We start from the raw sequence: 144179 nt of genomic DNA on the forward strand, positions 1-144179 counted from the left end.
TGAGGAAATGGCCATGTGCATCCACATTTTAAATTCAATTTAGAAAAAGCTGAGAATGTGTAACACATGATGGGTAATTTGCTAAACCACAAAGTAAACAATGCTCCGTCTGTCAGAGCAAATCTTCTGATGCAGTTTGACGGGGAGGAGAAAGCACAGTGGTTTTGTTAAATCCTTCATTTACTGGGAAGGTTAGAGGAGCATCAGCTGGCAGGTAGCATCTGTATAAAATAATACCAACTGTGCTCAGTCAGAATGCAAGCTGTGCACAAGTACAAGAGCTCCACAATGTGACAAAAAGCAGATGTGCTCCAGAAGTAGCGCAGCTACCAGATTAGTCTGCATTCTTCATCTCTGCTTTGTCATACTGTTCTGCAATGATGGACAGGTAGGTAAGAGATTAGCATTTGGCAACACTATCGGATTTCAGTGTGAGGACGGAAATCCAATTACCACTTCTATCATATCACGCAGGGGTGTGTAAGTGCAGGAAAAGCTACTCCAGAAAAGAGCAGTCCTGAAGGGAACAAACACTCAATTTACAGCAATGATATGCATTCATTATTCACATTTAAATATCAATAAAAAACATTATAGAGGATCTTCAGCTTTGAGTGAAACAAGTACACTAGCAGGAAGCTCAGGAAAGCCTTGATCCAATTGTTTGGACATTTAATTTGATCACTCAAATGTGGATCATGTAGCAAGGAAGGAATCCGTGGATGTGCACAGTGATTCTTAGTTGCATACCTCAGTTTCCTCCACTGAACAATCCATTATTGTAGTCATTATGTTTGATCCCACTGGACAACATTAGATTTTTACTTTTCTATATGATTCAGCCACTTAATGACATTACAAAAATAATTTACTAGTTTGTATCATGTATAGCGGTAAGATTATACTTTACATACAGCTGGTTTAACAAAATGACTAACAGTGATTGATTGTTACAAAATAGCATTAATTACCTCCTTTGGAACTAGACGCCACTTGTAGGAAGACATGGAAACTAAATGAATAATGTCACTACTGCTTCAATTAATTCCTTCTGTGCTAGGGCTCCAAATTTCAAATGTACGTTATTTGCCATCATATATTTTCCATGCAGTAATGTGGTTTATTTGCCTGACCTCATTTGAGGCCCGTTTAATATCCAAAGATCCCAGCTGGAGAACATTAATCACATCCTCAGTGCAAACACAGGAATGCCCAGCAGAAATGGATATATGTGTAGCTGTTACCCCATTCTTCTTCGAAAAGCAAAAACATGCATAATACTGCATTTTAGTTTTGAACTATAAATATACATGCAAGCCTTAGGGAATGCGTAAACAACTGAAATAAAACATCTGTGCTCATGTACAGTGAATGGTAGGCACATGTTTGTTTTTGTTATCTTAAAGCGATCTATTTTTTTTTCTGAACTACAAAAACATGCATCTTACTGATCTAATATCTGGATCTGGAGCTGGCTATGTTTTCTTTAACTAAATGTCAGACTGTTCCAGACTATTCCTGAAAAGAAATCTATTCAAGTACTACATAACACCAAAGCTGACATTTGCTCCAAAACAGTCAAACAGCCAAACCCAAAAACTGTGTCCTTGATCTTTTAACTGTACGGTAGCAGGCAAATCCAATTATCGTGTCTGCTTACTGGACCTCTGTATCCATAGCATGAATTAGCACTGTATCGTTTGAACCCTTTGGACAATATTGTTATGCCAGTGTATGAAAAGTTGAGCGCAAATCATTTATACAGCGTCTTGGTCTAATCTGAAATTTCCACCCTAAAAAATGTTAAAAATATGCCATTGTTTCTGCTTGCAAATGATCAGTGAAATTTTTGCTAAGCGAGAAACTCATAAATAGTTAAATGGGAACAAGTGTTTGGTAAACATAAAAAAAGACACAAAGTGGATGTTTTTATCCTCTTAAAATAAATTTTCTGGGACATTTTGAAAGCAGAGTCATGAACTACTGCTCAGAGTAACTATTGAGACAAAATCACATCAGACACGATTGTGTTATGTAAAATCTTAACTCAACAATAAACACTGGAAAAAATTTAATGGTCTGAAATGGATTGATGAGCTGTCACACTGATCAGTTACCTAGCAACAGTGTTGGTACTGGCATTAACAGGATTTACCAAACTACACCTCGTTTCAGCTAAACGTGACAGTGGTAGGTATACAACACTGGTTTCTGATTGGAAAAGAAAGTTATCATATATAACTTATAAACTTAAAAAAGCCAATAAAACTGGCTAAACGTTGTAATGCACAAAAAGGAAACAAAACAATGGATTCTATAAAGAAATAAATATATTTTTAAGGTCGTTTTATAACATTTTTCCATCTCTCTTCTAATCCACTTTGTGTTCAGATGTGAGGATATCTCCCAGTTAATCTGATCAGGCATCAAAATGATGCATGATCATGCATACATCGAGGAAAGCTAAATGTCATCCAAAACCTTCCCTCGAACTGATCCCAAACCCCTTCAGTCATAATCTGTCTATAAATGTTTAGATAATGTGACTCAGAGATTTTCTTAAAATTTTCCCAAATTAATGCAGATTCACTATTTAACATTCTGAGCTTTTAAGTGTTTTCAGGCAATGAGCAAGACTGACCTTCGTATCTCTTGTGCTCTGTGTTCTGCTTTTTATTCAGAGATGTGGTTGCATTAAAAAAGGACAAGAAGATCAAGACTCAGGCATGAATAAACATCATGGTCTGAAAGTATATAATGGTCAAAACAAAAGAGAAGAAGACAGCGGTAAAGCAAAGTGATTAATGATTTCACTGACCATTTGCTCAACCTGTCTAGCTTTCCAATTTCCTTCAGTAGCCTAGATACAGTAGAGACCAAGTTCCACTGAAGGCAGCATTAAGACATTTAAATTATTAGAGAAAGCAGGCTTCTGATTTCCATATCATTCAGTTATCTTTAATTGGTTCATTTAAATAACAAACCAAAAAGGTGTAGGTTGAAGCTAAAGCTTATATAAACATCTACCCCTGATACAACAATCAACATATAAGGGATATTAAATCAAGTACATCTTTAAACCTCGGAAATCATGACAAGAAAGAAATAATACACCATCCATGTTAAATCTCACTACAGACAAAACATCTTCACTCTAAACATTAGTGACAATACTGAATAGTTTTGTTGTGTTTCAGTGCGCTATACATTTTAATTATGCCACAACAATAGTTTTAAAGTTTAACCTGCATAACAGATACCATAAAATAATAATACAGACATTTTCTTCCACTTGTACAATTCCGGGTCAAAGAGAGTTGGATCCTACCCCAACGGCCAAGGGGTGAGAGTTTTTTTGCAGGGTTATCACAGAGAGACACATCCATGGCCAATTTAGAATGACCGATTAACTAAACCCCACCAGCTTTAGGCTGTGGGAGGAAGCCAGAGTACTTGGAAAACCCATGCAGACACAAGGAGAGCGTGCAAACAGAAAGGCTCCAACTGGTGGAATAGAACCCAGGACCTTGTTGCTGTGAGACAACAGTGCACTACTGTGTCGTCGTCAGGAACCCCCCCCCCACAAAAAAACAAAAAATAAACATACAGAATTTTAAAATATTTTTGTGGATATTTGAGCAATATTTAATTGTTCAAATATTACATTCTGATAATATTATTAGGTTGGTGGAAAAGCTCTGGGCCTATGGGCCTACAGTGTTACCTTGTAAGACTCTAATTGAATCTGTTTCTATGCTTAACAATCTTGGGATGTTAATATAAATGCACTGTGATCGGTGGCATTGTGTCAAGAACTAAATGAAAGGATTGCAGCAGCCCACTTTGCCTTATTCCCTTTCATTGTCTGACCTGTCCTTCAGTGTTCAGTAATATATTCAGCCTCTTTCATGTCAATGCATATTGTCAAAGATGACATGTAAGGGCTGAACAGCATGCTTTGCATTAAATATCATACAGTGCAGTTTTTAAGGGATAAGTACCATCCTGAAATAAGGGCTTTCCATGAAATACAAAGACGCTGCATGGCTACCTGATGGAAGTCAGTTCCTGCAGTGGAAGAATACATGCTCTAGGCTATGTACCCATATTAATTCATGATTAATTTATGAGGAAGCAGAAATGAAACGAGGGTGTTTGGAATGAAATATGACAACAACGTAAGATTACCAGACCTGAATTGAATGGAGACCCTAGCGTCCAGAAGCAAGTAAGGACAGATATAACTAGGTCAGTGGTTGAGACAAAAAACATGTTAAACGAGTGGTAAAGCAGAGGGGAAAATGCTATTGCATAAACCTGACAGCATCACCTGCAGTTTAAGTGTCACAATATTTATATATTCACACTAATATCCACTAGGTTGCAAAGCTTTGATATTATATGTATCTTATTTAATCAATAGAAATTTGGAGTTTTGCATTTGATTACTTTTTGGCTGGGAAGTGTTTCTTTCTGAAGTCTCAACTGGAAGAGATTTGATATGATTTGTGAACTTTAAAGGAGGTGATAGGTGAGTACCGCCTTTAGCTATTGTCATCTTAGTATCCTCACATATTTCTGAAAAAGGCCAAACAGGAAACACCAGTTTGCTGCAGAGCCGCAGCCTCAAAAATATCCCATGGTGTTAGCAGTCTTTCAGTACTCCTTAAGCCAAAACATATGAACTGAATATTTTCAGTGAGCTCCAATGCACAAAACTACTGATTCTGAAAGTGACACTGATACTCTGAAATACTCACTTGGCTTGCAGCTTTGTTGATTAATAGTCTTTATTTTTTTGCATGCTTAAAAATAAGGAAAGCATCTCTGAAGGCCTTGAGAATAAGTCTATAATATTTTCTAAACCAATGACAACAGTTAACCTATCAAACCCCTGACTTTTACTGCTAAAACATAGCATGCAGTATTATTTTCAGAAACAAGTGATGATTTCTGTGTTTTTGTCCACATTCTGTGGACATTCAGGATCAAAGGTTTGATTAATGGGATGATTTGTGGCACAATGGTACATTTAATTCTGTTCAAATCAAAAACAGAGCAAGTGAAAGTATAAGAAGAGGAAGTAGGAATCACTGCACACTTAAACGGACCAATCAGGTGCCATCGGGCCAATTGTTCTCATTCGGAGGAGAAAGTAATTCAGTGCTGAAAAGACACTGATTGCAGTGCTCCAAAAGTCCAACTCTAAATCCATGGGAATGTTATTAAGAATGCACTGTGTATATAAGAATATAAGAATGGACTGTGAATGGACTGCTAATACTGGCAGACTGCTCCACAGAGACCATTATCTATTCTGAAAAAGGAACAGAGGCCATTACTATTTGTTTTCCCAGCCTAATTCTTCTTTTTAAAAGGCCCCAGGCTTGGCATCGCCTCTGCAGTTTGTCTTCATTTAGAGGGGCACTTATGGAAAAGTATAAGTTAACTAAAAGTTTTAACAATGAGCTCTAAATGTCAAGCTTGAAATGCACAAGGTGTTCGATTTTTACATAAATGCAAACAAAAATTTAGACAACAGGATTGGCTGCTTGTGTAAAAATCCGTAAAACACTCCTTCTGGATGTACGATAATGCAAACTGAAAATAATTTTTTTAAAGTTATTTTAAAAAAAATTTTTTATGCTGAAGCAACCACAGTGAAATGGTTCTCTGAGAGGTAGGTGAGGGGTCAGATTACCTCGGTAAAATGCTACCATTTTCTTCTCCTCCCTCCCACTGAGAAAAGACGCTAAGACACGTGAGTCACTGTGCACTCACATATTCATTAATATTGCATACCCTTCCATTTGAACCAGCAGGCTGTGGAACAACACAGTCAGGCATGGCATATATAGTTGTTCATACATTAACCATATATACTGCTGTGGAAAAGCATTGGAGAACCTCCCTTTGAAAACCGCTGTAATGATACTGACTCAGCTTTTACGTTTGTTTGCTGTCACTCTACACATGCATGTGTTTTATCGGTGTGTGCGCTTGGCTATTCCATGGTTTGCTGTGGGGCAAGGAAAAGCACACTCATGTGGTATTCTGCATCGATTGATTTTTTCTTATTGTAATGGATTTCCAAATTAAGTACTTGCCTTGTAAACACGTAATGATTTGGGAAGTACTGGTATTGTATTATTTGAGTTTGAAAAGCATTACAGTCCATACATTTATTCTATATACTGGCAATAAATTCAGGCATAATGTGTATCTGAAATAGTCTCCTAAAGTTTTAATCAATATAAAAATATACACTGGAAAATGCCAAGCAATTCAGTACCAGTATCCCAATATTATAAACATAAATTCAGAAAAATTCTGATATCCAGCTATTACACCGAGTGGATTAGTAAGTCTCAAACTAACAATACATTATTGCCTTTATTATGTGTGGACATTCTGGCAAATTCAAAGCTATGGGCTTTCAAGAATAAAATAGTGGCCATTGTCATCAATATTGATTGCAGATCCTGAACCAGAATTACTGATACTTTTCTTATTTATATAACAAAGAAACTGAGAAACTGATGCTAAATATCTTCTAATGGATCTTTCCTGCTAGTGAAGAAAAGGTTATAAGCTCTGTTGCCATTTCCAAATCAAAGAATGGTGAGGAAAACATAAAAACAAAAACATTTCCTGGACATGATCATTATAACAGTGAGGATTGCTAACCAGTGGTAAAATCTCACAGTCTGTGGTTTTAATCTACATTATGCATTTTACAAACCTGCTTGCATCAGCTGTCTTCATGTCACGCATCATGCTAAATGTGTCTCAGATGGGATTGACACCTCCAAGCTGCACTCTGATTCTTAAAATAAGCATCCATTACGTTTAAAATTTCTGTTGGAAATAATTGGCTGCTGAGGAAGCCTCTTTCCCAACGTCATTTTTTGGAGGGGGGAACTTTTGTGTCCTGACGGTTCTGGCCAATCAACACTATCCAGGTTCAAGACTGGGTAGCCTACAAGTTATTAACCTGAATGATCAGGACTAAGTCGTCGGGGCACCCGGGAAGGGGAGGGGGGCTTCGAGATGGTCATAAATTTCTGATTTAACTCTACTTGCCGTCTGTGAGTCTGCACCGACGTATCATCCTGCCTAAACTGAACTGCCAGCAGGCTGTGTGTCTCCTCAGATGCCGAGGGAGTAGCTCAGGAAGGAGGGTGGGTGAAAAAAGAAAAGACAAAAAAAAAAAAAAAAAGGAAACAAGATTTCAGCACCGGAGCTGTCCGCAGCTGTCTTGGGGAAGACTCTATTCCTGCTAAAAGGGGGAAGAAGCTGTAAATTTTCTCTGTGTGACTGTGAGGGCAAGGGATAATAAACTGCTGTGCCATTTGTCTCCCTGCGGGGGTACCGACGAACGAGTAAAGGCTCACATACTTCATTCGGGCCAAGTCTTGCCATGCTGGACGGCCACGCTTGAGTCAGGAAGGATAAAGTCGCCAGAAAGTCGCGGTGAACAACAGCCTTTACCCTTTACGGTGAGTCAACGTATATAAGAACCGTTGCTTTTCTGTACCACTTTGTAAAATGTTGCATGGGGAAAAATGCCAGTCTTGATTCAGATTTAGCCGTGACTGAACTCGCTTAAGGTGGATTTGCGGGAAACCCTGAACACAGATGCGTGCATGGGAAGCATATTTAGGTCAGCATTCATATGGGTGTGGATGCGCGCCGCGGTTGGCATCAAACTAGAGAGTTCTCATTGCAAAGCCTGGTAGCTCCGTCTGCTCATTTCATAACAATGCACCAAAATCAGCAGGACACGAGGGTGAAAGCAGGGAAGTTCTTGGACTACAGCTGGTGCACGTAAAATATGTTTTTTTTTAATGATGGGAGATCTGCAACTAATGGCACAATTAAGTCATCTGCGGACTCATGCCCCTCTCTGTAGCAGACACTCTTTAACTGTAGTTTGCCGTCTTCAATTGTTTTTCCCAGCACTGTCCCACTCAGGGGAGCATTGCTGTCCATTAAGTTCTCCATCAGTCTTTGTTTACAACCCATACGTCCGAAAACAAACAAGCCAGTTTCGGTGTTAACCCAGGAGGCAGTGCTGCACCTCATTCTGTGGCAGATCTCTGCAGCCTGACCTGCTTCACTGCCGCCTGTTCTGTGCTTATTGTCAGAGCCTTTGAGAGCATCGCTGGCTCAGGCTCTCTGGCTGGCAGAGCCTGAATGCCAACATGATGTCTCCCGTGTAAGGATGCATTGAGATTTAAATTCCACCTCCATTCAGACACCTCTCTGTTTCCTCTTTTTTTTTTGGCCGTTCACAAACTGAATTTCAAACCCCTATATGCATTTGTTTTGGATGGAAGAGAGAACAGACAATGAAAAGCCAGAGGGAGAACTGTTTTTTTTTTTTTTTTTTTTTTTTTTTTTTTTTTTTTTTGGGGGGGGGGGGGGTTAAACACAGAGGGGCAGATTTCTGAATGAAGAACTGGATCAGGATAGGCCAAGAAAAAGCTACAAAAACAACCTTAAGCTCTTTGATTTGATTTAGGTTCCTTTCTATGTCCTGGTGCACGTACATCTGCGTATTTTAGATGAGTGTTAATGATTTCACTCACTAGCTCTTACAGGGATCTGGGTGAACTCGTTAGTGTAATTAGTTCCAGATCTTTGCTTCCCTGGTCTGTGGGTGAGATCTTCAGCTAAAAGCGGATTCATTCCCACGAAAAGGCATGCTTTGTGGTGCCTCCATTGAAAAACTCTAAGCCCCCCTCTCAACTGAAACAAGGAATGAAAAGGAGGGCTGGTTGGGATTCTAATCAGCACATACCAGTGACATCCAACAGCTTTGGGAAGGGAATACTAGCACAAGAGAAATGGCACATACAGTGTAGCATCCTTGTAATGCTTTTATGATGGAGAATGCACACACATGTAATAAGGAGACATACAAATGTGGCTTGAAATTGTGTCTATTTGTATGATTTTGAGCTTTTAGATAATGCATAATGGAGAAAGAACATTTTTCTTTCTCTTCAGTTTTGCTATTTTCTTTAAAAGAACTGGATACACTAAATGTTTTAAGTTTGCACCATGCCTCAAATGAAACAGTCAAGAAAAAAAAAAAAACAACTCTTTGGTTGCTCACAAGCTAACAAGATATGTTCACATTGGCACTGTAATCTCTGCTTCCAAAGGATCCATGCAAAACAGCTGAAAGCTTTGATATAAATGATCAGATGTGATATTGTCTTAAAAAATGCTTTTAAATACTAAACTGGGCAAATATAATTTGGTGAGTGCACCCATTATTATGAGTGGATTATATCCTAGCAAGTACCGCCCACCCCCCCATCTATAAAAATCATCCTATATTTGTAGCCCTCTTAAGCGATTAGATGTCCTGCCAATGCGAATCAGTGCCCGTAAAAGATTACTCTTTAAAGATGAAGTAAATTGCTGAACATCCCATACTGCCACATAGTACACTGACCTGACCTGAGCTTTCAGCATCTTCTTGGGATTCTTAGAAAATAAAATTAATCAAACCTCCTTGGAAGATATGAATATAACGGTCCAACTTACTTCATCAGTATTAACTTAATGAATAATGAATAAAAAAAAGACCAGTTGTGCTTTAACACAACTATTTTTCATCTTTATCTGTAGACTATTTTTCCTCAGTCTAATAAATGGCTGCTCAGTGAGCTCAATAACCTACACATGGTGTCACTTGTATAGCAGGAGACTTAATTCCATTACAGACTTTAATGTTGGCCTGTGCCTACAAGAGAAAATTGATTCTGGATACTCTAGAAGAAGTTAGAATGTTTTGCCTGACATGGCGTGGGAGTGTTAAATAAATGAATGAAGTGTGGACACTTACAAAAAAAAAAACACTCAGAGGAGTAGAATAAAATCACAAGGATTTCAAGAGCACTTTGGCGCCACCTCCCTCTGAAATTATCAATTTTTAATTAAATCAAGATGCTCCTGTGAGAATCATCATTTCAGGACTAGTCATAGTCATTTGCCAACATGAATTGGGAGCAGAAATGCACAGTTGATTTTTCTAGGACTCAAATATACATAAAATAAACAAAACAGGGAAATAAAATTAACAGTTTTGTAAACTCCCCTAAACCTGGCTTTTGTATGGATAAAGGCAGGATATATCACATAAGACCTAAAAAAGACCAAACTGCTGATGTACTTCACTATCTTCAGAATATTCTCACACAGTACAAGATTTCCTCAGACATATATGTCAAGTTCTGCTCTAAGGAATGGCCCTGTTTTACGTCCCTTTGGTCCAGATCTTTTTTTATCCAGGGGCATTTAAATCATTCAGAAAGGTCCAGGAAGGAGAGCAGAGCAGCCGAGGCAGTGGCTCCTGCAGGAGTCTAGTGATCGTCAAGCCTGAGGGAGTTTCATCCTGCTCGCTTCTGCTTGTATTGGCCATCAGATGTAATATAGAGGGTGAATGTGGGTGACCCTTAGTGGAATCACTTTTTAATACAGTTGGCACCTGAAGGGGGGTTAAAAAAAGTCAATAGGTAAAGTAATATAAGCAGTTGAGTGAGTAAAAAGGTTGTAAACAAGTTGGTGGAGCTCATCAACATTTTCTAAGCAGTTTTCTGTTGTCGGGTAACGACAAATGACAGCAAAGCAAATGTGTGGTCAAGTCAATTTGTGGTCAATTTACCTTCATTTTGTCTATTTTCAGCAGTGTCACTACAAAATTATAACTTTCCTTGTAGCCTGAAAAAAAAAAAACAGTCTGACTCGCATGGATGATTTGATGTAGATATTTATAGGCAAGGTGTCAAAGATGAAAACCAACCCCCCCACCCCCTATACACACACACACACACCAAAAAAAGAGATCATCTCTTTCGTGAGTATGACGCAGATGCAGGTGTTGAGCTTCACAAATGTAACCGACAGCCGGGCAGGAAGAGGGCTGATCGGTTTGACAGGCTTGTGGTCCAACGCTTTGGGTTTTTTTTAGACTTGCAAGGTGAGCGAGTGACAGGTTAGTCAGCTCTATCTAATGCACTATGGTATCAAAGCCAAGCGCTGACCCATTTCTGTCAGAATCAACTTGCACATGGAGAAAAAAAAGGTATTTTTAAAATTCATAAGCTAACCTGAAAATGACATGGTCTTCTGTCTGCACATGCATTTGCTCATCAGGAGTGGCTCTCAGCTCCAGCATTGTTTGGAGAATACAAATGCTGAAAACAAAGAACCTGACCTCTTCTAAGGTGGGTTTTCTAAGGTGGAAAAGTAGGTGTATTCAAAAAAAGCAAAACTGAAACAGACATAATGAATAAATCATGACATGCATTATAAATCAAACAGGGCATATTTTCTTCCCACTATCTTAATTATTTTCTGACTTTTGAAGTTTGACTGATACTGCACTGTTCAAGTTCATCATGCTGTTGTATCCTCTCAGTCATGCCAAATGGAGAATGAATATGATAGGTTTGTAGCTTAAACCTATTCGCTGGAACGTTAAAGACAATATAATTACACAGCAAAGCAAGACCCAAAGTAGGCAAAGTTCTTCATGTTACTCATGCATGAGGGAGACCTGCCTGGAGCCAAGTGTCGTTCCACCACTTGACCTCCGTCAGACTCTCAGCCAGGTTCCCCATAGCACTCCTTTTATTGTGGTTACATGAATATGCATAGGTTCATTAACATATAACATCTTACATAGGTATACATGTGAACAAAGAATACTGTGTGTGTGTGTATGTGTGTGTGTGTGTGTGTGTGTAGGTGTGTGTGTGTGTGTGTGTGTGTGTGGGGTCAGAGTATGACCCCATAAATGACTTCCCTAAACCTACTGGTCTGGAAAGTCCAGCAGTTCACATAAACAAAAGGCACTTAGACTAAAACAGATATAGCCACGTTTATCCTACCATAAAACAATAAAACAAGGTACGACCTCTTCCCATGCTCCCAGGATGTAGGTGTGGATTCCAGAACACTCTGAATGCACACCAAGCCTTTGCAGCCTGCTAAAGATCACACATCCTATCACTACACAATTGATTATACACCTCTAATAATATATAAGTAGATATTTCTAAGCATAAATGACAATCAACAATACAAAACCTAACAGAATATTCAACATCTGCACAGTGCTAGCACACGGACTAAATATAACGGACTAATATATGCTCATATGTATTTTGTTCAAATAATAGATATAAATGTAAAATCAAACTGGTGTTTGATGTGATTGTTAAAATAGTAAGTTTTAAATCCTTTACCACACCCAGCATACATCCTGTACCAATCAATCGGTTGGACACACCCAGGAGTCTATATAACTCCACCCTTTGGGCCTGCTAGGCCTTTTACTGCATGTCTACCAGAATGCGAACATAGGACCTCGTAAGTTAAGTAGACTCTGCTTAAACCTTTAATTACCTGATTGCCATGCAATGTAAATGGATAGTTCATCAGTTGAATGTTTATTTATTATATTATACTAAGTCCTCGTATTGTTGCCTTCCATAATGGAAAGACAAACTCCAAAATGGTGGATGCATTAGTCATGTGGTATTGTAATTTGGTTTGATCTTTATTTGTAATTGTCATTATTTTTATGTATAGAAAAAAAAACCCAAATCATCCATCCATCCACCTAATCATCCCTTCATTGAGTCTTCCAATTCATCATCAATTGTTTAAATGTGCCACCACATCAGATGTTCTGTCAGCAACAACTACCACCTTTATTCTTGTTTCTTCAGTGATATTTTTCAGTACGTTGACAACTGTATTTATTATAAGTTATTTCATTTTGATGTAATTGTTTCCCTAATCCTGGACAGCAAGGATGGAGTCTAGCACAAGTGCCATATTGGAGAGATAAGCAGTTAAGAAAAATGTCAACTACAACCATTTAAAAAAGAAACTGAATGCAGAACCTTTTTAGTCTAACCCCATCTGTAGTAAAAGACAGCCCACTGAGTTTATTGTTATCCCTGCAGTTATGGTGCTGGCTATTCAGTATTCTGCATGCCAGCAGAGTATTTTAATGACTGTGTATTCTCATCATGCTTCGGTCATTTATTGGGCTTGAGGAGGGCACTGTACCTAGAAAGACGGCTCTTCTAAATGAAGTGCTTGTCCTTGAGGAAGACAATGTGTCCCAAAATCTCCCACTGAACTTGGGAGTCAGTAGACATAAAACTCACATGTCGAATAAAATGAGGTTTTCCAAGCAGCAGAGAACGGTTTCCTGATTACCTGCAATTTTTTTTTTTACTTTTAGTACTCCTGAGCACCAACTCCATTTATTTTAGATTTTCATAAGCATGCTGAGATTCAAAATTATACATGATTTGTGGCATTATCCCAGTGGGAAATATTTCAAGTTATGCATGATTTTTGGCATTTTCCCAGTAAGCTTATATAGTATATGCTAAATTAACAATATTGTCCTGATGGGCCGCAGTTAATTAATCTCTGCAGGGATGCTATGCCTCAGATGAATTGACCTTTCACCACTATTTAGTGCATGCCATCCAAAACAAAATGGTGTGCTTCTGTTTGTTTGTTTTTCTTTGTGAAAGGAATCCAGACAGGGATAACATTTGAAATCTTAATTTAAATGTATTCTAAATTGGTTTTCTATTTTGCTAAATGCATGGAACCATAAAGAGTGAAGCTATGCTGAAATGGGCACAAGCAAAATGAGTGTAGTTTCTGGAGTCTATGAAGCATGGGTCCCATAGCAGTCTCACGACATAAGGCCTGACAGGCTATTAGTTGTAACCTAGGAAGGGAGAGAGGGGAATGACTCCTATTTCACTTTCGATAAATGTGATTAAATTTCACACATCACTTAGTGTATGTGGAGCATGGTTGGATGGGATTGTATTTCAGAGCAAAAAAACACATGTCCCAGAAGTACCTTGTAATCAACTTGAATCCACAATGCTCCCCCCCCCCCCCCCCCCCCCCAATAATGCAATTCAAGGTTGCTTCTCTTAAGTGTAAATGAGATCTCGGTCTGATTTTGTTGAACACTCTACCACATCTTACGGTTCATGATTTCACTAAATGTGTTTAGGGATTGAAAGTATTCAGTATTAAGTTTCCTGGAAATGGTGGAGTTGTAACTTGGTTCAGACTTGATCAAACTTCAGGATGTTGAGGTCAGTCCGAATGGAAATTGAGCTTTGAAGCCTTATTGCTACTACTGAAAAAGCTGAGAACAAAAGCTACTGCAGAGAACTAGAAGGGATGCTCACTTAAAAATGCAACAAAAAAGAAAATAAAACTGAGGAAGAAATGACAAAGTCTGAAGACAGGCTGAAGAACAGGTTGGTAACAGGTGGTGGATTAACCAAGCTTGTGGGAGAGGCACCAAAGCAAGGGCAAAGACAAGGAAAAATCAACAGACTCCAAATTAATGAACACAAATAACAGAACAGACAAAAACAAACTATACATGGGCAAAGACAGAAATGCAAACCCTCACAAACACGAGTCAAGTGAAGTCTTTTTAAAAAAAAAAGAAGCTATCTTTCTCATTCTACTGCAGGAAAAAAAAACACTGCTCTCTTCCAGTTTTCAGAAAAGTCATAGCTGTCGCATTTTATTTAGGGTTGATCATAGCCTCTGTGTCATGAACTGGGAGACCTTTTTTATATATTGGGTTTCAGGGAAAAAAAACTATAGTCTGAATGGGCAAAATCTCATTTAAAACCTGCCCAAGGGGTGATGTAAAATTATATGCAATTCTAATAAGATTGAAAGTCAAAATATGGTTGGAGCAGCTTTATTCTTCAACACTGAACACTGATCCTGATCTTGCTTAGGCAACCTTAATGTTCAGGAATAGTTTTTCAAGCTTCTTAAAAGGCATTCAAAGTGTTGAATGTTGGTTGGACCAACGTGTTTACAGATGCTTTTAGATATGTTGTTTTTTTTTTTTCTTTCGACCTCTTCTGTACATGTTGATGATGATTTGAACCAACAAACTTTTAGATTCCTCAATCCATAATACCCATTACCACTGATTATCCACTTCTTGTGTAATTCGGCATACCTCTGCCTTTTGACAGCCACCTTTCCTATGATTCCAACCTGCCTGTGCCCAAATGATGCTCTGTTTTGTCTCCACTTGTCTAATTTTCTCAAATTTAGGATCATATGTATATGATATGATATGGTATATATCATATACCATATCATGCTGAGGTGCCAAGTTTTTAGCTAATAGCTCTCAGAATTTACATTTTAGCAAAAACATTATTTTTATATCTGTACATTACAGTTCCTTAATATCAAAGATATGTTCATTTCAAAAGTGTCAACTTGTATCATTTTTGACTTTTTTTTTTAATGAACAGATCTTTGATAGGAGGAACTGTAATGTATAGATCTCTTCAGTGATATGAACTAGATGGTTTGAGTAAAAGCAGTGTAGATACATTTTGTCATGCATTGTCAAACATGTACCATCATTTCAAGGTGCAGAAGGACCGATTTGGATCCTTAAACTTTATGAAATATGCGGTTAAGGCTTTTATTTTTATTTTCCAGTGAATTGTGGGATCTGCTTTCTTCAGCTTTCTGTTTATCTGAATCATGTAAATAACACTGCACAAGGACTGAACTTTTTCTTACTGAATGATATAGAAATGTGGGAGCCGGAGCAGATGGTCAGGGTTAGTAATAAGGAGAGGAGTTCAGGGAAATTGCTGCTGATAGAATTAGATTTGGAGCTAACAGGAAAAACTAAAGACATTCAGTAACGGCAAGATCTGATGTGCAGAGAGCGAATATTTCCATGGGCTGATTTTTAACAAAATATGAAGTGAAATTTGGTGCCATCTGTGGGCTTGTAGCTGGTGCTATCAATCACTTGTCACTTACAAGTCAGTTTTGGGGGGAAAAAAAGAATTATTTTGGTTTTTTTTATCATTTTATTCCTTCTACTTTCATCTTTCTACAGCAATGGGAGTGCTCATGTCAAAGAAGCAGCAGGTGGAGAAGGTGCAGAAATGCACCGCTGTCGTCTCTGCCTTCCAGGCGGGCCTTAAAGATCGTGTTGTCACAGTGAAACAGGCAGAAGGGCAAGTGGAGGAAGGTGAAGGGCATGCCAAGACCAATCCTGATGAGAAAAATACAGAGGACGCAGTGCAAGAGGAGAATGACAATAGCGCAAGTCCATCAACTTCCCAGCAGGCCTCAGCGCCAACGAGAGACGAGTGTAACGTCAACCAGGAAGCTTGGTCGAGGTTACGGGATGGGAAGGGAGTAGAGCCGGAAGATCTTGACAAGACTCATCAGCTCACACCGCCTGCTTTTGTGCGACCCAAAAGGGAACCTGATGATGACCAGCCTATAGAAGTGGACCTGTATAAGAAAGAGGAGGTATTAAATAACAAAAGTCAGTAGTAGTAGCAGCAGCTAGTCTTTGTCATATATTAAAATGTAAATAAATAAATGCATAAAAAATCAAATAAGATGGTTAACAGTTGTGGGATTAAACAATGGCTACAAGATGTTAAATAATCTCTATGGCAACAGCAGGTTATTATATTTGGTGACCTGTTTTCTTCCCTCACATTAGGCATCATGATTGAATAGCACAGGCAATCCGTAAAGAGATTCCTTAGCTTTATCTAAACACCCTTGTTGAAGGTGAGAAAGTAGGAGTTTGAAGTTGTTTGCTGTTGGGCCTTTAATAGCTACACAGGCTGTGATGTATTGTTGTGTGTGAGGGCTCTTCACAGTGAGCATCCTGTAGGCGGGCTGCTTTGGCTGGCTCTGAGAGGTGGCCATATTCGGGGTGACGCTGACTAACAGAGCATGTAGTTCACAAGAGCAATGATCCCATCAGGTTTTCTATTTAGAATAAATAAACATGGCTTCAACTTACTGTACTTACAATCCCGCACTAAACATTTATCTTGCCAATGGTAATAGATGTGTCTATTGGAATGTTAGAAGACTGATACATGAGGGTCATAAAGACTCGGACACTGACTCATTATGTAACACTCTTTTTAACTTTATTTTAAGAGTAGAACATCTATTTAGTAAGGAAAACTGCATATACATATACTGAAATCTAAAGGGACAATTCAGTGTCAAGCAGCCGCATGGCCAGGTGAGGCCAGTTCTTGTTGTTACATGGAAAATTAAGCAGATGAAAATTTAGGAATTTATTCCAAGTGTTGAACTTGCATTTGGTTTTTATTTTTTTCAGTATACCAGTGAAAATAAAAACTTTACCTAATTCAGCTGGCACGCTCTTAAATAGGAGTGCACTGACAAGCTCTGCAATATCAAAAGGCTTAGAGAACCATAGATGTTGACTCGAGTGGGAAAATCTCCAATTCTTTCTCAGGTTAAGAGAGACTTCACAACATTTAGCAGTCTCAAGCACTTAGTCAGTCTACTCTTTCATGAATGTAGGTACAGGGCTTACAAGATTAGACAAATAAAACGAAGGTTAATTTGTACAAGAATGATGGGAAGAGAAGCATGGAAAAGAAAAGGAAAAGCTCCAAACATGGCTTAGGCAAAGCCATGGCATAGATCAGGGGTGCCCAACTCCAGGCCTCAAGGGTCTGTGTCCTACAGGTTTTAGATGTGTCCTTGATCCAACACAGCTGATTTAAGTTTTTAAAGTCTTTTTAGGTCTATAAATACTTGAAGAATTACATTTTGTAATGTTGCCATTTTATACTACTACAGTGGATTTTAAAATCAGACAATCAAATTTTTATGGTGGCCCTGAGAGGCCAAACGGACTGCAACTTAAGAAAACACCAGCAATAAGAAAAATGCTGCAATATTGAGCATGTTTGCAGTGTTACTTCATTCTTAGAAGTTATTATTTTATAGAGAGGCTTGCTGGACAGTCATCAGGTCAAATAAGGTTCACCATATAAGAGAGAAACTCTTATTGAGGAATATGACAAGAGGGATTTGTCTATGGCCCTGGCAGCATTTTTATAGATGTGTAAAAGTACCAAGAAAACTTGCAATGTCTTTGTGTTTAAAGCAGCCAAGCATTCAGCAGTCATTTTCCCTGGCTTGACAGCAGAGTGCAGCCTGGCTGACTTTACAGGGAGGTTGGATAAAAACCGACACTGAACACATTAGACAGCGTCATAGGTAGTGATGTCCTTATTTGAGCCTGAGATGGACAGTTAAGTGCTGTACGTGACACAAACTACATTATATAATACCACTTCCACCACACTCCTACCACTGATGGACTGATGCTTAATTTCTTCTCGGTAACCTGTTACATAGAGGTTTGGTTGATGGGAGATGAAGCAAGGAAGTCGGGAAATTTAGAAACTACATGTTAACACAATTGCAGTGATAATTTTTTTTTCTAAATGGGGGGGGGGGGGGGGACACTACATTTCTGTGAAGCATGCAGAAATAAAAAAAAAAAGCTCTGTCACTGATGCAATCTTTCTCCTGCAGCCACGAAGCGATGAGATGTGTGACGTGTGCGAGGTGTGGACTGCTGACGACCTGTACCCTTGCAGGATCTGCACTCGGGTATTTCACGATGGCTGCCTGAGAGAGCTGGGCTACCTGCGTGCTGAAGCTTTGCAGGAGATGAGAGATACAGCCCACATGGTTACTGGCTGGAGCTGCTACTATTGTGTAAGTCGGGGCTCATTGCTAAAAACATTCAGTGCTTACAAATGCAGCTATTTTTGTCATGTTTGCAACATAATCACAAACTTAACTAGTTTAGTATTAAATATATATATATATATATATATATATATATATATATATATATGTATATATGTGTGTGTATATGTATGTGTGTGTGTGTATATATGTATGTGTGTATATATATACATACAGTGGGGCAAAAAAGTATTTAGTCAGCCACCGATTGTGCAAGTTCCCCCACTTAAAATGATGACAGAGGTCAGTAATTTGCACCAGAGGTACACTTCAACTGTGAGAGACAGAATGTGAAAAAAAAAATCCATGAATTCATATGGTAGGATTTGTAAACAATTTATTCGTAAATCAGGGTGGAAAATAAGTATTTGGTCAATAACGAAAATACAACTCAATACTTTGTAACATAACCTTTGTTGGCAATAACAGAGGTCAAACGTTTACTATAGGTCTTTACCAGGTTTGCACACACAGTAGCTGGTATTTTGGCCCATTCCTCCATGCAGATCTTCTCAAGAGCAGTGATGTTTTGGGGCTGTCGCCGAGCAACACGGACTTTCAACTCCCGCCACAGATTTTCTATGGGGTTGAGGTCTGGAGACTGGCTAGGCCACTCCAGGACTTTCAAATGCTTCTTACGGAGCCACTCCTTTGTTGCCCGGGCGGTGTGTTTTGGATCATTGTCATGTTGGAAGACCCAGCCTCGTTTCATCTTCAAAGTTCTCACTGATGGAAGGAGGTTTTGGCTCAAAATCTCACGATACTTGGCCCCATTCATTCTGTCCTTAACACGGATCAGTCGTCCTGTCCCCTTGGCAGAAAAACAGCCCCATAGCATGATGTTTCCACCCCCATGCTTCACAGTAGGTATGGTGTTCTTGGGATGCAACTCAGTATTCTTCTTCCTCCAAACACGACGAGTTGAGTTTATACCAAAAAGTTCTACTTTGGTTTCATCTGACCACATGACATTCTCCCAATCCTCTGCTGTATCATCCATGTGCTCTCTGGCAAACTTCAGACGGGCCTGGACATGCACTGGCTTCAGCAGCGGAACACGTCTGGCACTGCGGGATTTGATTCCCTGCCGTTGTAGTGTGTTACTGATGGTGACCTTTGTTACTTTGGTCCCAGCTCTCTGCAGGTCATTCACCAGGTCCCCCCGTGTGGTTCTGGGATCTTTGCTCACCGTTCTCATGATCATTTTGACCCCACGGGATGAGATCTTGCGTGGAGCCCCAGATCGAGGGAGATTATCAGTGGTCTTGTATGTCTTCCATTTTCTGATGATTGCTCCCACAGCTGATTTTTTCACACCAAGCTGCTTGCCTATTGTAGATTCACTCTACCCAGTCTGGTGCAGGTCTACAATTCTTTTCCTGGTGTCCTTCGAAAGCTCTTTGGTCTTGGCCATGGCGGAGTTTGGAGTCTGACTGGTTGAGGCTGTGGACAGGTGTCTTTTATACAGATGATGAGGTCAAACAGGTGCCATTCATACAGGTAACAAGTGGGGGACAGAAAAGCTTCTTACAGAAGACGTTACAGGTCTGTGAGAGCCAGGGATTTTCCTTGTTTGAGGTGACCAAATACTTATTTTCCACCCTGATTTACAAATAAATTCTTTACAAATCCTACCATGTGAATTCATGGATTTTTTTTTTTTCACATTCTGTCTCTCACAGTTGAAGTGTACCTCTGGTGCAAATTACTGACCTCTGTCATCATTTTAAGTGGGGGAACTTGCACAATCGGTGGCTGACTAAATACTTTTTTGCCCCACTGTATACATGTATACACGTGTGTGTGTGTGTGTGTGTATACACGTGTGTGTGTGTGTGTGTGTGTATACACGTGTATACACGTGTGTGTATACACGTGTGTGTGTGTGTGTGTGTGTATGTGTGTGTGTGTGTATACACGTGTGTGTGTGTGTGTATACACGTGTGTGTGTGTGTGTGTGTGTGTGTGTGTATGTGTGTATATGTGTGTGTGTGTGTGTATGTATGTATATGTGTGTGTGTGTGTGTATGTATATAGGTGTGTGTATGTGCCAAAACCCACGACTCCCCGATGACCCCATGAGAGGCAGGCATAATGCAATCTGTTTTAATTCAAGCGTAAGCAACTAAAGAGCGCTTTTGCCAGGCGACCCTTCATAGCAGAGTAAGGGCACCATAGCCCCGAGAAGCAAAATCACTTGCCAAAGTTGTGCAAGAGGGATGTTTTCACACAATCTGCGAGAGGACGCTGAAAGGTTTGTTCTTTGGCTACCTTCTTCAGTGTGTGAGGAATGAGGGTGGAAGGAGACAATTCAGTGAGGGGGTGGGAGCAATGTTTTATTTAAATTGTAAATTCTAGTCCTCCTAGCCAAAGAAACCAGTTATTTTGTTAGTGTATCAGTCAGATGTTTCAAATCCCCCTCCCCACACACACCCTTCTATCATATCTGACATTTAATTTCACACAGGCACTACAGGCTGCTGCTGGCAGATGGACTGAGTTCCCTTGAAAGTGGATTTACAGTCTTCAAAGTAGGCGATTGAAATAGTGGCTTAGTTTCAGTCGCTCAGAAGGATTGGTCTGTGGATACCACTGACCCGTCTTTATAGCACTTTGATGCTTGCAACTAGGCCTGTATGGTCCATAACTTCCACATGGGGTCACCTACAGGAGTTGCATTCATTTATGCATGTGGAACAAAAGCAGTAACTTTATTCATTATTCATAAATTGATTATTCATAATTTATTATGAATTCACCCTTTTGCAAGTTACATGTAATAGGGAAAAGCTCTATAGAGCAATTCTGATGTTTTTTGACTCCTGATCTTGATGAGATGCCAGTATAAGTGATCATTTATCCAAGACATGGCAAACTGCAGTTTGTTTATTGTATTTGCCATATTGTATTTTCCCACCTCTTCTCTCCTGGCACCTCTTGATTTCTTCAAGTAGCTAGGTATGTGGTAATGATTCTCGTACTCTTACTACCCCATAAAGTGACTGCATTACAAGTAAACCTTTCAGATCACACGGTAATCAGAGTCATTGGTAACAGAAATACTGTTTATGAACAGTATTCCTGTTCATATTTATAACTTCTTGGGTAAAGAGCTTGCTGATTATTTAAAGTTGTCTGCAATAACACATCACCAGCACTATCACTGTATCTTTTGAACAGGACAGTCTCAGATAGCTATTTATGCAATCTGCCAGCATAAGATTAGAAAGTGTTATTTTTATACCTTGTTCCCTGGAGGCCTTTTGTCTCCTAGAGAGCATTTTTTTTCTCAGATGCTGCCAGTAGATGTTGCATAAACCCTTAAATCTATTTTAAATTTCCTCTGCACATTATATTGGATGACAAATAAAAGACATCTGTAGCTGATGGGCAGTTTTATTGCTCATCAGACAGCTGGTGTTACTAAAGGTAATGCTTGATGCACATAATGGCTTACAGATGCACAAAAATGTCTTGAAGACAAAGGACACAGTTTTAATGATTAAAGCACAATTTGTTTTGCCTCCCACGTTGATTTTTAATTGACTCCTTGAATGACAGACACATGCAAATAAATGGATATGAACATGTATGAAGTCTTGTAGGGAAGTGTTTAATTGCAAGCTTATTAAGGTGCAGCAACCCCAGAGTACATATATCGATAAGCTATATCAATACAATAAGTGAAGCATCTCTTTGGCTTTTTCTTATATGCAGAAGTTGGTGAATGAAATTAAATTTGGAGAAACTGACACCACCCTCAAAATTATGATTGTTTCTGATGCCTAACATCAGGCAAAATCTTACAGCAGGAGCTTGCCTAGAACAGTACACACATTAATATCTTTCTTTTCCCACAAAGTTTAATAAAATGTGGATTAGCAGTTTTTGCTAATCTCCAAAAACAAACATGGCATTTAACTTCACACACAGTCTTTGTGCTGGATTGAAGTGGAGGCATTTGGTGGAGATGATTTGCACAGAGTGCAAATTGCATTTCAGACCCAATATCTGATTTTCTGTGTTTTAGAGGAGACAGATGACTAATGAAACTGATTTTTATACAATATTGATTCAGAATTGGCTGTCATTTGTTGAAATATATCTGCACAGATAACTGAATAGCACATACAATAGGACACAAATCCACACTGGAAGAAAAGTACAAAACATTGTGAAGGAACACAAAGGTTTTTTTACAATGTGACACCAGCGGAGCTTTACTGCACTGTCTGGCCGTAGCTCTCACTCAGGTTAGACACTTTGTAGTAATAGGCCTGTTAAAATTGTATAGCCAATGCCACAAGTTTTAGCAGGACAGTGTCCCAGACTGGAATGACCAACAAGACCAGATGTGCATAGTTCACTTTTGAATGAATCGGTCCAATGAATGGAGGATCTTTTTTAAATTAGCGACTAATTTTGTCAGTGGGATTAACTGTTTAAGTGGAACCGCCCACTTTCAGCTCTTAGATATTTATAGAGCCACAATTTCTATAGTAAATATGAAATTATATTTATTACAGTCCATACTTCCCTTCATCCCTGTGCTTAACTGCTTATCCATTTCAAGCTCATGAGGGCATTTGAGCCTGCTCAAGCACCCCAGTGAGTGGAAAGTATGATACATACATTTGATCTTGAAATACAGACAGTAAGGTGGTAAGATGATAGTTACTTTGATCTTGATTATAAATTGAAAAGGAAGAGAAAAATTAAGATGTTGTGCCCATGTTGACCAACCACCAGTGTCCTTTGTGGCAGGGATGTCACTGTCAGCAGGTGGGATGGGGAGGCTAGGTTTTTTTTTTGTTTGTTTGTTTGTTTTTTTACAGCGCAATTCACTCACATTATTTTTATATTAGAATACATTGTTCTTACACCAACCATCCCATCTGTTTATATTTGGGGAAATGCAGATACTGGCAGGAGTGTTAGTCAGACTGATACTGACACTGAAACACTCAACACACTTGCTATACAGTAACTCATACTTTAATCACACTTGGCTGACATATGTGTGCTTTATTCATTTGGCCTTATTACATATACCATTTGCTTCAATTTGCCAAGCTTAAGGGTATTTTTTTTTATCTGTTTTTCTAAGTGTGGGCGGTTGTGAATTTCATTTGGATTTCATAATGTGCCTTTTATGAAGCCCTGACAGATTGTAAGGGTGATCAAGGACCATGTAAACAAACTAAAATTGGCTTATGTCAATAATCCCAAGGAGACTAAAGTTTGATCACATCACTTATGTGATAAATAATGTAGAAATCTAGATAGCAGCATCTTTTTTGCTGATATTCGAACAAGTTGGGGAATAAAATAACTATCTCACATCTTTGGTTACATTTGTCTTTCCAGCTCTGGTTTACACTGGCCTGTGTGTGTCTGGAAATCTGTTAATTTAAACAAAAAGTGAATAACTGTCTTTTCTGCCTATTAAAGCCAAATTGCTTTTTGTTGACACATGGATTTAAGTGCTAACATCATTATATGTAAATTTATGAAATAAGTCATTGTGAACCCAACATCTGGAAAACATCCCTTTTATTTCTTTTAATTATGATGCCATTATGGAGAGTGACATAAAAGGCACATTACATGAATTACCCAGGAAACACTGAAATGGGTTCATTAGTCAAAGCTACATGCATGTAGCTAATTGCAAGGAATAGTTTAAGCATACTATGTTCATCCATCAAGTAATGTGCCACTTGCGATAAAAGAAATGGTCTGAGCGTCATGTTACAAAGCGTAATACTCTGGCTTCATCTCACCTCCTGTAAAGACTTTCCCAGGACCAGTTTACGTATATTCTCTTATCAAGAGTGCCAGCATGCCAATTGACCGTAAAAGAGACTGCATTAAGAGTAATACTCTGCTCTTCCCACACATCTCTTCCTGCAGGACAATCTCAATCTACTTCTAACAGAAGAAGAGATGTACAGCCTCATGGAGACCTTCAAGCAATGCAAGATCATCCCTGGTGAGCTGCTGAATACAGGTTAAAGATATTTGGTTTTGGTAGATGGTAGTAACGCTGGCCATGCAAGAACTTTAATACTTAACCTTTTATTGATATACTGTATGGGACAGCACTGTTGGTTGGTGCAAAGTTTGCAGATCTGATTATATATAAAAAAAATTAACATCCTCAACGAAAACCCATTATATTCTTAAGATGATATGACACAAATCACCATAAGACCCAAATCGGTACTGCCATTGCAGTATTGCTTTGCCACTGGTTGTACATGTCCGGAATGCTTGGTGATTAAAAGCAAAGAGATCCCAGATGAAATCTTGAGCACCTGTCTGGTCTGTGGTCACCTCAGATGTTTACTGCCCACAACATTGTTTCCTTGAGAAAGTGCATTTGCCCTCCACCCAGTCTACTTTGAAATGTGTAGTAGGCTGTGACTTTGCTGGACGGCAGTCAGTGGGAGGATGCTTTTCATTTTGTTGAAAATCACTCACCATAAGATGATGTATCTTGAAGACTGCCAGGTGACTAATTAGGACCTGTGTGATGAATTGTTCCCTGCTGCTATAGAGTCGTGCCTGGTGTCAGACGAGCTGCTTCAGTACCGCCACTTTGTATCCAAGCAGCAGTTTGAAAAGGACCTGACTGATGAGCAGGAAGAGGAAGTCTTGGCCCAGTTTGCTGCGCTGGATCCTGAGAAGAAGGGACACATCGAGTGGTCGGACTTTCTCTATTTTGAGTCTCTGGCAGTGTTAAGGAAGTTTCGCACAGAGGTATAGTTGTGGATTAAGGAAACAAGATAATTGGGATAAATCAGCACTGCATTTTTAAACTTGACCTGAACTGTCTTCTTCCACTACCATGACTCTTTGGGTTTACACTCAGCCATGGCCTACATAGCCCTGATGAGTTTTGTTGTAGAACACTTTAATTATACCTCCAAAAACCTTCAAAATACTCTATTCCTTGTGATATAGAAAAAATGCATATATAAATTTAACAAATATACAGACTAAGGGAGTGTTTAAGAAATAATCGTTGTAGCTGTTGATGAAATGATCTCATTTTTCAGTCTGAATCTAAAAACTAACTGAAAGGCAAAAAATGCCCAAAAATCTGGCTTGCATCTAACAGCTGAACTATTCATTTTGTCCCTTGACAATAAGTTTTCTTTTGTTTGTTTTTGGCCTGACTAATTTCTATAAACAGGTATTTGCACGTGATACTATGTATAATACTGTGTGGAAAGTGGGTATTTTTCCTAAATGCAATCCTGAAGCTAACAGTTATTGTAACTATTTTGCAAGTTTTTAGCTTTTTGTTTTCATTTATTTTTCATGCATAAACAATGTCTGAGGATGGAGCCATGCATGATGAATAGAAATCTATTATCCCATCTGGATAGCCCCCCCAGAGGCTAAGGCTGCAGACTAGCTGATGGTTTCCAGATTGTGGTTTGAGAGGTTAAATTTGAAGTTTGTCTGAGACTTTGGGGTAGTACGGGATGAAGCAATGTTGGCAGAATATGTCAGACAGTCCAAGTGTCACAGGGAATGACCAAACCAGAATGACCAAACCAGAATGACCAGAATGTCTAAGATCAGCCCTAAAGTGTCAATTTTACTGAATTATAGCTGTTTAAATCACTAAAAGGTAAATGCTATTCTTACACTTCTTGGATTTTATTTTTTATAGAACTCATTGGTGCGTCTGTTAACTGCCAAGGAGAGAGACACTGCAAGGTCAGTGTTTCAGGGTCTGGATCTGGATAAAGATGGTGTAATCACACGAGCTGAATGCCGCCAAGCTCAGCAGTCTTGGTTCGAGAAGCTCAAGAAAGACTCGCAGTCCTGCAATGTGAGGTGAGTAGACCACATGCCACTTACAGGGATAATTGGAAGGAGTTTAGGGAGTCATTTGTATGCAAACTGCAGATGGCATAAAAGGTCTGGGCACTTAGGAAATAGAAACACGATAACATGAATGTGACACCCACCTCTAGTAATGCCATAAAGTCAGTCTTAAGAAAAAAAAAGTCTGTCTTAAGAGTGCTGCTGCAATAATCTTTTATCCAAACACACAATATGACAGCATTTTGAATTAAACTACACCCACTGATTAGTTCTCTTTAAATGCCATACTCTTTCCCATCTTATAATATATTTCATTATTTATGCTAATGCATGAGATTAACCTTGAGATGTCTAGCTTCAATTTAAATTGTTCTAATTAGTTTTATGATGTAGAATTTTAAATGCAAAGATCAATCTTACAAAATGGCTTTGAAAAATAATTGAATTATGGATATTTAGTTAAAGCAATGTGCTGGGAGAAGAGCACAATGCTGGCGCTATGCCTTGGATCATGTGAAAATGCAGGGTTAATGGTGGGAGGTTTTAATCAAGCAGCAAGTGAAAGTATAAGTTATAAAAAGAGCTTGAAATAAAACTAGCCCACAACTGAATACAAAGTCGGTACAATGAAGTGTGGAATACAAAGGACTTGCACAGGACACAAGCTTCCCAGCCTGTGACTTATACCACTGTCATTGCCACCCTTCCTACCTCTTCATGTAGACTGTTAGGTCTTGGCATACTGTATTGCCACAGCTGATCCACCAAGGCACAGATGCCAAAGCACAGCTTGTGCGTATCTCTGCGATCCCAGTTACGTCAGACGGAATGGCAATAATTGACACCCTGGGATGAAAACGTGTTGGTGTAAGGGGTACCTTGTGACGTTGGGCTCACAAAGACTTTAGCTGTCAGCCATCTTAATTTTCTTTTTCCTCACTCTGACAAAACTGTTATAGCCAGTAGCATTAAATGATGTTCCTCAATATAAATGGTTATGTCATGGTTACAGCTTTGAATAAATCATCAATATAATATAATCAGGAGCTTCTGAAAAAACTGATAAATCTTTGGGATGCCGAAATTAATATTGGATACCATTGATTATTAAGCCTCAGATGGCACTACATTAATAAACAGCCTTGATTCTGTCATGGAAATCACTGGATCACTGGGCTCAGGAATGATGTGATTGATTCAGTGTGCCACAAATGCAGGTTAAAGCTCTGTGATGCAAAGACACGACATTTAAACATGATCCAGAACGGTCGCATCTTCTCTGGGATAAAACTCATTTAAAGTGAAAAAGTGTTTATTGGTTAGGTGAATTGAAATATGAAATTATTTTTGGAAAACATGGACGCCACGTCCTCTCAACTAGAGATAAGGGACCATCTGGCTTGCTGTCAGCACTCAGTTCAAAAGCCTGCATCTCTGATGCATCAATGCCTATTAAGTATGTCTGTGAAGGTTCTCAGTCATCCAGGTCATCGTAGTCAAAGGAGCTTGCAAAGAAAAGCGTCTGGACTTCTTTAAGTTACTTGAAGACGTTTCACCTCTCATCCGAGAGGCTGAAGAAGCCTCTCGGATGAGAGGTGAAATGTCTTCAAGTAACTTAAAGAAGTCCAGACGCTTTTCTTTGCAAGCTCCTTTGAATGCCTATTAAGATTGACATCTTGCGCATCAGAAAAGGACCATCAATCCAGAAAGGTATATATGGTACACGTTTAAGAGCAACATGCTCCCATCTAGATAACAACTTTTGCAGGGAAGGCCTTGGCATATTTCAGTAAGACAAAGTGCGCCTGTTAAGAGTGTGGCTAGTAGTCACTTTTAAGATGTCTGTGAGATCAAATTCAAAATGATCTTTTCCTAAAATCCAAAATTTTCTCAGTTTAAACATTGTAATCTGTTTTTCTATTTTACAGAACATTCCAACATTTTGGAACTGGGGTTGTATTGACCTGACTGGATATTTATTCATTTATTTTATTTTATTTTTAAATACAAAACTCTGAAGGAGCTAATCCAAACTGCCAAGACATCTACACTATAGGAAAGCTTTTCTCGTTACACAGTAGTGTTCATCATGTACATTTGCATAAAGATAATTAGTTATAACAATGGAACTTCTCCATAATTGACTTGCTGTCAATGTTTTTTATTATATACAAATCAGCAAAGATTATGATAACATCTGAAATGAAGCAGAAATGTCAGTTAATGCAGACATCCAGTACTCTTCCTACTGCAACATTTGCTGATTACATAATTTGCATCTCATCATTCTTTGTTTCCAAGATAATGAGGAGAATATTGATTATCAAATAAGTCACCAAAATGTACAAATATTATTCTTACAGTAAAAACGGACTCGGGTTTGAACAACTGTCCCCGTTAAGTGTTTGGGTTAAGATGAGCATTTCTTTGACGTTTTCTTTGGCCACTGTAGAAAATCTGCATGGAGTGAAACCCCCAGATTTGTGCAGGGTCAAAATATCCACTGTGGTTTCTTCTGATAACCATTTCCACAATGAGTTAAGCAACAAACTAAATGTCATTGTTGCCACTGACAATGCATGACAGCACGTGTGGACTGTAACAGGACTGGGGTGTAATATTTCTTTGTCCTGGTGCAGAGAAGCTCTTCAGTTCAATTTTCCTTTAGCTCAGTGAAGACATAACAGAGGACTTCAAAGAAATTATTTTGGCACAGTGGCCAATGCAATAGCTGCTTGCACCACTGCAACACTGGAAAAAATGGCAAGAGTCCTTAGAATTAAAATATTTTTCTAGATCTTTTCTTTTTTTTTATTAAACATAGCACATTTCAAGAATATCAAAAAATATTTAAACTGAAAAATAACCCCATGTACATCAAAGGCGAGGTAATGTTTCCTTTATGTATACTGTTAAATACAGAGTATTTTACTGTCAGTATGAGTCCTAAGTTTCTAACGCTGACATGGGCACATGGATAAATTGCCTTTTGCAAGGCTTTATGTGAGACTGCATCAAAGTTGAGACACAATATTAGATATGTCTCACAACATAATGCAATCTAGTGTAACACTACAAAGTGCAAACCGACAAAGCTCTCTGACAAACACAGTCATAACCTCAAGACAAGCAGTTTGTTGCTTGACTGAACTACACAGCTGATGTCTGTTTCCCTTAATGCAGCGAGTAGCTTTATTTATGGTTAAAGTTGTGAGGAACCCCAACTAGTTTCCCCAGTAGATGGAATAATGAAAGGAAAATTGACAGTGTAACCACTGACTGACCCATCAGAGTAATAATGAAAAAAAAAAAATCTCTGATGGGGTTACTTCTGTTTGTTTTACAGTGTATGCGCATCAGTCGAATACGTGTTCAGATGATTTTCGCATGTTAAAGATGTAACTGCCACATGCAAAAGTGCTTGACTGCAGGTCAGAAATGTACTGAAATGTCCTCAGATTTGTACTGTAATAAATGCACTTTCCATCACTGTCACTGTGTGCCTGCATGTGCTCGTTTACCACTTGATATCTTGTGCTGTCAAATCTAAGCTGTACCATTCCATCCCTCTCACCTATTCGGCATCCCCCCACAGACTCATGGGATTCTGCTCTCCTATGAATTGTGGGTGAGTGTGACTCAGCACTGCATGGCTTGTCTTTTTTTCCCCTCACTTCAACATCCTTGAGCACTACTCAGTCAAGTATTCTCAGAGAACCCCTCAGTTTAGATTTGTGCAATTTAACCCTTGCTTCATAAGGAGCCTAAGGGAAGGAGAAACTCCAAAGTGGCTCTTTCTGGATGTAAAGCAACCATAGACACGTGAATCTCTCAAGTTTAACGAGGAGACTGAGATGATCAGGTCTCGTTATACAGAGACATGGGTAATATTCAATCTGGCCTTTAATTATAGGGATTAAAAGAAGGAGTGCTTCTCCTTAAAATTCTTACTTTTCAGAGCACATGCATGGAAGTTGGGCAACCCTATGTAGTACAACCATATGCATTTGTGCTGATTAAAAAGTAAATATACTAAATAAAACAGAAAACTCTGCTCCCTTGGATTGCAGAAATTCACATGCTATGGTGTAAAAGGTAAAATGAATTTTACCTTCTGATGATGAAGCCATCAGAATTTATCAAAAGAGCTTCTAAAAAACTGACTAATACTTGTGGGAGACAGCCTCATGAAATAGGCAGTGTTGGGAAGGTTACTTTTAAAATGTATTCCATTACAGAATACAGAATACATGCCCCAAAATGTATTCTGTAATGTATTCCGTTACGTTACTCAATGAGAGTAACGTATTCTGAATACGTTGGATTACTTAATATATTATCATGCTGTTTACAACTACATGAATGTACTATTGCTGTGATTTATTACTGTTACTGAAGGTCCGCGGCTCCGAACCGTAGTAAACGGACCTCTGGCTAATAAAGTGGGTTCTGTGTCAGGCTCGTAGCCGAAAACTAGCTTTACTTTGTTGTCTGGCTCAACTTTGCTAGCGAGAGACAGAGAGAGGCATTGAAAGGCTGCTCCAACAGAACTTATTGTTTTTGGAGGAAAACACGAACACGGTGTACAGTCGAGTCTTAATAGCTTACTTACAACTGGGCTCGTCAGGCGCTCTTCTTGGCTGCAGTGGTTATTATTATATTTACATGCTTCCAGCTCCCCTCGTACTTTTCCTTTTTCTCCCTCCCTCGCTCACAGACACATAACGGGTATGGCAGTCTATTCTCCCTGCAGCACGGACTACACTGCCTATGATGCTACATTCTTTAGAGCTATACCTGTAGCATTCTGCCTATTAGCTTAGCACAACAACAACAAAAAGGCCTCTCTCACCCAGGAAACACGCAGAGAGAGAGAGAGCGTCACCCTGTAACCATGGCAACCGTAACGCTGCCACCTGGAACAACAGAACGTAGCTGTCAAACAAAACCCAAACAGTCCTGACCGTCACAATATGAAACAGAGAAGTACCGCCGTGTAATCCATTTATTTCAACAAAGTAACTGTATTCTAAATACCACCTTTTTAAACGGTAACTGTAACGGAATACAGTTACTCATATTTTGTATTTTAAATACGTAACGGCGGTACATGTATTCCGTTACTTCCCAACACTGGAAATAGGCAGTTGTAATGTTTTAAGAACCATATTTTATATGGCTTGTATTAAATCTTAGATAATTTCTATTTATTTATTTTTAAATCTCATGTGAACATCCTGATTTTGGATGGAAAAGCTGATGCCGTCAAACAAATCTCACTGCCCGGAAAGGACCGCATTAAATGATTTGCTGACTGGAGGAAAAACATCTTTAAAAAATTAGATAAGCTAGTTAAGAAAACGTATGGTTTGCTTTTCTTCATCATATAAACACATTTCTTACATTTTGGAGACAAAATAAATGGGTAATCATTCATCATCAGCTTGTCAGATTAAGGGATACTGTATAACCAAGCTCCATACATTCAGACTGCATTATACCTGGTACAGGTCACAAGTCTAACACGGATTGATAATTGGTTAATCATGGAATAAGATCTATATTAATTGTCAATGGAAATTCAGCTTAAAGCCTTAAGACTTAAAATAATGATGCAAAACAAGGACGTTCCAATTTCCCAGTAAGACCAACATAAGTGCTGCCATGTTCATCATAACATGATGATTTAACTTCTATTTCCTTTTTTCTCATAGGCAATAGCAGCTGTCTTATTGTTCATTAACTGCCACTTAATTTTTGACATGTGTTCTTTGGTACAGTATAAGTCATGTTGGCCCAATATGTGAGAGCAGTCCAGCCAGCTCTGGCAGTGAAAGGAGCAAGAATGACGACAGCAGGTTTGTTGCTTTTTTTAAAAATATTTGTCAGTCTGTGGGTCAAAGTGATCAGTTATTGGAAAGTATATAAACGATTTTAGTAGATGCCAATTTCTGAAGTTCTTACAGGAAACCTTAAAAGCCTGCAGTAAAATTTTTACAGTACCCTAACTCATGCTTCTCACCAGCCTACATGTCCATTGTGACCTTGGTGTGGTAAAAATCGTTCTTGGGCAGAAACGTAGGAGTAATTTTGAGTGAAACAAGTCAGCCCAGAAGGCCGCAGCATGGACAGTGACGTGACCTGCCTACTTCCTGCTGCAAGCTCTGTTTCCAATGCAAATGATTTCAAATTCACTTTCTAAGCTGTTGCCAAGAGGTTGGGGTGAATCCTCTTTGCCATATCATGACTTTTGAGACTTTGAGATTTTTATTTGCAATAATTGCAGCCAATTAGCAAGCTGTTCAGGCAGGCAGTGTTTTAGGATGAATCCTGATTTTGGCATAATAACTAGTTACCGTGCTTGTTACCACAATAATAACGTAGTTACTGTAACACGTTACTTAATAACGCATTAGTCCCTACACTGGTAAGAATGCATTAAATTTTATTAAGATTCCCAAACTAACCTGTGATTATTTTTTTTCCATCATTACATGTGTCAAATTGCAATTATTTAAGGACACCTGAGCGTGTGACCATATGCCACAAGGCCCTGAACTGTTCCAACCCCTTGGTGTCCCCATGTACTCTTCCAACCTTCCTGTCTGAAAAATCTCCACTGTTCTATCAAATAAAGGCAAAAATGTCCCAGGAAAAAAATGTCTTAAAAGGACCATTATCGGCATATCAGTATTGAGAAAATACTGCTATGCAATTCATGGTCATACAAAGTAAAGTACATGCAGTAGGACTGATCAAGAACTATAGCTCTTATGGTCACTATAGTCAGGTGCCAGGATGACTCCTATTGTGGTGTGGTGTATTATTTCATGGCATTCATTTGCAGTTACAAAAATGTACAACTGCTGGCTCTTGTATAGAAATGTGTGTGTGTGTGTGTGTGTGTGTATGTGTATGTATATGTATATATATATATATATATTTATTTTAACCAAACTTTCTTTCTTTTACACAGGCCAGTGACCTGGGCAGACTTCCTGAGGGAGAGTGGCATCTATATTTTGGCTGCACGGCCTAATAGTTCTGCCATGCACATCAGACTGCCTCTATAGTCCAGGATCCGCTACTGCATTCAGCAGAGGGAGTGAGAGATGGAGGATGTACCCCCTATAGTCTACAGTTGAGTGAGGGAGGATAGACATGCTTATACAATGACACGAGGATGGCAAGTGAGAGAACTGGATGAAGCAATGAGGTAGAAGATCAAGCCAGTGACAGAATCTCTCCTCCTCTGCATCACCTCAACACCACAACACTGACAATGCACGCTGACTGACACACCACAGACGCAAGTGACAGCAGCTGTCACAGGTCCCCACTCCAAAACCTGACAGCTTCCAACAAATGTGAAAGCTAGAACAAGTAAGACAACCCACTCACAACCTAATCAGCTGGTGATATTTCTGAAACTTTAAATGATCACGCACAGTCAGATGAGCACCTAGGATGATCACATGAGCCAACCTAGACTCTACAGTTCTACAGCTCCATAAGACAACTGGGTGGGCACATTAAGGTGTTGGGCTTCTACTCTTTCACATGTTCTTTCCTTTGGGCCCCAAAATGTCCTAATTATAACACCATGCAACTGAAATGGGATTGTGTTATGCACCATTAAATCTGTTAATCACGCCACACAGAAGCACATGCAAATTAATTTCTGGTAGTGTTTGATTTGTGGGAGGAGATTAACCACGCAGCTACATTAACGGAATATATACCAAACAACATTGAAAGCTATCTGCATACATTATAAGAGAACTGCTATATATACCAGTATAAATTATCATGCATTTAAAAAGATGTATTTATTCCTGTATCCTCTGATGTATCCTGTTTTCTCCATTTCACCCATGAATCTGTGTTCACGAAAATGCTAACTGTGAAAGGGAAAGAAAGCTAACCCTGTAAGTGACATGTATATACTGCCATATAGTGCATTTTGGTATTATTCTCCCAGAGCTGCACTATAACAAGGTGTAAATGCCACTCTTCATATTCTAATGTCATTATTTGCACTGTGGGAATGAGATGTAGTTGGACTATTGTGATATAATCACTGTAGTGAAAGACTGAGATCTGCTGGAAATGTTTGTCCTTTGCTAATATGCAGAAGCACTCTTTAAAAACTGCTATGGAAAACGAGATGAAATTATATAATGTAACAGATTACACGATAATTTTAAGGCACGCGATCCTGCCCCTGAATCACTAGAAACCTACTGTAATGAATAGGACATTATGTAGTGTTTATGCCATGTAATGGAGGTTTTATGCTGGGTTCTTTTGAAGTAAATAAAGTATGGTAATTAAATCAAATTGTGGTTTGAGGGATAATGTGCAGTGCTGAAATGCTTGCATAGTATTTGCCATATTGAGACTCTTTGTTTTCAAAGTATCAGCAAATATAATTAAAACTTTACAGATTTAGTTTTGTTTGTTGTTTTTTTTGTTTGTTTTTTTCATTTTAAAACTCAAACCATATTAAATGGAATGGGCATGAGGCTCAAATCAAAGATCAAATATTAATTGGAAAAATTAATAAAAATAAACCAAAAATAAAACTGTGACCATGTCTCATAGGAAGGTTACAGTAACCAGTGGTATACCGATAAGCATCAATGAATGCACAACATATCAAACCTTGACACAGACTGGCTACAGCGACAGAAGACCACACTGGTGCCACTCCTGTCAGCTAACAACTGGAAACTGGCTACAGTTTGCAGTTTTGCTTAAATTGGAAAATAGAATATTGGAAAAGATGGCACTTTTGAGTCTTGATTTCTGCTGCCACGTTTGGATGGTAGAATTTTTGGCATAAAAACATAAAAGGCAGAACAAATCCCTGGTTTCATCAATTGTTCAGGATGCATCTGGTAGTGTAATGGGATGGGGTATTCTGTAAGCACAAATTGTGCCCCTTAATACCAACTGAGTATTGTTTAAAGCAGGGGTAGGCAACTCCAGGCCTCAAGTGCCGGTTTTAGATCTCACCCTTTGTCAGCACACCTGAATCAAATGATTAGTTCATTAACAGGCCTCTGGAGAACTTTCAAGACATGTTGGATGTAATTTAGCCATTTAAATCAGCCGTGTTGGATCAAGGACACATCTAAAACCTGCAGGACACTGTCACTCGAGGCCTGGAGTTGCCTACCCCTGCTTTAAAGAATACTGCCTGGCCCTCCAAAGTGTGGAGGCCTATCTCCCCTCACCACACTCCCTGCCGGTGACTGATGCCCTCAGGGGTCAGTGCATTGGTGGTTCTTGGTGTCCGGGGCTGGGCGCTCAGGTATGTTCCAGCTCACTCCCGGTGGCTACTTGGCGGGGCCTGGCGCCTGTTGCTTGGTCAGGCCTCTTCCGGGGCACGGGGGTCCCTCGGGCCTCCGGCCTCTGTGCCTGCGGCTCGGTTCACTCTGGCACAGCTGGCTGCCGGCGGAGCTGGCGGGCACGCCGGTGCAGCCCCCTCTAGCTTCTGCCCGGTGGCTACTGGGTGACCCCTCGTCTGGGGATCCTCAGCCCTTCCCATGAAGGTGGCACGGATGCCCCTCCGGTGGTCCTCCTTGGGCTCTTGCACTCTGGGGCCTCTGGATGTCTGGGGCCTGGATCTCCTCCATGCCTGCTTCATGCCCTGGGGGACAGGGCTATGGCTCTCTACACCCTCTTGCAGACCATTGCAAGAGGGTGTGCACCCGTGTGCACACGGGTGTTCACTGTTCGTAGGCTTAAATCACACCTTTCTTGGCTGCTACTTCAAAGCACATTGTGCGCTGTCTGTCCTGCGTGCTGCACAACAACATTCAATATTTAGTATTTACTGCTGTTTCCACTTAGCTAGATTAATGCGATGGTGTTGTGTTTAGTATGTTGCTTTGTTTTTTTTGTTTTTTTGCTTGTTTTCTATTCTTTTTCTCTCAACAGGTGATCCCGGAGATATTTTTTCCCCCCTTTCTCACTGTCCCTCTCCCCTTCTGTTTTTCTTTTCCTTCCTCTTTCTTTCTCCCTTTCCTATCCCTCACTCATGTCTGTCCCGTCTGTAACAACTGAAAATAAAATAAAATAAATAATAATAATGGATTGGATTTATATAGCGCTTTTCAAGGCACCCAAAGCACTTTACAATGCCACTATTCATTCACTCTCACATTCACACACTGGTGGAGGCAAGCTACGGTTGTAGCCACAGCTGCCCTGGGGCAGACTGACAGAAGCGAGGCTGCCATATCGCGCCATCGGCCCCTCTGGCCAACACCAGTAGGCAGTAGGGTAAAGTGTGTTGCCCAAGGACACAACGACCAGGACAGAGAGCCCGGGAATCGAACCGGCGACCTTCCGGTTACAGATACGCTTCCCAACCCCCTGAGCCACGACTGTGGGGGTTGGGAAGCGTATCTGTAACCGGAAGGTCGCCGGTTCGATCCCCGGGCTCTCTGTCCTGGTCGTTGTGTTACAGATACGCTTCAGGCAACCAAATGGGACAGGCAAAAAAATAAATAAATAAATAAAAAAATATTGCCTGCCTGTCCCTTTATAACAGTCTACCCTTCTTCTGATGGCCATTTCTAGCAGGATAACAAGCCATATTACAAAGGTCTATTAATCTCAGACTTGGTTTTTTGAAGATGACTGAGTTTATTGTACTCAAATGGCCTCCAGTTACCAGATCTCAATCCAATCCTTACCCAAAAGGAACACAGACCTCAACCACACAGATGTACAAACTGTTTTGGCTAAACACTACAAAAATGTGAACTTTCTGACCAGAGGCAAAAAATAAAATTCTGGACCATCCATTCGCTTATCCTTTTTAGGGTCGCGGGGGGCGCTGGAGCCTATCCCAGCTGTCATAGGGCAAGAGGCAGGGTACACCCTGGACAGGTCGCCAGTCTGTCGCAGGGCCAACACACAGGGACAGACAACTCTAATTTGTAGAATCAGATCAGCTGTTCAAACTCTTCAGGTCTGGAGTGAGGAGATCACTTCACTACTACAGAACTGTTTTGAAAGTGCAGCTTGAAACAGGAAATGAGTACAAACTCCATGACAAGCCTATTTCTCATTTTGAAATGGCCCTTTACTGGCACAGTTAAACACACTACATGCAAATCAAACTCAAAATTCTGTATTGTTCATAAGCTTCCAAATCATCCAAGGATTATCTAAAAAGGGGAAAAACTACTACCACTACTACTTTACCAATGTTGTTTTAATGTTTGATTTGGAACTGGTAGCTTTCTCATTCTTTTAGTATAATGTAATGTGCGATGTGACATCTGGGATTTATCTGAAACCAGACCTATAATGACACAATGTTTGATCAACTCTAAGGGCCAGTGTAACTTATGCTAACTAGTTGCATTTGCTAAAAAAAAAAAAACAAAAACAACAATTTGCATGCTTCAGACACGTTTGCATCTGACAGCATCCATTGCTGTTGGTGAGAAATGAGGCTGCTTTTGTTTGCTTCTGTGTGAAATTGAATAGCCATTGTTGTGCAATGGTAGAATGAAAAGCTTGACAAGCGTAACATAGCAATAGAGTAGCACTGAATTTACACTTGTTTAAAATTCACTTATCACTCTCTGTTTGATTGCCTCATGCACTCTTTTTCCAAGCAGCTGAAGCAGACAGCATGACGGGATAGAATTGCTACAACATCAACAAAGTTATGACTGCGAAGATTACACATTTCATAGAGTATAAAGAGGCTTTCCCTGAAAACCTCAACCATAAAATCTCAATATACAGCATGGAGGTCAAGAAGGTAGAACATTCAGAAGTGGCCCTTCATGGAGCAGTTTGAAACTAAGTGTTGCTTTTAAGTGTATGACCACTGGAACTTTCACCTACACACAATTAAAATTAAAACAACACTCTCTCATACCTACAAGAGGTTATACAATCTTTGTGCTAAGCGACTTTCCATATATTGATTGAAAAGAGAGTATAATTTGCCTCAGAAAGTAAAGGTGGTAAAAATAGAGAAGGGAAAATATACAGTAAAATAGTTGTCAGACCCTATAGCTCCCCAGGCTTTTTACTTTTATCTGTTAGTAATAGAACAGAGTTCAGCAGTTACATCTACCAGATGTTAAACTGAAGGTCAGACTAACTGTTCAAACTAACTGTAGGTGACAAACACACAAGCAGTAGAAAGAGAGAACAGGCAAAACGGAGAGAGAGAGAGCGAGCGTAGGAGTGAAATCATTTGGATGTTATGTAATTGTTTCATAACAGATGCAATGATGATCTTCTTGACCAGGCTAATTGCTACATTAAATGCTGAGTCAAATGTGAAACTTGAGCTCTGAATTAATTCAAGGTTATCCCGCCCAAATAGCCTCACAAATTAATGTGCTAATGAGAAAGACTGTTTGAAGCCCCCTTGTGTGGACTTTGCATCATTTGGGATATTCAGCTTATGACTGAGTACTTTTTTTTTCTGCTGAAACAAAGGCTCCGGAAAATTAAGATTGTTGAAAAGTTGTTTGAAAAGAGCTGAAAGCAAAGCAGGAATTCTGACTTCACTTTCTTTTAAGCATGAAACAGCAGCTCGAAGCAGTGAATGGTATAAAAATATCTATTTCTCCTTTAATCAGTGTCATATTGAGTAGAAGCAGAAGAAGTATAAATAAATAAACTTGTGCATTGTAGTGGTCTGCCCTGCTGCCTGTTCAGGGACTATCTTGCTTTTCACCCATTGTCAGTCAAGTTAAACTTTTCTTAGACCAAAACAAATGATGACAGGATGCATGACCAATTTACCAATCAATTAATCCAAGAATGTAAAACATGCAAACTAAGCTATTACATCTTAGAAATCCAAACGGTTCTGTTTTATAGGGAGATGACTGGGTTTTTTGTATTTTCCATTTTTGTTATAGTTTCAATCAATAAAAATAACCAGTAATCCAATTCTGTCTACAGTAGATAAACCATGGCCTGTTCCTAAGTGCATTATGAAAAAAGTCAGTGAATTACATGTGAAGGGCTCTGTTGTCATAAGCATGGGAACTATCGTCACTTCCAAATTTTGCTTCCATAAATAAATAAATACATTTTGATGGTGCATTAATTTGTTCCTAACTGCCTCCAGCAACTGCACAGTTGACTTTTGTTTGATTTCAGTGTCCCCAGTAACCTCTATACTGTATTTATGATCTTTTTTTTTTAACTTACATCTTCAACAGAAAACAAATAATGTTGTTGGAACAGAGCTTTACCTTTCAGTTAATGATAGTGAGATGATTCTATGCCATCATGTTTGAATGTTAGCGCTTTAATAAAAGTAGTCTTTGCTTACTAGTCTACAAGTGTGCCAAATGTGTTATGCACAGATGTGAGCCTGTAAGAGTATCAAAGAAACAACCGTTTTTGGGTTTTTTTTTCTTTTGAGTCATCTCTCCCCATGTGTGATCCAGAGGAGCTCTGTACAAAGGTTATCTGGCGTGTCCTACAGGGAGTGTAACAGGGCCAGCTGCTGGCAGAGGTGCTGTGATGCGGACGGCTGCTGTTGTGTGATGGCTTCACTCAGCAGGGATGAGTAATGGTAAACAAGTGTGGCAGTGTGGTCATAGCTCTGGGGAGGCAGAGCCAGAGGAGAGCTGCAGTAAAATGTCAGCGCACAGTTTCTTCGTGGAGTTCACAGACTGGTTTGAGTGCCAATGCAGGATTTCTAAATAGGCAATGATTGGCAGATTGGCAACTATTAGGTTTAATTTTTCTGGTGATAATGAGTGTCAGTTGCAATGCCTTATCGTAGAGTTTGATTTGAAGGTCATCTGCATACATGGGAATACAGACACAAGACACTCCAGTCTCACTGAAAATCAAGACAAGACCTCAGTGGGGATACTAGCCATCCAACTCTATTTCTCCAATGCCATTTTTAGATCATCCTCCGCATGTAAGCAAATAATTCACATCCCACTTCCACCAGCACAGCCAACTTTTTCCTTGGAGCCAACTCAGTCTCTGCAACTGACATGAGCCAATTACAGTCGTCTGGTTCCAGGAAGTACAGCCATTGCTCTTTTTTTAATTTTTCTTTTCTTTTTTTCCTCTTGAGCTAATTTGATTCAATGTACTCAGTGAAAGTGTTGCATTTGTCCACTGCACAAAAATATGCATTTAAAATTTTGGCTCATGTTTTTTTTGGGTTTTTTTTGGCATCTCTAAAAAATAAAGCTGAAGAAAAAACAACAAACGCTGGCTATAACAAGGCATAAGCTGTGAAGGGAAAAATTAAATCTCTGTAATTGAACACCCCATGTGGATCGACATCTGTGTGATGCAGTCAAGTGTGGCTGGCCATGGATGTAATTTGGGGCTGTGCCTGCTGTAACATGCGCAGATAACAGGGCCTTGTGAAAATGTAAATTCTTCTCTTTTAAAACGGTCCAGCAAAATCCCACCTCCCCTCAGCTCAAACATCTCTACTGGACAATAAAAAAAAACAGAGCCTTAGCTGCTCATTATGTGCCAAAAGGCTGCACAGCTTTCTCTGCCTCCTGTGTCTCGAGGATGCTGTTGTGCCATTGGGGGTGGACATCGTTAACTCTTTTAAATCTCTGTCAAACTTTGAGAAAAATGAGAGTTGATAAAGTCAGGGAATGTTGGTGAGGGGACAAACAAACATCAAATGATTTTTTAAAGCTTTTGCTGCAGTTTTGTGTGACTGCTAACAGGAGATACTGTAACAGAAATGTACCCCATGAGGTGCAATAACAACAGACAGGGAGTGAACACTAATAGAAAAAAGTATTGCATTTGCTGTTAAATGTTCCACTTGTATTGCAGAAGTAACAGAACCTTAAATTTGTTTAGTTAATAAAAATAATGACAATCCATTTGCTGTGTTACAAGTAGCAACACAGTGTGCTGTGTATAGGAATTTCTTTCACCTAGATATTAATGACATTATTTATTGTATTAACATGTCTGACACTCATACTTAAGACAAATGGTAGGGGGTGTAGTAAGGATGTTGGGGGGGAAACAGGAACTCCAGAGGACCAGTCTTTTGTCTCTTGAGGACTCTGGGAAGTAGCAAGGGAGTGTGAACCTTAAGGTGTGAAACAGCTGTGTACTGCTTTTGTTCCTGGAGAAGGTATTTAACTGAGAGCCATGCTAGGCTCAGTGAGACTCTGCTGACCGTCTGTCCCGCGGCCATGGGGGCTCCACAAGCTTGGTTGTATGTTGTGTGCATGGATTAAAGAATGCTAGCTACCGCTCACCGCTCGTCTGCAGGCTTTATTTAAGTGGAAAAACTTCCACAACAAAATGGCGCTGTGAGCAGGGTGGTCCGTGTGGTCGCTGAACAACGGTTCCGTGGACGGGCTGATCACCCCTGAGGGAAAAGGTACCTTTGTCCTACCAGCTGTTGAAGCAAAGGAAATGGAGTAGTGATGGGTCGTTCGCGAACGAAATGGCTCTTAGAGCCGACTCTTTGAAGTGAACGACGCGAGCCGTGAGGGTTTTTTTTTTCTTTCTCTCACCCTCTCTCTCGCCCTTTTTCCGCTAAACTCCGCATGCGCGCCTGTACTTTGCGCTGGGCAGAGGGGGGAGGGGCGTTAGTTACACTTGCAGTAGCTCAGGAACAGAGCCAGAGAGAAAGAGAGCGAGGGACAACAACGTCACATTAGAAAGGTATAGTAATCATCCACTATTTTCAGTTGCAGATTATAAAGGATTCAGAAATCATGCAGGCCCATATGACAGAGAATGTGCATCTTCTTTTTGTTTTAATATTTTAATTTATATTTAATTGTGTTGTGGTTTGCAGTGTTTTGTGTTGTTTCACGTTAAATTTGTTTAAAAGGAAAAAGCTGAAAATTTAAATAGTTAAAAGTTCAAAATGTAAATAGTTGTTTTTTGTATTATATGATTTATTTATTACATTTTATGTGGAGTGAATAAATAAAGTATATTTATGGTGGCCCTTAGAGACAAAGCACGTACAAACTCCAAAACACGTACAAACTCCTAAGCATGTACAAACTCCAAAACACGTAAAAACTCCAAAACACATAAAAACTCAGAAGCACGTACAAACTCCAAAATACGTAAAAACTCAGAAGCACGTACAAACTCCAAAACACGTAAAAACTCAGAATCACGTACAAACAACAGAAGTGCTTCAGGATGCTAGGGCGCAGTGTTGAGCTTTTGTTACCTAGTGGCTACACAAGCCAGGAAGTATCAACAACCGGATTTGGTGTGTGGTAGTAACAGGTAAATGAACTTTTTTTAAAAATTATTTGAATAAATATGAGTGCTTGTCTATAAATACACAAACAATACACACATGCTTTCAGTTGTGTAATTTAAGTGATCTGGGTAGCTCTGTTTTGGAAGTTCAGTAAACGCTAGAAATGTGTTTTGGAGTTTGTACGTGCTTTGTCTCTAGGGGCCATATATAAACATATATAAATAAAACCACTTTTTTTTACATTAGTAATTCCTTTTCTGCATAATTTTATATTATTGTTAATGATTAAATAATTAAAGCAACAAAACAACCTGAAGAGCCGGTTCGGAGCCGAAAGAGCCGGCTCTTTTTAGTGAGTCGAGCCGGAAATCCCGGATCCCTAAAAAGAGCCGGAAATCCCGGATCCCTAAAAAGAGCCGGAAATCCCATCACTAAAATGGAGGAGTCACGGAGCCGTGTGTTTCAGTCACCACCGAGATCATCGATTTTGAGGGGACTTCTGCAGATGGGTGACTTGTAGCTAACTTTGTATACAGTTATGAGGAGTTTTTTGTCTGGCCGAGTGGTGAAGTGCTTGCTGCTCCGGAGTTCGAGTCTCCGGAGGGAAAATCCTGGGGTTAGAGTCCCCAGGCTTGTGTTGGGTTCCGGTGTTGTGTAAAAGAAAAGCAGTCGTCTGCAAGAGTAATTGCAAAAACACCGGTCCATCACAGGGAACGGTGGTTCGAGTCCACTGTTGATAATCACGTCTGCACAATACAGTGTGTGGAGTGACGGTATTTTAGCACTTTTCTGCCGGTAAGGGAAGAAGGCCATTGCAGGGGACGCTCTGAATGTAAATATGGGATCTAGATCCAGTAGCAGCGCTCCACCGGGCGACCAGAGACAAAACTCAATACGTGACTGTATGGTAAGAATTGAGTAAATGTGTAGTGTGTAAGATTGCAGAGAATGGTTGTGTGGGAAACGTTGATGTGTGTGTAAAAACAGTGAGAAACGGGGTTACAAAATGTTGAAAATGGGGAACAAAAACAAGAAGGAAAAAAAAAAAAAGAGAGAGAGAGGAGTGTAGAAATGTGTGTGTAACAGTTGTTTCCAACTAGAGGGAGAAGGTGGTACTGCAGGCCACCAGCTCCCCTAGGGTGGACACACACAAAATTAGCAGAATTGTTGATGAAAATGAGCAATAAAATTAGGGCAAGGGTTTTGTGTTTAATGATCAAAATGTCTCAGTGTGTCACTTGCAGGTGAAGAGCAGACCCGGATCAATTTTCCACGTGCAGCAGTCGGAAGAAAGAAGGCTAACATGATTAGAAACACTCAAGCCAAGTTTTGGCTGAATTGTTTTCCAGCTTAACTTCCATGTGTTTGTCACCCTGAGAACACAAGCTCCAAGAATCTCTCCCTGAAGACAAGAAATGCAGTTCCAGAACAATGAGATGGATCTCAAGAGCTCACAGCAGCATCCTGAGCAGTGAAGAAAAGGTCCAGCAGCAACAGTTGTGCAAGACAGCGACAGCAAGGAGAAAAATGGCATCATCATGACTGGATGGATGAATGTGCATTTCCAACGAGCTGCACCTTCACTGTGTGAATGGACTTTTGAAAAGACTGCCTGAGTTGGACATTTGCCACTTTCGGCGCAAAATGGCAAAATGAGACAGTGGAAAACACAGGACAAAGCTGAAAGACAACTGACTCTCACTGGACTGCTGCAAGGGGGGAGATGAGATGAGACCACAGTCAAAGGAGAAGGGGACAACATGGAGGAAGGCTGTTGTAGTGTGGGAATGAAATTTGGGTTTAGGAAACTGGGAAGGAAAAAAAACGACTGCCTTGCGTGGAGAATTGAAAAGTGTCTGGAGCACCGCAAGAGGAGAGGTACACAAAAATTACACAAACAGAAAAATGCATTAATCCTACTAACACAAACACACATGCAATGAAGCTCATGAAGACCAAATAGCATTTTAAGCATTGCTGTTACCATCATCTTGTCCGGTTCACTTAGTAGGTTAAGAAGTGATACATAGACTAGTGAACTAGTATTATTTTTGGGGAAGGATGATTGAATCATTGCAGGGGTGAACAGAATGCTGCGGGAGGGTCAGATGAGTGGGGACTAATAGATTATTGAGTTTCTGGTTTCTGATGTGTGAGGGAGGTCTTGTCGTGACACACATCTGGGTACATGGGGGAAAACAAAAACTCATTTTCTAATAGGATATTGCTGTTGTGTGAGGTGTGTGACTGGTGGATGAAAGTTTTGGGGATTTACTGATGCATTTTCTTTTGGTACCACTTTGAACCTGCCAATTAGTTTTGTTTTTTTCATCATTCTAAGAGAGTATGCTTAGACAACTTCTAAAACTAGGCCTTCATATTTTTTGATTTTTAACAGTGCACTGAGGTTTTTGTTTGGCAATTTTCTCTTTTTCAAGCAGGCCTGCAAGATCGGAATCGAAAGCGCTACACAACATGTTGATCAATCGCAAGTGAGCTTCTCCAAAAATTAAAATGGGCTTGGGAGAAAGCCACTTATTTGGGACAATCAGAAAACAAGTCCCTGGCAAAAAGGATTCAGCGAGGTAATCCAGTCTAAATTCTTTTTTATTTTTTGAAATGACGTCATTGCTGGCAGTAGAAACTTATTGCGTCACGAGAGGTTCTACTGTCGGCAAATAAAAATGGGAACTGACTATGCAAGATTGCACCTCCACCTTGACCTAACAAAAGGGTGGATGTATGTATGTTTCTTTTTACAGGAGCAGAAAGGTGACAGCAACATCCTGGGTTGCATGGTCATACAGCTGTTACTGTATGACTTTTCTAAAGCTAAATCTGAATACTTTTTGATGTTATTAATTGCACCTTCTCTTTGCCTGCTTTTTCTTTTATTACCAGGCACACAGACACCACAGTACTGCTCAGGGTGCTTGCCACCACAGCAACCTAATGAGTTTTCACACTGTCCAACAGTTAGATCGGGCTGCCTTACAAGGACTGGTGATTTGCTGCTTCGTCTCAATCTCTTTATCTCTACAGGGCGTTGATACTTTAATCATCACAGAAGCATGGCTTTGAATTCAAACAATTATTTAGGTGACTGTATCAGGCATTCTCACAGCTGGATCTGATTCCTCATATTACATTTGTGAAATGTGTTAAAGGCAATTATACCAAGGAACACATTCATAATAGATATCAGGGATAGGATAAAGCTGCTGTGTTTTTGTTATATCAGCAGTCTAAATTTTGCCCAAAGCACTGTCACTTGCTGCAAGACATCATTAGCCTAACTGGTGGTATGAAACACAATGTATAAGCATATCATATTTAGACCTATTAACTAGGGGTGCAACGATACTCGTATCGATATCGAACCGTTCGATACAGTGCTTTCGGTTCGGTACGCATATGTATCGAACGATACAACATTTTTAATTTATTTTATCAACTTTCCTTCTGATGATGCTGTCTGTGTTGAGCGCTCAGTGGATCTGCGCTCGACAGTGCAGCCTAGGCGGAGTAGTCGAACACAGATTCACTGAGCGCAGGGCAAGCTAGCGAGACAGAAGCTAGGCTAGTTGCAACATGGCAAATTGAACCTCCCCCACCCTCATTCAGATCTGGCGTTTGGAACTATTTTGGTTTTCATGTGATGTATGACCCTGAAGGTAAGCCTGTCATGGACAAAAGTAAAACAGTATGTTGGATGTGCCAGCAATGCTCAATTGGTGGGAACTAGTGTGTTAGCGCAGTTAGCTCGTTAATGTGTTGACGTCTTCCAGCCCCACTCATGAGGTGATCCGCGGTAGCTCGTTAACGGAGATTTGCCGTGTTGTGACGTTAATGTCATTTCAGATTTACGCTGACAGCACTAGTGGGAACACAACCAATATGACTGCACATTTACTCCGACATCATCCTAGTGCAAAGACAAGTGGAAGCAGAGAAAAACAACAAGCAGCATGCTACAAACTTTACCCGAGTCATTTAGACAGCCGTTAGCACACGATTCTCCTTATGGGGACCTGATATGTTTAATATGCTGCTGAGAATATAGCCCAGAAGAAGCGTATAGTATAGCTTTTATTTTGGAAAGAGACATTTCTCCATAATAAACTCTCTTTTCCAAAGATGAGTGATTCCTCAATCAGATACAGGGCTCGCAAAATCGCTAGCCCGACGGGGCTTTTTTTCAGTCGGGCTACCAAAATCTATCTCTGCCCTGCCCGTCGGCCTATCCTAGGAAGGAAAAATATATGTCAATGCTTTTGCATTCTTTTGGAAATGTAGCTGGGTAATTATGTCATTGGCATCGGCCACTGTCAATATGTGACATACTGAAATCGCGTTTGAATTTGCGCTTGTTTTTTGCTTTCACTTTGCAATCGCGTGAACTGTGTATAGAGAGCGACAGTACTGATTGGTGAGTGATGATAATTTGCGCACCAATTCCTCTGACATCGTCTTATCAATCGTTAGCTTACTATGCAAACATGACAAGTGAAATCTCCCGCAGCTTAAACATGTGAGAGGTTGATCGCGCAGAGAATCGCTGAGCGTTATGTTAGTGCGTGTGTAAAAGCAGCAGGATATATATTTTAGTTCTGCTGAGCCAAATAAGACAGGTCAGCGTGAAGAAGTGACAGCCAAAGAAAAGCTTACCACAAAACGGAAAGGTTATGACAAATCAGACTATAAGGAAAAAAGAAAGTGCAGCTTTATGGTTTCATGGACAAAAGAATTTCTGTGGCTGCAATATGACGAGCTAAATAACCAGGGCTGCACATAAGTGGTCCGCAGGTGCGCATTCGCTGTCAAAATAAAAACCCGCACAAGATAAGAAGTTGCAACGCGTGTTTGCGTACATAAGATTTTCAGGAGGACAGACATTTGTTTAGAACTCTTAAAGATGTCGAAGAAGCTCCTTTAAGCAGTTACTGTGATGTTCCTCCACCTCCAAAGAAATGTCAGAAGGAGTCCGAACCACAAAAGAAGCGCGTATTCTCTGAAAAGTGGTTGCAGGAGGTGAGCTGGCTTCAAACAAATGATGAACGCACAGAGATGTGGTGCAGAATGTGCCGTGAAAATTTAATAAATGACAAATTAATAAAAAGGCATGAACATTTTTTTTGTATCGAAAAAATATCGAACCGTGACACCAAAGTATCGAACCGAACCGAACCGTGAATTTTGTGTATCGTTGCACCCCTACTATTAACATATTCTATCAGTATCTGCATCTATATTTACGTTTATGTATGGATTGGAGATTATGACACTGACAAAAAGACAGGAGGCAAAGCTGCACTTGGCAGAGTTGAAGATGATAAGATTTCCATTTGGAGTGACCAGAATGGAAAGGATTAGAAATGAGTACAGCTCAGGGTTTGTCTGTGTTTGGATATGTGCACAGGAGGGATATGAGAATATAATAGGCAAATGATGTTAAATATGCAGCTGCCAAGCCAGCGGAAAAGAGGAAGACCACAGAGAAGATTCATGGATGTAGTGAAGGTGACTATGCAGAGGGTTGTCGTATCAAAGGATGCCAGGGATAGGTCAAGTTGGAGGCAGGTAGTCTGTGGATCATCAAAGCTGAAAGAAGTGTTTTTCTATGGATTTGAAGGATTGCTATGTGCATTTTAAATATAGCAAATGTTGCACATTTGCATTAAACTGTATTAAAGAAAAAAAAAGTCTCATGCTTCTATTGGCTCATTAAACACAACTCTATATCTATTGTACTGACCCACATTGCAGGCTACTTGACCCACTCTTCCATCTAGTGTTGAGTACGTGACATTACGTCTGTCATCATAGAGAATTAAATTGTAAAAGGTTATAATAGTCGAACATTAAACCAAAAGATTTATTATGGATAAGAGTAGTTTATGAGACAATAAACGACAGTAGTAGTGATGGATAATATTTTGCTTTTCACGAGGTCAGGGTGCATTAATATTTTGCATTTGGATGAAGTGCGCATGCGCAACAGGGGCCGGATTCTGCTAGAAGGATCAAATGTTTTTGTTGTCGTGTGGGATGGAAGGTAGTTGACAGGTCGACATCGATATCTACGACGGCAAACGTTTCTCAGGTAAACAAAACAACCCTACGTTTCTTGTCGGTGTTTGTATTCATTAGTTGGTGTCACCTTTTAAGTCGAAGCAGGTAGCATGTTTGGGCTACATATGCTAGTAGGTTACCCAATGTAAGCTTTAGTAACGCTGTATTTCATAGCTTCTATTTCATGTGTCTTACAACAGCCTCGTGTTTATTTGGTATAATTTAGAGTATGAGGCCACAGAAGTTGGAATGGAGCTTAGACGTTAAGATGAGCTAACATAACCGCAGGCATGTCACAGCCTTTGATGCTAGTATGTAAACACAGTGCTGATAAGAGCTAAACACGCTGCGCATACATGTACACACCTGTTTGACATCGTCTTCCATAAATAATATCATGTAACCAAAAATAGCCAAGTTATACTAGAATATTCCAGTAACACTCCCATTCAGTGGTATTTCCAAATACAGTTTCATACTTTTCCTAAAGTAAAATAAACTGGCAGATATCATAACAGTAAGACATCATTTGACTTTAAAACCTCCAGTGTCACTTGTGGGAGTGTTTCAGGTAGAGTTTTATTTCATTGTGTAACATTATGAGGTCAATAATAAGTAATCCGTTACTGTAACTATGGTTTCTGCTGTTCTTTTAAAAAGGTTGTCTTACTTTTACTTGTGTGTACTGACAGAGCAGGCAGTGCAGATTCCATGATATTGTTCTATAAGTAAAAGAACAACAAAGTGTGGTCAGAGTGTTGGCTAGAAAATTGTTTTTGTTCTGTAATTGTATTTTATATTGCAAATAACTGAGTGTAAGCTAAAAGTGTAAGGAACAGTGTTATATTTATAGGCCTATAAATGACCTGCAGCAATGTAAATGTATTCCAGAGAGAATGGTATACTCAAACAAATACACCGATCCTTTAGAGGAATTAGGTATCATGCTGAAAGACGTGTTTTATTAGGATCACATTTAAACTAACATAACAAGACAGTTGACACTGAAACATATACAAGATATCTGTTATTAACGTCCCAGGGATTGTTTTGGAGTCAATAAAGGAACTTATAGTTGTTCAGTATGATACACTTAGAAATGGAAAAGTTGTAGTCTGCCCACATGATTCAGCTTGTTCTACTGCAGAAGTCACTATAAATAGTATTGGTACCTAAAAATGTCTCTTTTGAGAGTTGCAGGCCTAAAAAGCAACATTTTAACCAGTAAGCCTTTAGCAGTTATAAATAAATCTGTAAGGTGTTATATAGTCTCTTCTGACTTTACGGCTTTCTTTACACAGCTGAATCAACTCTACTTGCAGTGACCTTGTAACAGCCTGCCAGAAGACAAAGCCATGGGGAATACAAGCAGTGAGAGGGCTGCAATGGGCCACGGAGAGAAGGCGCAGCGGAGGGACAGCCGAGGTATCAAAGAGGGCGAGAGGCCAAAAATCCTCATGGATAGCCCAGAGGATGCTGATATTTTTCACGGAGAGGACATAAAGGTAAATTGGGCTGCTCTCTCAGAGGTGCATATCAGGTAGAATTTATAGCCTTCTTGGCCCTGTAGATTTCTTCAAACTCTAATCCTTGTTGATAAACAATATTCTTGTGTATGATATGCATTTAAGGCACCCTTAGAGAAAGAGGAGTTCCTTGCTTGGCAGCAAGACTTAGAATCAGATGACAAAGCACCAACTCTGGAACGACCGACAGTCTTTCGCTGGAAAGGAGATGGAAAGGAGGTCTACCTCTCTGGATCCTTCAACAACTGGGCCAACAAAATTCCCCTTATTAGAAGGTGAGAGCATGTTATAAATCTGAACATGTTTTTCAGGTTGAATTTCTGGCTCTTTATCTTTTGAGATTTAAACTCGAGTTTTAACAGATTTCTTTTATTTCTATTTGCATATGAGGAAGGTTTAGTAGAACAAGCCAAGAAGGCAAATCTATGTATTATAGGTACATGGGATTTCTTCTTCTTTGTAAATGGCTGGTTTAACTTACCTGTGTGCCAAATGTTTTCTTTTCTTTTGTTTGTGATCTATCAAAGTCAGAACACCTTTGTGGCAATTGTCGATCTACCTGAGGGGGAGCATCAGTACAAATTTTATGTGGATGGTCAGTGGACCCACGACCCAGCTGAGGTAAGCCGTTACTCTCACAGTCATTTATGACCTGTTGTCAAACAAGCATATTTTACTTTACTTACCTAGACCTCAACACAAAATCTGCAGCAGTTTCAGTTTTTAAAGGCACTGCAGCTCTGCCATTCCTGTAAAGTCTGGGTAGACAAAAGCATAAATTCACTAATGCAGTAATATTATCATTACATTATAAGTAATAACTTGTGAGTGTATTAAGGCCACTAGTGTAGGTTATGATGAGCTGGCTTCGTGACTGACTGCAGGCATGTATCTGAGTCACCTTATCTGATGTCATGCTTTAACAATAAACATTTTTTTTCTCTCTTCAGAAATATAGTAACAAGTGTATAAAATATTAGCACACACATATGGTAATCAGGACAAATGGTGCAGTGGAGGGGCGTGACTAGAGGTAGAGTAGTCATGGGTGGACATTAGTTTAAGAGGCTTAAGTGGTTTGCTTCACATCATGATGCTTGTTAAAGCAAACAGTGGCCTGCTATTATATAAATTATGTCTTTTTGGTCTATACTTTTGAGCTTTATTTGTGAGTTTTATTGTCTCCTGCTTCCTAACAGCCTGTTGTAACCAGTCAGCTAGGCACAGTCAACAATATCATTCAGGTAAAGAAGACTGACTTTGAGGTTTTTGATGCGCTAATGGTGGATTCGCAGAAATGCTCTGACATGTCAGGTGAGTGCTGACAGCCACTGTTTATCTGTGCTTTTTTTTTTGTTACATTTACTGATCCAGACTACATGTCTGGAAGCAGGGGTATAAAAGTGTTCAAAAAGAATCTTCATTCATTTTAAAGACCAACTTTTTTTGTTCCTGCCTTTTTTAATGGATTTAAACATTGCTGTTAAAATCTATAGGTTTGAAAATAATTTAATGTTCTTTTCATACTGTTTCCCCTTTTTTCCCCCCTCAGACCTTTCTAGCTCTCCTCCTGGGCCATATCATCAGGATTCTTATGTCCCTAAACAGGAAGAGAAGTTAAAATCTCCACCCATTCTTCCACCTCACCTTCTACAGGTCATCCTTAACAAAGACACTGGGATTTCTGTAAGTAGCTGTAATCTGAGATGAATTTGGCGTATTCCCACTTTCCCCTGCCCGCATTTCATAAAAATAGAATAGCCCTTTATTGTCATTGTACACGTACAACAAAATTGTGAAAAAAATGCATCCACAAGAATAAATAATACAGATCATTTATTTTAAATTTTGTTGTTTTGTTTGTCATTGTTTCAGTGTGACCCTGCACTGCTCCCAGAACCCAACCATGTCATGCTCAACCACCTCTATGCACTTTCCATTAAGGTAAGGTTTCAGGGTGTCTTCTAAGATTTTTGTGTTTGATGTTTTTCGGCAGTGTGTGAGAAAACTTGATCAGCTTTGTAAGCATTTTAACAGAAAGTGTGCGCTGCTGCTGCTTCTGCTTTTAGCAAGCTTGCATGTTGTTGGCACAGCAGATTGAATCTATGCTATGCCAAAAAGGCTGATAAATGGAACAGAAGAACAGATGAAGGGCAGATAATTCTCCTTCTTTCAACTCTCTGACAGGAAAAACAAACTTTACTTGCATTTCAAGATAGCCACAGCAAATGTCTGCATGTCAACAAAAAAAGGAGTGGAAAACAAAATAAACTGTGTATTTTCCATTTCAGGTAGTGGGTGGTCAGATATTCACTTTTTTCCATTTGGTTTCTCTTGTAATGTTGTTAAGTAGTTGTACATGAAGCAAATAAAATGCTGCTGTATTTAGCTTAAACACATTTTTGAATGACTTTATGTTCACCAGCGTGACCTGTGAGAAAAACTTGCATTTTGGGGACAATCTAAGTGGCTCTGTTGAAACTTTACTAATTGTAATTTCTCATCTTCTTAATGACTGTTGATATATTAGTAATTCTGCTAAGTGACAATCTTGAATATGCATCACATTATTTCATTATGTCTTATGTCTGGTTGAGTAATCTGATTAAAATATACTTTTAAACGAACTGCTCAGACAGTTCAATTCTAGAAATTGCAGTGCTTTTAATAGCTTACAACTTAACTAACAAATAAACCCTTTCATTGTATTCATGAGATATTGAAATCAAATGCAGCAATAAATAGTACAGCAATGTCAAACAAAAGTCAGGCATAATATAAAATAGCCTTTACTTGGTCTTCTTGGAAGTCTTTGTTACGTTAGAAGGCAAGTTCTGACAGTATTGCTTCTCCTGGATGAGGTAGTGTGTTTATGTGTGTTTTGTGCACCTCCATGTGTGTCTGTGTGTTTAAATGTGCTAGTGAATGAGTTACCGTGTGTGTCCGTAACCTTTAAAGGAGCATGTGGAGCAATGAAGAAAAGTGAGCATATCACCATTCTCAGAACTGAGGCTTGAGGCCACGTTTCCTGCTGCACAAACAGACACTCTGATAGTGTAGATGTTAATAATTAATGTTAATAGTTAATGTTTAGGATAATTCAGTCTGCAGCCTAACAGTCCCAGGTCAGTGACTCAGTGTTACTGGCCTGTGGAAAGAAAAAAGGAAAAAAAGCAAGCTTTTATTTTTATAAATTTCTTTTATTTATATATATATATATATATATATATATATATATATATATATATATATAGCTCCTTACCATGCATGGAGGGTTTGACCCCAAGTCCAGCACCCTGAGGCTGTACGCTAAGCGGAAGGAAGGGGGCCGGGGACTGGTGAGTGTCAGCACCACAGTCCAGGATGAGACAACGAACATCCAAGAATACATCACGAAGATGGCCCCAACTGACAGCGTGCTCAGTGAATACCTCAGGCAGCAGAAACCCAAGAAAGAGGAGGGAGACGAGGAACCATCATGGAAGGACAGGCCCCTGCACGGTATGTACCACCGGCAGATAGAGGAGGTGGCTGATATCCAGAAATCCTACCAGTGGCTGGACTGAAAGATAGCACAGAGGCACTAATCATGGCAGCACAAGAACAAGCTCTGAGTACAAGATCCATAGAGGCTGGGGTCTATCACACCAGGCAAGACCCCAGGTGCAGGCTGTGTAAAGATGCCCCAGAGACAATCCAGCACATAACAGCAGGGTGCAAGATGCTAGCAGGCAAGGCATACATGGAACGCCATAACCAAGTGGCCGGCATAGTGTACAGGAACATCTGTGCCGAGTATAACCTGGAAGTCCCGAGGTCAAAATGGGAAATGCCCCCAAGGGTGGTGGAGAATGACCGAGCTAAGATCCTGTGGGACTTCCAGATACAGACGGACAAGATGGTGGTGGTGGTGGTGGCTAACCAACCGGACATAGTGGTGGTAGACAAACAGAAGAAGACGGCCGTAGTGATCGATGTAGTGGTTCCGAATGACAGCAATATCAGGAAGAAGGAACACGAGAAGCTGGAGAAATACCAAGGGCTCAGAGAAGAGCTGTGGAGGGTGAAGGTATCGTTGGTCCCCGTGGTAATCGGAGCACTAGGTGCGGTGACTCCCAAGCTAGGCGAGTGGCTCCAGCAGATCTCGGGAATAACATCGGAGATCTCTGTCCAGAAGAGCGCAGTCCTGGGAACAGCTAAGATACTGCGCAGGACCCTCAAGCTCCCAGGCCTCTGGTAGAGGACCCGAGCTTGAAGGATAAACCGCCCGCAGGGGCGTGCTGGGTGTTATATATCTATCTGACACATTTCAATAGTAATACAATTTAATTGATATATTTTATTTATAATGTATATTATGATTCGAATGCTGCAAAATAATGTCACTTCATGTCAGAGCTTATTGAAGAGGTGATTTGATGAAGGACTCCCACCATGGGCACCCATTCAAGTTTGTGAATGTGATAACTTGAGAAGAAGGTGACGCATCACCTTCAAATTGATGCCATAAGTGTATTTGCTAAAAGTTTTCTGAACAGGACTTTCAGAAAACATGACCTCAACTTAAAGGTCAGAGGTCATGTTTTCTGAAAGTCCTGTTTGTAAGGGTGATATTTTCTATATTGTCATTTGTGCTTAGAAACATATAATCATTTATGCTTAGAAATATATAATCATCTGTGTGCTGATAAAAATCATATCCTTATTAGTAGAGCAGGGTGATATGACCAAAAATATTTATCACGATATACATTTGAAAATTTGCGATAACAATATAACTGACGATATAATTGACACTAGACAAAATACTTTACAACTCCACAACTTTGATGCAGCTGTTTTTTATGTGCATTAAAGTTATATAAAAATGTAACAGTGTAAATTCCTTGCTGACAGTTTAACCAAAAGGCATTTCCAGTAGAAATTGGACGACATATCCTCAGCATAACCATGTATAATATCCACAAAACTTAAAAAGAGGTTATACACACACAATACGGTAATATTATGTCGAAGCGCAGTACGTATCACTCCGCGAGGCTCCTGCCTACGATAGCCATAATGCTCCGACAATCCATCAAGCGGTGCGGTTTCGTAGCTTAGCAAAGTCGTACTGAAACATTTGACAGATTTTCGAGCGCCGTGTACGACATAAAATCGTTTCAAGGTCAGTAAACACAACCAGAATTCATACATAAGGCACACGGAATTATAAGGGGCTCTGTTGATTTTCAGAAAAATCAAAGGATTGATTTTAAGTGTGCCGTATTTTCCAAACAACACGGTAATAACGACGGCCCGCTAGCATGTTCTACCAAAGATAGTGCTTTGTTGTGTATCTGACGGACGAAAGCTAAACCAGTTCCACACCACTGAAGTTGCAGCATTTTTACAAACCAGTTCTGGTTCATCTGTTTCATTCAGCGATGCGCTTTGGCTCTTCTCATGCTGCGTCGCCGCCATGTGCGTATGTAAACATAGGCACTGCGCATACGCGTTTTACCCATATTCTATCGCGATATTTCATTTTCCTATTGTTGCCGAAAATTACACCGGTATTACCGTGAACAGTATGATATAGCCCAGCCCTACTTATTAGGTCTGATAAGATTCTCTGTGCACTTGTTTACCATGAGATGAGAGGAAGCATACACACAGTTTAAGTTCATTGAAAGGTCGAATGTCTATGTATAGTATGGCTGGAAACACACCCACACACACAGAATACAGACACTGATGTTGTTCAGATATGCCTGCTTAAGAATATCACGTGTATTTGTAATTGCATATTCATGAATGATTGCTTTCTGACAATAAAAAAAAAATAAAAATAATAAAATAAAAAATAAAAATCTTTTCCTCAATTTTGGCTGACTTCCCTCGCAAGCCACAAACACGGAGAGTACCTTCTTGCCTTGTTTGTCGTGCAGTTGTTGATCTCGCGTTCCAGCGGTGTTTGTGCCAAGATAAACCCAACACTGTTAATACGAGAAACTTCAGAACAAGGTGACGTAGGATTTTGAAATCAGTACCATAGATGTGTCTACCAGGAGGCTGGCGGTTGCCAGTATTTTCTTCTTTCATTTTTTTTTTTTTCTTTATGTACATTTATATGCGAGTCTGAACAGACTTGGGTGTGAACTGCAACTTGACTGGTAGGGGGAGGCCTGCAACCATGATGCTGCAATTCTGGTTTCATGTGTGTCTTTAAAAAAGCCATAGCCCTACCAATTACAGTTTAACCATACTGGCTTATAGCATGGTGGAACTGTACATGGTAAGACTGATGCTACTGTTTCCATCCTAGTTGAAAGCATGCATTGTGTGAGGTTTTAAATTGACTTTTCCTCTGTGTTGTGTCTTTCTGTCACAGGACGGAGTGATGGTACTCAGTGCAACACATCGCTATAAGAAGAAATATGTCACCACCTTGCTTTATAAGCCCATCTGATGAAGCGTTCTTTTCTATATTTGGAGCTGTTGTTAACTGTACACCGAGTGTACAAAATGCTAGCCACACTTTTTTTTTTTTTTTTTCCCCAAAAAAAATCTAGTGTATATTCCTTCCAGGTTTCACCAGTTAGATCCATTCTGACCAAAAGAAGCAGCCCTGAATAAGCACGAGGGAACAAATTAAGTTTGTAAAATGTTGACTTGATTTCCAGAAAAAAATTTGGACTGAGGGTTATAGTAATTGCTTTACAGCAATACACTAAAAGCAATACATACAAATAACAAATGATTCAGTTGGACAGCCACTTACTGAAAAACAGACAGAAGAGTTATTTTAAAGGAAGCCTGCTGTAAAAGCCAGTTTAAGTGATGATGCTGCTTTTCCCATGCAGTACATCACATCTGATTTTTGTGTCATATATCAGCGCAACTAACTAATAGCTGGATTGGATTGGTGGGTAAATGGGGTCACTGTGTTCACTTCAGTTCTGTGTTACTCTGTTTACTATAGGAATATTTAATACGTAACATAGACTATAGTAATTATATAGAACATCGTGGTTTTTGGGCACCTGTTTTGAAGTATTATTTCTTTCTTTTCTTTTCTTTTAAACTGGCAAACGAGTGGTGGTTGTGACACTTAGTCATTACATACACAACAGTGCTCTGACAGTAACCTGCTTTTTCCCTGGTTTTATCCTGAATGCGACTGCAGTTTCCAAAGTGAACATAATTTAGTATTACATAAGATGACTGAAAGCATAAACTCATTAGTAAAGTGTTTACGGTGGTCATAAGTCAATAGAAAAGTAGGGTTATTTTACTTCCATAAAATCTGATTTCTTTTTTGTAATGAGTGGGCTTTTCCCCTGCTGGAAAGATTACAGGTTTAAAGCACTACTGCTTTTAACATACAATCTTTGGCCACCGACACCCACTAGCTTCATTTTAATAGCAAGAACTAACAAAGCATGCAGGGAGCCAGCAGTAAAGGGTAAATGGAGGCATTTCATGATTCCTACACCAGTAAGTTTGCTTGGTTGGTTTGTTTGCAGTGGTCTGTGTATTAGTTTTGATTTGGCAAAGTCAGCTGATGACAGAAAAGTGCAGTTGACGGTGCTGTCTGTGCCAGCTTGTCTTTTGGCATTTTGTTTGTTAACGTCACATGCTGCAAAGCTTTTAGTGCATTTTAATAAAATGAAAAGTTGTGCTCTAATTAATTAAAAACAACTTCACAGTAAAGCAGCAACGAGAAAAGCGCAGCTTCTCTCACACTTTGCTAAAATGAAGGAAATGTGGTAAGTTATTTTTTATTCATTTCTTAATGTTATATTTATTAGTTTACTAAATATTGTTAAGTACCAAAATGACTACTAATTTATATATACTATATAGTGCTAAGACAATTAAGGGAACACTTGAATGATTGTAACTATGATCTTTGCTGTGATTTTTGAATCCAGCCCCCGGAGGGTTAATGATTTTGGTTTTTACTGTTTGTTGTTAGGTTGTTTTGTTCTTAACAAACTACACAATGTATGTCAGTAAATATTGTTTTACTTGAATACTTCATTTGTCAAGATCTAATGTAATTTCCCCCTTTTTATTTGGTACATTTTGGTTTTTCAAAGGTTGGAAGGGAATGATTAAGGCAAGTGCATATACAATGGCATTGAGTGATGCCCAAAGTGATGGTACCCATGTCTATATTGTGACTGAAAACACTGGCTCAGTAAATTCTTGTAACCTGCATGACAGTTATAGATTAACCTAAACATTATAAGAGGTTAGCAACTCTGAGATTATGCACACAATTTGTATTACCAGTTACTGTGCACATCTCTTTAGTATGGTAATGTCACTCCATTCCCACTTAATCTGCCTCTATTTGTTCCAGTGACTGCCCTTTGCAGTGCTCAACTTTATCTTTTCTTAGCAGAATGTGGTAGAACATGAACACGGTTGTAATTAAAACAGTCAAAAATGTAAGGACACAAAATGATTACTAATGCTGAGAAAACCTCATTGAAAGACCTCAGATAAGTACGCGCTGCTTTTGTCTTTCTCGTGGCTGAGAAGACCACAGCGGCACAATCAAGAATGTAAATGTTGAGGTCAAAGAAAGACAAAATACACTGTGGTAGCTTAACTGTTTTTGTGTTATGTTGTTGTTTATTTATTTAGTGATGATCATACTGAGCACATTAAATAAGTTCTGTTAACTATTCACCAATATATCTTTTTTTCCTACATTGTTTTGTTTGTTTTGTTGTGAAAACTAGTCTTAGCTGTGGTTATGACCATTCCAGTCAAAAGTTAGACAAGAGTTAAAAAAAAATAAATTAAATTTTAAATTAAAAACTTTAATTTAGGGCATGTACTCCAAATAAACTAATGTACGCATCTGTGTAGATTTATATAGGTGCCATCGCACACATCTTCCTTCTTTTACTGATGTATTTTATCAAGAGTGACACCAGGTAGTTGCTCCCTACTAGTTTAGCTGATGTGGCATAGATCATTGTGAGCACCAGTTTCCTTCAAATAATGTTTCAGATCCATTATTTTGTTGATTTTATACAACTGCTCCTGAAATTTGTGGTTATAATGTGTAAGCTTTTCTGCTCTGTATATAATCTGTTGTGTTGATTTGATAGGGCGTCAAGGACTGAAATATTTTTAAAGCTGTGTGAATTTAACCAACATCATTTTATTTTATAATTTTTGTGTCTGTGCATGATCACCATAAAAATATGACTCTAATTATTTTGATTTTGACAAAGTCACATTTTTTTCATGTTAATTTTGCTGTTAGGACTGACATAAAGGTGATTGTGGGATGTTACCATGCTAGACATATAAATCCATTTCAGGTAGTCATTTTAATCATTGCAATTTGCAAACCTTTCAATCACATTTTTTTTTCATTCTAAGAAAGGTATTTATTAAAGAACATGTTTTTAAAATTTATATATTGTGTCATGTTTAATTTATAACATGACTGCAGCCATTTTGATCATTAGAGCTGAACCTTCAGTAACTGACTGACCTTTGTGCAGTCATTACACAGTCATTATTTATAAAGTGCATATTGCATTCCAGTCATATTAGGGCCCCTGCAGAATTGGGAAAGTATTTCATTTGTCATTTTCAGAGGACACCTTAAAGTCATACACCTGCATGGGGAATGATACTGAAAGCTGTGTTCCAACCATATGGTACATTTTTAAGGTTTTAACATGAAATATTATATTCATCAACATCTACCCTTTAAATATATCCTAAATATCCTATATGGCCCCTCTTCAAAAAATAAATACTGCTGTTATGAATTCTGAAACATGCCGTTTCCTGCTTTCTCCTCTACAGATTGTTTTGTTAATGCACTTTGCATTGAAACTCAGTGGTCTGTACATCATTTGTTATCTACTGTATGTCATGTTTTATTTTTTTATTTTTTTTACTTTATAATTGTTATGTAATTATTTTTAAAAAGTGTCTAATAAATAAGCATTTTACATTGGCTAGTTGTGACATTATCTTTCATACTATATGGGTAATACAGTTTTTCTCAGTTGCTTTGGTGCATTTCTCACAACAGAATTAAACTTTGCACCACTACTAAGGCTCTTCTCAAAACAATTAGTGCAAACTGCAAAACATGGTGGATAACTTGCAAAAGTGAGTCACTTCATCAAAAAGAAAAGTCAGTTGTTCAAAAGCAAGTCAGTTGCTCAAAATAAGTAGTCAATGCTTCAAAAGCAAGTCCCTTAATCAAAACGGATAATATATTAATCAAAAGTAAGTACTTATATCAAAGTGTCAGGGCTGTCACAATTACAAGTCATAACACCAGCACATTTGGTCACGAAATCAAATGGTTTGAACATGTTCTCATTGTGACGGATTTCTTTGTAGGTGCTTCCCAATGACATGTCAAGTCTGGACAGCATGCATGGCATGTTGAAAACCATAAATTGCAAAGGAAAATCAAGACACTTCATATGCACTCTTGATAATATTCAATTGAAACTGTTCACAGCATTGTGCAACTGGGGAAATACAGTAAATCAAACATTTTACAGCAAACATAAACTCACTTAGAGAGTAAACCTTACTGCAGTAGTTATGAAACAAAACAAAAAAAACCCCCTGAAAAACAGACACTGCTGCATATCAATCATTGATATCTAGACGCTCCCGTCTGTCTGCCCACATATTTGCATCAACATCACAGCGAATGTCAGCTCTATCGATGCATCGGGGAAAGTATCTTCTGGAGTGTCGAATCCACCCTCTGCAGGACTCTGCTGTGATGTCATCACAAGCTGCATCCATAGCTGCTAGCAGGGTCATTTGGGTATGTGGATGCCTGTCATATACCTTCCACCTCCAGGAAGAGAAAAACTCCTCAATTGGATTTAGGAATGGAGTGTAAGGAGGAAGAAACTCCATAAGCATCCTGTCGTGTGCTGCAAACCACTGCCTGACTACAGCAGAGTGATGGAAGCTAACATTATCCCAAACCACTACATACATTATCCGATTGTCACCAGGATCATCCCTTTCATTTTGTGGGATTAGGTCCCTATAAAGAGCGTCCAGAAAAGCCAACAGGTGTTGTATATTGTATGCACCAATACGAGGAATATGGGTGTGAACGCCATTTTCTGAGATTGCTGCACACATTGTAATATTTCCTCCTCGTTGGCCTGGGACATCAATGGTGGCTCTTTCTCCAATGTGATTTCGTCCACGCCGTCTGCCTTTTGCGAGATTGAATCCCGCTTCGTCAAGATATACAAACGTGTGCAGGGGTTCCCTGGCCTCCAATTCCAGGATATGCTATACAGAGGATGAGAATAAAAAAGTCTGTAATGGTGCATTTGGCACAATAGATTGTACAGTTTGAATTGTAAATAGGATTACAGTAACATGCATAAATGTAAGTGCAGTACATGACCTAAACTTTTACAGTAAACAGAAGTACATATGCAAACATGTTTTACCTGTACATACTGGTGACGGAGCTCCTTCACTCGATCACTGTTCCGTTCAAATGGTACTTTGTACAATTGCTTCATGGACATTTCATTCCGTCTGAGGACTCTGTCTATGGTGGAAATTGATATTGACTGAATATTTCCGAAGATGGTGTCATCTTCTACGACAGTTCTTTGTATTTCTCTCAGTCTCAAAGCGTTGTTTGCAGCCACCATTGCAAAAATTCTTTCCTCTTGCTGCGGAGTCAAAAGTGGACCTCTTCCACCTCTTCTAGGTTGTCTGGCAGTCCTTTTTGAGATGCAGATGAAAAAACACAAACATAAATAAGCGCAAACATGCTTACAGTAATTGTTACAGGACTATCATTCAAAACTCCTTTCTTTACAGCATTACTGTATTGTACCACAGCACACTATGCCACACCTGGGCCAAGTCTGCGCTTCAGTTACAGTACGTCTATATGTAAAGATCTATAAGGTCATGTCCTAATGCAAGTCTCCTGTATGACTATGAAAGTGCAGAGCAAATTAGTTTGTGCTGAATAACTACATTACAGTATGCTCACCTGTTTTCCCGACAAAATGTCTGAATAATAGAACTTACAGTAGTTCTCCCAACATTTGGCTGCACCCTTCGACCAGCCTCGGCCATTGTGAGGCCATGGTTTATCACATGATCCACAAGTGTTGCCCTGATTTCGTCAGGAACGTGTCTATGTGGTTGGCCTCTTCTTACCCGGTTTTGTCCTCGTCCTCCACCGATCCTCACCCCTCTTCCACAAGGCTGACGTTCCATGTTCTGCAGTTTTGTAGATTCAGTATGCACCTCATGCCAATCCTGTCTGTTGGTTTACATTATATATATACTTTAGAGTAGGGGATACTGTAACGCGATTCACCTGTGACTGGCTAGAAGAGGCTTTTCATTGGTTGCAAGTAAGAGTAACACACACCAATTTTCATTAGTGTGAGATAAGGTTCACCTGAGAAAAGTAATTTATGGAGATTTTCATGGAAACTCCTTAAAAATAGGGTTTTCAAAATGGGTGTACAAATTGTTTGACAAGATGTTCAACAATTTTGAGTGCACTGACACAAGCAATGAAATGAAGACTATTAGTTGTAAGGAAATTGACTATTCAGCCGGTACAAGTATAAATAATTGTGACATTCATGATAAAAGCAAGGAGATAGTGATGAATAGCAAGTCAAAAGTGACCATTCTTTAGATATTTGTACTTACTCAACTGCTTCATGTCCAAAGGCATTTGCCTTTGGAAATGAACATGAAACTGCCACAAGGTTGTGCCAAAACGACTACATGTTGTGGAGGTTGAACTAACTATTGTGCAAAGTTTAATTCTGTTGTGAGAAATGCACCAAAGCAACTGAGAAAAACTGTAACTAGGGCTGGGTATCGTCACTGATTTCTAGAATCGATTCGATTCAGATTCACAAGGTCCCGAATCGATTTGATCGATTCGATTTGAATCGGGGAAATGTTTGACTCAGACAGTCAGAAATATTATAATTCTGATCACTTATCAGTACATATTTATATTTTTATATCTATTAAAAGAAAGCTGACACTTGCGAGACTTTATCAAAGGTGTAAGTGTAACCGGTGTGATTCTGCGTTGTGTCTGATCAAAAAAGGTAAAAGAAAGAAAGGCCTCCAAGTAAATAATTTGCCCACTCCAGCTCCTCTCCCACAGGGGAATTGTAGAAAAGGGGCTGGCATTTATTTTTACATTGAACATAAAGTATGGATTTACACGTAACATATTTGACATAAGATAAAACAATAACAACAACATGCAATCCGACATACCTGATCAAAAAAGGTAAAAGAAAGAAAGGCCTCCAAGTAAATAATTTGCCCACTCCAGCTCCTACGACCAAATACAAACAGTGGGGAAGAGGGTTAGCTCAACCCACCACAACTTCCAAGCTAGCAAGAAGTATATATCCATGCTAGCATTTATGGCGCCTAAAAAACATTTATGATACACACATACTACACACTTATAACATCTAACAAAAAACAGGCTTAATAATGACAATAATTGAACTAAAATCGCAATCAGAAATATCAGGGTGGCTAAATATGAATTATATGTGTGTTTTACAGTGTTGGGAAAGAAATTATACCAACCTCTCCCACAGGGGAATAGTAGAAAAGGAGAGAGGCAAAAGGGGTACACTGTATTTATAGGGTTGCACCAAAGAAGAAGAAGAAAAGAATGAGGAGGGGCTCTAACTGATAATGAACATAACTACAGGCTTGGAGGTCCTAAAAGTCAGGTATAAAAGGAACAGTTTGGGGGTTTAGGACACATTTTGTGTAATTATAACAATGTGATTTATGACCCTGTTACATAAGCATCACAGCAGATTCCTTTGTGTCGAAGTAACTGAGGGTAAAACACAGAAAAACATGAAGGAGGTTGTCCTGGTCTGGGTTTTTATAGCAGATGACCTTAAAAATATTGTGGCGAGCTCAGACAAGGAGGAGAAAGAGGTAACATCTGGTCTTGCTCTCTCTCCACCCAGAAACACACAGTTGCAGAGAGAGAGCGTCACCTGTAACCATGGCAACATAACGCTGCTGCCTGGAACAACAGAACATAGCTGTCAAAACAAACCCCCAAACAGCCCTGACCCTCTACATAGCCCTCACCTAAGGGGTCAGTCGTCACTGACAACCCCATTACCCAACACGAAGTCCTGCAAATGTCCATGTGTCTTCTTTCGGCGCACCGACTGATCTCCACTGGCGGAGGAAGAGTCACTCGGATCAGAACATGGGATGCCACCAGCATCCCCTGCCCCGGCGGATGCTGGAGCGAGCGGTCAGTACGGTGAGAGTCTGTTCTGGTGCAACACCACCATGCGCCCCGGGCCCGGCATGCGGTCCGCATGCGTGGTACACCACTTCTGTTAGACGCTCCACGACCTCTGCCGGCCCTTGCCAGTGACTGCAGAGCTTGGGGGACACTCCTCTCTTGTGAACCAGGCAGTACACCCAAACCTTGTCGCCAGGCACGGAAGCTCCCCCTCGGCACCTGGTGTCGCAGGCTCCTTTCAGTCAAACTCCGGTGCTGGCCTGGGCCTGGCGGGTGTGGTCATGAACCACCTGCGGCCGCTCCCTCCACCTCGTGTAGCAGTCCATAACCGCCAAGGAAAGGCCCTAGGATGTCTACTCCCACTCTCTCCATCGGGGCCCCCACCTGGTGCTGCTGCGGAGGGCCAGTGGAGCGTTGAGTGGGGCCCTTCCGTGCAGTGCAGGTGTCACAGCAGTGCACATGAAGTTCCACATCCCGTCGACAACCAGGCCAGTAGAACCATCGCCTGAGAAGGCGGAGAGTTTTGGCTTTCCCATAGTGGCCAGCCCCCACTGAGCCATGGACAAGCTCGAGCACCTGTGACCGCAGCAACCAAGGCACCAACAGCTGCAGGAGACCCTTGCCCTGACTGGGGGCCCACCATCTCCGGTATAGGAGGCCGTCGTGGGTCTCCAGATTGTTGTACTGGGAGTAGTAGACCTTCACTTCGGGCCCCTGTCCTGACACCCCCGTCCAGCCTGGGCATTGCGCCGCCTCCAGCCAGGCCCCCACCTGAACCAGTGTCGCGTCAGCCTCCTGCTCCCGCTTCAGCTGCTGCGTGGTCAACGGGAGCCATCCCACTCCGCTGGCTGTGGCCTGAGCAGAAGCCACGCCCAATGCCTCCTGGGCCCGCTTCTCCTGTCGTTTCGAGGGGGGCAGCCGGTGTGGCCGCAGACAGATGGGTTGAGCAGAGCCGATGTCGATGGTGTGCTGAACCAGCCGCATCTGCCTGCAGTCTTCGTCACTAGCGGCAATGATGTCCACATTCTCGTCCAGGAGGCACCTCAACCGCTGCCGCTGGTCAATGGTGAGACCTACGCTGCTGCGCTGCCACAGGTCATCAGCAGCTTGGGTTGTCTCGGTCGAGGGAGGTTTGTCGGGCCTAGAGGCTGAGGCTGGGGCTGAGGCGAGTAGAGATGGCCCAGTGCCACCGGCGTCCAAAGTCTGTTGAGTGGCAGCTGCCTGAAGCCCAGCTTGTCGGTCTCTGGTCCCCTTCGTTCCCTGCTTTTGACCGCACTGGAGGGCCAGAATCTCTGTACCAAGAGTGATAGCCAGCTTCGCGGTATCAACACAGGCCCCCAGCGGGTCAGCAGATCAAGGCCGATGATGCACTGGTCTTGGATGTCAGCAAGCCAGAAGTCCTGCACCAGCTCCAGATCCTTCACTCGGATCCGCAACAGTTTCTTCCCCTGCATGTCAGTTCTCTCCCCTGTCACCGTTATCAGCTGGGTGTCGGTGGGTGACCAACCCATCACAAGCTGCCCGGACGTTCCAGGGAGCACACCAGGTCATATTAGGGAAATGGTAGACCCCGTGTCCACCAGGACCTGGCAGGGCTGGTCCTCAACACAGCAGCTCAGGTAGAGTCCCTTGATGTGCCCGACTAGGCCCACCACCATGCATCATTCTTGGAGGGGGGCAGGAAGCTGGAGTGGTGGTCCCCTCGCTACACCGCTCCCTCTCTCGTTTCCCTGAAGCCACGTAGTTCTGGTCTTCGGGGCGGGTGCCAGGCAGTCGCGCGCCATTTGGCCAGGCTCATCGCACTGGTAGCAGCGGTCAGTCGGTCGAGGCTAGGCCAAGGAGTACCTGCAGTGCATCTCCTTCCAATGCTAGTGCTAGGTGTGTAGCAGCCTCTTCATCGCTCCAGCCACTATGCCTCGCTGCTAGCCATACTTGTGAGAGGTAGGGCTCTAGCGGGATTAGCCCGTTGTATTTCGGTACCTTAGCTGGCTTTGTAGGCATCACTGCTAGCTGTCGGGGGCTCTGCGTATCAGTCGGCAGAAACAGCCCATGAAGCACTGTCCTAGCGTCTGTCGCGATGGGCCACTGCTCCTCGACAGCTTGCTCCAGCCTCTGAATATCTCTCTCCATTCCGGCGAGGGTGAGCTATCCCACTTCTGACACCAATGTGGCGAGCTCAGATAAGGAGGAGACAGAGGTAACGTCTGGTCTTGCTTCCCGCAGTGTTAGCCAGGGAGCACCCTCCGTTTATTAGCATTCAACAGACGAACACACAACGCTAACACAACCGCTTGGCGCAGCTCTAGCGTAACAACCAAAAAAGGCTCTCTCTCCACCCAGAAACACACAGTCGCAGAGAGAAAGCATCACCTGTAACCATGGCAACATAACGCTGCCGCTTGGAACAACTGAACATAGCTGTCAAAACAAAAACCCAAACAGCCCTGACCCACTACAATATTGTGCAGTAGATTAAAAACGAAGTGAAGCAGAGCAAAGTTACAGAGGTTTGATTAGAGACACAGGTAAGCATTTTGCATAAAAGGTTTAAATTTGTTCAGTATTGAACAGCAGAAATGAGGCTTTCTTATTGGAAGTAAGTAAAAAAAACAAAAAACAAAACCAGCGGCCGACACCGTAGACTGGTGGGTAATAAGTAGGGGTGGGTTTTGATTATCAATTTAGAGAGAGAGCTCTACATGAAGTGTGATTTTATCGTGGTGGAAGCAAAACAGCAAAAGTAAGAGAAAATTCGTGACAATGTTTATGTGAAGCGTAATTTGGATGGTCTTTGGCTGCTGGTTCAGTCAATATTGTTTGGAGAGAGATAAAACCTGCAGCTTCAGAATCTAGCGCAAAAAAAGACGTAAACACAAAGCACCTGCCGACGCTTCAAAATCAGTGAGCTGTCGGCTTTCAGCCCCGTGAGAAAGTCGACATCTCACTGATTCGGATGCGTTGGGTGCGCGTTTTGTGTTTACGTCTGTGCAGAATCCGTGTTTCTGCTCTCATTTACTGTTTTATACAGTGCCCCCCCCCCCCCCCCCCCCCCCTTTTGGCAGCAATCGGCTGACTGCCACGGTGAAGGAGGCTAACCATGGTCAATAACTGTTGCACTCCAGGTTGTACAAATAGAAAAAGAAAAAAGAAAGGTCCATTGTTTTAGCGCATTCCCAAAGATGCGGAAAGGCCAGCTAAATTGATTAGCGCTAAAGAGCCAGGAGTAAGCAAAACAAGACTGAAAGATGGGACTCCAGCCGTTGGATTCCGCTTGTGAAGCGAGCATTTCATATCGGGTAAGTTACCAAATACAAGCTTTGTAACATAAGTATTTTCATTATTTACTAGACTGTCATTGTGGTTTCTGATGAGTGCAAAACCACATAGTTGCATGCATCGTGGCCTTTCTGTCATGCTTTCTAAGTTAGCAAGCTCTAAAGTAGTAATACTGAAATGTTTATGTTTATTTTTTAGGCGATAATCCATTGAGTCCGGACTTTATTCCATCTTTTTTCAACTACGTTCTGTCTCCAGAGAAGAGGAGAAGAAAAATAAGACTGGATGTGTTCAACAGAAGACAGAAAGCAAAGCTACAATGGATAGAGCAAACAGAGATTGACAGACCACGTGACTTTTGCGCATTGCATTGTGGGTACGAGTGGCAGCAAAATCAAAACACTGCATCAAGCGCTAGCATTTCCAGCACCGGTAATAATTAATTCTGCAGTTTTAATCCCTACTTGCATTTTATTTGCCCCAAAAACAGTTACAGTGGGGCAAAAAAGTATTTAGTCAGCCACCGATTGTGCAAGTTCCCCCACTTAAAATGATGACAGAGGTCAGTAATTTGCACCAGAGGTACACTTCAACTGTTAGAGACAGAATGTGAAAAAAAAATCCATGAATTCACATGGTAGGATTTGTAAAGAATTTATTCGTAAATCAGGGTGGAAAATAAGTATTTGGTCACCTCAAACAAGGAAAATCCCTGGCTCTCACAGACCTGTAACGTCTTCTGTAAGAAGCTTTTCTGTCCCCCACTCGTTACCTGTATGAATGGCACCTGTTTGACCTCATCATCTGTATAAAAGACACCTGTCCACAGCCTCAACCAGTCAGACTCCAAACTCCGCCATGGCCAAGACCAAAGAGCTTTCGAAGGACACCAGGAAAAGAATTGTAGACCTGCACCAGACTGGGAAGAGTGAATCTACAATAGGCAAGCAGCTTGGTGTGAAAAAATCAACTGTGGGAGCAATCATCAGAAAATGGAAGACATACAAGACCACTGATAATCTCCCTCGATCTGGGGCTCCACGCAAGATCTCATCCCGTGGGGTCAAAATGATCATGAGAACGGTGAGCAAAGATCCCAGAACCACACGGGGGGACCTGGTGAATGACCTGCAGAGAGCTGGGACCAAAGTAACAAAGGTCACCATCAGTAACACACTACAACGGCAGGGAATCAAATCCCGCAGTGCCAGACGTGTTCCGCTGCTGAAGCCAGTGCATGTCCAGGCCCGTCTGAAGTTTGCCAGAGAGCACATGGATGATACAGCAGAGGATTGGGAGAATGTCATGTGGTCAGATGAAACCAAAGTAGAACTTTTTGGTATAAACTCAACTCATCGTGTTTGGAGGAAGAAGAATACTGAGTTGCATCCCAAGAACACCATACCTACTGTGAAGCATGGGGGTGGAAACATCATGCTATGGGGCTGTTTTTCTGCAAAGGGGACAGGATGACTGATCCGTGTTAAGGACAGAATGAATGGGGCCAAGTATCGTGAGATTTTGAGCCAAAACCTCCTTCCATCAGTGAGAACTTTGAAGATGAAACGAGGCTGGGTCTTCCAACATGACAATGATCCAAAACACACCGCCCGGGCAACAAAGGAGTGGCTCCGTAAGAAGCATTTGAAAGTCCTGGAGTGGCCTAGCCAGTCTCCAGACCTCAACCCCATAGAAAATCTGTGGCGGGAGTTGAAAGTCCGTGTTGCTCGGCGACAGCCCCAAAACATCACTGCTCTTGAGAAGATCTGCATGGAGGAATGGGCCAAAATACCAGCTACTGTGTGTGCAAACCTGGTAAAGACCTATAGTAAACGTTTGACCTCTGTTATTGCCAACAAAGGTTATGTTACAAAGTATTGAGTTGTATTTTTGTTATTGACCAAATACTTATTTTCCACCCTGATTTATGAATAAATTCTTTACAAATCCTACCATGTGAATTCATGGATTTTTTTTTCACATTCTGTCTCTCACAGTTGAAGTGTACCTCTGGTGCAAATTACTGACCTCTGTCATCATTTTAAGTGGGGGAACTTGCACAATCGGTGGCTGACTAAATACTTTTTTGCCCCACTGTATGTACAAAATGACGGAGAACACGGCAGGTCCGTACAAAGACGGACTTGACGAAAAGAAAAAAAGAAAAAGTACGAGGAAAAAAATCAAAGGAGTGAAAGGGTTAGACCCATACGAGCATACAGAGTGGAGTAAGGACGTTAGCGTGCTGAACTTTCATCACGGACATATTTATTATTATATGGTCCTAAGTGTGAGTGTATACACTCACAAAATGTTTAGTAACTTCAGATCCTTGCAACAAGCCCAGGTCCAGTTTACTTTGGTGATTTGGACTATTCCATTTCACAGCTGTTGTTAATTTTTTTCTTTATCTCCTGTACAGGCCAACACAATCTATTTGTCATTTCAGGTTGTAGTATTACACAACATTTTCAGCTCTAATAGAAATAAGTGTTTTGTAATTCATTCAATTTATTGTCTTTATTTATAACTGGCATTACTGTTTCATTCTATTATAGAATCTCACAAGAAAGAGGCAAAATTGTATTCCATTATGCTTTATTAGCTGCTTCGGTGAAGAACAAATAAACAATGCAAAAAAAATAAAAAATCTGTGAATCTGTGGTGCCCTTCCAGTGATGTAAATGAAAATGATGTGACTGTGCTCAACCAACAAATACACATTATAACTCTCACTTTGTTTCCTTATTGTGACTTGACTTTTGAAGGGAAAGCTTTCTTACTTACATATATCAGAATAAGAGAATAGCAGACGTCACCTGGGCTCACTATTTTTTGTTCTTCACATCCATCTCAAATGATTTCTACTAACCACGTTTCATATTCCTGATTAACAGATACAGATCAGAATCAAAATCAGATAAAAGTTTTATTGCCTGTGGGAATGTTGAACCTATAAATACAATTACAAATGTTAACAATCTTGGTTAAGTACACCAAAAACACAAAATAGCTACTGACAACCAGACGCGTTTTAGCAAAGCTAATGTAAACAAAGGACAACGCTAATAATGCTAACGTTACACTGCCTGGGATAATATGACACTTACCTTTCCAGTGATGATGAAGAATTTTTTTGCTTGAAGATTCCACAGCCGAATGTTTGTTACAAAGCCAGATTGGGTCCATTTGTAACCCTCCAGGCTTTTGTAGGCTTTTAAAGAGTCCCCCAAGTAGTGCGATGGGAAGTTTATAAGGTAGTTATGTATGTCCGGATAGCATAGATCTGGGACGCTGAAATACTTTTGAAGAGCACGCTGGGAGCATTATACGGGTCGGTAATATTTAACCTATTAATTTTTTTGATATACAGCTCGTTGTCATGCGAATTAAAGTGGGATGAATACCCCGATGGCTGAAAAGTTTCTGCAGTGCCGCTTACGGTGCCGCTATTCATGTTGCTGCCAAAATGGTCACCTGACAACTGGTAGTCACGTGGGGTCCGGAACTTATTTTGCTTTCTGCAACTGGTCTGTCGGATCTTTTTTCCTATTTCCGTTGTCGTTTTTCCTATATCCGTTGTGTTTTTTCCTATTTCTGTTGTCGTTTTTCTTATTTCCGTTGTGTTTTGTGTGCTTTTGCAGCGTTTTTCTTATTGCTGGCGTTTTCTGAAGTTGCAGTCCGTTTGGCCTCTCAGGGCCACCATAGTTTTAGTTGTTTTGTGGTTGTAGAAATTTTGTGAGGTTTAACTTGAGATTCTGGCGTTTCGGGCAAAATAAATGTATATTTAAAAATCGATTCTGGATTTTAATGAATCGATATCACGTTATCCAAGCCAGAATCTATTTTAATCAATAAATCGATAATCAAAACCCACCCCTAGTAATAACTATCTGAAAGATGGGTGGAAACAAGCTTTGTTGGTTATGAAATTATGCATTTTCTAAACTGCAATCTTGTGTGCATCAAATGAACCCTGGTTATACAGTACCGTGCAAGTCTTGAGGCTTTATAGTTTTCTTGGAAAAAGGGAAATAGGTGGAAATAGATTATTAAAATCTGCAAAAACAAATGCAAATATAATAGATATAGAAAAAGCAGAGTTTGTACTGTTCTAGCAAGCTTGAAAGTCAGTATTTGATCTGACCAATTCTGTTTACATTATACATGCTTCCCCTAGGCAGCATCATTAGAAGACATAGCATACATTTTCACTGCTATGCAGATGACACCCAGCTCTATCTGTCCATGAAGCCAGATAACACACACCAATTAGTTAAACTGCAGGAATGTCTTAAAGACATAAAGACTTGGATGGCCACTAACTTTCTGCTTCTTAACTCAGATAAAACTGAGGTCATTGTACTCGGCGCTGAAAAGCTTAGAAATATGGTATCTAAGCAGATTCTTACTCTGGATGGCATTACCTTGGCCTCCAGTAACACTGTGAGGAACCTTGGAGTCATTTTTGACCAGGATATGTCCTTCAACGCACATATTAAACAAATATGTAAGACTGCGTTTTTCCATTTGCGCAACATCTCTAAAATTAGAAATATCCTGTCTCAGAGTGACGCTGAAAAACTAGTTCATGCATTTATTACTTCCAGGCTGGACTACTGCAATTCATTATTATCAGGATGTCCAAAAAACTCACTGAAAAGCCTTCAGTTAATCCAAAATGCTGCAGCAAGAGTACTGACAGGGACTAGAAAGAGAGAGCATACAGTGGGGCAAAAAAGTATTTAGTCAGCCACCGATTGTGCAAGTTCCCCCACTTAAAATGATGACAGAGGTCAGTAATTTGCACCAGAGGTACACTTCAACTGTGAGAGACAGAATGTGAAAAAAAAATCCATGAATTCACATGGTAGGATTTGTAAAGAATTTATTCGTAAATCAGGGTGGAAAATAAGTATTTGGTCAATAACAAAAATACAACTCAATACTTTGTTATTGCCAACAAAGGTTATGTTACAGAGGTCAAACGTTTACTATAGGTCTTTACCAGGTTTGCACACACAGTAGCTGGTATTTTGGCCCATTCCTCCATGCAGATCTTCTCAAGAGCAGTGATGTTTTGGGGCTGTCGCTGAGCAACACGGACCTTCAACTCCCGCCACAGATTTTCTATGGGGTTGAGGTCTGGAGACTGGCTAGGCCACTCCAGGACTTTCAAATGCTTCTTACGGAGCCACTCCTTTGTTGCCCGGGCGGTGTGTTTTGGATCATTGTCATGTTGGAAGACCCAGCCTCGTTTCATCTTCAAAGTTCTCACTGATGGAAGGAGGTTTTGGCTCAAAATCTCACGATACTTGGCCCCATTCATTCTGTCCTTAACACGGATCAGTCGTCCTGTCCCCTTGGCAGAAAAACAGCCCTATAGCATGATGTTTCCACCCCCATGCTTCACAGTAGGTATGGTGTTCTTGGGATGCAACTCAGTATTCTTCTTCCTCCAAACACGACGAGTTGAGTTTATACCAAAAAGTTCTACTTTGGTTTCATCTGACCACTTGACATTCTCCCAATCCTCTGCTGTATAATCCATGTGCTCTCTGGCAAACTTCAGACAGGCCTGGACATGCACTGGCTTCAGCAGCGGAACACGTCTGGCACTGCGGGATTTGATTCCCTGCCGTTGTAGTGTGTTACTGATGGTGACCTTTGTTACTTTGGTCCCAGCTCTCTGCAGGTCATTCACCAGGTCCCCCCGTGTGGTTCTGGGATCTTTGCTCACCGTTCTCATGATCATTTTGACCCCACGGGATGAGATCTTGCATGGAGCCCCAGATCGAGGGAGATTATCAGTGGTCTTGTATGTCTTCCATTTTCTGATGATTGCTCCCACAGTTGATTTTTTTCACACCAAGCTGCTTGCCTATTGTAGATTCACTCTTCCCAGTCTGGTGCAGGTCTACAATTCTTTTCCTGGTGTCCTTCGAAAGCTCTTTGGTCTTGGCCATGGCGGAGTTTGGAGTCTGACTGGTTGAGGCTGTGGACAGGTGTCTTTTATACAGATGATGAGGTCAAACAGGTGCCATTCATACAGGTAACGAGTGGGGGACAGAAAAGCTTCCTACAGAAGACGTTACAGGTCTGTGAGAGCCAGGGATTTTCCTTGTTTGAGGTGACCAAATACTTATTTTCCACCCTGATTTACGAATAAATTCTTTACAAATCCTACCATGTGAATTCATGGATTTTTTTTTCACATTCTGTCTCTCACAGTTGAAGTGTACCTCTGGTGCAAATTACTGACCTCTGTCATCATTTTAAGTGGGGGAACTTGCACAATCGGTGGCTGACTAAATACTTTTTTGCCCCACTGTATTTCTCCTGTTTTGGCTTCCCTTCATTGGCTTCCTGTTAAATCCAGAATTGAATTCAAAATCCTGCTCCTCACATACAAGGTCTTAAATAATCAGGCCCCATCTTATCTTAATGACCTTGTAGTACCATATTACCCTATTAGAGCACTTCGCTCCCGCTCTGCAGGCCTACTTGTTGTTCCTAGAGTATTTAAAAGTAGAATGGGAGGGAGAGCCTTCAGTTTTCAGGCCCCTCTTCTGTGGAACCAGCTTCCAGTTTCGATTCGGGAGACAGACACTATCTCTACTTTTAAGATTAGGCTTAAAACTTTCCTTTTTGCTAAAGCATATAGTTAGGGCTGGACCAGGTGACCCTGAATCCTCCCTTAGTTATGCTGCAATAGATGTAGGCTGCCGGGGGATTCCCATGATGCATTGAGTTTTTCCTTTCCAGTCACCTTTCTCACTCACTATGTGTTAATAGACCTCTCTGTATTGAATCATATCTGTTATTAATCTCTGTCTCTCTTCCACAGCATGTCTTTTATCCTGTCTTCCTTCTCTCACCCCAACCGGTCGCAGCAGATGGCCGCCCCTCCCTGAGCCTGGTTCTGCCGGAGGTTTCTTCCTGTTAAAAGGGAGTTTTTCCTTCCCACTGTCGCCAAAGTGCTTGCTCATAGGGGGTCATATGATTGTTGGGCTTTTCTCTGTATCTATGAAGCGCCTTGAGGCGACTTTTGTTGTGATTTGGCGCTATATAAATAAAATTGAATTGAATTGAATTGAACCACTTTTATTCTTCAATACACCGCCTGAACTCTCTTCAGGAAACTTTCTCTTAATTACCTTTTGTTTTGTTTTCTGTCAAGATGAACCCACACTGCTCGAAGAATTTTGAGGTCTGGGCTCTGGGAAGGCCAATACATGACTGATAGCCACACCACTGGCTAGAATGCAGTCCCAAAGCATGACATAGCCTCCACTCTGTTTGAGATGACTGTTGTATCTCTGTCCTGATACTGTTGATGATTTGATGATGATTTGAACCAGAAATGTCACAAATTTAATCAATAAGACCTGTTGCCACTGAGTTTTAAGTTTGTTTTTATCTAATTTGACATACACCAGCCTTTTCTCCATCAGTGTTTCCCTTCTTTAAGAATGGCCTTTATGAGAACCACCATTCCAGTGAAAACATTTCTGGTGAAGTTTCCGCAAATAGTAGATGGATGAACCTGATGCAACTCGTGTCCTGTTTCAGGTTTTAAGTTGTCTGTTATCTGTAGACACAACACTGTTTCATCAATTAAGTAAGGTGCCTTCTAACTTAGGCTACATCCGCATCATTTTCTCTTTGTTTTGGCCTCCCGACCACAATGAGACGGCGTTTTCCCCGAAGGAAAACGCAGCGTTTTCAGGACGCTCTCGAAAATGCATACATTCGAAGACGGTGCTTATGTGTCACAGTGTGGACAGCGAAAACTGAGACTTTTGAAAGTGAAACTGAGACGATGATGCATGTTAGTCATATTTCATGGAAACCCCACGTCAGACACATAAAAACCAAAATTTCCAGAAGCCTTGCAATTTTGAACAAAGTGAAACCATACCTTGATAAAGATGCACTTCGTACTCTGTACTGTACCCTGGTTCTTCCATATCTTACATATTGTGTGGAAGTGTGGGGAAACACATATAAAAATACAACTAATCCATTAGTCACAGTACAGAAACGAGCACTGCGTATTATTCACAAGGCTGGTTATCTAGATCATACTCACAAATTCTTTCTTCAGGCAAAGCTACTTAAATTCCAGGATCTGGTTAATTACAATACATCCATAATTTTGTATAAAGCTTTTACTAAACTTCTACCGGCAAATTTACAAACTAGATTTGAAATTCGAGAAAAGGTTTATAATGTGAGAGGCTCTGGAGAATTCAAATTACCCAGAACTCGAACAACCCGTAAAGGTTTTTGTGTGTCTGTATGTGGTGTGAAAATCTGGAACAGTCTGAGTTTACAATTGAAACAATGCAAAAATATTCATAGATTTAAATTCCTCTACAAACAGTTGGTCTGGTCACAGTATACTCAATGATGGTTTTTTAGTGTGCTCTGTAATGTCTGTTCTCTTACCATTGCTGGTATGGATTCCAAGAGAAAAAAAAAAAAAAGTGTGTGTATGTATGTATATATACGTGCATGTGTGTGTAGATATATATGTATGTATGTATGTATGTATATGTATGTGTGTTTTGTTACTTGTAATTATTACTGCCTGTTACCTGTGGTAATACAATTTATAATTTATATATTCTGTATTCAGTTATGAAGGCTCTAATTGTTGTTTGCGAGCTGCCATTGAGATGCTTGTATGTGTCCGGGGCTGTTGATGGGTCTGTATGTAATGATGAGCGTAGCTGCGGGAAGTTTATTGTTTTTTGATGATGAGTGAGTATAGGGGTGGGATTTAATAAGTTTTCTTCGTCCCACTCCTTTTTCAGGCAATTTTTGTTTTTTGTTTTGTGCATTTTATGTTCAATATAGGTATTTGTTGTGCCTGAAAATGAACAAATAAATGAAATGAATGAAATGAAATGATGATGCAGTCATGTAACCAATTTAACAAATATAGCAGAGGGCATTATACAGCAGTTGTTTTGTTTGCTCTCAATTTTACAGCCCTAACAAAGATCAATATCAGTTTGTACATGCTTCAGATAGCTTTTCAAATTCTTTAATTCTCACTCACTTTTGCAACTTTGTACTTTTGTGTTACTCGCAGCAACAACTCCACCTCATTGTTAGCCCATTTAAAAAACTCGGTGCATTTACCAAAAAATAAATAAACGGCAGACAGAAATGAGGCAGGCCGAATCTTCTTGCGTTTCACTCATGTGCAGTACTGGAACATAAGCGTTTTCGGCCGTTTCAATGTGGACGCACAACTCACTAATGTGGAATGTTTTCAGACAAAAATGCTGTTTTCACATCTATCAGGGCTAGTGTGTATGGAACACCAGGACTGCCATAATGAATTAATTAAATACACCATTAAATAATTAATTAAATGTGTCAATAATTAATTAAAATGGGAAATAATTAATTAAATAAATAGTTATGACACATGTAATTAATTAATTATTGACACATTTAATTAATTATTTATGTATTTCACATTTTAATTAATTATTGACACATTTAATTAATTAATTATTGACACATTTAATTAATTATTTATGTATTTCACATTTTAATTAATTATTGACACATTTAATTAATTATTTATTGACACATTTAATGAATTATTTATGTATTTCACATTTTAATTAATTATTGACACATTTAATTAATTATTTAATGATATATTTATTTATTTCATTTTGGCAGTCCTGGCGCCTGGCTCTCATCATGAAATAATTTTATCTGTCAACCTCACCCATCAAACTCAGGGGGCGGGGTTAACGCTGATCGACTCAAAACCATTGCTTTGGCCTGGTGGCCATTGTTTTTAGCACACAACAACCAGCATGTGGAAACTAACAGAACTGAACTTTGAAAAACCCTGTTTGTGTGTGTCACCAAATACAGTTTTAATATTTTTTTAGCCGAGAATGTAGTGGTTTAATCTTCATGTGTCTGGTCGGTTTGTCAAGATACAGCCTCTTTGCAATAGTGCTTCGATGATTTCGGAGATGTCTGCCCAGTCTCACGGCAAAGCGTGGGATAGACCCGCTCGCCTCGCAAGCAATCGAGCTATTATTACCGCCGACAAAGCGCAGGCCCCGGTACACAGCTGTAATAATCCCCGCTGACACGGACTTATTTTACTGAGGTTATATTTATCGGGGTTTTATTTCCTGATGTTCTTATGTGTCCTACGTGTTTCAGTCGCCAATTCTGAATTATAACTAACATTAAAAACATGTTTAAGGAGGAGAGAGAGCAAATAAATTCGATTAACAGCTGATTTTTGGTTTTTTGTTCAGTCATCAGTGTGACCTGCGTATAAACGCATAAAAGAGATAACGTTGGTGTTTCCTCATGTAGTAACTGCTGGCTTTAACTGTACAAAGGTTGTTCGACACTATGACACACATACAGACTTCATGATATTCGGCTAATATTTTTATTGTGAATATTAATCATGAGGGTAAACGGACCTGTACACCACGGAGCAAGATCAGCATGTCCACGATATCTTCAGCTCTCTGAGTTAACCCAGAGTTTCCCAGCTGACTAATCTAACGGTCATCTACGAATATGTCACGGCTCATACCAATATAATTTTACAGAAAATCATCCTTAATACTGCCAACTATTCCAGAGACGTGAAAATCTACAGCATAAAGAACACAAAAATATAGCAGTCTAACGCAACACTGTAACGGAGATGAACCGTCAGTTTGTCACAGATCAAAGTGGAATGAAAGCGATTGGTTGAACAGGTGTTCGTGATCTGTGTTTTCTGCATTTTCATCAGCGTAAGAGACTCAGCAGTTATAACAGTTATACATTTAATAAATTACCAAATGAACGCAAGAAACGAGCAAACCGGTTCCGACAATTTGAGTTTGTGTTCCCTCAGCTGCAGACTCGCTGCTGTTTAAATGTTTGAGAGGAAGATTAGATATAAAGCTCAGTCTGCGTTCACATTTGATATGAGGCCAGGACGGATAATGGCTGTGTCCTGTTTTAAGATCATACATGTAAAATTGTTGTCTGACCTCCGTCGATCCAGCCGCTCAGAGTTAACTGAAGTTAACTTGGATAAATTATAGTTAAGGAGTATCACAGATAACACCCACGTGAGCTCTGTGACTGTTCACCACTACACGGAAATCAGTAGGCTGTTACTGAAATACACGTGCTATTTCATAAACTATGATATAAATAGGGAGGTCCTACTAACATGTTTATAGTTTTAAAGGACACCTTCCTGCCTTTCGTCTCATTCATGAGCAGTATTAGTTTTCTTCTAACATCCAGAAGTCTGCACCATGTGTTTCATAGTTTGTAACAAACCTTTGACAGCTAAACATAACATGACCGAAAAAGCAAAAAAATAAATAGAGAGAGAGAGAGAAAAGAAATCACATAAATTATATGTTAACCTCATTTATTTTTAGTTAAGTAAACTCTAAAAATTCTAACAGATCGCTGGTGCTTAGAATACAGTTGAATAACTATTAAAAAACAGATGATATAATATTTCTGTCCAGGTTGCAGTCTGCATTATGAACATGTAGTTGGAAACTCTGCTCCTCTCGGTGGAAATGCGCCTTCTCTTTCCTCTTTGTATAAAAACATTTTAAAAGTCAGTTTAATCTCAAACTTCACTGTTAAATCCAAAACACACCAGATAAATAGTTCAGTCTAACACATGTGCCAGTGAACCATTAAACGTCTGTTCTGAAACGTAACTTTAACCTCAGCCAAACCGATTTGCTCAGTTGTAAATAAAACAACGAAGTAAACGTGACCCGACAGACAAAACCTGAGTGAATTAAGTCCAGCGTTTAACCACTGAGAGCTAAAACTCAGGTGAGGTTTCAAAGCTGTGTGCCGGTGATTGGACATCAGCCGCTGATAAAGTGGGTTCGCCTATAAAGTGCTCTGTTGGAAAACGAGCTCCGGCAGCTCTGCGCTTGGGAAAAACTATATTTACTTATCTTGTGCAGAAAAATGTGCTGACATTGCGTAATATCGAGCACCGGCTGCCCAGTTAAACTGTGACTATCACCAGGTAACGTGTGCGTGTTTCTTGAATTAGCAGCAGGTGTTAAACAGCTGACAGGTGAGGAGGAGGATGCATGCAGGTAAACTGAGGGTCTGTTGAGCTGATCGCTGGTTTCGTGAGAAAAATGTCAGCTCGTTCTTTATGTTACAGAAGCACAGAGACACAAGACCAGGTGGAAAGAGACGATCGTTCGGTGAAAATGAGAATCTGCGAATGCAACATGTGGAACACGGAAAGTGGAATATGTAAACAAACCGGTTAACGTAACCCCCTTGGTGCACTCTGCATGCTGACTGTTAGCAGAGCAAGTGACATCTCTGAAAACATCTGAGCACTTTTGCAAACATGTTCTATGTTGACAACCTGACCAGACATGTGAAGATTACAGCGCGACATTCGAGGCTAAAACACTGTTAAAAGTGTAGTTGGTGACAGAAAAACGGGCTATTTTAAAACTACACCACCACCATTACTGCCTGTGATTTGAAATGCATTCTGGGATACCTGGCTGCCCCAAGTCTACACAAGCAATCGATTATCTAGGATCGACCTGTTTTGACTTACTTTGCACGGCAACCAATCAAATGTTAGAGAAGCTGCATGGGCAGCGTTAACCCCGCCCCCTGTGTTTGATGGGTGAGGTTGACAGATAAAATTATTTCATGGTGAGAGCCAGGCGCCAGGACTGCCAAAATGAAATAAATAAATATATCATTAAATAATTAATTAAATGTGTCAATAATTAATTAAAATGTGAAATACATAAATAATTAATTAAATGTGTCAATAATTAATTCATTACATGTGTCATAACTATTTATTTAATTAATTAATTCCAATTTTAATTAATTATTGCCACATTTAATTAATTATTTAATGGTGTATTTAATTAATTCATTATGGCAGTCCTGGCGTTCCATAAGTGTGGACGTAGCCTTAAGGGATGATTTTGAGTGAGTCATAGGTCAGTGTTAAGTAGCTTAACAACCAATAAAAACATTCCTCTCAAAATGATCAGGTACAAGGACTAGACTGAAAATGAGTGACAATGCAACCATTCTCCAAAGAAAATCTTGGAAAGACCTTCAGAAAGTCAAGAGAGTGCTCAAGACCACTTTAAAAAATCTCCTTGGAAAAAAAATATGAAAATTTGGGGCATGGCTCAAGACTTTTTTCATAGTACTGTATTTCATTTCCTCCTTTGGTAATAGTAATATGAACAATTAACTGGTTCATAGAGTCATAGTTATGTACATCAATGTACTTCTTTCGTTAGAAATGTCCCTTTAATTTGGCATACCCAAGCCTTTTGACCCATGAGCCCTGCAAACGTTTATCTGCGTGAAAAAAGCTCAGAAAGCTTATTTTCAATAACAAAAAAATCATATTTTGGAAAACATTTATCCTGCACAAATAGTACAACATACAAATCCAGGGGTAAATATACCAGATGTTATCAATTATCTGTACTTGTAGAAGAATATTATGGTAAAAGTATGACAACCTACATACAACCCACAAGTATTTGCTTATATTATAGTGCCTGAGCATTATAATAGACTGGGTCATTTCTGCTGACTAATATTTTAAACAATTAATGGACTTGAACAAAGATCCAGTAATTACCCAGTAAACAAAAAAAAAAAAAACGTTTCACGGATAGTCTAATCCTAACTCAGAAATTTACAAAAAAACAAAAACATGATTACTTAACAGAAGCAACCATTAACACATCTACAGAAATCTGAACACAAGTTCCCCGAGTGTGAGAACGATTATCCTTTTTTGCACATGTTGGTTCTTGATTCTAAGAGTCTATGTGACCCTGTGTAGTATGAACAGCTGACAGACAAGGTTCCATACCTGATATATAAACAGGCCTGAACATAAGTGGGAGCTACTCTGGGATTAAACTTCAAGATGAATGCCCGACGGACTGCATTTTTCTTTGCTCTAGGCCTCTGTATTGGTGAGTACAGCATGTCTGTTGCTATTAAACTATACATATCATTAATAGAAACACATCCCATTAGGGTATAAATCATAGTTCTATCCTGTGCTTGTGCTTCAGCCCAGTCCTTAGACTACTAGGCACTCAACCAGTTCAGAAATATGATCCTGTGTGTAATGCCTGATAGCTGGCCTGCTCTTGACTATGCTGATTATGGCTGTTATTGTGGAATGGGGGGCTCTGGCACACCCGTGGATGATCTGGATAGGTAATGGTTTAGCCATTCTACTTAACACATAAAAAAACAAAAGAGTTTTTTTTTTTTTCTCAGTAATCACCATTGTTCATGTTTTGACTTGTAGGTGCTTCCAGGTGCATGACCAGTGTTACACTGATGCTATGCAGCACCCTGAATGCTGGCCCATCCTGGACAATCCTTACACTGAGTTCTATGACTATAATTGTGATGACCAAAATAAAAAGATCACCTGTGGCAGTGAGTACTCAAAAAAGCTGATTGGCATTTAACTTTATAGTAGCACTTGTTGGCCTTCTGGTTATTGCAAAGTGAATTTTGAGCTCTTTATTTTCTCTTCTTCAGACAATAACAATGAATGTGAGATGTTCATCTGTGAGTGTGACAGAAAGGCTGCTGAGTGTTTTGCAAGATCTTCTTGGAATCCTGAGCATGAGCACCTTCCCAGTGACCAGTGTCAATAAGACCTCTGCAAACAACTATATTGAACAAAGAATTCAATCTTTCAGATATGTCTATCCTTTTAAAAGTGATGTAACGCTCTTTCAGTGTAGAAATATTGTGATGGTTAACATGGGTAATGTGATTTAGTATGGAGCAGCCTATAACCATCCATAGCTTCCTACATTCACTAAATTGCCCATCTTGGATTGTAGTTGTGATCCTGCATTGTTTCATCTGTTATATGACATTTGCCGAAGTATAATCTTTAAAAATTATTGCCAATAGAGAGCACTCTGCTCTACTTGTTTCCTTTTGTGGCCAACAAGAAAAAATTGAAAGGATATTATTGAGATGGATTCATTTGATGTTTGGTCTGTGTTGGCTGGATTCAGTATAATATCTGTAACAGTCTCATTTTGTAACACCAAACTTAAACGAATAAAAACTGAACAGTGAAGTGAAGTAGATCTCAAAAAGCAACACCTCTCAACAAATATAAAGATCATTTGGAGAATGGTTGATGTCAGTTGTTTCACATAAAAATTCATTGACATCTATCATTCTTGAAAGGCTTACAAAACCATTTCTAAGGCTTTGAGACTCCAGTGAACCACGGTGAGAGGTGGGACCTAATACCCATAAATAGAGAAAACTTGGAACAGTGATCAAACTTCACAGGATTGGCTGACCTACCAATATTACCCTAAGAACGCATGGACTAGTCATCCAGGAGGTTAAGATAAGGCTAGAGTCATCCTCATCCTAGCATCCTTTATTCTAGTGCATTGGCACATCGAACTGGTTGTGCCACCCTTTGCATTAGGTTTGGCGGGCAATTACTTTTTTTACATTGTGCCAGACAAGTTTGGAAAGCTTTTTTTCTTATATATTAAATCATATTTTAAATTTTTCATTCTGTATTTGCTCAAGTGGTCTGTTTCTGATAGAAAATTTGGTTTAATGACCTGTAACATGTAAGTCTGCCAAATTTGCATTAAAACAAAACACACAAATTGGCAAAGGAAGCTTTTTCATAGCACTGCTTTCACAGAATTTTTATGTATTTAAAAATAAGATACTTTGCATCAAGCACTATAATGTAGCATTTGTAACATATACAAATACACATGATATGCAAAATATACAAATACAAATAATTCTACTAAGACTTACCTCTAGTCATTTTGTGTAGTATTATCATCAACTATATCAACTATAATCATTTAATCTTGAACGAAAAAAAATTGTTTGCCTTTCATTGTTGCAACTCTTTGGGTGGCCCATTTTTCTGGATTGACTGAATGTGACTATTATAGACCAATGACTGTAGAAAACATGGATGACGCAACCGCACCTCCTCCCACTGTGCAAAAATGAAGCCAAAATATCCCGCTTGTGGAGGCTAGCCTTTTGGCTTCATTTTTGCACAATGGTAGGAGGCGGTGTCGCGTCGTCCATCTTTTCTACAGTCAATGGGTTAAAACAGTCGATCGTGTTTTTGTAACGTAAACGCTGGCCCTCCTCTCAGCATCCCACTCTATCTGCTATTCCCAAACAGCTGTCAGTCAAAGCTGTCATGATGACGTTACACCCCAATTTAACATCACTGCGGTAGGAATTAGAATCAAAATTATGGAAAAGGAGACCCCTTGGACATAAATCAGCGTGATGAGAACTATTGATAACAAAAGAAAGAGTCTTTGCAAAAAATTTATCTGAGGAGAATTAATTTATTTTAGTCTGACCCCAGTCCCATCCGATAACATGTAGGAGGCGGGGTTTATGACCTATACTGCAGCCAGACACCAGGGGGCGATAGAGACGTTTTGGCTTAATTTTTGGGGAGCTGTCGCGTCGTCCATGTTTTCTACAGTCATTGGAGACGTGCACATGACTTGAACTAATCACAGACGCTATTTCCTATGTTTTATGTTCTGAGTATGTGTTTAATGTCTTTATTAACAACATTGATCCAAGTACTCACGTTGTTTTTTTTTTCATCCTGGAAGATAAAGAAAGAAGGTAGTTTGATATAAACATGAAATACATTTAAATTATTCCTAATAGATCATTCACTTGTTGTTGTTCCTATCGTAGACAGAGTTTTAGTTAATTGTGAGTTTATAGGAAAAGCATAAATCGTGTCACTACAGCCTACTTGCTTTTAGCAAGCCACTTCTGTTAGCTACCCAAAGCTCACTCTTTGTGATCACAGCTGTGGCTGCAGCCCACTGGATCAGTCTGCAGGCTATTGTTCAGACAACATGAGCTTTAGCACTGTAATCACTAGCAGCTGGTAGCTGGCTTCTGGCCACCATCCAGCTGTGCCTGCTGCTCTCTAAAAGATAAAATGAGAGAGAAAAAAAGATATCGACCAGTGAAAAGCCTTTCTCAGACTTAATGCCTTGTGTGGATGTCTGCATACAGTCTTTTAATATTTATGTAGTAGTTGCCATTATCATGGTTCCTAAACAAATGACTATAGTGTTGATGGCTATGCCTTACTTTGACTTGTTGTCTGAAACAGTGTCTGAATTGATGAACAGGAAACCTTAATGTCCACACTGTTTTAATTTGGGGCTTCAGTATCTTGCCCAAGGACTGTACCCCAGGTCTCCAGAGATTAGATTGTGAATACTGTGCACTATAGAATGCAAAGGGTCCTCAAAACAAAATGACAAATGAGGGTGTTTATCAGCAGCTTGCAAAATGACCAACATCCCAGTCCCACTGGCAGGAGGTTGTCATTTGTCACTGCGGTTTTCATGTGGCAAAAAATACAAAATATAACATGCATCATCAATATGGGAAATTAATTTTTAAGAATGAAAATGTTTTTAAAGAATTATTTTGGCACCTTTATTCAGAGAATGTATCTCAGTACTGGAAAAAAAAAACTTGACATTGTTGTTCAGCTTATCTTTTAGTAGGTGGTGTCACAGTTTGCCGAGGCAAACTGCGTGGAGTGTGAAGAGTGGATCCAGGTGCAGACATTCTAAAACTCAAACTTAACTGATGAGCTGTTTATTAAGGCAGACAGAACAGTACAAAATAAAAGGGCAAAAACAATGCAAACTAAGCAATAACCTAAACTGGGTAAACTAGAAAGGAAGCACGAACTATGAAAAACCCTGGCAAACAGAAAAACAAACAAAACTCTAAACATGGCAATGAAGATGAGCATATATACTGTATATGAAAACCTGAACGCAGGACTTGGCATGGGAACAACACAGACAACTCGACAAAGACTGAATGAGAACGCACAGACTAAATACACACAGGAGGCTAATGAGAGAAGTGGGAACACATGGGGGGACAGCTGACACACATGAACATAACGATGTCACAGTGGAAGAGTAAAACTAAACACGATGAACACAGGAACACAAGACCTCTTCAAAATAAAACAGGAAACATGAGAGGCTGACATGACAACATAAGACACACAGACATGAAACACACGAAGGGCAAGGGAGACTTCACAGGGGTTGAAAACACAAGGAGGAGCTAATAAGCAAATGAACATAGGAAACCTAAGCTTAAACATACACTATAAACATCAAAAGAACTAAAACTCAAAACACTGGGTCATAAGACCCAGGATCGTGACAGGTGGAAGAGGTGGGAAATATAATACTCAAATGAAATAGTAAAAAAAAAAAGTAAAATAAATAAATAGGTACTTAAGGCTACAAGGTGTGAAAACCAACCAATCATCTGTGAATGCCCCAAATGCAACACCCCAGCTGTTTAGCTATGACAGTTCCAAAAAGGTTTTTTTGTTTTTTTCTGGGAGCTGTCCTGTGTGAAATGAAAGAGTAGGACAAAGAAACCAGCCCAAAGATTAGAATAAATAGAACAAAAGCAACAATAACATCCTCCGTGTGGTTTTAATATCTAATAATGACTCCACCTTTGTATGTACTGTAAACACAAACTCATGCATTATCCAAAGTACATGCTGTCCCTTATGCTGCCATGATTACATGGTGTTTGCCACTCCAGTCATGTGCATGACAAGATGTAACAGTTCCCAGGGTGTTACTCAACCATTTAGAGCAGGGTGTGTTTGAACACAACGTCCCATTCAAAGCTTGTCTGTCACCTCGCCCAGAAGATCTGTTTTGTTTTGTTAATTTATTCTTTCTGGTATGTATGACGCACAAGAGGGAAACACACACCAGAGCCAGAACTGAGGCCAGAGAAATAATGTCTGTGTGAATATACAAGTCCATTCATTGTGTTAGCCCATCAAAAAAGATTTTTGGAATAATTACCTTTATCTGCTGACATATGTTTTTTCTCTTAAGCAAATTCGGGTCTCAAGTTTTTTGCTTTTTCCCCAGTGATGTTATGTCACACTACAACATGCGGCTATGCAATATTGCACAGTTTACCTTGCCAAGGAGATGGACAAAAAGACAAATTATATTTTAAGACAGTTTTAATCAGAATATCAAGTCAAACAAGTTTTCACATTTCAAAACGGAAGTTAAGCTTAGGAGGTGGAGGTGCATTATGTTTGAATTGTTTCAAGGGTATATTACAGATCAACCAGCACTGTCCACTGAAAACCTCCACAAGGTTTAAGTATCTGTGACTCTCCATCATTTAGTTTCAGAATTAAAAAAGTCTCTTGATGAAAATGTCTTCACGAAACCTAAAGAAGTCCAGTTGCTTTCTTTGCAAGCTTCTTAGACTACCATGTCCTGGATGACTGAGAATCTGCGCAGACATATACAGCACGGTAGATTTCATAAGCATGTACCCCTCCCTAAAGCCACTGTTTCTTAAATATTTTAAGTTAAAATAATATTTCTTAAGTCTGTGAAGAGGGTATTGGGTGATTTCAATTTGGACGCATTTTCCAATCGTCCCTGAGTCTTCTGAATATACTGTAGATCAGCGCAGTTCTGCACACTGATGGACTTGTGTAAAGGCCACGACAGTGACCTATGCTTTGAAAGTGTGGGGTATGAACAATTAGTGTTGTCTTGGTTCACATTTGATCTTTCTTTTTCCATCCACACTCTGTAATTTTGTCCCCCGTTGTTGTCCCAGTGTGGTGTAGCGCAAGGCCCTGGTCTGAATGACACACAAAACTCAGTTCGCTCCCTTGGATCCATGTTGTGAGTTAAGCTTAAGTTGAAGCCAAAAACATCCACATCAGATCCCCCACAGTGATGTTGCCACAAGAATGTGCAAGGAATGTCACGATGGCTGCGCCAGGAGTCAAAGGTCACCCTTATGCACACATCATTTTCAGTAGCGACATGGGCAACAAACACTTTACCACTTAAGGCGTACTCAGAAATGTTGCAGCTTTCCAGCTGTACTTTCATATCTTGCAAACGTGCAAGAAAGGCTTTCTGGTCCTGGGCTGGCTGAGGGAAACCCAGCCGCAACTTGTAGGGATTCAATTTATCTGAGGTTGACTGCTGGCCTTCCAGTTTGGCTGGAGAGGGTCTCATCACCAGGATAGAAGTGGGAGACAAAGGTTCAGGATTAAACATACGCACAGCAGTAAGTGCAAATCCTTTGGCATCTGCAAACACAACTTGCTTCTTGATTTCTCTGCTGATGTGCTTGCGTAAACAGCTCTGAGTATTTTCTGGTGCTGAGTGAGGGGAGCGCAACAATTGTGATGGTAAAGATGAAGTGGAAGGCAAGGATGGATGTGATAATGGATAAGGGGTCTTCACTGGATAGTCAGTATGCTTACAAGGAGGCTTTGTGGGTTTCAGGTGCGACATGGAAAACAGTTCATAAAGTTGTTGCTCCTGCCTGAAGCTCAGACACTTAGCCATTTCAACTGGATTCACAGCGTGCTGGGGATGACTAAAGGCATGAAGAACTCTAAGAAAAAAAGATCATAGGTTTAAAATCAGATCTATTTTTATATAGATAAATTAAATTATAAATATAATTTATCCTATATTTCAACATAAAAAATATTTTGTGAATTCTAATGTTAATAAAGTTACCACATGGTTAAATATATAACAGTAACTTACCTTGTACAGCTCATTTTCAGACTGTAAATGTGACAATGGAAGTCTTGTCTTTTCTTGAAAGCTGCAGTAAACTCAGGCAATCTATAAATGCAAAAGAGGAAATATAAGAAATAAAATATCTTAGTAAACCCAACAGTCAATGAATTAACTATAAACATGACGTGACAAATAAATGAATAGAATGCAAGGTGATTCAAATTTTTAAGTGCAAAATGTACTTACAGGTTATAACAGTAACCATATGCTTAATCAAATCCGCCACTGAGAAAGAGCAAAAGAGCACCTCAGTTGCAGTCTGTTAGTGCTGTCTCTGGAGCTTCCCTGACAAGTTTGAGAATAAGGCAGCACTGTCTATGACACCATGCCTACATGTGGGTATAGTTTAGCCAATGAAATCAAGCTGCTTTCTTTATATCCTGCCCCTTAAGAACTGATATGCGAAAGGCGGTCTCAAAGTTTTCCTTTTATGGAGTTCTGGCCAAACTAAGTGTGTTTAATGGTGAAGGTGAACTAGAGTATGATTTCAGCTCCATCAATACAAATGTAATCTTTTAAATGATCTCGCCTTTTACAGTTCAGATTTAAAATTATAGCAGACACAGGAAAGGCACTCATTTCTGAGATTATGGACAAGATGTATTGCTAATAGAAACCGTAATGTAAAGATAAAAAAGAAGTGACCCAATGTTCCAACATGCTTTCTTTCTTGGTGAGAAGATCAACAATACTGGTTGAGAAGCTGCTGTGCTTAGCTTAGCACCCTCAGTAAATGGTAAAGCAGCTACTCTGTTCTTTTGGTACAGACTGTAACATGGTCAAATGCTAATGTCAAAGCTTTGAAAAACAAGTTTAGACTGAAACAAGTGTGGGAGTAACTGCAGTGCTGCCGTAGACAACTATTATGGAACATTTCACTAGTTAATTAACTTCAAGTTCAGACAAATCAAATACCATGAAGTGAAAGTTTTGGTTCCGATAATTAGAGTACACCGAGTTCTGGGATTGGCATTTGCGAGCAATTGTCTTTTCATTTTTTAACAGACTTGGCTAGCTATGTATAATTTTCCTTTTATGACCTCACTGTAAATTGGCAAGCTACAACCAAAAAAAACCCCAAAACCTGTCTTGATGTACAAGGTAGGTTACATGACACAATGTTCTCTATGTAGCATGTTTTGACTTGCAGAAAGAGACAGCCAAGAGACAGCCAGTCTCTGCAGAGCGAACAATTGAGTCATGGAGAAAGAATGTTCCCAAAGAGCTGCCATACTCCTCGTGCAGACTTTCACAGGTGACGTGAGGTCATGCAAAAGCAAAAGTCAACAGAATTTGTGTTTAGTGGCAGTTTGTTGGTTGATCTATCTTCTGGCATAAAAGCTATTTCACATCTGCACTGGATCCCTGAATTTTTGCCGGATATTGTTGGAGGTAACAGAGCAAATAAGTGTCTACGACAAAATGCTTTATTTAGAATGCATAAATACACTATCTGATATTAATAAATGTGTTATTTATCCTTAATTAATGTTTCAGAGTGCAAGAGTGTATCTTTTTTTTTTAGGTTTTATAATACTCACTTTTGTATCAGATAAAACCATTCCCTTTTTTACCCAAGATATTAACATGACAGCTATAATGACTTAAATATATTTTTATTATGAATGTATATGTAAGAATATTCTAGAAGTCCTCATTTCTGTATCATAAAAACCCCCTCAAAACTCATGTATATAGAGCACATTTGACTGCATGTCATACTTTAATGATACTTTCACTTTAACAATACCTATACAGCACTTTATTTTATACATTTCAAGCACTTCGTCTATCTCACATCCATAGTCAGTTTGGAACCGTCAAATAAAAATTAAACATGTTCAAAATCCACAGCAGGCGGGTTTCATACAAATACAACCAAACTGTTCATTTCTGGGAGATAGAATACTTGAGGGGTGTGTGCTGCAGGTATTTTCAGACAATATCTCAACAAACTCCTGAGTCAGTGAGTGACACATGCTACACAAAAAATGACCCCACATATCTAACTAAATATCTAACCAACTCTCAGTTAGTAATAGATTGTCTGGAATGATAGCATATAAAAGGTCTGTTCTAACTTGCCTGATCAAAAATGGCAGTACTCCAAATAATCTTTTTTTTGGTTTGTGTTTCTTTTTGGGGGCATATTCTAAAAAATGTGTTCCAGTGCAGTTCCAGGCATAACTAGAGTTTATAAAAATGTAAAAGCCTTCTTAAAAAGCATAAAAGACGCTAGATGTTGGTGGAAGGGAAAAACCAACTATTAAGAGGTTTATGCTAAGTAACCTCATATTATAAAGCCTGCTGTGGATTATCACACAACCAAAAGAGTCCTAACATTTAGAACATTCATATGAGTTCACTGAATGTTTTGTGATTATGATTTAAGACATAAATAATAATAATAATAAAGATTGTATATATGCTGAGTTGTAAACACTGTGGTGTTTACAACTAAGAATATTCTAGAAGAGTATTATAAAACCTAAAAAAAGATACACTCTTGCACTCTGTGGTGTTTACAATTATTTGCATTTTTTTAAATAAGGCCCCTATATATCCACATACCTATTCTTACTATCTAAATGTGCTGTACTCATTTATTTATTTTATATTAGAACATGGTTTAATCAAATCATACAGTGCCAATGAGCAAAAAACTGTATTCATATTTTGCAATACCTATTTAAACTTTTCTTCTCCAGCAAACAGAAGTTAAACCCATCCAGGTAAATTTTCAGTTCCTTCCCACCAACTTTTCGCAGCACTTGGCCCCCTGAGTACAAAAAGCAATGGAATCAAAGAACCCCTATGTGCTCTACGTAATGAATAGCCAAGGTGAGAAAAGAAGAGCTTGAGAAAATTAATGAAATGCTTACATTTAAAAATTCACGGAACCAAATCAATTTCAGAATCAATCAGCATTTCAATTTTTTCCTGTGAACTGTGCCTCATTCCTATATGTTTAAATAATATATATTCACACTGTTGGCTCATATTATGCAAATGCATATAATCCTTCAGACATGTTTTTACTTATTATGCAGCATGAACAAATCACAGACCCTTCATTGTTAAATGGCCATACATGTTTCCCTGTCTTGTACAAAACATTCTGGCCACTTGTCTTGACAACTCATATAAATTAAATTCTTTTTTTTATCTAGTAGTATCCCTGTACTTTTAAATTCCCACCATTTCAAGAATATGGGTCTCTATTCATAATTCAGAAAGTGTTGTCATAATGTGAATAGTAATTTTGTCATTTATATTAATGTTGTTTTCCCTTGTATTTTTAACTGTGGCCATTTATTTTGCATTGCAGTAGCTCATCAGCCCAGCTGCACTCTCTCACCACACATGGATATCTGATAACATTATGAAATGCAAATAAAAGAAAAGCACAATCCCCCCTCATTCCCCCTCCACACGCACGCACGGACACACACATGCACAGCCACAAAGCACTGCCAAAAGTAATGATAAAGTTATGATACATACCAACTGACTTCTGTCAACTGCATGCAGATGTTCAGTGAGCTCATAAATGAAGTCACAAAAAGTCATACACAGTGCCTCATTAATCCCAGTTTTATTGGCTTGACTACCTGTCTAGACTTCTGTTCGCATTTTGGTCTCATGTGGAGATGAGCAATGTGGGTTTCATTTTAATACTTATTTATTTAAGATTTAGGAGTTCAGCAATTTTGTAATTTCACTCCAGCACTCACTTTCCCTCGTAAACATCCATCATCTGTTAATAACAGAGTATGGTAAATGTGAGCTGAACTTTGTTTGTTCCAGTACAAAACCTGGCTGCTTGAGATGAGCTCTTTAACCCTTAATTTCTTTTGAAGTCATTCCTTGCTGGATTTACTGGTGTGTTTGGGAATATTATTGTGTTTACAGTAAATACTCTTTTAAATGGTGCAGAATTTATTGTTGAATGAATTAGTGATGGCAAGTTTCCCTGCCTCTAAGGAAATAACGACAATTTTATACTTAGCTGTTGGTTTGAACTCATTCTTAGTCTGTGCCAAAGAGTCACAAAACATATCCACTGCATATCCTTAAAATGTTTTTTTTTTCTTAACATTTTCTCTCACATATTGATTGTCAAAGTGTTTTTTATTTTGTTGTTTTTGACCATTAAAAAAACTTTCAGTGTCTTTAAACTATTTTCCTTACTGTAAAATACTAACTAATTTGAAGTTATTTTTAAAATTCCTATCTTGACTCAGGCATATACATAAATACCAGACGCTATATTGCAGAAGTTTCAATAACACAGGTTCCAGATTTCAGTACTAATCACTGGTACTTAATCTGAGATCTCAGTGTATAAACATATAGCAGTGTTCTCAAAATTTAAAAATAGTTCCAAATTTCCAATTTTACGTGTTTGAGAAATTTCTTATCCAGTGACTTGTATTTAAAGAGGTGGACATGTATTGGTTTTGTATAATTGCACTAGCAGTTGTTTGGGATTCTGTTGGATAACAATGCAGCACTCAGTTGGTATAGTTTCTCTGCATTGAAAATAATGATTGACTCACCTGGATTTTTTAAAACAACTATTCTATCTCACCATAACTAAAGAAAGCTACCCTAAACGAACATGGCAGCATGCCTTTGGTTTTCAAAGTTGCATGTGAACAAACCACAAGACATCTGGAACAAAATCCTCTTGACAAACGAGACAAAAATGAAAATGTCTGTCCATAATGCACAGCACCACGTTTGGAGGAAACCAAACACAGCATGTCATCACAAACACTCTCAACTGTCAATCGTGTGAGCGATTGACAGTTGGAGGGGTGATCATTTTGAGCTTGTTTTTCAGCCACAGACCTGAGCACCTTGCAGTCATTGAATCAAGCATGAAGTCATCTGGTATTCTAGAGTCAAACGTGAGACCATCTGTCCAACAGCTAAAGCTTGGCAAAATCCAGTCATGCGCACCATGATCCTAAGCAGACCAGCAAATCTGCAACATAATGTCAGAATAAGAAACGAATCAAGGTGGTGCTGTTGCCCAAATGCCTGGAAACTTCAGTGAACTGAAGCACAGGCCATACATAAAGAAGAAGGGGCCAAATTCCAACACAATTATCTGAGAGACTGATGAAGTCATGCAGAAAACAACAGTTATTGTTCCACAAGCTACTGAATCATAGGTTATTACAAAAGTATTTATTGTACTCTTGTTCAAAAACAACATATTACAAACTAAAGATCTATAAATCTCCTTATCTATGAACTGTTTCTTACAATACCTTGTGGGTGTGTTTGATTTGTAAAGCTCTCTTAGGAACACCCATACCAATGTGGATATTTTGACAACTAAGTTGTAGAATTAAGTTGTTGCATAAGCAACCTTGCACATTCATGTCAAGGTTTGAACGACATTATTGGATTTTCTGTTGTCCTTGGGCATTAGTTCATCACGCACAATTTAATACAAACAGGACAAGTAACGAATGAGGCAAGATGATAGCTTCTATTGTGTAGCTGTGAGTTGTTCCATGCAGTGAACTCATGAGTAAAAGTATATTTAGTCAACACTCAATTCATTTACTGATAAACTGTGCTTGATGACAGGTTTGATATGTGCTTAAAATTCTCATTAACTGCCCATAATATTAATAATGATAATTAATGCGGTATTAATATTTTTATTGTTATGTTTTTTATTCATATGTAGAATGTAATTGAAAGTTAGTGTAATATGTATGTTTACATGCTTTCCTAATTTATACTATATTTTAGTAGTGAAAATAATATTTTATTCTTAATAGATTTAATAGTGTTTCAAATATATAGTCCCTAAATACAATGTGAAAAGCAGTGTGTCAGTTATGCCACTTAAACACTTTTGAAGTTTTAATTTTAAATCTAAAATGCCTCAGACACTTTTTAAAGGCTCAAGTCCATCCTGGATAAATAAATAAATAAATCAATAAATTCCTCTGTAATAATAGCATCTTCAAAGTCAAAACTTTATTTCTTTGGAAAAAAAATACCATCTTCAAAGCCAAAACTATATTTCTGCTGGCAGAACGATTAGGAATCCGCTTTTAAGAGGAATGATGAGAGGGGCTGATGTAAGCTTGCAGGGGTAGAGTAGCAAATTGCACACTGTAACCCCATTACCACCCTTGGCTGACTGAAGATAGAACCCCGCAGGACCTCTATCATCATTTGTGCTAACTTCCTGTACAGTCAGTGGGGCCGGGGGCGGGATGGGGGGGAGTCCTTCCTCCAGTGTCCGTCCTGGAATCCTACCTCCAGTGAAGGAAGGATTCCGTTCACTGTGAAAAGCAAATGAACTTTAGTCTTTATGTAACATGGCTCATTTAAGTGTCATCTTCAGATGTTGCTGGGACAAAAAAATAAAATCCAGGCTATTAGCAGTGAAGATGCCTGAGAGAAATTGTTATACTTTCCTGAACATATAATTATTTCTTTGTGACTTTCTTTCTCTGTGATGAGCAGCAGTCTTAAATTAAAAATTGCAATGTTAAATAAAAGTGAGAGAATAAATAAACTAGTAGTGTTGATGTATCTAGTAAGATGTGATTACAATACAGCTAGACAGTTAAAAAAATAAACACAGTTTAATGACAGAAATAGATTGCATGTGGGATTTTAACTATTTAGCTGGAATACAGATAAAACTGATAAGCATAATGTCATCTGCAAAAAAACAAACAAAATCAAAACAACTATATCTGTCAGGACTGGGACTGGGACAAAATTCGGCCCGGGTATTTTGACTAGAGACCGGCCCACCAGGTATTATAGGAAAAACTATAAAGCTTTTGAATGAAAACAAACACTGTTGTGACAGTGATGTACACTGTCTTGTTGGTATTTATGTATGATTTCTATACAGTTTACATCAGATGACCACTTAAGGACATCTCCTGGTTTTATCTTCACATTTCCCTCTCACCACATATCCAAACCGATATCATGACCAGCAGCTTTACAGCTGTGGCTCCAGCAAACATCAGCTGATACTAGAAAGTAATATCAAATAAATTCTAACAACAGCTTGAGCGTGGTGCTGTTGTTTAGCCCGACATCTGCTGGTTTCTTCTTTCTGGCGCAAAGTGGGCGATAAACAAACAAGAGAGACGGGACTTGCGACAGAAAAGCCGATCCCACTGATCATTGATCAGTTTCATCATTGAAGTAGCAACAGGAGAGGGAGGGGAGAGAATGAGAGAAGAAGAGGTAGCTGTGCCGCCTAAAGACACAGAATAACTCCAGTTTTGTGTCTTTTTTTCATTCTAGCTGAAGTACGGGACAAATCGCTTCCTCTTCATCTCAATACAGATGTATTGTAATTGGTCCAGCCCAGAGTCGATGATGACGAATTGGCCAATCCACCACCTTTCATTGTTTATACCGTTATAAAAACAAACATAAAAACAAAAAATCACCATGTTCACCATTAAAGGTGAATATGTTACAGAATGTTACAGAAAGTATGGATTATGTATGGATTAACCCATACAAAAAACAAAAAACAAAACAAACAACAACAAAACAACAAAAATGAACAATAAAGTGCTAGTGCTTATCCTTATTAATATTAACATTAATCAACATTAGTTAATATTAATATTAATCACTACTTGCTTCTTGGTCAAAGCAAATTAATAATGCTGGAATAGCTTAAATGAAGTAGTCTTATGAGGTGGAACAGCCACTGCCGGCAATAGCAGTTTTTTAGCAATTATTTCATTTATTAAGGGAAAAAAGCTATCCAATTTTTTTTGGCCATATGTGAAACAGTAATTACCCCCTCTTGTTAAATCATGAACTGTTATTAACCACGTTTTTTGAAAAGCCGAGTTCAACATGACTAGCCACACCCAGGCCTAATTACTGCCAGCAACATCAACATCAACAGACCTGCAGGCCTTACTTGCCCCAGTTAAGGTAAGAGTTCATGATTCAGCCATAAGGAAGATTTTGGACAAAAATGTCATCTATGGGAAAGTTCTAAGGTGAAAACCACTGCTGACCGAAAACAGCACAAAGGTTTGTCTCACATTTGCCAAAAAATAGAATTCCCTGAAGCTCAAACACACTTTGGGTATGCAGCAAGACAATGACACAAACAAGCCTACTTTTGAATGGCTCAAAGAAAACAAAATGAAGGTTTTGGAGTGGCTTAATCAAAGTCTAGGCTTAAATCTAATTGATATTATCACAAGTGCTTGATTGCAGTTTTAGCTACCAAAGGCTATATAAACAGTTATTACTTTTAGGTGGAAATTACTTTTTCACCCAGGATGGGTTATCCAAACCCACTTTTTCCCTGCAGTATATGTCTGACACTTAAATGACCCCTTAACTTGTTCCTCAAACTCACACTCATGAAGTTCACTGTCCTCACTGAGGGAATGACCCTAACTGACCCTTATATTTCATCATGTTAGTCCATACTTTCCCTACATATATATTCTGTCCCTCAGTGCTTTCAAAATGTTAACACAGAGGTTCGCCTGTGACCCCAATCCCTGGACCCACACACCTGATTCAAATGATCAGCCAGGAGGTAAATCCTGCAGCTGCCTGATAACAAGATAATGATTTGAATACAGTGTGTTGAAGCAGCCGAAAACAAGCAGTCCCACGGACTTAATAGCACTGTTTCAGAATTATTGCCCTAACAAAATGGTCTAATTGCATAATGCACAACAAACTACACTGCAATTGACAGTGTCTTGTGTCATTAAATAAATAAATTAAAATGTTAAGGCACACTGTAATAGCAAAAGAGATGTAGTTTATTGCCTGAAGGGAACACCATGCCATGGAGTGTTAGATACATTGCACTGTCTTACTGCATCAGATGATTGGCTAGTTTTTTATTGTTAGAGAAATCAAGATAAGAAAAAAACAAAACTTGATTATGATTATGTGTACCAAAAGATCTTTGCTTTCTGCCATGTTTACTTTTGCCAGCTGCACTTCGATGCTAAAAGGAACAAAATTGAATTGAACGCAGCTGTGGGTATACCCTGTAGCCTTTGCCAGTAGTCCTCAGCACGGGTCAAGGCAGCAGCTGGGACACTCAAGACTAACTCTGGTGTTATAGAAGCAGAGTCTAAAAGCAGGACTGGGGAGTTGTACAGCTCAGCTTCAATAATCAGATACAGCAGTTTCCCATCTATCTCTTGTAACATTGTTATGCTCTGTGAAGGGAGAAGGCTAGTAGTGAAGACAGCACTATTGACCTGTATGTTCCCAGGTTAATGACACTGCACATATACAGATCAGGCATCATTCAGTCTATCAACAGCAGCAAGGTAAAGGTGGCAGGTTTGCAGACAATATTAACCAAAAGAGCTGATATGTACTTTTAAAAATAATAATACTGCTCACTTTCAGGAACCTTTTTACATCATTGTCTTATATTTCACTGTAGTTCAGTATTTGCACAGAACACGGCCAAGAATCCAGTGATGAAATATTGTGAAAAATTGGCTTGGATGAGACAAAAAATTATGTATCAGTCATGAGGAAGTATTGCTAAATGGAACATAGTTGGCACAGATCAAAATGTTATTAATGGCAGAAGACCCATAACAACTAGAATATAATGTGCATATAAACATAAAGGCAATGAGGCACGCAGGGAAGATGACGTTTCGATTGTCTGACTGCTACAACCTCCATAAACCTCCACAATGCATACAACTGAAATGAATTTAAAAAGATTAAAGGCAAACTGAAAAAAGACTGATACTAACCCCATGAGGACACAAAGCAGAGTTAACTATACAGGAATGATTGTAACATATGAAATAAAAGAAGTGCAATATCTACCAAAAAACTCATTAAATGTAATGGCACCCAAGAAATGAACTTTCATATGTTAATGACTTTCTATAGTGGAACCTTTGATGGAATATAAAAAAGTATGCATTCTTTTGTACATTTGCATCATCTACTCATATTTCACATGCCATGTGGCTCCACACTGCACAAGTAGAACAGTGAAGATGTAAATGATGTAGATGTGTGCACTTTGAAATCAATCTGCCACAAAATAACCATTTGCAAGTCATCAGTTTATTTATAAATGTTTCATAGGCTGCATAAGTAATGATAAGGAACATTTTTGGTGCTGAAGTATTCTGTCATGCAGACACATTGACATACATCTTTTTTTTTTTTTAATGTTTGAGCTTAAAAAAAAAGACAGGATAAGAATAATTGTTTTTAAAGACTTGCCTTTAAAACAAGCTTTGCAAGCTCTTCCAGAGATGTCACACCATTAGTCTAGATTTCCATGTCACCTTGTTTCAAAAGTTTCACTTTTCGCAAATGTTGATAATTGATAAGAAGTTGAGACAAGGGTGCATTTTCCTACTGGACCCTTCTGATCATTTCAAACAGTGTCTGGTTTATTGTTGCATCTAATTGAAGTGCCGAATTGCCATTTTCAAGGAGAAAGAAGAAAATAATCTTTGACATAAGGATGAAATGAAGTATGGATTTATTTTATTGATGTCACATCCAAACCCTTAGGCACATCTTCAGAAAAGGTACTGAGATTTCCTACAATACATGGCATTCTCATGCCACAGATAAAAACATTTTTTACTGGTATGTGTCACTTATTGTACCTGAATAACCTTGCTGAATTGCAAGATTTGAGTTATACTGAGGTAAATTTGCCTTTCTTGGTGAAAGTGTGGGAAAAAAAACAAAAGCAAAAACATAGCTTTTTAAGAAAAATAATTTTAGTAGCACTTCTAGTGACAAACTCTCCATACATCCAGGGTCAGGCGGATATTGTCTATTCAACTCTAATGGTGAAAGAATCAGCAGGATTATGTGTTAAGAAACCTCAGTGCATTTGGAGACGTAAGACAGACTGTATTCCAAAACCAGATGTGTCTTAGCAGACTGCAGGACCATTTTATTCAACATCTGTGAGAAGCAAAGCATTTTCTACTGGGTGCATTTTACCAGCTGGAGAGGACATGGACCAGTCAGGTGAATCCAGGTGAAAATCACTAACCTTCATGGCTTTCAGCTGTTATATTTAATTTGAATCATGATGAAAAATATGTGACATATAGGTAAGTTCAGATCAGACTATAACCTACTCAGTTAACATTAAACAAAGTAAATTATATGAAATATACCTTCAGAGCAGGGTGTATTGTTTTTGAGTTTTGAAGAAGGTATGTTTAAGTAGGTATTTTTGCTAAGAAATATTTTACAAAACATAAAAATTCAAGCATCACTGCAATTTTGCTTGCTTTCAATCTAATAGCAAATAATAAAGAAACTACATACATGAACAACAGCATAAATTTCCCCATGGACGTTTTATCTTCACATTATCTACTTCACCGTTAATGGCCTTCAGTTGCAGACTCTTGTCTCTCCACTTGATGGCAGTGGAGCATCAATCATAATAATTACAAAGCGTTCCATTTTATTCTGCATCATTAAGTGCCTACACAAAATTTAAGCACAATAAAAACTGTACTGTAGCCTTTTTATTATGACTACCACAGCCACACTGGCCTGTAGCCCACAGGTATGTTAGTGGCTTTGGCTCAATCAGCCTGATAAAGCCTCGTGAAACATTTTCCACAAACGCAAGCACTTCTGTAACCTTGGAGAGAATATCAGCAAATGATCTATGTTGTTTAGAACTTTAACAACTGGAATAGCTCCTCTGCCAAACATGTACTGCCCTTTGGGCTGCTTTCTGACACACAGGGTGTGCAAGAACACTGTTATATTCAAAGAGTACCTAAAAACATTGTTCTTCTTTCTTTCTCTCTTTTTGTTTTTGTTAATGATCTATGGATGTCCTTCGCCTGAATGTGCTGTATTAGAAAATATTAATTTAAAAGCTGAAGCTGAAGTGAAAACATTAATACAATATGGAAATATAGCAAATTATTGCCGTTGGTGCCAAAGCACAATAGAGAGTCTAAAGTGCATTTATATTTGTACTCCACTGCTGTAAATGTCACTATATGGTATATTAGAAAAACAATGAGAATGCACATACAGTATTTATTGTAAGTAAGAAAGAAAGTTCCCATGTGGTACAAATGATTGTAGGTAAATAATGAATTCTTGTTTAGTGGAGCATTGGGACGAACACGTCTCAAGTGTGATTGCTCATTTCGACCCATTTTGCAATTGCATGATACACTACATTGACCTTGCAGGAGACGTCTCGGGATAGCTTATTTCCTATAATGCATGTCATGATCCCATAGGAGGCTGAGTAGTGTGGTGATCAAGTGGATTTCTGCATTATTAAAAGGCCGTACATCACAAGAGTTTCAACTGTGTTAACTGTAAGGAGGTCAGCTGCAATGCTTTTATCCTATTTTTGTATATATCTGCATGCACAAAGAGCTGTAGCATCACGTTACATTTACATAAAATAATCTGGATCTGACTAATCTGAGCTCAAATAAATATTAATGCCAATCTGTAAATTCCTAATCCAGTATTACCTGCAGTGTTGGTCTATAATCAGCTGCTTTCCACAAAATGACCTTAAAGACAGAAAAACACAAAAATATTTGTGTATCCTATATATTTTTTTGTCATTTCAAGACTGTAAATATAACATAACCCCAGGAAGGATACTGCAGAGAGATGGAAGCAGCTGGGCACAAGTATGTTCTGAGCAGTAATGCAATCTGTTGAGCTAATATATCAGATATCACTGTTCTTCGTGTCAGTGTGAGTAACTCACCCTTTGCCTTGATAAGATACAGTCAGATCTGAGCTGCTTTCAGCTGAAAGAGATGGTGAATGAATTAGCCACGCATTCAGACAGGCAGGCAGAACTGTATTATAAAATTCCTCCTTACTTCCTCATTCCCTGTGATGCTGTTTGATCTTGTGCTTTTATTCTTTGTACCACCATTCACCACCCCATCACTCATTTTCTTTTTATATCTGTAAAAAGAAATACATGGACTTATTGTACAGTCCCAAGGTTCACAAATTGATTCTAATCATCCAAAGATCACACCTTAGGGGTGAATTCCAGGCACACTGTATCTAGAATCCGTTTCAGTGGTAATGTCCAGGTATAAGTCATTATTGAAATAGAGACAGAGAAATGAAATTACAGTCTTACCTGTTCTTGGAATAAAAAGTTTACTGATACTGATTTTACTCAGTGGTACTGATTCAGTTTTATAATAATGTACAGTTACAGCAGTAGTATGTTTTATTATATTTTTTAAACATTAAAAACAATTACATCTAGTCAGATAGGTTATCTCATATTTGTAGCTGAAAACCATTATACCATTTTACCATTACACCATTTTACCATTACCGTTATACCATTTTACCATTACCATTATTAACCCCATTACTGCTCATTATTTTTATTACAATATGAAACCTTAATACTGGCTTTAACATTTGGAAAGGAAGAACAGCATTTATGGTCTGTTTTTATTTATGTGAAATTATAAACTTTGGTATAAAAGTGAGAAAGAACATCTTTGCAAAGTGAACTCCTCAGTGAAATGACTTTCTAAAGATGGTATTATATGAGGAACTGCAGAAAGTGTTCGTGACCTGAAGGTGCAGTGTTTTCTGTCAGATAACACTGTTATTTTCAAAGAAACCTTTACTGTTCCCGCCCTTATATCCACTCGATCCAAACAAATTAACTGTGAATATCTGCACTTACTGCCATCAAAGGATGAGTCATTTTGAAGCCACCTCTGTGTTAGGCTTTGGACAACACTCATACACACTGATAAGAAAGTGAAATTTGAAGTAGGAAATTACAAACATACTTCAGTAAATTAAATATAAAAATAAGCAGTGATGCTCAGCTACTGTTTTGAAGCTTTAACCAATGAAGCTTAGGAATAACTTGAATACAAAATTTATACTTATGATGTAATCAGAATAATCTACAAATAAAAGTGTGAAATGTCATTCGTGGCATTGTTAAAGAAAAAAAGCCATCATATAAAATGATTATATCACTTTTACTCAAAATAATTGCTGGTATTTAAATCTTGTTATTTTAAACAACAACAAGAACAATAACAACAAAAAAATAAAAACACTCAAAAATCTGTTTCTGCTATTTATCAGGCCTGAGACACTTTTTCGAGCATTTTATATATACCCAGTCATGTATGCATAATTTATCTTGCAATTCTTAATATATTCCTTATACCACTCTATATAGTCAGGTGAAAAAAAAAAGTATTTGTTTATAAAGACAGAATGATATACACATGTGCACACACACACTGAATAAATTCCCCACTCACCCTACAAGGTGTTCTTTATCCTTCAAGCACAAGTCGTCTACGAGAGGCCAGAGAGCTTGAGGATCCTGCACTATTCTGGGTAGAGATCTCAGATGCCGTTCCTGGGATCTGCTGGAGCCACTTGCCCAGTTTGTGGGTCACTGCCCCGAGTGCTCCGATTACCAAAGGAACCATTGTTGCCTTCACCTTCCACATCTTCCTGGTTCCCATTTGCCAGTGGGATTCCCAGGTACTTGTACAGTCAGGAAAGAAATTATTGGAAATTAAGGCTTGATGTACATCAAGCACTAAAGCACATTTTTGCAAAGGGATTAAATACTTATTTCTTTCATGAAATTGCACAGATTGGTCAGTATGGAGTGCAGTTAGCTTCTTTAGCCAGTAGGTGGGAATTATGTGGTCTGCTCTTAGCTCCAGCTTTGGTGTGGCTATTTTCAAATTGTTCCCCTCCCACTGAGAGTATACCTTGGATGGTTCAGAGGAGAAAGGTTGGTTTATTTTCCTGGCTTCTATCTGGTATACAAATGTCCTCATGAAACATCTTCAAGAAACTTAAAGTCCAGTCACTTTTCTTTCCAAGCTCCTTAGATTAACATGACCAGGATTTAAATCTTGGTACCATTAATTGAAGTAGTTTCTGATACAGTAAAGTTGTATTAAATCTTACTTAATTTAAAAATGTGTATGTAAAATGTACCTTATGCGTAAGTGAATGACAGCTGAATAAGGTTGATTAAATGTAATTAACACTTCAATTTTCATGGGTACACAAATAATGATAAACAAAACAAACTGATTGGAAATATAGCACACATTTTGCTCATGCTATGACTGACAGAGTGCATCCCTCCTGACAGTGTGTGAAACCTTAAATTAGGACCCATGACATACACTGAACTCAGTAAACAGTTCCAGTTGTATTGATAGTGTACAGGCAGAACTGGAAGCTTTTAATGGAATAACCCCAATACATTAGTATTTTTAACCAACACTCATTATAACAGGAAACAAGAAAAAAAGTCATTAAGGATTAATTATGGATCATTAAGGATAGACCAGTTTACAAAGTCATGAAAAAAAGATGATACCGTTAAAAGAGTATCACTACAATATCACTAGATAAGCTAACTCTGTACCTTAACCTTAGGCTTGGTCCTTATATGGGAACTTTGCATTTGGGCTTATTTGCACCTCATTCTGCTCAAGTGAAGAGTTCTATACTTTATACAATGGTCACTTTAATGTGTTACGCTGTGAAATATGAAGACATAACTAAAATATGACTTCCTGTTTAAAGATAAAACTTTGAACAGAACGTTGTTACACTTCTCAGGTCCAACTAATTCCCAAAAGAATAAATTAAAAATGCATTCTTTACATGAGCTAGGGTCTCAGCTATATAACATAACCCAAATATTCCACTTGTTCTCCCCACTGGAAACTAGGAAAAACAGCGAGCCTTAGTAAAGGTAAAAAAAAAAAAATGTACTCGCAATTTCATTGTACATGTATAATGACATTAAAAGGCTATTCTGTTCTATTCTAAGCCCCACATCTTCTTTAATGTATTGCTGCTAGCATACTATAGGACTTATACAAAGTTATAAAGCATTCCAGCAGGAATATTATAATTTATTTCATGCTTTTAAAGACCCTAGCACCAAATGTAACATGTTGAAATTCATGAGACAAAGCATTTTCTGGTTATTCTTTTTTTTTTTAAAACCTTGGTGTTGATATCAGACCAATTACAAAACAACTTAATATGTCATTTAATCTTGCACTTGGGGTTATCCTGAGGCTGGTGCAGTTAAGGGACCCAAAAAATATTCAAGTTATGACTTGCTTAATATCTTGTTCTTCACTTATTGCATTATCATAAACACTGTAATACAATTACACCTAACATTGTGATTCATTACAGTTCACTCAAGTAAAGGACTTCTTATGAATAATGTTAAATACAGGTTTGGTACACACATCTAATCTTAAAGTTACTCTATTTTGCAAATTGGCTTGATATAAAAGAAAATGGCAAGTCTCATATATAAGGGCTTTTGCTAGATCGTAGAATCGAGTCTGAAAATCTTATCTCACTTTCAATTTTTCCGTGGCATATTGGAGTAAGTTAATTCTATGCCTCCTTCTTTTCTCCATCTGAATTTCATTGTGTCTGCCTAATCAGCCAGAAGCAGAAATGATCTGCTAACATTTCATTTCTCCATGAATATTTGATTGTCAAAAATTGTCCTAAGGGAACGAACTGGGCTCAAGGTTCGGTTTTGATTTGCGATTAAACTATCAAGAAATCAATTTCATCTGCTTTGAATAATTCAGGGTTTAATGGAATGAGAAATGGCAAAAGGGGCATGGGTTATGAGATGGTCTGAAGGAGGTGTATGTGTATATGTGTGTGCTGGATGGGGTGGAGGGCTGGGGTGGGTGATGCAGGGTGGGGTAGTTTTCCTCAAAATGAAATAAGAGCCCTGCAATGTGGTGCAGAGAGTCTGGGGAGCTACTGTCATTTCACCTGTACTGCTGTGTAGCATGCCAATAAGGTGTCTTTGTGAGTAATTTGATGATCACAGCAAGTCCAGAGCCAATATTTTGGATTACTCACTTGGACAGATGTGTTAATAGACTACTGATTTGTGGCCTTCTCCTTTAGGAATTAAAATGGGAATGTGCAAAGAAGATGGAACATTTTCTGTTAATTTTATGCTTTAATTGGTCTCATAAAAGCTTTCATGTTCTGCAGTCCACTAGCCACTGATCATTTTTTCACTCCTCTTCATGATTCCTAACTGGTGTTAGCCCCAAGTTAAGATTCTAGTAAGAAATGGGTTAAGCTGCTTCAAGGACTCTAAGAAGTTCTTTATAGAGCATATTTAGTTTGTCTCCCTAATGAACATGGAATGACAAAGATTCCAGAACACACTTTGATGTCTCCCGACTGCTTAGAACGATTCACTGTGACGTGCACAAACATGTCATCTGTTCTTGTCAGTTTAAACAGAATGGTAGTGCTGATGTTTCTTGACGAGACACAAATAAATGGAGCTGCACTGACTACATGCAGCCTGACCTGACAGGTGAATTAAAAAGGTGGCTGTGTTGTCAAAAGGCATAAGGCAAAAGGTATCTCATACCAGACTGGAGCCAAAAGCCTTACCTCCTGTGGAGCTTGTCAAAATGTTCTGTTTTATTTGAAAAAAGTTAGTAAGCTAACTCTAGGAGGCCAACTTTAGCTACTCTTTGTCACTCTTCATACATTCAACTGATCTTGTGCTTATTTCTATATAAGGTTTTCCTGAATTTAGTTTGATAGGGCTGGCAAATTATGATAATGTGAGGAGAACGAGGATTCTGTGAACGAAAGTTCCCAAGGTGTCCCATTTCAGTGCTAATCACTTGCTAGATACATAGCATCTCAGCAGAAGATGACAAAGACAGAGAAATATTTTGGAAACACCATCATTAGTGGGATTAACTCATAAGAATCCAAAGAGTCTAAAAACTATATTTGGTTGTTGACAGAAAGCAGGTCACAGCAACATACCTTATATGAAGTGGGAGGTGGTGATCCTACAATTAGGATAGCCTTATGGAAAGTTTGATTACATCAGATTGCTTTCATTTATACTTTATTTCATGCTTTATTTTAGTTAAAGTTAAAAAAAAAAACATGTCAAGAGGAAAACATGTCTCAGTAAGTTTTTCCTTTTCTTTTTTCTTGCCCCGGATCTCTAGGGATTGTCTAACTGGAGGCAGCCATTACTGTTAGGACTCAATAGGATTCAATGCCGATATAGATCAACCATCGGCCTCATGAAAACCCCCTCATTTGCATAATGGAGTTGAAAAGCAAAGTGAAAGTGATACATAAAAAAACCCATACATTTGAAAATTAATCAATTCTAAAATGAGATGGGAAATTGAAGAGGAAAAAACAAACAGGGATTAAAACGCAGGTTACAGAAGGTAAAGCTTGCTTAATTTTCTTTTTTGTACATATAATGCCACAAGAATAAAATTCAGCTTTACTGAGAAAAGTTTTCTTTAATTTTGTTCAAGGGAATTCTGATCCTTGAATAAGATACTAAATTCATATCTGCTGACCTCCCAGCAAAGGGCAATACCATATATGAATAATGTATCCAAAAAAGCTTGGAACCCACATGTTATTACTTTCTTAATATGGTTCTGTAAACTTTTAAAATACTTTAAAAAAAATTTCAAAGCCTTATCTTGATTAATGTGAATTTGTTGATATGTAAATTAAAGTGACATAACATATCAAAAGGTTAAATACTTAATAATGACAGTAAGCAATACAGTTAACAGACATAGAGACATAGAGAAAGCAAAAGAGGGACACACACAACAGAAAGCGAGAGAGAAGGAAATAACAATTAGTTGCTCTGCTCTTTGTGCTAAGTACGTACTTTCTCTTCTATTTGACTTTTTCCATTTTGCCAATTGCATACTCAAAATTGTTTTTCTGTTTGACAGGTACATTACTGTACATCACCTGTAGTTTATTTCCTTCTTCCTCATATTTCCATCTCAAAAATTTCTACCATGCTTTTAAATTGCTCTGCCTCCACACCCGTCGTGATAAGGCAGCAATATGCATTTAAGTAGTCCATTTTGGGCATTTACTGTGGGAGGGTAACTAGCAGAGTGGCTCATTAAAATTCACACTTTTGTAATATTTCATAACTCGACTTCTGACCTCTTGTCAACAGTTTCTTCGCTCTTGATTGCCGAGACTACAATGATTAAAATTGAGGAGAGAGTGCAAGCTTTTATGGATGCTGAGTATGAATACAAAATTAGTGATGCAGCTCAAGAACAGTTTGGAAAATAGGACTGACACGAAATGTTGACACATCATCAAACTGAGACTGATTGCTTGAATAATTGGTTTGTACCTAATTATATTAGAGTGCCCTCTTGGGTGTGTGTATGGTTATGTATGTGGAGCTTTCTGTGTTCTTTCACCGCTTGTGTATAGTGAAACAGGGGCTTGCTGCAGGAGCTTTGCTCTGAGGAAAACTTTCTAGTGGAGGCTTCGATCAAATTCACAAAGCAATTCTCCAGAACCTCAATTAAATTTTAAAAGTTTACAATCATGTTAGGGAGCTGTAGAGAAAGAGGGAAGTGCTGGAAGGGCAACCTAGTGTTTTTGTTTTGAGCCTGTGATAAGAAGGCAGCTTCTAAGTGAGTTAAATGAGAAATAGCATCGGCACAGCTGTTGTTCTATTAAAGGCCCCCCTAGGAGGCTTTAGAGGGGGTCTGAGAGGATCCGATACGGGCAGTGAGCCAGCAGGCCTCACTGATTCTGTTACCAATTCTTATTGTGGCAACAGAATCTTGTATTCGGCGTGTGACTATGATCTATTTACTTACCAATTGTTGAACATTTTATGGTCATTTACATTCATTACATATGACACATTAGACAATATGATTTCCCTGTCATTGCTTTATTCATTTGTTTGAACATTTTTCTTCTTCAGCAACCCCTCAAAAATAAACAAGAAGAAGAAAGACAAATTTCTATCTAACATTTGTTGCATTACATTAGAGATGGATACTGTTTCTTTGCCTATATGGCGCTGTTGATCCTATATAAGTGCAAGCTCCCGCAGGAAAATGGGAAGCTTTGCACTGCTGAGATGAGAGCTACATTGAAAAATGTGACCTGAATGTGAATGCTTCTCTTATTTTACTTTTTCCATGGAGTGCTGCTTCGGAATTACTGATAATACCTATGTAATAAATAATGTAAACAAAAAAAAAGAACAGTTTTAATTCTATTATTCAGTGCACTGCATTTTAAATTATATCATCTAACTTGAAAGTCTGTATCAATTGTTGCAAGACCCGTCTGTGGATGGCCTCGTACTTCTAGTAAGCAGTTATCAAGCGATAGACGTTACACCCTACTGAACAAAAGTTTTTTTTGCATGCAATTGCTATTCACTTTCCATTGTTAGCAAGAGTTTAGCCAAAAACAGGTCAGATGTTTCTCCGAGGAGTTAGCAGGAAAATATACAGACCCCGGAGGAAAGTGAAAAGTTTCATTTATTAAGTAGATAATGTTGCTCTTTAACAGCTGGAGATACAAAAGGCTAAATGTGAACATTTTCTCCATATTATATCAGTCCTACAGATTTCAAAACACTGTTTTTCTTATATTTCTTACTTTTGTTGGTTTTTTCCAACTACTACAACTACTACTAAATTTTATTATTGATATTTGTGGTGATAATAATATAAAAAAATAACAATAAGGAAATATAAAAGAAGAAGAAACACTTCCTTATGAATACTGGGGGATCTCTGTGATAAAGGAAAGTGAATGTTGTGGGAAGTTAGTAGTTCTACTTTAACATTGTGTTCATGCACAAAATTCTCCTCAGGGGTCAACTGCACAGAGAGAGCCTGAAATCCAGCTCTTAGTCAGACTGCTAAAGATATCTATGTCAGAACCATACTTATTTTTCCCGCATACACATTCATATCTTGAACCCCTGTGACCATAAAACTATTCCAGCATGTAACAGAAATCTCTCCTTATGAGTAATTTCTTTGTGGGCTACTTATCTTGATTTCATGTCTGAATAAAATACTGTGCCTAGTGTAGAACATATCCCTATTGTAGAAATTATATCGGACTTGTCTGCCTAAACTTAACTACTCCCGTATCTTTAAGCTTATGTCTTAAAGTGATAAAAAAAAAAGAATCCCCCCCACCCTCACCCCAATTTCTGCATGGTTTCCTTTCATTATTCCAATTCTACCGTATTAAATCTAAAGCTGTGCTATGTTTTGTGTAGAAATGCGTAAGGAGCACTTATAATTTGTTTTCCAGCTTCAGCATCGTTTTTGACAACGTGGTATCAACATGGTTCTTTTATCTGCAGACTCGGTTTTATTCCCAACAAATGCATCCTGATGGTCACTTTCTTGTCATGCATACTGAATTTGTCTTTTTCCATCAGACCTATTTAAAGATTCATTTAGATATATCTGGCAGGAATGAGTCGGACCACCACCCCCAAGGCTCTGCTGTAACCATTTTTATCTTTTTTTTTTCAGTTCTCTTGTCATTTAAAAAAATACTTGCACTTCCTCAGGAATTCTGTATTCTGACAATAATTTTCTTCTGCTTGCTCTTTGTATTTTTAATAGCATACTCTCACATGTAGCATCCCACTGTCCCAACAAGTCCAGCAAACAAGCAATCTAACAGTGTCTGTAATGAGACATATAATTCATGGCCACGTGCAAAATCAAATCTGGAGAATAAGAAAAAAAGCCCAAAAATTATAAAAGGAGTATTTGGTTATTGGTTCAGCAAAAATGAAATTACTCAGTCTAACCATAATGCCTCCCAGAGTGAGGAGTGTAGAGCGCACACTGCTGGGGATTAATGTCTGTAATGGGGTTTTGAGGATAGTCAGGATTTCAGATCTGGGGCGATATGGTGCCAGGGGTAAACACCATGCAAGGGACTAGAGGATTTAGCTAGCAAAGGCTTCCCTCTCCACGTGGACCAAGTATCACTGTGTTCTAAAGTACACTCATTTCCCATGGTCATTTACACAAGTATCTCCAGTGGGGATTCAGTTATCCTCTCTGAAAGGGCACTGCAGTCTTATGATGCTGCCCCCGTACGATACGGGGTGAGGGGAGGGGAAAAAGATAATGATTCACTGGGAGCAAAAGTTGAACTGAAATGGCAAAGAACAGGAAAAAGAAAGAAAAACACAGCGCTAAAGTACTTTTGCTTAAAAACCTTCAGCTTTGATAGACTTAAACTGTACATTAATATTTTCATTCTAACTGAAAACTAGCGTTAGGAGAGACAGATATTTTTCAAAATTTTCAGATTAGTTAAAGTTTGTAAAATCACGGTCAGTTATTACCCTCTAGTCTCAAAATATTATTTACATATAAATAACTGGACAAAATCTACTTCATATACTAGTTTTATATTCTGTAATGTATATAATTGATACATTATAACAGCATCACGTTACTATGGAGATGTTATACTTAAGGAACTTTTTGTCAACATTTTTTTTAATAATCATAATAATTTCATCATTTTTTGAAGTGACAGCCAAGAAAAAACAAACACAAAAAAAACAACACAAAATACAGAGCTCAGGCCTTCTCTGCACGGCCCTGGTTTACGGCAACCACACATTAGCCTTCCCACACTACTTTTAACTTCTAACTTTTAACTTATTTCACTGCTTCTTCTACCAGTGCAATAAACTGCAGTGTCAAAGACTGACCACTTTAGTTTATTCAGCAGGGGGCCCACCTCACCCTTGAGGTGTTAATGCTGTGAAATACCCTGTTTGGGTCAAGATCACTAAAACCACAGTTCGCTCTTACAGAACTACAACAATCCTGTCTCTAAGCAGCCATGCTTGGAGACAGATGGAGTCAGAGAGTGTGTCGAGGCTGTTTATGATGAGCTTCACATCTGCCACTCACAAGAAATCGGGCCACAGACGGTGCAGGATTACAAAGTGGAAAAGATGGAGTCAGTAAGAATCTAAGTTCAACTTTGACCTCCCTGACCCAGAGGCAGAAAAGATTCGAGCAGCAGGGTGGAAAAGCCAGAGAGACAAGTCAGGTTGTGAAATAAATGAATGCAACCATGCAAGAAAGGTGAGATGATGTTCGTGCAGGCTGACCTAGATGCAGACAGATGCTGCATTTGTTGCAGATGGTATTTAGTTAATTGAATTAATAAAACACACACTAAACCACTGTAAATGACTTTTTTCTTTCAAACTCATCCCCTGTAACTAAATTTAATTAACACACTGTACTTAAGCAATTGGGAAGTGTCGGGTACTGCAAAGCAGATGAGCAAATAGAATTGTGCTCAGTGTGTGTTCATAAGGGACGATAAGGGCAAAGGTTGTTTTTTGTGTGTGTTTTTTTAATATCTTGTAATTTAATGAAGTGAGAAAATGTCACCCACACAGACGAATGACAATGTGAGATGAAATCAGCAGTAAGGAGGAAATACTTTAATCAGGCAAAACATTAAGATACAGGTAAATTCACAGGCAGAAATACTTTAATGTGCATGCATAGGTCTAATGTGTGTCTTTAACAGAGCATAAAAAAGAAGAAAAAGTCATACATCCTCAAAATGATATTTCTATGATCATTATATGGTGACAAACATTCACCTCTAAATGTTGCTTCTTCTTATTGTCTAATGTAGTGCACAATGATTTATGTAAACCAGAAGCACATTCAGATTTTAAGGAATCTCTTTTTTTCTTGCATTTTACACAAAGACAAACAAGCTATGTAAAATAAAAAAAACAAATGCAAGACATAAAATACACTATAAAAACACTATATTGCCAAAAGTATTCACTCACTCATCCAAATCATTGAATTCAGGTATTCCAATCACTCCCATGGCCACAGGTGTATATATCAAGCAGGTGAGTGGATACTTTCTGCAGAGTCAATTAATTAATTTCATATGGCCTTCAGATTAGCTCAAGAAGATAGCTTCATGGAAAGGGTTTCTATGGCTGAACAGCTGCATCCAAGCCTTACATCACCAAGTCCAATGCAGTGGTGCAAAGCACGGCACCTCTGGACTATAGAGCAGTTGGGACATGTTCTCTGGATTGACAAATCACACTTCTCCATCCGGTAATCCAATGGACGGATCTGGGTTTGGCAGTTGTCAGGGTACCAATACTTGCCTGACTATATTGTGCCAGGTTTAAAGTTTGATGGTGACAGGACTATACCGTGGGGTTGTTTTTCAGGAGTTGGGCTTAGTTCCAGTGAAAGAAATTCTTAATGCTTCAGCGTAAAAAGATATACTGGACCATTTCTTGCTCCCAATTTTGTGGGCACAGGTTTTGGATGGCCCCTTCCTGTTCCAACATGACTGCACACCAATGCACAAAGCAAGGTCCCTAAAGACATGATTGAGCGAGTTTGGTGTGGAAAAAACTTGACTGGCCTGCACAGAGTCCTGACCTGAACAGAATAACTTTGCAAAAATATTAAAGCGGATACCGCGAGCCAGGCCTTCTAATCCTGGAAGTGCCCAGAAGTGCCCTCACAAATGCACTTCTGGATGAATGGTCAAAAATTCCCATAAACTCACTCTTAAACTCAGTGGAAAGCCTTCTCAGAAGAACAGAAGTTGTTATATCTGCAAAGGGTGGGCTGACATCACATTAAACCTTATGGAGTAAGAATGGGATGTCACTCAAGTTCATATGCATGTGACGACAGATAAGAAACTACTTTTGGCAATGTAGTGCACATAAAATTAATCAAGAAAGCATGATATAAAAAATAATGATAAATTTGATTGACATTAGCATTTATTACATGCAGTATGTCTTTGAATTAAAACACCTAGTTAATATGTTTCATATCAACTAGGAGGTAAAAATATTTTGGAAAAATATTTCATTGTGCAACATCTGACAGAAGAATGTAATGTCTGAGTTTATATTGCACCTGTGATCAAAAATGAATGGAAGTGAATCATTTTCCTGTGCCTTTGTGAAAAAAAAAGCTTTCCTGGTGCTCAGCAGAATACGGCTCATTTCACTTTGAATTTAAAATTGCCCCACATGCAGAGCTATTTCCTCAAAGCTATTTATGGTAAGCAACGGAAGCAGTCAATGTTGTGCCAGGACTATTTGTTTGAAGAATAAACAGAATTCCGCCATGCAGATTTCCTCACCTAAACATATCTGACCGATCACTACTGAGAGCAGGTGAAAACTCAGGTGAATTAACAAAGGAACACACCCCAAGACACCTGAAAGCTGAATGTCCCTCTAAGCTCATAAGCTGGTGGACAAATGGTCAGACTTGTGATTTTAACTGCTCACAGTGTCATTTAGCTGTGGGTGGTGACTGTTGCATTGCAGGACAAAATAATGGGAACAAATGCACACACACACACACCTGGACAGGTTACAAGTCTATCACAGGGTTAAGGGTTAGACAAACAACTATCCATGCTGACATTAATTCACACTTATGGAGTAGGTTAATTACAATGATCAATTAACCTAACATTTTAATTTTGGACTGTGAGGGGGAGTCAGAGTACTTGGAGAGAACCCACACAGGCAATGGGAGAACGCTGCATAAGAGTTAGCCAGAGAAGTCAAACTCAGAACAGGCAACGTTGCTAACCACTTCACCACTGTGTCACCACCAGGTGGCTTGTAGCACATAAAACCAAACCAACCCCTCTTAGTGCCTAGAGATTACCAGCAAGGAAAGCAAATAATTGTCAGACTTATGACCAACCAACCCTCCAAACACCTAATGTCACCTCTATTCCTCTTTACAAAAAGAACCTTATCTCATGGCTTCCAATATCTTGATGGCCAGGGCATCAAGGAACAGCTGCCAAAGGACACAGTATATATATTTCTGTGATGTAAGCAGGATATGATAGAAGTACTGTATTTTATGCCCTGTAATAAAATGCAGTAATATTACAAAATAAAAAAAGAAGTTTGATTAATTTAGATACCAAAAATCTAATGAAATAACTAGATATAAAAAACACTATAATGTATCAGCTAAAAATTTTATTATTAGTTTGAAGATAACAGCATACAGTTTTTCAGTCATGTATTTTTCATAAGAGTCTTAACTGTTGTTCTAAAATGACCTAAATACTGGGGGTGCAACGATACACAAAATTCACGGTTTGGTTCGATACTTTGGTGTCACGGTTCTATATTTTTTCGATACAAAAAAAATGTTCATGCTTTTTTAATTTGTCATTTATTAAAATTATAAATATATATTTTAAATCAAAAGTACAGTTTTTACATTTAATGTTTCTGAAACAACAAAGTAATAAAAAATATAAATCTGATCGAGAAATCTTTGGAAAAGAGAGTTTATTACAGAGAAATGGCTCTTTCCAAAATAAAAGCTATACTATACGCTTCTTCTGGGCTATATTCTCAGCAGCATATTAAACATATCAGGTTCCCATAAGGAGAATCATGTGCTAACGGTTGTCTAAATGACACGGGTAAAGTTTGTAGCATGCGTGCTTGTCTGCTTCCACTTGTCTTTGCACTAGGATGATGTCGGAGTAAATGTGCAGTCATATTTGTTGTGTTCCCACTAGCGCTGTCAGCGTTAATCTGAAATGACGTTAACGCCACAACACGGCAAATCTCCGTTAACGAGCTACCATGGATCGCCCCGTGCGTGGGGCTGGACGGCAACACGTTAACGAGCAAACTGCGCTAACGCACTAGTTCCCACCAATGTAGCATTGCGTGTCACATCCAACATACTGTTTTACTTTTGTCCATGACGTGCTTACCTTCAGGGTCATACTTCACATGAAGTCCAGATCTGAATGAGGGTGGGGGAGGTTCAATTTGCCATGTCGCAACGAGCTTAGCTTCTGTCTTGCTAGCTTGTGCTGCGCTCAGTGGATCTGTGCTCAACAGTGCAGCCTAGGCGGAGCAGTCGAACGCAGATCCACTGAGCTCTCAACACAGAAAGCATCGTCAGAAGAAAAGTTGATAAAATAAATTAAAAATTTTGTATTGTTCGATACATATGCGTACTGAACCGAAAGCACTGTATCGAACTGTTCAATATCGTGTCAGGGGTTGCTGAGTGGAGGCGAGGAAGAAGGAACCCAAACGCAGGACTCGCAGGTAGGTGAAGCCTGGTGATTTATTGTTGATGGAGTGAACACACAGAACAGAGGTAGGAAATGGCTGGCTGGACAACTGACTGACTGAATGAAGGACTGACTGACTGACTGAACATAGGCGGAAGCAACAACATAACATCAATGACACGACAAAGAACGAGTAGAAACAGAAGACTTAAATACACAGACTGATGAGGATGATAATGAGAGACCGGTGAGTACACAGCTGAACATAATCTGGCTAATGGCACAAAACGAGCTGACACGGGGAACAAACAGGAAGTGAAATAGGCAGTGGCAAAATAAACTGAACATGAACAAAACTGAAAGCACTGGGTCGATGACCCAGGAACCCTGACAGTACCCCCCCCCTCCAGAGGCCGGCACCCGACGGCTAAAAGAAAGAAAGACCAGAACAGGGCGGGCGGAGGGGGCCCAGGACAGAGGGACGGAGTCCAAAACAGAAACTGTTCAGGTGGGCGGCCACGTGGCCGGCGGCCGAGACGAGACAGTTCAGGTGGACGGCCGCGAGGAAGACGGCGGCAGCCGCTGAGCTGGTCCGGTGGGCGGCCTCACAGCTGGCTCTGGGTGCTGTGGCTGCAGGTCCGGGAACTGAACAGGGTGGTGGATGAGTGACTGAACTACAGAAGACTGGACAACAGACTGGACAGACTGAACAGCAGGCGAGGGAACTGACGGGGCTGGAAGCTGAACAGCAGGCGAGGGAACTGACGGGGCTGGAAGCTGAACAGCAGGCGAGGGAACTGACGGGGCTGGAAGCTGAACAGCAGGCGAGGGAACTGACGGGGCTGGGGAAGCTGAACAGCAGGCGAGGGAACTGACGGGGCTGGGGAAGCTAAGGGATGAACAGAGGTGGGCGAGGCTAATGGCGGAGCTAATGACTGGGTTACTGAAGGGGACAAAACTGCAGCCTGGGCTAATAAAGCTGGTGCCTGAGCAGGGGACACCTCAGCTAGCCTAACCAGTGATAGTGCAAGGGCGTGAAAAGCTGGATCAGGAGGTGGACGAAGAGGTGAAGTAGTAGGTGGACCGGTTAGCTCTTCCAAGCCTCCAGGGAAGTCAGGCTGGGTTCTGGCTGCCCTCAGCCTGGGCGCTGGGACAGGCACGGGAGGTGGCTGGACACCAGTCACCCCCACCCGAGAAACAGGAGCGGGTGTGGAGGTAGACTGGGTCACAGCTGCCCTCGTCCTGGGAGCTGGCACAGGTTTGGGTGTAGGCTTACTGATAGGGGTGGAAATAATGACTGGGTGGGTGATCCTGCCAAGTTTCTCAGGGATTATGCTGGTCCTTCTGCCACCACTATTTACAGTCTTTGGGGGAGCAGAGCAGAAAAACTCTTCCCAGTCCACATCCTCGTCTAGGAGGGAAACTCCCCATGAATCAGAAATGAGTCTATTATGCGTTTTATGTGAATAATCAGATGAAGGATGTGGAAAACAGTTAGTGGAACTCACCACCGGGAGTTGCTGAAAATAGTCCGATTCGTGACGGCGTGTGCGCCGCTTTCTCCGGGAAGAGGAAGCGGGCGGGGTAAACAACTGAGCCTCTGGCGCAGGAACCTCCGTTGAGCCGAGGTTGGAGGCATAGCCGCTGTGCCATGGCGAAGTGGAAGAGCCGGTGAGTGAAATGGCTGGCGGGCGAGCGAGGAGCGGAGCGGCGGGAGGGCGAACGGCTGAAGCTTGGCCCGTGACGCCCACTCTCCGCGGCGAATGCTCCGATGCAGGCGAGGCAGCAGGTGGAGGACCGCGGCGTCTCCGAGGCCCGCCCAGAGCCAGACGAGTCCCCTCAAAGACGTGCTCCCTCTCTGAGAAGAGCTGCTGTTTCCACCTGAGCTTCTCCGCCCAAATGGAGAGCGCTGCGTCCTGCCGCTCGAAAAGGTCCGAGTCCGCTGGGTCAAAAGCGTGTCTTCTTGGCACGGGTCGTGTCATTCTGTCAGGGGTTGCTGAGTGGAGGCGAGGAAGAAGGAACCCAAACGCAGGACTCGCAGGTAGGTGAAGCCTGGTGATTTATTGTCGATGGAGTGAACACACAGAACAGAGGTAGGAAATGGCTGGCTGGACAACTGACTGACTGAATGGCTGGCTGACTGAACATAGGCGGAAGCAACAACATAACATCAATGACACGACAAAGAACGAGTAGAAACAGAAGACTTAAATACACAGACTGATGAGGATGATAATGAGAGACCGGTGAGTACACAGCTGAACATAATCTGGCTAATGGCACAAAACGAGCTGACACGGGGAACAAACAGGAAGTGAAACAGGCAGTGGCAAAATAAACTGAACATGAACAAAACTGAAAGCACTGGGTTGATGACCCAGGAACCCTGACATATCGATACGAGTATCGTTACACCCCTACTAATTACATATTTTTTTTTGTCTTTTCCCTTTGCCTTAGCTTGTCATTTTTATCTAACACCTGTGGAAAATATATTCTTGTCTGTTTTAATGTGGATTTTTCCGTAACAAAAATTATTCATATTATTTTAAAATTTAGCTAACATGGTCCCAGATTTTATGCCAAATAGCTAATTTCATAATTAGCTGACAAACATATTTCAGCTGCTATTTATTTTTTTCTAACATTCATCTTAAAGTAAAAAAGGAGACAAATGCAAATAACAAAAATGACAAATGTTAAAGTAGCTACAAGTTATTCATATTTATATTCTGTATGCACTAACTTAAAAAAAAAAAGGATGGTAGACTGTGCATCCTTTTAGACTCAGCTCCATTAAGCTTCTAAACAGATCCTGGTCTCAAGGGAGTTCTCCCTCAAGACTAATACATAGCAAGCAGAGTGAAGGTCACCTCTGTATATCACACCAGTAGCAGAAATGAGAATAATAAGAAATGAGCAGAACTGTCAGCCTGGGCACTGAATGGGTAGTTCAGAGCCACAAACACCTTCAAGCTCCCTATCCATATATCTTAACCCTTAGACAAACACCCTCATTAATGGATTTGAAAGATCTTACTGGTTCATTAACAGCGGCATTAATAAGTAGTTTATAGGTCAAGTGTTTGATGCACTTCATCTAAGAATGGACCTTTGATTCGCTGAGCCACAGGCACAAAGTCCCAGACTTTAATGCTCTAAGCAGCTAATATGGATTGGCACAGTGCCAGAAGAGTAAGCTCAGGATGGTGAGCTTCAGTCTGACCCCTGACCCCACAGCTTCCTGACCAGTCCCCTAATTGGCTTCTTTTCTCCCTCAGACTGCATTACCCTTTCCAATTACACCCAATGTTTGCATGCTGGTGAGCATACTGCAGACAGATCAGGCTGAAAGACAGTTAATAGACTTTGTGGCAAATATACAGAAAGAAATGTAAATAGATAATTGAATAACAAAGGTCAAAGTGTACTCTACTTAAGTATCAATTTAAAGGTACTGGCAATGTTCCCATTTGTTTTTTTAAATACCATAAATTTTCCCATTAACTTTTTATTTTCTTTTGCCCATAGTTTATGATTTCCTTCACTGTCCACTCTATATGTTTTATTTGCGGTTACTGACCTCAACTTGGATTTATTGTTTATTGCTTTTTTTGTTGTTGTTTCGTAGCAAGTTCTATTACATTATTACTTAGTTAAAAATGGTAGTGCAGGGGTGTCCAAACTCCGGCCCGCGGGCCAACTGCGGCCCGCGATCCATTTTTAATTGGCCCGCAAGTAATTTTATAAATAGAATCGAATATGGCCCGCACTTCAACTTTTGCTTGAGTGTATTGCACTTCTTAGTTTTAACACCAGGGGAAGCTACTGTCGATCGAGGCAGTTGCTCCACCAAAAATGACAATCACAGAAGAAATTTAGCCCAAGTTAGTTACTAAACATGGCAGAACCAAAGAAGCGAAAGGTAGAAAGTGAATGCAGAAAATTTCAGACATGGTGGGAGAGTGAATATTTCTTCAAAGAATTCAAGGGGAAGTGTGTCTGTTTGATCTGCACTGAAATTATGGCAGTTATGAAAGAGTATAATGTACGACGTCATTATGAAACCAAACATCAGGCCTATGCATCCTACAGTGCTGAGCGAGAGCAGAAATTAAAGCAAAGGGTATCTCTCCTGCGGGGTCAGCAACAGTAATTTTTTCGTGCTCAAAAGGTCCAGGAAAAGGCTACAATAGCGAGCTATGAGGTCGCCCAACTCATCGCAAGACATGGCAAGCCTTTTTCAGATGGAGACCTCATAAAACACGGCCTCGTTAAAGTCACCGAAATAATGCGCCCGTCAACAACGTCAGCATGTCTAGAAATCCAGTTGCTGAAGACTTGTCAGCCAACACTGCAACTGTCTGATAAAGCTGTGCTTTTGATCTTTACTCCATCGCATGCGATGAGAGCACTGATGCCACAGACACCGCACAGCTGCTATTTTTTTGCGGGGAGTGGACGAGCACTTTAGGTGAGTAAAAAATATATTCCACAGTACCCGTGTGTTAATGTGCAGGTACACATGCTTCAAATATCAATAATGCGCATCAATTCTGTCACTACCCTGCTTTTGCACACCACTTTCTTATATGCGCTTTTCTTGTTAACACACAGTGTACACACCGCTGTGCACTGCCCACGTACACGCAAAGTCAGCTGATCTCATCTGATGCAGATTTGCTCCTTGATCAAGTGACATTTGTCTGGATTTTTGGCACGAGTGGCGTCGGATCAGCACCGCGGCTGGATGTCCCGATTTACATACCCAGCGCAGCTGATACTCACCAGAATAATTTACTAAAATTATATGCACTCCTGTTATTAAGTCCAGTTCAGTCTGTTAATGTTGATAACGGTTTCAAACGAACGTTAATAGGTGTGTTGCTAAGCCTAATAACTTAAATAACAAACTTGAAATGTGCCCGTCCCATTTTCCCCTTCATTGTTTTTTCTCTGTGCTGTAAATCTTCTGTCCAAGAAGAAATCTGAGGCTGCTGTTCTGAGAATGAGCTACCAAAGCTTTTTCTGAATAAATCAATAAAGATCCATTTATGGAAAGCTGTGATGAAGGCAGTTTTGTCTTTAATTATATTCAACAATATAATATATTCGACCACTTGTAAGTGATTTTTCTAAGTTTAATACACTAAAGTTAAGGTTATATACCTAATTTCTAGTAAGTGGCCCAGCCCCTCCTATATTTTTATGTATGTGGCCCTCAGTGAAAAAAGTTTGGACACCCCTGTGGTAGTGGCATTATATGAATAAAAAAACCAAGGATAATGATAAGTTTTTACCACTTAATTAACAAGACATAGCTGAATAGTGTCGTGTTGAAATGTGGGTAATTGGGTAATAATACGTCAGAAAACTGGGTGTAATAATGTAGAATTAAACAAATGCCTTTGACGCAAATGTAGTTAGTAATAATATAGTAATACACTAATAACATTCTGCTAACCGACAAGCAATAAAATATTAATATTAGACTTTTAGAGTAAAATAATAAGGAAATAATCATCTGTGAAATGGAGCTTGAATTGATTGAATTGAATTTCAGTTTTATTTATATAGCACTAAATCCCAAAAGCTGTCGCCTCTAGATACTTTATATTGTAAGGTAAAAACTCTGCAATACAGAGAAGATCCCAACAGTCAAACAACCCCTTTGAGCTAGAACATGGTGACAGTGAGACAGAAGAACTCAATTTTAACAAGAAGACACCTATGACTAGGGATGGGTACCGGTATCCGGTGCCATGATGGCACCGGTTTTGACATAAACGGTAGTAACCAGACCAAAGAGCAGCGCACATTTCGGTGCTTTTTTTTTCCTGAGCTGTGATACACTTTAGATTCTAGCCAATCATTTTACGTTTCCGAGGATAGTAGGCGGGTCCAGGTACGTACATTCTTTTAGAGCAGAGCTACAGATTAAAAATGCCCAAGGCGAAGCGGTCAAAAGTCTAGCTGTACTTCACAGCAAAATATGCAAAAAAACTCAGCAGCCTGCAACAAATGCTTTAAGGTGATACTGTGATACTGTCAAAGGAGGTAACACCTCAAATCCGATGAAACACCTGGCGACGCATAGCATTTTTTTTAAAAGCCGAGAAATGCGCCGTAATTGATAGCTTGCTGCGAGACCTCACACCGAGCACATCTACTGTGGTGCCTGTTATCGGACCCGGAGTTAGCAACATCCCCCAAAAACCCGAAGAGGAGAGTCCTGGCCCGTAGCCCTGCCAGTGTAGCAGAAATAATGACGCATGATGATGGCAGCAGCAGCAGCCGTTCTTCTCTGCGTGAGTTGCTTAATGTTGTTCGTGTGTAATTTATGTTGAGTAGGCTAACCACGTTATTATATTATTGCATGTAAGGTGAACTAGCAAACACCGTCGTAGTTACATGCGGCTGTGTTCTTGTTTGATGGCAGATACTCCCTTCACCCTGGCCAAAAAGGCTAAAATGACCAAAGAAAAGGTGGGAAACAGTTAAACATGAGAGGTTTTTGGACAAAGTTTGTGTTTTTTCCATTGATTAAGCACTGCTTCCAGCCAAGAGTGATACCATATAATAATGGATTGGATTTTATATAGCGCTTTTCAAGGCACCCAAAGCGCTTTACCAGGGCTCGCAAAATTTCAAAATCCCTGGTAGCCCTTCGGGCAGGGACTCTTCAGTTTTTGGTAGCCCAAAATAAATTTAAGTAGCCCGAATTATTTTTATTTTATTCAATGTTGTAATTTGTGTTTCAACAATTTTTTGTTTCCCGTTTTGTTTCCTTTACAATATTATACAGTATAATATTGTAAGTATAATATTGTAACGGAAACAAAACATTAATCAAAAAATTGTTGAAACACAAATTACAACATTGAATAAAAATTACAATCATCAACTCAAATACTTGGTTCTAATTGAACAGAAATTTCTATGAACTTGTAAGAACTGTGTAGAACATGAATCAGTCTGTGTCAGATCCTGAATTTGAAATTTCCACTGAAGTCACGGGTAAGAGGCAAGTGGAACCAAGATCGAGGCCATTTGCTTTTTAAAGTTTGCAAAGACTGCTAAATTTTGCCAGTGGTAGTTCACTCTTTGCAACATAGTCTGTTCTAAACAGATTTTTCAGGTTTATTTTTAGTATGTTATTTGCAATAGGTGTTTGTTCTGGGAAAGATATTACAGACTGAGCAATAATGCATTTCTTGCATTTCTCATGGGTTCTAATGGGGGCCTTTCATAAAATTACTGGTCCCAGTAACAAAGGCGCTTGTCGACTCAGAAATCGAGGGAAAACCAACAACACACCCGGCAGAACATTATGTTATTTACATAATTTAAGTGGTCCGCAGGTGCGCATTCGCTGTCAAAATAAAAGACGCGCACCAGATAAGAAGTTGCAGCGCGCGTTTGCGTCCATATAAAAAGCACTGTTTTTGTCCGCTAGAGTGGGATTTTTACAGCGCATTCTGCACCACATCTCTGTGCGTTCATCATTTGTTTGAAGCCAGCTCACCTCCTGCAACCACTTTTCCGAGAATACGCGCTTCTTTTGTGGTTCGGACTCCTTCTGACATTTCTTTGGAGGTGGAGGAACATTACAGTAATTGCTTAAAGGAGCTTCTTCGACATTTTTAAGAGTTCTAAACAAATGTCTGTCCTCCTCCAGAAAATCTTATGTACGCAAACACGCATTGCTTCTTCTTATCTGGTGCGCGTCTTTTATTTTGACAGCGAATGCGCACCTGCGGACCACTTATGTGCACCTCTGGTTATTTAGCTCGTCATATTGCAGCCACAGAAATTCTTTTGTCCATGAAACCAAAAAGCTGCTCTTTCTTTTTGCCTTATAGTCTGATTTGTCATAACTTTTCCGTTTTGTGGTAAGCTTTTCTTGGGCTGTCACTTCTTCACCCTGACCTGTCTTATTTGGCTCAGCAGAACTAAAATATATATCCTGCTGCTTTTACACACGCACTCACATAACGGTCAGCGATTCTCTGCGCGATCAACCTCTCACATGTTTAAGCTGCGGGAGATTTCACTTGTCATGTTTGCATAGTAAGCTAACGATTGATAAGACGACGTCAGAGGAATTGGTGCGCAAATTATCGTCACTCACCAATCAGTACTGTCGCTCTTTATACACAGTTCGCGCGATTGCAAAGTGAAAGCAAAAAACAAGCGCAAATTCTGGCTCACCGATGCCAATGACATAATTACCCAGCTACATTTCCGAAAGAATGCAAAAGCATTGACATATATTTTTCCTTCCTATGATAGCCCAACGGGCAGGGCAGAGATAGATTTTGGTAGCCCGACTGGAAAAATCGCTAGCCCCGGGACGTTGGGCTAGCGATTTTGCGAGCCCTGTTTACAATTCCATTATTCATTCATTCTCACATTCACATATGCCCTATAGCTGCAGAAAAGGCTAACATTGTTATTTTTTTACAAAAAACAGTTCAACATGAGAGGTTTTTGGACAAATTTTGTGTTCTCCATTCTTTAAGCACCGGTTTGAGCACCGGTTTGAGCACCGTTTAAGCACCGGCACCGTTTCAAAAGTACTGGTTTGGTACTAGTATCGGATAAAACCTAAACGATACCCATCCCTACCTATGACAGAACCAGGCTTAGGGAGGGGTAGCCACCATTTATGCATGCTTAATGTTCCATATGCTTTATTTCCACACTTCAACAATATTGCCTTTTTTCTAGCCCACAAGATTTACTCAACCACACAATGCTAACCGCATGTTAGGCTAGACCAGACCTTCCCAAAGTGTGGGGCCCGCCCCCTAGGGGGGGGGGGGGGGGGGGCGCAGAGCCATTGCAGGGGGGGCGCGGCATGAAAAGGGAAAAAACAAAAAAAACAATGCTTGGACACTGCTACCATGGGCCCCCACAGAAACGCAAAGCAGGAGATGAAGCATCGCTGACTAGATTTCCAAACCAACTTCATTCTAAGCCAAAGACTAGAAAATATGGTGAAGCAAATCTTCCCTTTGGTTTCACCTGCACAAGTGCCGAGGTAGGTCTCCCTGCAGGATTGGTCTTTCCTTTGTCGGGAGCAGTGCTGGGCTCTCCAAATCACGGACAAACAGTATCCCACATTCTTGATTTTTAGTTCACAAACACTTGTTGTAATGACTAACTACTCCTGACATTTTGGAGATGTTAGCTCTTTATACAGTAAAGTTACAGCGGGATACAAATAACATCAGGCTGATCCTGCCACGATTTGTTCCCCCTGTCTAAATCACGGACAAACAGGATCCCACAGTTGTTTATGTTTTTAAACCCATTTTGCACAGAGAGGCATTTTTTTTGAAAAATTTATTGATAGCAATGTTGAATATTATTACACAGGAAAAAAAACAACTACATGTAAAATAATCACACTGTGACGCCTCTGCCTTTGTAAATGGAGGGACAGTAACTGCGTGTGTATGTAAGTGTGTAAAACCTGAAGATAGAGACAAAATACTGTTTATCTGCCATTCTGCAATTCATCTCATGTAAACAATAACGTGGCGCACAGCGTGACGTGAAAAAAGGCACATACCTTTGACATTGCATGATGAACTCTGTATTCCTCGTCCACACGTAAACGCAAAAAATGAGTTTTAAAAAATCGCAGTTTTCGGTGATTCGAAACGCCGTTTACGTGCGGCCGACACAGCTGCGTGTTCAAAAATACCCGTGTAGGTGTGGACGCAGTGTAAAAGAGTTAGTAGTTTATTTCATTACTACCTGCAGATTACTTGTATTTGCTTAATTGTTTACTAAATGTTTGAGGTGTGAAATAAACCACAATTGAGGAAAATATGGGTGTGTGTGGATGGAGGATGTGTTAGTGCGTGCGTGTGTTTGCGCGCATGTGTGTGAGCGCGCGCGCGGGGGGGGGGGGGGGGGGGGGGGGGGCGCGCTAACATTTTTCTGTAAAACAAAGGGGGGCCCAGGGAAAAAAGTTTGGAAACCACTGGGTTAGACAGATGTGTTTTGCTAGCAGTTTTGCTATTTTACACAATTTGTCTAAAAAAACTAGGAAAGTCTACGAAAAATATTACTCACTATTGTTCACAACATAAAACATAATAATAACTAACCTTGGGCCCATGTGACATATTTGTTAGTAGGACCAATTAGTAATCGTATTGTTTACTAGTAAAAACATGATTACCTCATTTTTTTTTTGTGTCTTGTGTCTTGTGGTAGTAGCCTCATGGCGCTATTGGTTGATCCTTTAACATATCAGGATACTATTCCCTTATATAATCCTGGAATAATCCTACATTATGTATCCAGCATTCTTCTTTGTTTGAAGGTAACAACAGATTACTTGGTATTATTAATTGATATAACTTTTTAATATTACTAATATTTCTCTGCTATTAATTATTATCTTGTTAATATTAATTTATAATTTGGATATTACTCTAGCATTAATTTGGTAATTAAGAGCCAATAACTTGCTTTTATTATCTTCTTGTTTCTATTTTATTACACCACTATTACCGAATTATATGTGGGTTGTGAGAAATAAATAATGGTTTTTTTTGTTTGTTTATTTTTTTTCAAGTCTCTTCAACTGCACTCTCTCAAACTGGTCCAGACGGACACCCGCCCACATAAGTTCAGTTCTATCTGAGGTTTTGTCTTGGTAAAAACTGATTTTTTTTTTCTGCACAACTGCTTACAAATTCAGGCTTAAAGGTTAAGACCAGGCTCATAGCAAAATATGCTATGAGCTATATCACTTTGGTCTACAGTGCAAATATGTTATTTTTAAACCAAAGTATAGTTGTTTGTGGGTGAGGGTGGAGGTGAAGGTGTATTATAGGGGTGTGACACCAGAATGGTGCTGAAAGCTGGCTAAAAGTTAAACAGTATGAGGGAAGTCTTATGACCCACCCTACCTCTAAAGCCCTCTAAAGCAGACTTGGTAAGCCTTTTAGACTGGTGCAATTTTTTCTCTGTCTCTCTTTGACAAAAACATCTGTGAACTGAACCACAGCTGGCAAAGGGCCGTGTTTTTGCAGAGAAGGCAGTGGCATGCATGCCTTGCCTCATCTGTTACCTGTTATTTTATCTTTATTTTAGAGACGGAGTAAAGATACACACAGTTTGTTTTAAGGGAAGGGCTGATGGCTTGGCTTCTTCATCAGCATGTGCTACATGCACAAAAATATCTATATCAGTCTACATCAAAATGCAAAGACAATGTCAAGGCTAACTTCATGACAATTTTGTGCTATAGTCATGACCTTTAATCTACTGACTCGTGTTGCTGGACACAAATTTCCCAATATTTTTTCTTTCCCCGACACTCTGCTCTCATATGTGCTGTTTAAAATGCAAAACAGTCCACATTTGAATGTTGGAAGAGTGGTGAAGGAGTAAATTGTCTTAACATTAGTGCAAGACATTTAAACTTGAAACATATATATTCACACATCATTTATATGCTTTTTAAATCCAGAACTAATTATGAATATGTTGCTTGGTTTGGTGAACGCATTAAAAACTACTTGGTAGGGTTAGAAAAATGTCATGGCATCGGTTATATTGCAATGGTGTCACATCAGACTTTATTTTCCTGGTTGTCATGGAACTTGGTTGCTCCTGACGCAAATATATTGCTTTATTGAACTGCATTACTTACAAATTTGTGTTCACTGATGCAAAAAAACTTGTCCATGAACATGAAAAAAACAGATTAATTTTCTGTGACTATTTCAAAAACTGCCAAGAAACCAAGCTGTGGTAAGTGGTTTCCAAAGAAACAAATGGCAGTATAATCCTAACTGTATAGAAATATTGGCCAAGTAGGACCCTAGAAATAATTACATGGCATCTGATGTCAAAAACAGGAGATGAAGGCAAATCTTCGTTTTCCTTGACCACATGCAAATGCATAAGCTGAGTTTCTGACAATCTTCACACTGGAAGGAATTTTTTAAAAGCTTTATTTTCAGTGACCGAGTCCAAAATGAATAGAAAAAGGTACCCTTTCACGTACTGTTATACATGTGGACAAGACTGCACACCCTAGAGAGATAGTTGGTGACCTATGAAAAGAGTAAAAAAGCAAAAAGGAATCCTGTGGCTTAGAATCTATTTACAGCTTGGAAGCATCTGCCCTCCTTAAAAAATCTGAGCTAAGAGAGAAGTGAAGGACATAGGTGGTTGGGAGAGGAAATGGAGAGCGCCACAGAAAGACAGAGAAAGGAAGGAGGGGTGCAAATAAGAAATCTTAACATAGAAATGGGAAGATGGAAGTAGAAATGAATAAGTGAGGGCAGTCAGTGAGTGTCCTGATCAGGAGGATGGGCTTCTATCACACACATGCTGTCAGTGAAGGAAAGAGATGGGTCTGATGGATTTGTATGATAGATGTGTGGACGCATGAAGCCATGGCCCCAGCTGCTGGGCTTAATGAAATGTGTCTCACTACAAGATAGAGCGCTCTGATTTAAACACATCCTGCCATGCTATTCCTCTTCTCCCTAATGCAGGCAGAAAGAGCCGATGCCACCATCAGTCCCCGCTGTCTGTTTGTCTTCCTATTTGAAAGTCAGCTTTTTCATTTGGAACCAATCCGCTGTCTCTCGTCTCACCCTGCAATGAATCATGGCTCTGTTCTGTGCACCTGTAGATCATTGATAAGTCAAACTTGATCAAAATTGTGCTTTGTTGTTTTTGTTTGAAGCGTGAGTTTCATCTTCTGCTCAGCATGTTTAAGGGTTAAAGTGGTTTAATCTAAATCAATATTTTAATGAACTGAGAGCACAAAATGAAATACCAGTCTGTGTGCTTTTTTTTTTTTTTAGATATAAAAACAGAAAGTAGTTCCTTCTGGTTTTTCTTGTCTCCCATTTTATCTCCCTCGTGGCATCTATCTTTTCCCTGTTGCCTCCTCCCATTGCCTGCTCGTGTCCCTCTCTGCCACTTTGTCCTCTTCTCCTGCCTCTCTTTCTCCATGTGTAGCGTGTCCCTCAGGGTTCACTAGTCCTGTTTTTCTGCAGGAGTTCAGGGCATGAGGCCAAGGAGAGTCCTCGTCAGCCAAGTGTTTACAAAGCTGTCTGCCATGTCAACAAGGACAAGCACTTTTTCTCTCTTACTTCCCAGATCCCAAATTCCAGCTTCACTGTCCACCTTTTTACTTCAAGGCCACTCTGCAATCTCTATAATCAGTGTCCTCCGCCACCTCATGTGTGCGTCTGTGTGTGAGATACGTATGCTTGTGTGGATGGGCTCGCCGAAAGCCTTGCTTCTTCCCCGGAATAATTGATTTAACAAATTGCCGGCCATGTTTCATTCTGAGGAAGTGACAGGAGCAAAGCGAGGAGACGGAGCCAGGAGATTAATTAGGAAACAAAGTCATCTTTATGGAAATTAAATGCATCCTCTGATGATAGCCTTCCTTTCCCATCAGTCTGCCGGGTTTTGTCCCTTGTGCATTATAAAGTACTGGGAGGCCTCCAAAACATCACAGAGATGACTGCCGGCGCCAGAGCCCAGCGCCTACACAGCACCCTTTAGCAATGCCAGCTCTAGCTCCCAGTTTCATGGGTGATGTGTTTTGGGCTACATCATTGAAAAGCACTGAACCTAAAAAAACAGCTGCTCCTGAAAACAATGCAGGATCCTCTACTGGGGAAAAAATACAGGGAAAAGAGACCTGCTTAAAAATCAACCTCATATCTCAAACAGCCAGTCCCTGCATATGTGCACAACTCTCTTTTAAGCTTTTGGTATAACAACCTCCCAAGAGACAGTGTGTGAGTGTGCATGGTAACTCTAGTATCCATTAGGTTTAGTACATACTTTCATATGACATTGTGCCCTTATGATTGCAGGTGTGGGATTAACTCTGCTTAGCCGGCAGCTCTCCAACAACCAGTCCTCCTGCTGGCTTACAGCTGCACTGACTTGGGAGAATTCTGAATATGCATAACCTACCTGAGTGCACCACAATTTAATTAGACAGGAATGGGGGCTCAAAAAACATCACCAACAGAAAGCCCATGGATGAATAGATGTCTGTTTGGCGTTACTTGCAATGTTTGAGGGTTTTGTGTTTTTTTAATTGTTTAACAAATATAGTTGTTCATCTCTTTCCAGATTTCAGAATAGGTGACTTGAGCAAGACAGTTGATTTTGCCGGAGACAAAATCAATGGGCAATTGAGTAGCTTTAGGCTCACAAGAATATCAACATGCTATGTTTGATGGGAAGGCTAAATGGAGTCCAACAGATAGGATAACAAAAGCAATATATTCAGCACAAGATTAAAAAAACAGTAATACCTTTGAATGCATATCAATTTACGTCACAAAGAAAAATCTGGATTTTAAATTCACAGTGTTGACCAGAAAAAGACTGAAATCATCAACAAAAATGCCTTGGGCCTCATGTGCTTTAGATCAGTCAGATGGCAATTGTAGATAGTGTTTTTTACCCAGGTAAATGGAAAGAAAATCACCAAAATGATTGCTCTGATCTCATGAAAGTGTTCATAGGGAAAAGTAACTACACAACACTTTCCCAGAGCTTCTCTAAAACTATTTCTTGCTTTTAGAAGGTTTCTGAAAAAGGTTACACGACTGTGTCTTCATTTGAATGGCTTACACAGTGAATTACTAGCTTCAGCTAGTTATACATTTTATAAAAATAATCTTGAAGATAAAAATCAGAAAATGGTCTTTAGCGCAACCAAATTCCTCTAAGAATAAATGTTTCTTAACACAAAACTATGCGTGACATTTTGACCTCAAGGGTGTTAGAGCCAGAGTAATGTTTGCATGACAATTATGTATGCACAGCTGCATTTTATGTGATCGTGTGAAAGTGGAGAAATGAAAGGCCAATTAAAATAACCATCATTAGACCCCCAATCATTTGGGGTTGCACACCGAGAAATGGAAATTAGGATTGTGCTGAATTTGCCCATCCCCAGGGGTCCTAAAGCATCTCTGGTGCAATGCCTTCCAAGCTGTTTTTTGTCTTACTATGCCATTTCAGCTCGCTTTCTCCTACCCACTGCCTCTCTGTCTGTATCTGTTTCATTTTTTCTTCCTTTTTTATTATCCCTGGCCACCCGCAAGCTGTTCTATGGTTTCGGTTTGGAAGATCTTTCAGGTGCAATTTCTCCCCTGGTAAATAAGTGTTGTGACAGGAGACAGGTTGAAGAAAAGCTTGAACCCAATGAGTGGAGAGAAGTCCCGTCCTCCTGGAGCCATGTCCCAAGGCTTATTTTCTGTGTGACTGTGACTGCCTTTTTGTGTGCATACTTTGTGGGTATGCCTCACTGGCTGTGAAACATTACAGATAGTGGAACTCAGGAAATTCATTTTATTGGAATAATCACTTAAGAATGAGTAAATGTTTCTATCTGACAAACAGCTTCTATGACTCTGACATTATAAGACAGTGCAAACAGAGAACACAGGTCAGATGAAAATTTTACCCCCGTGAAACAGTGAAAATATAAGTAAATCTATGCATTGTAGGTGTTCTGCAACATAATAACAAAACAGAATAAACAAACCAAAAAGCCCTTCACCTGGGTCAAAGTTTATTATTACTTATATCACATTTTTGTCAAACAGAGAAATATAAGATGTTCAAATCTTAAATTCATGTTGGCCATTAACAGGTGTAAACTATTGCTTTCTGTTTCTCCGGTAAAATTACCCCCAATTAAGGATTCTCATCACACTTCTATGGTTGGATGCTGAAACTTTAATGGCATCACATACTTGGCATTCAACCAGAAAGAAGTAGAATGGGACTACCTGGCTACCTTCACCTTAAACATCAGCAACATCAAGTGAATTGCTTTGATAATTAATTTCAGTGATTGAAGAGCCTAAATATGCTAACTGGTGCTTAATGTAAGAATACCCTACTTTATATAGCACCGGGTACACTCATGATTAATGTACTTAGGTTCTGCTAATACTCTTGACATTCTAACCAGTCTAACAATTCTAACAATTCTAACTTAATACATGGATAATATGTAGTTATTGCAAATTAAAATGTGAAAATATTAATTGTCTTGACCTTTTTAAGAAATACATAGTGTTTAATCTATTTATCTAGATAGATTATTAAATAACTATTTATGCAGCTATAGAGATAGTTATAGAAGCCTACAGTTTAAAATATAATTCCCCACCATATTTTCTGTTTATGCCAGGGTCATAAAGCCACCAGTCTAATTAGAAATGCCAAAATCTCCTTGGCCATCCCCTCATCTCTTCTACCGTAGATTCAAAGGTTCTCCCAAGCTAATGCAGAGATACCGTCTCTCCAGCATATCCTCATTCTGACCCAGGGTCTCTTCCCATTAGGACATGCCCAAAATACCTCACCTAGGAGGCATCCAGATGGTCCATCTGAACCTCAACTGGCAACTCGCTCCTGCATGACTGAGCTTCTCACCCTATTTCTAATGACACCCTTAGGATAAAGCTCATTATGCCACATTTCCACAATCTTATGCAACCCAAAGTTTGAGGCCATAAGTGAGGCTAGGACTCTAGATGATTCCTTAAGCTTTGTTTACAGTACATTCGGCTTTAATTTTGTCTTCATGCTCACCTCTCACTATAGAACAACAAAGCATTACAGCACCCATATCACTACAGAAACTGCACTAGTCTGTGTGTCAGTTTCCCCCTCCACTCTCCCCTCACTTGTGAACAGGAGCCTGACATACTTAACTCGCTCCAGCAGTGGCGACTCCACCCTTTTCCAGATGAGAACCATCACTTCAGAGTTGAAGGTGCTAATTGTCATATGCTCTTCTCTAAATCTGTTGGCAAACTGCGTCACTAGTCACCACTTCATGAAAGCAGAAGTATAATTTTTAAAACCTAAAAAAAGTTTTATTATTTTCTATTTATTTATTATTTTATTTTTTCATTTTGTGAATGCTAATGAAAATTTTCTATATCTGGGATTTTTATAAAACCATGTATAACCATCGTGACCGTTAAACACGTCTCACTGCTATATCATGAAAAGAATCACCTAATCATCTATAGTTGTCAATATTAAACAGTAATTAACACTAAGAACACAAAACCTGCTTATTATAAACTAGTCTTTATATTTAAAACAGTAGCAAGAAACCTTATGCATGTGGGACTTACATGTGTTTCTAACACTCACTACAATGGTAGCTCAGGTAAATTTGATCTTATGATGGCCCCCAAACCAGTAATATTATTTAGGTCTCAGTTAGTTAATTTCAGGTTCCTTTGCTTACTGGTTTCATGTTTGTGTTAAGGCACCCTCTGACCTGTATGTTTCATTTCTCAGCTTGAATTATATTTAATTTTTTAAACTAATTTCAAATAAATAATTGACTATTTGGATTAATAAAATGTAGATGAAAGGCTATGGAAACAAATCTGTAGCATTTTAACACATGAACATTTTACATGGTTGTCTGTTCTCATGTGTGTCATACAGCAGGAAAATAGTCCATTTCTGACATGTTTGCACTACAGGGGGGAGTCCTTGGGGTTTAGGCACGATAGCTGCAGACATAAAATGCAGGAGGCAGCACACATTAAGCTCATTCGCTAGCAGTGAATTCAACAGACTATTACCTATGCTATTTGCAGATCAGCATATCTGATGTAACAGACGTCGCACTCCTTTCTATTGCAGATTCAAGACAGGGTAATTCGCATTCTCATTTTCCATTAAGCCTCTGATATTTAGTAAAGTTCAGGGTACACTGTACAAAAAGCCTGTATTTATCAGAGTAGGTTTTTTTTTTTTTTTTTTTTTTTTTTTAGAAAGAATGATAATAATTGAAACTAGTTAGCTTGCTTTTTAGCATAAAATTAAACACATTCAGTTAATCAATATTTTTATGCCAAAGGTAAAAACTTATCAGTAGTTGTTATAGCGTTATAGGTTTTATAGACTTTATAGGTGGAAAACATTCAACATCCCACTAGTGCTTAAATATTTATTTTCATTTTGTATACTGTAATACTTATCTATTAGAGTACTATCAGTGAGGTACTAGGATAACATGTCTTGATTCCTTTCAATTCACACTAACTAGACTAACGTTATAAAGCTTCCAAAACTAGCAACAACTCTCCTTCTTACATAGTTCATGAGTCCATGTCACTGACCTAGATTCACTTTTTTTTCCTCGCTGTTGTAGGCTCTAAACATTTGACTGTGACAAGTTAAGGATTCAATGAAATTATAGCTTTGCTTGTGTTAATTAGAGGTATTATATGAAAAGAAAATGTCTGTAATACATGTCCTACTTTGTTTTCTGCAAGTTGTCACTGTTCCTAGTTTAAAAGCTACCAAAGCGTAATAATGGGACTTGATCATGGTCTAGGTGAAAGCTCAAAAATGTATTTGTTGTGACAGAAGTTCAATCCGATTTCCAAGTTAGGATGTAAAATTTCATTTTAAGTTTGCCGTCAAAAAGGAGATGTCTCACCAGGGAGAGACAAGTATCTGAACAACAAAGAAAGCCATAAAATAAATCAAAAGAACACTAAATGAAAGACAACTTTTAGTGAATAACAGCCACTCCAACGCACACACTCAAACTTGCAAGCACACCCGGGGAGAGAAATAAAGAGGCAGGGGGAGATGGACAGATGCTGAACCAGAAACAAGCTAAATAAGTGATGACATGGTCTGCTCTCAGAGAGGAGATGAAATGGAAAATGTGTACAGCAGCAGAATCCAGACTGCACGCTTTGTGCAAAAAGAATGTCCTGGTCAATACTGTCCCTTTTCGTCTGAAACCAAATGTCAGTGACAGCTAATTCAGTCTTCTGTAGGTAAACATTAGTAAACAGGGTAAACCTCTGTGAAACTTCATTAAGTGGTTTTTGATGCTAACTCTGACATATAGAAACATAAACACACAGGAACATACAAATTAGCTTTCACTTCTACCTCTTCCATAGTAAGTAAAACATTTGATTAAAATTTCTTTACCTGGTGTAAATTGCATCAGCCACTCATAATATTGGAAGCCAGATTAATGCAGGACACAACAGACAATTGAAATGCTTGTAATTCATTGAATGGGTAATTTTGTTTTATGTAGTTGCAAAGAGGAAATCACCACTTAGTCTGGATATATTTGACTTAGATTAAAAGAGACATTAATTACTGTCAGTCAAGGATATCGCCTCCCTCCTCCTTTTGTAAGTTGAACCTTATTTTTATTCCTGTGAACAGTTTTATTGTCCTAAACATATTAAGCACACTGAAAACAAAGCTATGTTGGCAAACACATAGCAAATTATACATCACTAGTTGTATAACTTAGAGTAAACACAGTATAAAATGTCAATTAACTTGGGTAAAGGGCATACTCAAGTATCACAAATGGGTCAAATGCATAAACTTGATTTCCTTTATAGCATACTTTTTTGGAGGCTCAGGCAATAGTCCATGGTCATATCGTGAACATGTCAGGATAACACGATATTCTAACACCAATTATTTTTTGATGATTGAATCAACTTCTGATAATAGAGTGTGACATGTTGCAGGCAGGTGGTCAAGCAGGACCCAGACCTTGTATAGGCGCATACAATACACTGCTTGTAGCATTCCTTGATGAGCTATCTCTGGTCAGCACAGCTGTTATGTTGTTTAGTGGAACAATGTTAGGTTTCTCTATGCTCAGCTGGTGCAGGCATACTTTCAGGCACATACAAAGTTCATCACAGGGTATTTGCCCCAATAATCTCCTTTCCTCAACATGACTGAACAATTTTTACACACATGCAAGTGGAAGGCACCCAGATCAACAGGTTACTGTTCTCCAGATGTCCCATCTACATCCCCAGACCAGTGTCAGACCTTGACTTGCCATGATGGGAGTCTTTTTGATCAGTCATGATGTGTTTGACTGTTTTTCTTTTTTCATTTATTGCTGTAATCTAATGTTTTCCCATTGCTAATTGTTACTTACCTTTAAAGGCAATCTACGCTATGATTTAGAGTGTATTGCATCTCTAAATTCTAGATTTGTTCAATGAATCATTTGTTTTAGAAGTACAGATTGTCTTTACAAGTTAAAAAAACATATACCGGTACACATGTATTGGGGAAATTAATTGACTTTAAGTTTTCAAACTGCACTTTATAATGCTTCCACAGCACTGCCACATTGTTGGCATGTTATTCAAATGCTAATTACTGAATAAGTTATAAAGAGTGGAGATTCCTTGCACACGTTGTTAAGCTTGCCACAGCTCCTGCCTGCCAGTTAAAGTAGTCATGCTTTTAACTTAAAGCCTCAATAAATTTTAAACAGCTCGTATAAAGGGGTGATTTCGCTGTAGAGACCAAAGTCATTGTTCTACCAGGCAGTAAACAAGATAAGTATTTTAACATGGGAGGCTATGAGGACTTATTTTTGGAGAAAGCATCAATCGATGACTCTAGGATGTGTGGTTTTTGGCACTTTTACTAAAAATTTTAGTTAAGTAATTTTTATGAATGTGTTGGATTTGTTAAAATGACAGTGCAATCGATTTTTGTTAAAAGGTATGCACATAATATAATATGCAACAGGACTTATTTTACACATGTTTTTTGCCCTGGGCATAATCTGACAGACACCGCTGCCCCAGGGCAACATCATGATCCAGGTTTTACCAAACAACATTTTTGTTTGTGGAAATGCAACACATATAACATTATCAACAGCTTTAACATTTACCCTTCAGCAAATTGTTACTAATTCATGCATGTATAAGTTATAACTGAATAATGTTTGTAAACTTCCCATCATAGGAACAGGGATTAAATAACCTTTTACAAAGGAATGCTTTTGTTGCTCTTGCGTACTACACTTTACCCCTGCTCAGAAAGTAATTTAAAACACATTTAATCTGAATCTGATTGCAATTATTAACTCACAACTGAAAAACGAACTAATTTATAACTTTTTAAGCTGGGTTGTAAAACACATTCGTCAGATTCTATTCCATGCTAGTTCCACAAAAAATTGAGTTGTTTGCTATAATATTTATCCATGCTTTTTGAAACCCATCAGTGCTGTGCTTGAAAGTCTTGAGACACCCCTCATTATTATACTTATATTTTACTTCCAAGCAGGCAGAGTTCTTGTAATTTGTTTTTTTTTTTTAATGGTCTGAGCAGTCCTGAGTAATCTGAGTAGTCCTCCAGGATTTCTGAAGCTATATCAAAATTTTGTTTGGGGTTTGGTTCATTGTCAGTTGAGTCCTTCAACCTGATTATTTTAAGGGGAATATTTTGGTTAATTCTTTGTTCATTTGTTAAACCTTTTAACACTGACCTAAGAGTCACATAAAAAGGCACCTAACTCAAGTGATGAACCAGTGTTCTGTCAATAGATAACTTAGCAAATAACCAATTTTGAAATGTATCTTTATGCACTTTGTTACTAGCACGCTGTTGCAAAAACACATCATCGTTCTCATTTTTTTGTCGAATCTATAAAAATTTTAAGATAACACAGTTTGACAAAACATAGTAATTTTGCTACCAACAAGGTAATTCCCAAAGAACTATTAGCCAAAAATGATCTCAGGCATACCGCAGCATCCAGTGTCCTAAAAAAAATAAAAGAAACTGGCCTAAAGATCACAGGATCTAACAGTACCATCTGAGAAAATCTTATTAGGAGTAGTTTCATTTTGCTGTAAATTGTAAATTGCCACATCTATTTTCCATTTTCCTCACATACAGAAAGAAGGGTTGGCTTGAGACTTTTTCACAGTGTTGTAAGAAACAAAAAGGTTATTTGCAAAAGCTTTTTAAAAATCACAGTTGAAAAAAATGTTTCAGTGAAAATGTTGTTTCAGTTAGTTAAATAAAAACACCAAATGAAGGTTGGAATTATAGTTATAGTTGTCATATTTTGGACATTTTTGAGTTTTTCACAACACCAAATGGAACATTTTATTCACTTTCGCTAGAGTCATGCATGTATAATGAATCACTTAGAAATAGTTTAAATTTAAAAGAACTTTGTGAAAAAGAATAAATTGTGACGTAGAAAAAAAGGCAGTGTCGTCATTGTAAAACACCTTCTGAGTTTTTCTCATCTCCTCTTTTGCTAATGAAAATTCAGCTGGACATATCCAGGGGAAAGAAGCTCCTCTATTAATTTCATCCTGCTCCCTCTTTATTGGTCCACCCACAGAACCCAAATGAAATAACCCTGTCAGGTCCAATTCAGGTTAGACATTGCTCTCTCAGAACAAAGGACACACACTGGTAGGTTACTGTGGTACATCTTATGAATAACCAGTCAGGATTTGTATGTGGAATATCTACAAAGAATGAAAATATGTTTAATTTAAACAGAGATAAATATTGATTGGGATGTTAATCAAAATAGCTTGCAATACAACTAGTGCACATAATATGGTTTATATGTTAGAGACACCTTGAATATGAGCACTCGAAACGACATTGTACGTTTCCAAGTGTACCAGGTTTACTTGTCTCAGGTGCATTTGTTATTGCTGACCTTGTTTTACTGGCTGCTTTAAATTATTCTTGTTTTTCCTAGTCTATAAATGCTACATGGTAGCAATATTATTTTTCATGATCAGGTTTATTGATGTTTGTTTGCAGCGCTTGTGTGTGCTTAGAGATCCTCTGGGGACCGCACGGAAGCTACACCTTCTCATCCTTGGAAAAATAGTTCATAGATTTTTTTAGAACTAATGACTGTTATGATTTGACTTTTCCTTCTATTTTTCATTTCTCACTTTCTTAGTGGTGCAGTGGTAGCACTTATGCTCTGCCTGTGCGTGGCTCTCCTCCATACTTGTGTGGTGTGGGGTGTGCAGATAAGGGTCAGCTTTGCTGAAATATTGCATGAACAAGATTTGTGTAGTCACTAATGTCTTCATCGTTTTTCTTCCAAAGTAAAATGATGAAGACTGGAATTAGGGCAATGTTTATTATTACTGTGAAAATTTCTTTGTAAATCCCAGGGGTGGCTGTATATTATATCGCTTTTGGCAGCTCTACTGTGTGCTTCTAACAGGACTAATAGCAAGGTAAGTAACATGAAAATATGGGTCAGAAGGGTGAGAGGAATAATGTTACTCAAGATTATTTTCAATTTTTCTAGGATAATATCAGTTACAGTCTAGTTACGCCTACATGAGGTTTATTTTGCATAATTCGGCTATAACTTTAATTCATGAATGTGTATGTGTTAAGCCTAACTCATCATGCTAAACCCACTTAGAGTTAGCACTCAACTATGCAGCTCTTTTAAGAGTTTAAGCTGCTTTTAGCTCATTCTTTTTCATCACGGGTTTGTATTCAATACATGGCTGCTTCCCAAAGGATCACACCAGCCCCCTCACATAAAACTGTAGACAGCTGTTTCCAAGATACAAATAAACTCAGACAAACTGACAGTGCCTCACATTACCTGCCCAGCATGAAATGGCAGAGAGCATGTGCACACAAGTGACTCGTGAAATCAAGCATCTATGGCAAAAGCAAGTAGCAAACATAATAAGAATTGAGTAATTGTTACGTGCATGTTATAGCTACTCAACCATAGCAGACTTCCAACATGGCAGCATGCTGGAAATGAAATAAACATCTATATCCTAACACATAAAAGTAGTAACAAAACAAACATAACAAGCATAAAAACATAACAGAATTTATTTTGGAAATCAAATATTTTGTGTTATAGCATTCAAATTAATCTGTTTGCCTGAGCTAACTTTTTAGGAATGAGCTAACAATACCTGATTTATATTGCAGCTGCTTTGTAAATTATTCTAACTCAGATAAATTACCTTGTTCAGTGATCTAGTATAACCTATTGCAATTCAGACAATAGCATATGGTTGAACTGTCACAATTCATTGTACTGATTTGTAATTTTAATGGAATACAATTTATTAAGCCACACAAGTTGAACATGTGTATTACTTGACATTGCTCACAATTTTTCCAGTATTTCATATAGTTAGGTGGTCCTCACAGTTTAAAAGATTTAATTAGATGTAATACTGTGACATCCATGTTGTTTATATATACACAACATGGATACCTTTACTTATTAATTCATAAATGTCTCCTCTTTGGCATTATTTGCACCATTTTTTATGGAACATTTGGAGAATAATTTGGGTGTGAAATATTCTGTTTCTGCACACCGAACTACTTCTTTTGAGCTTTTGAGGTGGCTACAGCTTTTTCATTCACAGCAGGTCATCTGTGTATGTTCAGAACAGTCTGAACTTGAAACTCCCTAGAGCTGGTACTGCAGAGGGAAGCAGGCTGCCCTGGAGTGCTTTCCCTAGAGTCTTGAATTTCTGGAGGGTTCAACTTCTGTTTTACGTTGCAGTTCTTATTAACTCTGGAGCTTGCAGACTTATGGCACCTAGGAGTTATAAGCTCAGAGCACTCAAGTGGTTACTTTAAAGCAGCAAGTATCTTGTCACTTGTTCCAGTTTTGATGTTCATGAATAGGTATGATAGGAAGATGGCATAAAATCTGACTTCTGAACCTATGGAAAAAGTAGAATATGGATGCTATGTATTGGGAAAAGCCATGTTATTGTTAAAAAGCGTTCCATTTCAAGGGCTTGATCCTGTAATGAATGCTGTCTTGGGCATTAAGCTGCACAGAAGCTAAAGTAATGTGGATTGCAGAATGACCTGCGTCCCAATGCCTTTCTGTGGTACTGAAACATTAAAATTATCTGTCTGTATTTCTCTCCCCATGGTGCTAAAACAGTCAGTGTACCCCAATTCCATTAAAAAAATCTATTCAGTAAGATCTATATACATTTTAATATATGTTATTATTTTCAGTGTAGTTAAAAAAAATAAAAAAAAATAAAATAAAAACTCTCACTCCAACTGTGGATACAATGTGTGCACAATATGCAATGTATTAGTACTACCTCTGTGACCAGATGGAAATACTGTATTATTCTTTTAGCTGCTAAAAAAACCTGATAATTCCAGAGTTCACCTGGACTTACTGTTCTGTCTTTTTTTTTGTCTTGTTTCCTGCTTTTTTCTCCCTGATGTTTTATTAGCTGAACCCAGTGGAAGCAAAATTTAAATGATCTAGTAAGACCACCCTTTTAAACACTTTTGAATACATTCACAGGCCACACTGCATTTGAGAGGGATAATTAAATTGGTCCTATGTTTCAAGATGAAAGGTTTTTGAATTCTTTGAAACCTCCTTCTTATTTTTAATGCACTCACCGACACATTTTAACTGAATGAAGATGTGCATAATTGTCTGATGACTGGGAGTTGTTTGAGTTGCTTCATGTTGCCTTGCCAAGTTAACCGCTATTGCATAAGCAAGATGAAGTGTATTTTTTAATGAGGAGAGCCACATGATAAGCCCTCTGGGTTTTTCCTTCTCTGTGAACACCCACACTTGATATTAACACACTTTGAACATATAACGTATCAACATGGGGAGTTAAAACATTAGCAAAAGAAATGATGGAGTTCATAATGGCAGATGTCTTACCTCATTGTGAATAAAGTATCAACATTAACAATGTTTGAATTTGAGTTTGATGGCATTTGTCGAATAGTTTTATAAGTACTGTGACAAGTAACTTTTAATTAACATCTATTCCTGATATCCTTGATATTAAACTGGTGTCTGACATTTAACATTCTCTGATTTATATGCCAAAGGCAATATATGTGGGAGTATTAGTTGGTGTTTTGTATAAAAGGCTTAGTTGTTTGAATATATAAAATCTTATAGACAAACATTTGCCTAAAGTGCAGCTTCTTATGAAATTTCTTCAAAAGTATAGCCTCCAGGTCTGACTCTGTGATTCAGGAAATTTTGCTTACCCAAACTGTAGGAGAGGTTAAATTGACAGAGGCAAAAATAACAAATCTATGAGATGTATATCCTTGTAGCTCACAACCCTGCAACCCTGTTCTTTCATGTTGTAAGCAACCTTCACCAGCAGTGCCACATTGTTTCCTTTCAAACAGTCAGGTGACACTCCAGACATTCAAGAGAGAGCTGCATCCGCAGTGTTTTAGAAACCTGGATGGGCCCCTTTATATATTCCACTCAGGAACGAACCCCCTGCTGAACTGCCACACGCTACTTGATAAATCATTCAGAAATCATTCAGCACAGACACTCATAGAAATGCCTTGCCTGCTGCTTAGATCACTGGGTTGAAATTACGTGCACCGAGTCAGATCTGCAGAAAAGCATCCTTGTATGGATTTGCTCTTTGACTAGCTGTGAGAAAGCCTGTTTTTTTTTCTGTCAAAACTTTTTTGTTTTTTCTCTTTTTTTTAACCATTCAGCTTTTCCAAGAGCTAATTAGTCAGTTTCATCTAGTGAATTGTCTTTCAGCTGCTCTAGGATGGAGACAAATGTGGAATTATACCCTGTGGCATAATCTCTGCAAGTAACAGGTAGGTCCTGAGGGGACAAAAACAGATCATGACTAAAGTGGTATAAATTAAATCAATTTACCAAAGCTCTGGTGTCCATTTACTCAGCCTAACTGTGACAAATTGTCTTCAAGGTATGCCTCTTTTATTTTTGCATCTGAATTAAAAGTCCTCTGCTATCATTAATTTGCAGTCTCCCTTGTAGTTAAACATGTATATAAAGCAAACCACATTTACTTTTTGAGCTGAATATTTTTTCAAACCAAAACTTAAGTGAGCTTCAAGAAATGATGTATTACTTATATCAGATAAGTACCTGTTTTCCAATTTCCCCCTTTGTGTGTAAACAAATGCAAGTTTTCTCTTTCGCTTGATTGTTACGTCAATTAAACACCATTTCAAATGTCACTTCCACATGGAAACTGATGGTTGCTATTGCTGCATCCTGGTATAACAAGACTTTAATTATTTTGTATTAACTATATAATAATTACAGTTGGGTCAGACTGTACATACTTAACTAATCTTTGGGAGGGGGAGGTGGGGAGGGGACAAAGATGGGCATAATCAAGTTGTAAATTAAACAATACGAGAGGGAACTGAGCTGGTTATGCTTTTTTTTCTTATAAGAAATATAAGCATAATTAGTCACTTTTGAATAATGCATTAAGCATTTAGTTTTTTTAGGACTAAATGGAATTTCTAATGAGTCATCTGATTTATTATAGGACATTTCAGTGCTAGCAAATTAATATCAAAACTTCAGAAGGCTAATGGAACCAATGCAAAGTACAACCCCTTAGAAACTGCATTCAGTGTTGTGATTTAGTCATTAAGCTCTTAATCGGATACATAAAACAGACATTAAATGAATTACACTTATAAGAGAATATCCTAATTAGGAAGCGCTATACATTGCAATAATTGCAAGGTATTTGAAATAGATTAGTCCTTCCTCTCAATTTTTTTGTCTTGTGTTTTTTGTTTTGGTCTCCCCCAAAAGAGAGGGAGTATGTGATCGGTTTCATTTTTGTCTGATTGTTAGAAGCCTAGCATCCAGCGTTTTCACTACATCATTTTCACATTTTGTGTGATGATAAATACCAATAACCGGTTTATATATTTATTTTTTTCAATTTTGAAACTTGGTACAAGGTCACACCAAGTGAGAAAATCATTAAAAATTTATATAACCCACATTTTTTTTATTGATAATCTTCAAACTTCACAACGATAGATTAGGCATTGGGAGACACGAGTACCTAGGTTGGCTAAGCATTTGATCTCGACCTTCATTGTTGGTGCCCAAGGTCATACTTGACTTGTTATTTTTTCTAATAAAATGTCCTACAATTTTACAATGAAGCCAGAAAAGGCTGATGTCATTATATTGTAATGAAAAAATCATAAAACATCAATGTTTTAGTATAGCCCTTTCCACTCTTGTTTTGCTCTTTTGTTTTGTTAGGAAAACACTCTGTTGCCAAGCTTAATTTTTATGACATCTGCCTTTGTATTGTTAAGGTGTCTTGTGTTGTTATATAATACAAAATTCAAAGTGCAAATCATCCACAGTCTTGTCTTGAGTTATCAGTAATTGCAGTTACTCTTTACATAATACCTTCTCTGTGCCATTCACACTAAGTCCACTAAGTATATTTAAAAAAAAAATGTTTTGTCTTCTGTAATTGAAAGGGTGAGTGTGTGGTTGGCTAAGTGTCACTCATTATAGGCCACTTTACCAGCCATCTCATATCCACTTCAAAAGGCCCTTGTAATCCCTCAACATCCAAGAGTTAAAACATGTTTTGCATTCGCATTAATTAATGTCACTTGATTATCAAGATGACAATATGCAACCAGCAGTCTCTCACTGGCTCCTCCTAAAATCTATTACGAAGCAAATGGTGAAACGCAGATCCTGTATTTCCTTGTCACGGTCTTTCCTATAGGTGTGCAAAGTTGTGAGCTTGAAAGATTATATTTCTTTACAGGAGATGAAATTCTATTCATGTTAT

General features: G+C 39.2%; 4 protein-coding genes and 1 long non-coding RNA gene across 8 annotated transcripts; 4 read left to right on the top strand and 1 right to left on the bottom strand.

The window, feature by feature from the left end:
* Window positions 1-6958: 6958 nt before the first annotated feature.
* phf24 (PHD finger protein 24) lies at window positions 6959-34955 on the top strand. Of its 3 annotated transcripts, none has more exons than XM_085165932.1 (9): window positions 6959-7499; window positions 15965-16386; window positions 18460-18645; window positions 24592-24670; window positions 25238-25440; window positions 26363-26529; window positions 30116-30148; window positions 32301-32378; window positions 33497-34955. In XM_085165932.1, the coding sequence occupies exons 2-9, from the start codon at window positions 15967-15969 to the stop codon at window positions 33591-33593; spliced, it is 1263 nt and encodes a 420-aa protein (XP_085022058.1). In that variant the 5' UTR covers window positions 6959-7499; window positions 15965-15966; the 3' UTR covers window positions 33594-34955. The 3 variants fall into 3 exon arrangements, with proteins under 3 accessions (XP_085022058.1, XP_085022060.1, XP_085022059.1); XM_085165933.1 differs by lacking the exon at window positions 6959-7499 and adding an exon at window positions 12184-12387; XM_085165934.1 differs by lacking the exon at window positions 30116-30148 and having other exon boundaries at window positions 6962-7499; window positions 33497-34953.
* Window positions 34956-48722: 13767 nt separating this feature from the next.
* Window positions 48723-59152, top strand: prkab1a (protein kinase, AMP-activated, beta 1 non-catalytic subunit, a). Of its 2 annotated transcripts, none has more exons than XM_085165937.1 (8): window positions 48723-48857; window positions 50128-50331; window positions 50458-50627; window positions 50880-50973; window positions 51552-51666; window positions 51905-52038; window positions 52228-52296; window positions 56726-59152. In XM_085165937.1, exons 2-8 carry the CDS (start codon window positions 50182-50184, stop codon window positions 56801-56803), a joined length of 810 nt encoding a protein of 269 aa, XP_085022063.1. In that variant the 5' UTR covers window positions 48723-48857; window positions 50128-50181; the 3' UTR covers window positions 56804-59152. The 2 variants fall into 2 exon arrangements, with proteins under 2 accessions (XP_085022063.1, XP_085022064.1); XM_085165938.1 differs by having other exon boundaries at window positions 48729-48857; window positions 50149-50331.
* Window positions 59153-62938: 3786 nt separating this feature from the next.
* On the top strand, window positions 62939-67276 carry LOC146514567 (uncharacterized). Its single transcript, XR_014875028.1, has 3 exons — window positions 62939-63432; window positions 64200-64329; window positions 66852-67276. It is a non-coding gene; the product is annotated as an uncharacterized LOC146514567 (long non-coding RNA).
* Window positions 67277-80912: 13636 nt separating this feature from the next.
* Window positions 80913-84594, top strand: LOC146514568 (phospholipase A2-like). The gene is made up of 4 exons (XM_085167540.1): window positions 80913-81954; window positions 82057-82204; window positions 82299-82432; window positions 82538-84594. The coding sequence occupies exons 2-4, from the start codon at window positions 82098-82100 to the stop codon at window positions 82654-82656; spliced, it is 360 nt and encodes a 119-aa protein (XP_085023666.1). The 5' UTR covers window positions 80913-81954; window positions 82057-82097; the 3' UTR covers window positions 82657-84594.
* Window positions 84595-87065: 2471 nt separating this feature from the next.
* On the bottom strand, window positions 87066-89031 carry ppp1r3c2a (protein phosphatase 1 regulatory subunit 3C2, duplicate a). The gene is made up of 3 exons (XM_085167539.1): window positions 88876-89031; window positions 88654-88734; window positions 87066-88495 (listed from the first exon to the last, which is right to left on the bottom strand). The coding sequence occupies exons 2-3, from the start codon at window positions 88665-88667 to the stop codon at window positions 87439-87441; spliced, it is 1071 nt and encodes a 356-aa protein (XP_085023665.1). The 5' UTR covers window positions 88668-88734; window positions 88876-89031; the 3' UTR covers window positions 87066-87438.
* Between the last annotated feature and the right edge of the window lie 55148 nt (window positions 89032-144179).

This window comes from Neolamprologus multifasciatus, chromosome 7 (assembly GCF_963576455.1).
Source record: "Neolamprologus multifasciatus chromosome 7, fNeoMul1.2, whole genome shotgun sequence".
Taxonomy (NCBI): domain Eukaryota; kingdom Metazoa; phylum Chordata; class Actinopteri; order Cichliformes; family Cichlidae; genus Neolamprologus; species Neolamprologus multifasciatus.

What these genes read in the sequence shown, in the direction of transcription:
- LOC146514568 (XM_085167540.1), top strand. Translation starts at nt 82,098, where the DNA reads ATGATCCTGTGTGTAATGCCTGATAGCTGGCCTGCTCTTGACTATGCT. An exon ending in CCCGTGGATGATCTGGATAG is followed by an intron (nt 82,205 to 82,298) that starts GTAATGGTTTAG and finishes TTTGACTTGTAG; the next exon opens with GTGCTTCCAGGTGCATGACC. An exon ending in TAAAAAGATCACCTGTGGCA is followed by an intron (nt 82,433 to 82,537) that starts GTGAGTACTCAA and finishes TCTCTTCTTCAG; the next exon opens with ACAATAACAATGAATGTGAG.
- prkab1a (XM_085165937.1), top strand. Translation starts at nt 50,182, where the DNA reads ATGGGGAATACAAGCAGTGAGAGGGCTGCAATGGGCCACGGAGAGAAG. An exon ending in TTCACGGAGAGGACATAAAG is followed by an intron (nt 50,332 to 50,457) that starts GTAAATTGGGCT and finishes TATGCATTTAAG; the next exon opens with GCACCCTTAGAGAAAGAGGA. An exon ending in AAAATTCCCCTTATTAGAAG is followed by an intron (nt 50,628 to 50,879) that starts GTGAGAGCATGT and finishes GATCTATCAAAG; the next exon opens with TCAGAACACCTTTGTGGCAA.
- phf24 (XM_085165932.1), top strand. Translation starts at nt 15,967, where the DNA reads ATGGGAGTGCTCATGTCAAAGAAGCAGCAGGTGGAGAAGGTGCAGAAA. An exon ending in GCTGGAGCTGCTACTATTGT is followed by an intron (nt 18,646 to 24,591) that starts GTAAGTCGGGGC and finishes CTCTTCCTGCAG; the next exon opens with GACAATCTCAATCTACTTCT. An exon ending in TCGCAGTCCTGCAATGTGAG is followed by an intron (nt 26,530 to 30,115) that starts GTGAGTAGACCA and finishes ATCCCCCCACAG; the next exon opens with ACTCATGGGATTCTGCTCTC.